Source organism: Castanea sativa, chromosome 3 (genome assembly GCF_040712315.1).
Source record: "Castanea sativa cultivar Marrone di Chiusa Pesio chromosome 3, ASM4071231v1".
NCBI classification, from domain to species: Eukaryota; Viridiplantae; Streptophyta; class Magnoliopsida; order Fagales; family Fagaceae; genus Castanea; species Castanea sativa.
This window is the reverse complement of record NC_134015.1, coordinates 11,462,124-11,575,085: the sequence shown is the minus strand read 5'-3', so window position 1 is coordinate 11,575,085 and position 112,962 is coordinate 11,462,124. Positions and strand designations below refer to the sequence as shown.

General features: G+C 37.3%; 5 protein-coding genes and 1 pseudogene across 5 annotated transcripts; 5 read left to right on the top strand and 1 right to left on the bottom strand.

Annotated features, from left to right (window-relative positions):
* Positions 1-2,232: 2,232 nt before the first annotated feature.
* LOC142627214 (sugar transporter ERD6-like 5) lies at positions 2,233-11,670 on the top strand (annotated as a pseudogene).
* Positions 11,671-16,238: 4,568 nt separating this feature from the next.
* LOC142628513 (sugar transporter ERD6-like) lies at positions 16,239-32,292 on the top strand. Its single transcript, XM_075802596.1, has 36 exons — positions 16,239-16,496; positions 17,549-17,611; positions 18,230-18,319; positions 18,422-18,481; positions 19,248-19,313; positions 19,394-19,459; positions 19,536-19,611; positions 19,694-19,758; positions 20,023-20,115; positions 20,256-20,336; positions 20,417-20,501; positions 20,593-20,636; positions 20,719-20,781; positions 20,861-20,920; positions 21,016-21,069; positions 21,664-21,723; positions 21,830-21,944; positions 22,116-22,234; positions 25,209-25,412; positions 27,482-27,565; positions 28,410-28,499; positions 28,598-28,657; positions 29,320-29,385; positions 29,462-29,527; positions 29,604-29,679; positions 29,769-29,833; positions 30,060-30,152; positions 30,294-30,374; positions 30,455-30,539; positions 30,633-30,676; positions 30,757-30,819; positions 30,904-30,963; positions 31,063-31,116; positions 31,606-31,665; positions 31,772-31,886; positions 32,026-32,292. The coding sequence occupies exons 1-36, from the start codon at positions 16,359-16,361 to the stop codon at positions 32,145-32,147; spliced, it is 2,886 nt and encodes a 961-aa protein (XP_075658711.1). The 5' UTR covers positions 16,239-16,358; the 3' UTR covers positions 32,148-32,292.
* Positions 32,293-54,295: 22,003 nt separating this feature from the next.
* Positions 54,296-56,625, top strand: LOC142628512 (serine/threonine-protein phosphatase 7 long form homolog). The gene is made up of 6 exons (XM_075802595.1): positions 54,296-54,408; positions 55,134-55,245; positions 55,365-55,459; positions 55,670-56,032; positions 56,224-56,314; positions 56,488-56,625. The coding sequence occupies exons 1-6, from the start codon at positions 54,296-54,298 to the stop codon at positions 56,623-56,625; spliced, it is 912 nt and encodes a 303-aa protein (XP_075658710.1).
* A 3,454-nt stretch (positions 56,626-60,079) lies between these two features.
* Positions 60,080-66,101, top strand: LOC142627211 (sugar transporter ERD6-like 5). The gene is made up of 18 exons (XM_075801029.1): positions 60,080-60,308; positions 61,405-61,467; positions 62,281-62,370; positions 62,474-62,533; positions 63,089-63,154; positions 63,230-63,295; positions 63,372-63,447; positions 63,530-63,594; positions 63,835-63,927; positions 64,065-64,145; positions 64,230-64,314; positions 64,408-64,451; positions 64,532-64,594; positions 64,679-64,738; positions 64,838-64,891; positions 65,448-65,507; positions 65,613-65,727; positions 65,858-66,101. Exons 1-18 carry the CDS (start codon positions 60,135-60,137, stop codon positions 65,977-65,979), a joined length of 1,437 nt encoding a protein of 478 aa, XP_075657144.1. The 5' UTR covers positions 60,080-60,134; the 3' UTR covers positions 65,980-66,101.
* A 2,401-nt stretch (positions 66,102-68,502) lies between these two features.
* LOC142627216 (sugar transporter ERD6-like 5) lies at positions 68,503-70,280 on the bottom strand. The gene is made up of 5 exons (XM_075801037.1): positions 70,015-70,280; positions 69,657-69,741; positions 69,521-69,564; positions 69,376-69,438; positions 68,503-69,296 (listed from the first exon to the last, which is right to left on the bottom strand). The coding sequence occupies exons 1-5, from the start codon at positions 70,126-70,128 to the stop codon at positions 69,180-69,182; spliced, it is 423 nt and encodes a 140-aa protein (XP_075657152.1). The 5' UTR covers positions 70,129-70,280; the 3' UTR covers positions 68,503-69,179.
* Positions 70,281-70,392: 112 nt separating this feature from the next.
* Positions 70,393-93,439, top strand: LOC142628511 (sugar transporter ERD6-like 5). The gene is made up of 8 exons (XM_075802593.1): positions 70,393-70,455; positions 71,547-71,627; positions 71,707-71,791; positions 71,877-71,920; positions 72,298-72,351; positions 82,596-82,655; positions 82,763-82,877; positions 93,309-93,439. The coding sequence occupies exons 1-8, from the start codon at positions 70,393-70,395 to the stop codon at positions 93,437-93,439; spliced, it is 633 nt and encodes a 210-aa protein (XP_075658708.1).
* The last annotated feature ends 19,523 nt before the right edge of the window (positions 93,440-112,962 follow it).

Genomic DNA, 112,962 nt, shown 5'->3' with positions numbered 1-112,962 from the left:
ATGATTTTTTTAGACCTACCTATGACGTTCATTCCATGAATTTTTGGTTTAGCGAAGGTTTGAACCTCAAATATCTTGTTTGATGGCAAAAAATTTTACTAGTTGAGCTAACTAAAACCCTTATCTTTTTATAAAACTTCTACCGATGTAGTGATTACATGGCATGAGGCAAGACAATAAAGAGTGTGTTCTGTTATGGAATGGACCTAACCACGTTGTCTCAGGAGCTACCACAGCCCTCTTGTTGTCTTACCAAATGAATAAATGAGATGTAACACCTTTTCCAACAATCTTATTCGCTGGTTGGCCACTTGGTCCAACCCCAACAGAAGGTCAACTCGACCGAAAAATCTTATGTTGTAGTGTGTTTGAAAATCACGTCAAAGATGAAAAATCTCTGTCACCCAATGATTTTGGATTATCATTATAAATTAAATTTCCTGATGATCAAGCGTGTGTTTAGATGAATTTAATTTCATTGATTTTTTAAATAAATATAATATAAAAGGCATAGGTATACTTGTTTTAATTTTTTTTAATTTTAGGCTCAATATTATAAGATGTACCTAAAAGAAGTATGGTTTTAAAATATAATAATACCTAAGCACATATTCTCAACTTCACTTTTCATCTAGGACTTCAATTCACATGTCTACACCCGACATAAACTTGCAAGTATATAGTACCAAATGAAATACAATTTTATCAGGGCAAAATGAGATCTAATTTTTGCTTTCAAAAAGACAAAAATAATTTCCCGATTAAGATGTAATTTCAACAAAATATAAAACTTTATACTGTGCTACATGATTTCAAATCCCAATATTCATTAAATAAAGAGTTATTATAATTATGATTATTGATTATAAATGTATCTGCATTACCATGGTCAATGACAATTTGTTACCTTGAAGAGTCTCCAAGTAATACTTTAATGAGAGGTGCTACGTCCACAACATTTTTACAACATTTTTACAACAAATTATAGGTGATTAGTTGTTATTGGTTCAAATTTGAACCTAACACTAAGATTACTTTTTTGCCCCAACAATAACAACCAATAGCATCCTGCCACTTAGGATTTGTTGTAAAAATATTGTGGACATATCATTTCTCTACTTTAATATAACAAAGAATACTACTTCACACAAAAACATAAATTTAAATAAGTTTTGGGCTTATTATGTTATATTTTTCTTTTTTTTTTTTTATAATGTGTGATGGGTATTAATTCGTCAAATTTCACTTGTCCACCCACAAAGGACCCTTCCACCTTACAAATGTCCAACCGTGTTTGTTCAACTGAGAAATGGTTGAAAGAATAAGGACGAGAACCTCTATATGGGACGGCGAGGTTTCTTGAGGTACGTAATTCTCGCTCCACCTACTCACAATCTCCAATCATGAACACAAACTTCGAAAGGATCATTACCCTGCATCAATTATGCCATGAATCTAGTAAATGGAGGAAAGGGAAGAAGTGGTAATTGGCGTAATGGGTGCAATGCCAATGGCATTGATGAAAGGTGAGAGATTGAAGATTTGTGCCCATGACTAAAGATTTTAGGTTAGTGGAGCGAGAATAAATGCAATTGCACCCATTAAACCAAACCACACCCACTCTGAGATATAGGAGAAAAATCCTAGAAAAATTATATTGTTTTTTCTACATTGGATTCCAATAAGTTTTGACTTAAATATCAGAAAAGTTTAGCCTAGCACCACATTGGTGCTCTATTCGTTTGGATGAATAGCATACTAAGGTGTTTTGCACATTCAATGCACTTCTATTTATATGCATGTGTGTTAAAATACTTAGTATTCTTAAAAGAAAAAACAGTGAGTTAATTATACATTAGAAAATGAGTGTGAGTTATAAAAGTTTAAAATCTGTGCTGTGTATCTAAGAGTTAAGCCTTTTTGGATATACATTACTATTAGTTTCTTTAAAACTTTCTCCCCTCTCTCTTTGTGTGTGTGTTAAAATACTTAGTATTCTAAAAAAAAAAATTTGTGAAAATTAACTTTTTCATAGTAAATTAATATCTGCCAATTTCACAAGTGAACTAAATAGAGTGGATTTTATGTGCATATCTAATAGTCTCACGCTGATCCCCATGTATGTTCACACTTTAAGCACGAGGCACCTACTTTTTCTTGCTATATATAAACAATCCTACTATCTATGTCAATCCTTCCACTCATTCTTAGCCACTTACTTCCAAAGATAATATGGAAACAGAAAGCCTGGAAGACGGACTTTTAGCAGCAAAGTCTAGTGTAAAACTGAGGGACATGACACCGAGTGATTCCAAAGCAACACCTACTGTTGTACTCAGCTCCATGGTCGCCTTATGTGCTTCACTTACAATGGGGTGTTCACTAATTTCCATGGCTTTACTATAAAAATCATTTAAATTTTATGTGCATAGCATTAGCGTATGACCATTTTCTGTCTGTTATAGTAAATGGAATTAAGATAGAGGGGTCAATTTGGACAATTCTTAAAACTCAATGGTTAGTAAGATAGAATGGAAGTACAAAAGGTTACTTTTCAATCGACCCAAACTCTAAGGGTCCTTTTTGCACATTATGGCCTTAATTAAGTGTGCCTCTTGTTCTGGTTCAATATTCGGTATATTATGATTTACTATTGTTTAACATGGATTCATTAATTTCACACTTCAAATTAAATATTATAAATAATAGTGTATCAATTGTCACTCCACCTCCCCCATTTCTCTTCCCGTCTTGACTTCTTTGAGTTTAAGATCGGTTCAATGCTACCTCTACTTGATTGGTCAATGACATTTGAAAGTTAGGTAATAGATAAAGTGGTTGAAGCTAGCTATAGCATTTGCACACTAATTTCAGTAATTTTCCTTGGGAAAAAATAATGCTTCATCTTTACTTGTGGGGTTTGATTGAGAAAACTCTTGCAATCCATGATAAGAGTTATATAGTAAATTGCTAATATAAGTTTTAGTAACCAAATAAAAAATTACTTTCACATCAATATCAATTTCAACCGTCTTCCATCAAAAAAAAAAAAAATATATATATATATATATATATATATCAATTTCAACCGTCAATAAATTGAAACTAATATCAATATATTACTAAAAGCCAAAGTATAGTGTTTAATGTTCCTGTGCTTACGTTGAGCCACATCAGCGTTCACGTCATTATCTTTTTTCTTTCCATTTTCTTATAATTATTTTTAATGTTTTTTTTTATTTCATATTTACACTTCTCCAACCTTTCTCTCTCCCTTACCTTTTCATCTCCCCATTACTTCTCCAACCTTTCTTCTTCCCTCACCTTCTCATCTCCCCACTATTCTCTACATTAATATCATTATTCATCTTTTCCTTCATCTTCCTCTATTTTTGTCTCTTTTTATTCACATCTTCTTACTATAAATTTGTCACTATCTCTTTCATTCTATGCATAGTTTTCCCTAACCAAAAAAAAAAAAAAGTACTCTCTCTCTCTCTCTCTCTCTCTCACACAATTTTTGGGTGGATTTTTATTTTTTATTTTTCTTGAATCTTCGCTTTAGGTTGATAATTTTTTATATTCTTTAATCTATTTTAGGTTAATGCGATTCAATTTTTTTTTTAATTGTTGTGTGTTTTTTTTTTGTCTTTGATTATTAAATGTTATCCTATTGCATTATAAATTATTAAATATGGCATATAAAATATAAAATTATTCTACTACATAGCATGATTTGGATAATTTAATTTGGTAGTTATTGTAATTTGATAGCATAATTTTTATAGTGCTCAATTTAGATGTTAAACTATGAGACTTTAATCATTTTTGTTTATTTTTTAATCATTTGTGGTGGACAAAGTACTCTTAATAATTGTATTAGAAGTACTCTATAATGCTATTTATTTAGAGAAAAACAAAGGTTGGCTAAACAAAAATTATTGGATGAGAAACAAATTTTATCTTTCACAATTTTACTTATTATTATTATTATTATAACAATGCATATATAGAAATTTAATTCTTAGATTTTACTCATAATTGTTTATTTGATAATCTGTTTTGGGTGGACGAAATTACAATTTCTGCAAAGAAAATAACCATAGTAGATTATAAACAACAAATTTTTTTCCTAATTGGTCCAAATAATCATAGTTAAGTTTTATTAATTTTTTTAGTTACTTTTTTCAGTGTTTTGGATTGTAGGCAGAAAAAAGAAGTTTGAGAAAGTTTATTTAAAACTAAAAGAATAATTTCCAAATTTTATATTCTTTTTAATGATTCACAAAATGTTATAAATAACTTTTGTTAAAAAATAAATATTTTTGTTAACTTGCCTTTTGAATTTCTAAGAAAAATAGTATTTATTTTCATTTTAGTACAACAATAATTATTAAATTTATGATTGTTCCTATATTACATTTATAATTATTCTTATCATAAAGAAAAATATAATTACAAAATACATTACTCTTTATTAAATTAGTTTAAATTGTATAAAAAAAAATTTTAATAAAACCACCATAAAAATAATTATCATGCGCAACGCCCAGGTTCGCGGCTAGTTCACGTTAATAAGCCATCCCTTAGAGCCCAAACCACTATATTGACACTAGAAGTTACCCCTATAAATCTAGTAAATTCCTTCATCCATAAGCCTCTGTGATCACAGATCACTCCTCCTCCTCTCACTAACTCAAGATTGCCCTAAGAGGAGCCATCCGTGCCAAATTTGTGCCAGCCTCCATTTGGTTTATTACATTTTACTCTAGATACATGCTTCCTCATGGTTTTCTTTTCTATTTCATTTGTTTGTTCTTTAATGCACTTACCACCAATTAACAATGTTAGAGGCTATAAATTCCTTTATAACAATATAAAGTGAAAGAGGAATAGGCCAAGCTTTGCCTAAACAAGTGTATTATAATTGCTTTGCAGTCAGGACTTTCATCCCCAGCTGAATCTGGAATTATGGAAGACTTGGGTCTCTCTGTTGCAGCTGTAAGTACCTAAAAGTTCTTTGTTAATAAATAAATGAGTACTAAAACTTGTTCATCCCTTTATCTCCTACGTCAAGGCCTAAGTGCTTTTTTAACAAAATGTATATCCAATTTTGAAAGCTCACTTAGTGCGTAAAATACTAGTGAATATTTAGACCCTCAATTTCAAAAATACCAACACAAGCTTATATTCAAACAATTGATGTGTTGAATGATAAATATAAGCAGTACCCAAATTGGCAAAACACTCTAAACCATAATAAATCACAAACACAACAACAATTAAAAGGAATAGAATAGGGATGAGAGAAGCAAACATAAAGATAACACCGAGATGTGTTATCGAAAAGAAAACCGAAAAACTTGACGAAAAATCTCTCCGCTGCCCTCCAAGTGATAAAGTGATCCACTAGAAAATTAATTGGGATACATGAATAGCAATAGACCCTTCAAGCTTAATCTACCTAATGCATCTAAGCCCTCTAAGCTTCTTACTTCAACAAGGTTACGCTGAACTATGTCTTCTCTAACTTTCCGGATCCCATAATAAGCTTCACATTGCATCCGTCATCCTTGGCATCTTCCAATGCTTCCCAAGTTCCAAAAATACTCTCAACACTTTGAATGGGTGTGAGTAGTGTTTGAGTACAAATCTCCTCTCAATGGGTATAACAATGGGAGATGGAAGGAGAAAAGATTACAAAAATTTCTCTCTAAGAATGAGTAGCTCTTTCTCTAATAAGGTGGGTGTATTGTAGAAACCTTTCTTAGGGTTTTCTCTTAATAGGCTCCTCACCATTTCTGTGGGTAATGAGAATATATATAGTACGAGTGATGGGAATGCAAAACAAGGGAATTTCGCAGGTGACTGGCGACTGGTGCAAGTCGCAAGTCATGAATCCAAGTCGCGAGTTACACTCTTGGACAGGCTATACTGAACTGGACACCTGGCCTGACTGTTCACCTTCCTGCATATGCTTCTCATGTGACCTTCGGCTGTCTTGATCAAATCTTCACCACTTAATACTAAATTCATTACAAATAAATCCCACAAAAATACAAGGAAATAAATTTATGTAATTACAACACTTTTTGTCATGGAATAAGCCAACACTAATGTTATGAGAAAAATCATAACTTAACAAATTTATCTATAATGGGTAATTGTCTCACATTATGTAAGAGAGTGTGTTATGTATAGTATAACTTATCCTACCCTTCCTTAAAAGTTACCATTACTTTTGAATAGAGTTGTAGTGTGTCTTTGTGTTTAAACCATTTTCTCTCTCCCTTATGTTTGTGTATATTTGTTTTTCAAAAAAATAAATCTATAACATACTAATATAATTACTTTAAGTTAGAGTCAAAAAGATATTTATGTGTAGGTACAGATATAATGTGAAGAGTCACTACAAAAAACGCGCTTTTAAGCCGCGTTTTTTAGCTGTGTTTTAAAAAAAACGTAGCTACAAGGTCAACTTTTTGAACCGCATTTGTGTAAAATGCAGCTCCACCCTAGATGTATAGCTGTGTTTTAAAAACACGGCTATAGACCTCCCCTGAAGCTGTGTTTTTAAATGTTGAAGTTGCGTTTAAGTGGGTAAGACTGAAGCCGCGTTTTTAAAAACGCGGCTCTCCACCCCATTTTTCCAGAATTTTTTTTTTATTCAATATCTTTGGAGCTGCATTTATCAAACACAGCTTAACAGATGCTTAGAGCTGCGTTTAATTAAACGCAGCTTAAATTTGTCTGGAGCTGCATTTAACAAACGTAGCTTCACAGATGCTTAGAGCTACGTTTAATTAAACGCAGCTTAAAAGTGTCTAGAGCTGCGTTTGATCAAAGTATTAATTGACTAATTAAATACTGGAGCCCAAAATAAAAACACAATTGATGGCCAAAAACAACTAACACTAAATTTCCAAGAATCTTATAGTTCAACCGGTACTCTTGGTGCCAACTATCAATGTATCGAGGGAAAAAAAAAAGTAACATTAAAACAAAATAAAATTATTATAATGTTCTCCTCATCTTGTCTCAATATGATGTTCTTCAAATTAATTGTTTATCAGTTCCTATTCCATATCCATCATGTTAAGACCCCCAATTGATCAGTTCTTCTCCCTAGTTGCCTAGGGAGAGTGCAAGCTCATAGAAACCGAGAGTACGGCAAAACTCCTACCAGAAAAGAGAAATTTCTAGCAATTTTATTATTACTGCCATGTACATGCATGTGTTCTTGAACTATTTGTGATAATGTTTATCAAATTTTACACGTTTGTTTAGTTGTACAGTTAATTTCAATATAGTAAAAAGTGGCATTTATATTTTTAATGTAGAACTTGTTATCTTGATTTTGCCATTAGAAGTATTCTTAAAAATATTTATAGCACTTCCATACATACATGCATGTGTAATTGAACTTAATTTTTGTATCATGTTTCTCAAGTTTTACATGCTTGGTTTATTGAACAATTAACTTCAATGTAGTGAAAAGTGGCATTTGTATTTTTAATTTAGAACTTTGTTATCTTGATTTTTCCAATCAGCTCTCCTATTTATTTAACATTTTTCAATGTTTTATTTATTTCCTTGCCTTTTTTACCAACCTCACTGTGCAGTATTCAGTTTTCGGTTCAATATTGACAGCAGGAGGAATAGTAGGTGCACTAGTTAATGGAAAATTAGCAGATATTATTGGTAGAAGAGGTGTAAGATTCTTTGGTCACCATTTTTAATATCTTTTATGCTATGTTTGGATGTTGGGAAAAGGAGGGAGAGTAAAATAGAGGAAGGGAGAGTAATTAAATTACCTTATTTGGATGTTTTTTAAGGAATGAGGGGGAGGGATTTCAAGGGGTTTGAACTACTTCTAACCCCTCTTTTTTAATTCTCCCAAATTGGAGAGATTTGGAAGGAGAGCGGAGCATAAAAATGTTTGACCAAATGAATTACCAAATGTGTCCTTACTATATTAATAAAATTACAGATGAAAAAATTAATTATTCTCTTCCCCTTACTTTTAATTTTAAAAACATCCAAAAAATGTGGAGGATAACCATTCCCCTCTACTCTCTTCTCCACTACTCTCCTTCCCTCTACTCTTCTCTCTCTCAAAACTTCCAAACATAGCATTAAGCAGGTATACTACTTTTCATAACCAAAAAGCTTTATCACTTCATCAAATACTCATGAATGTTCTCTTGATATTGTAATGCAGACATTGTGGTTCTCTGAGATATTTAGTACTGCAGGGTGGCTTGCTATAGCATTTGCAAAGGTTTACCTTCTCCTTCTTTCCTTCCCTTCAATATTGATGTATGTCTTCAATTTATGAAAACAACCTTACCTCTAATGTCTATTTGGTTGAGATATATGGCCATTGTCTAACTCGTACTCAATATGACTAAATATGAAATTGGAATCATTGTAGTAACAATAACATTGATAATAACCTTACATTGAAGTTTCTGCCAACATTTAAATCAAAATGGTTGTATACCTGGGATATTAACAAAGGGCCATATCATGGAAAATCTTTTAAAATCACTATGGAGCAAGTCAGTTGGATCTTTTCTTTTCACACCTCAATAGTAATATCCGCCTCCTAAAATAAAAATGAAAAAAAAAGGGGTTAAAGCTGTCTATATCAATCACCTCTCCTAGACTCCACAAAATTGGGAGCTTTGTGCGTTGAGTAAGATCTTTATAGTAAACCAGTTGAATGCTTCTTATAGAATGCTTGGTGACTAGACCTTGGAAGACTGTCACTGGGACTTGGCAATGGGCTTATTGGCTACGTGGTAATTGTTATAAGATCTTCCTTCACAACTAATTTAGCTATATGTGGAACCCATAATAGTGATAGTAACGTTACTCAGATTCTTGTTTCCAAGACAGGTTCCCATATACATTGCAGAAATAACCCCTAAGAACTGTCGAGGAGGATTTACGTCTGAAATCAGGTGGAGTAACTCTTATACTTATGGTGCTTGGATTGAAATATTGAATGGCTAACTCATTACTTATGGAGGTATATTTCATTACAGCTGATGATATGTTGCGGCACTTCGCTGATGTATTTCATTGGAAATGTCACTACTTGGCGCATTTTAGCCTTAATTGGTAACTTGTTTTAAGCTTTTTATTATCTTAGTTATTTATATAAATAAATTTTCTGTGTCAAATTTTTTTACCTGAAATTTCCAGGTGCCATTCCATGTGCACTCAAACTTCTTGGCTTATTCTTTATTCCAGAATCTCCTAGATGGCTGGTGAGTCCAATTTGAAGATTCTGTTTAAAATGTAATGTTTGTGATGCACCATTGTATAATAAGGGAAAGATTAATTGTTCTGTTTTTACATATGCGGCCTTTGAAATGGATGCTTCGAACAAGAACATCTTAAAACTTTCGTATCTTATTGTAAGTTAGTAACTCTTTTAGATAGTCTTAGCATACACAGTAAAGGAAAAGTGAGCATCTAATTGCCTGCAGGCTAAAATCGGTAAAGAGAAAGAGTTTGAAAGTTCCTTACAATGCCTTAGAGGCAGGAATGCTGATATATCTAAAGAAGCAGCTGACATCAGAGTAAATTCTAACTTCATATTCTTCAGAAAGAACAGTTATTTCACCTCAGCTAGAATATAAATCTTTAGATTCTTATGTTTTCTAATATTCTTAGGTACAAAATAAGATATGATTTATGATCCTTCCATTTTGCAGGATTATACAGAAGCCTTCAAACAACATTCAAATTCTAGATTTCTGGACTTGTTCCAGAGCAGATACGTTCATTCACTTATTGGGAGCCTAACCAGAAATGAAAAAAAAATAGCTTTTCTAGTTGTAGCACCTTTTCCTTTAAAAACTCGTTTAATCTCTATACTATACCAATCAAAATGGTTTAGGTTGGAGTTGGGCTGATGTTACTCGTACAGTTTGGAGGGAACAGTGCCATTACTGCTTATTCAAGTTCTATATTCAATGAAGCTGGTAATTAAATTGAGGGATTTCAGAATTACTTCCATAATTGATAATAACATAAAAAAACTGCAGAAAGGGTGATATGGATCACTGGCTTATGACAGGTTTTTCAGCTAGTATTGGGACTATATCAATGGCTATCATCCAGGTACTTGACACTTAATAACTGCAGAATGAATCAAGTCTCTTGGTTGACACATTTTTTAAGAAGTGTATATGTTTGTTTGTAGATCCCAGCTACTGTTGCAAGTGTACTCTTAACAGATAAATTAGGAAGACGACCACTTTTATTGGTAAGGATGGCAAAGGATATATTTTAAAGTAAAATTTACTTCATCAATTAATTGTAAATGAAGTCGCAATTTCTTGTAGATATCTGCTGCTGGAATGTGCTTGAGTTGCTTTCTTATAGGCTTCTCATTCTGGTTTCAGGTGTCTCCCAAATCCAATATTAGATATCCTCATTTTTCTTTTTTTGTTGTTAGTAAAAAGATCATCCTTCAAAATGGTAAGTTTGTTATGAGCAGGACCTCCACCAGTGGAAGGAGCTCACTCCCATTTTGGTTTATATTGGCATAATGGTAACACAATTTCTGTGTCTCAGCTTTTGTATATTTTCCTTATATGCTTAAAATGACATTTAAAATATGGCAATCTAAAGAGGTTTAAGTTACCTATGTTCTTATTTTCAACATTTATGGCCTAAAGATCTTACACCCTGCAGTCTTCTAAGACTCGAAGCCCTTTTATTGACTTTGCCTGTGACCAAAATCTCTGGCATAGTAAATATTCAATTTCTCATGCTTTTTGAATTTGTGTATAACTGTAATCATTGGCATGTCAAAGTATGCGATATCTTCTACTTTGTTTCAATGGTACCATAACTTGATTCTTGAAAGGAGAAAGGACCTTAACATCTGCTAATCATTAAATATTTACACTAATGTTGTGCCAAGATGTTTGGAATTAGTTGATCAAATTAAGTGACTAATATGTTTACTGCTTGATACCACACCACACTCAGGGATATTTTGTAGCTTACTCAATAGGCATGGCTGGAATACCATGGGTCATTGTCTCAGAGGTATGTAACTGTTCTGGTTAGTAACAACAAGACTCTTTTAATGAAAATTTTAAATCAGTTTGCATGACAAGAAGTTTACATTTTAACTTAGATTGAAGAATCACATTTGTGTTACAGGTATTTCCCATTCATGTTAAGGGTTCTGCTGGAAGCCTAGTGTCTTTAGTAAACTGGTCATGTTCTTGGATTATAACATACAGTTTCAATTTTATGATGGACTGGAGCTCAGCAGGTAACTTTCCCAGGCATTGTTTGCGCCCTGTTCTCTTCTTCTTGCTTATACTTAAAAGAATTTTTGGCCGATACAATTTCAGGAACATTTTTCATATACATGGGCATTTGCGGTTCAGCTGTTTTATTTGTTGCCAAGTTAGTACCAGAAACAACGGGGCAAGCGCTAGAAGAAATACAAGCATCAATTACCAATTCTCTCCAATAAGACGACTTTCCATTCTGTATATCAAGGAAACAAGTACATTTATCATAAAATGTTAGAAGGTGTCTCTGTATATGTACTTGGAATTGGAGGTGTGTTGAGCCTATATGGACTTTGTTATACTAGAGGTTTGGGGTCCAGGGTAATGTGGTACAATGAGATAGAATGCAATAGAAACAAAGAAACCAAGGGCCCCTAATGAGGAACAGAGTTCCCTTTTGGCATTTGTACAAATCAGGATCACCTGCTTTGATAGCATTATAATTATCAATTGTTGTAAAACTCTAAGTTATTAGAAAATGATAAATTTAATCTTTCAATTAATAATCGAGCAGTCATATTTCCGAACTATGTGATATTCTTCTGATCCTCTATGTGTGTGTTTGTTGTTTATTCATCAATAATATTTTGTTATTCCAATATGTGTTATTACAGTAACTAACTTAAACAAAAACAATCTTTGAGTAACATTTCTTGTTTCCTTTATACATGCAAGGATGCTATATATATATATATAAAGAAAGAGAGAATTACTGTTATCGTCAAGACTAGCCCCAGGTAGATCACCAAAATGTTGAATTTCTTGGTAATGGATCGCCCCTTGATGTGTGTGATCCAAAATGGACTGAATGGACTGAAGTGGATCAAAATAGACATAATGGACCAAACTAAACCTAATAGACCGAATTAGACCAAAGTTAACCAAATCTTGCTACATTTCAGCTTTGTATTAAAATGTTTCATTGATATAACTCAATAAGAGCATAGCAACAATAGATGTTATACTTTAACTTTTAGATATTGCAAAGTGTGTAATATTGCCTACTTAATTTACATCCTAATGATTCTGCCATGATAAGGTTTTGTGTGCAAAGAGAGGAAGAAGTGAACCAACTATCCATTTTACTAACTGAACTTCTCTCTCAATCTTGGAACTGTTGGACATGCTACTTCAAAGTTTGGGCTTCACAAAAAAAAATCCAGAGTCTCAAGTCAGATGGTCTGTGCTTAATACTTTTGTAGGAGCCTGCTTGGCGTTATAGAAGATTGCATAGACCTTTCAGAAATCTAATTGACTGGAGCCCCACTAACATCTAATTGCCGTAACAAAAAAACTTTAAACTGAATTTAAGAGAAATAACTTGAAAATTATGTATATATTTTTTTTTATTTACCCAAATCCATTCCCTAATTAACAACACTAACCAATTCCTGATGAATATTAATTTTCATTATTTTGTGGTATTAGTTCCTAAAGAAATTATACTAGATCACCAGTATCATCCCAATAAATACACTTGTTTAGTCTTCAAAAAAAAAAATTTAATCTTAAACCACCTTTTGTACATGAATTCGTATGAAATCTAGCCTAGGTGAATTAGAATTTTTTTTTTTTTTTGTTGTTGAGAAACTGGTGAATTAGAACTTAATTCAAATATGATCTACATAAACTCCATATTTGTATTTCTCGTTGCAACCCTTTAATGATGATGCAATTAAAATCATGAAGAATATATTCAATAAGAAATATAAACGAAACAAAACAAGAAACATGTTATAGACAAACCCTAATGGAGTAGACTAAACCCTTCTGTGACGCACCATCCGATCCATGTTATCGTCAGGCGTAGCCGTAAGAGGAGCACATCTTTTCATCCCAACCCGAACAACCTCCTTTGCCTTCTGATCATCACTTTGGGCAGTAGCAGTAGCAGCAGCAGCAGCAACAACAGAGGTCTCAGATGTCGTCTCTGGTTTTTCAATATTCTTTGGCTTTGGTTGACGTAGACCAACACAAACGTCATAGTCTTCTCTATGCTGCTCGTTACCCAGGACCGCCCACGCCTTGTCCATGAGTCTGAGAGCCTCATGCGCCATTGGAGAGGAAAACTTGCTGGGATGCACCCACTTCGCCAAATTACAATACCTTTGTCTGATGAAGCTGTGAGTGATTTTATGAGTGATTGATGGGTTATCACTGGCCGGGAAGCCCAGGAGTGCATAGAGGTCGGTGTAAACAAGCTTGTTCTTCTTGAACTTGCCGGCGTGAATGATAGACATAGCAATGTAGTAACGCTCCACTCCTTCAAAATACGGATCATATTGTTTCGCCATCTTTGCAAATTCGTATGCTTGCTCGTATTTCCCTTCCATCCATTCGCTTTCAACCCAACTTAGCAGACTGTCAGTCATGACTTCACAGAACCAGAGAGAGAAAACAGAGCGGAAACACAGAAACAGAGAGAGAAAGCAGAAGCAGTAGCAGTGAGAGCAGAACACTGGAATGTGAACTGAAAACAACGAGAGAAACAGAGATTGATTTATAGGAAGAGAATCCTACTCCTTATAGGAATAAGGAATCCTGCTCCATCAAGGAATAGAATTATAATACTATTCCTACTCGGAAAAGGAAAATAAATATTTTAATTGTCTAAGATAAGAAAAACATTTTGGGTTTTTTTTTTTTAATTACATGTACCTGAAGCAACTCGTCAATAATATATCTGATTTTTTTTTTTTTTTTTTTTTTGCGGGATTCTGGAGCTAAAAAATTGGACTAAAAATCACTAAATAGATATGAGAGATAGAGAGAGTGTGTGAGCCTAAACAAGACTATTTAAAAGAAGCTGAGATCTTTGCCGTCATCGTATATAATTATATTGTTGATGATATATTTATATTTATAATTATTTATTTTCTTAATTGATTTGTGTTTAATTTTGTAATTTTTTAAGTGGTTGTGGAGTACTCTATTTTTATTCATGTTTTAGTTTTTTATTTAGTGTATAACTTTGTGAATATTAATGCTATATACACAAATATTTTACAAATACTTTCACACTTCATGTCAGCTTTTAATTTTTAATTTATATTTAAAAATGCCAACTCAATATCTTATAAAATCCACATTAGAATATACAGTATATTTTATTACATAAATTTTTTTTAAAAAATATATTAATTCCTAATTTTATTGAAAATAATAATAAAAAAATCACAAACCTACCATTTTTATTTTCTTTCACTTTCTCAATTACCAAACACTTTTAAAATTACCGTGGCCTTCCCAAACTCGAAATCTAAGCACACCATCACCACCGATCTATCCTCTCTTTCCTTTTCTTTATCATCCCTCTCCTCTTTCCACTTTCTCAATCTTTCTCCACCAAACCCATTTTACAATTCCACACCCATTCCAACACAGTCCACCAAACACTCTCCTATTACTAAAACAACAAGAAAGGTACCCTCGATTAACTTTAACTCAACAAATGAAAACAAACCCATTATTAAAACCAGACCACACCAGGTTTCGGATTTTGTTAATTAAAACAATATATATGTGCACATTTAGTTTAAAAAAAAACTATATATATATGTGCATGTTTCTAATATGAGATTTAGGGGTAGCATTTTTTTTTAATTTGATTTGAGAATACTTGTTTGTTGCTAAATGGGTTCGGTGATTTTCTACCATTTAGATTCTTTCTATATTTTCATTTTTTTTTTTTATCTAGTGGAGAATCTTCCTAAAAAAATATCTCTAGCAAAACACAATTAGCCGAAGGGATAAAAGAGAAATAAGAGAAAGAAAAGGAAGTTTTTTTTTTTTTGGGTCTAACTCTCAATCCAAATATGAGTGTCCAACATATTTTAATTTAGGGTAAACTATATATTGATCCCTAATATCTAGGTTGAATGTCAATTTAGTCTTTAATCTTTTAGTATTATATTAAAATGGCTTGTATCATTAAGTGATTGATAGAAAATATTGATGTGACTAATAGTCAAAATAAAATATTGTTTTCAGACACACAAAATACCACTTAGACTACTATGTCAGCCTAAAATAAAAATTAAAATAAAAAAATAATACCCAAATTTGGTTATTTATTTATTTAGTCAATTTGATAAATTTGGTCCCTATATTTTATTAGCAATCGATTTGATTTATGTTATTTTCAAATTGCAGTCAATTTAGTTGTTATTATCTAGACCAAATTGACTAAATTAGCTACTGACCAAATTGACAATAACTCCAAAATGTAAAGATAAAAATAAATAAAAAAAAGATTGTGAAGGCAAAGAAGGATACAAATAATGGGCCGTTGCCCTCCAAAGTTCAAACCATACCTCTCCAAATTCCCTAATGGGCTTCCAATGTAATTTTGGGCCACATGAAGATTGAAGGTGGAGAAGATACAAATAATGGGCTTTTAGCTTGTGATATTAATGTGCCCTTCAATTTTCACTTGGGCCGCTTGGGTCAAGCTTGTCAAAAATATGGGCCCTTTGACAGCAAGTAACTTGTGTCTATACTTATGAGAGGATTCTCTTGTTTGAGGTTTTTTTTTTTTTTTTTTTTTTTCAAAAATGTCTTTACTTCTTATATTTAAGTAGAGACAAAATTAAAGGATAATTTGGTAAAAATATAATTTTATCTCCTACTAAAATATTGCCTAAAAAATAAGTTCATTCTCCTGTTGATTTTCAAATTGCTTTATCCAATTATAAATTATATTTTTAAAATAAAAATTATATATAAAAAATTAAAGATATAGGCTTTTTTTTTTTCTTTCTATAAAATAGACCACTCAACCAATGTGATATGGAAAGCGTGAGCATGTGATCATCATGGTCCATGACCTTAATTTAAAACTGCAAAATAACCGCCTATCTAATAGTCTCAACATTATTTCATTTGTTTGGTCTCACCAGACGTTCTCCAACACCTCTCTCTCTCTCTCTCTCTCTCTCTCTCTCATATACACACAGAAATGAATCCTAGACTGTCAGTCTTGGTATTCACATTTTCTCTTTCTTTCTTGCAAGAAAGCTTGGAAGAGAAAGCATGGAAGAAGACCTGTTGCCAAGGTCTACAATTAATGCAGAAGACATACCACCAAGCATTGCTGGTTCTTCAGCCACGCCTGTTCTTGTACTCAGCACCATAGTCGCCCTCTGCGGTTCTATGAGCACTGGCTGTGCTGTAAGTATTTCATTTTGTTTATAAACATTACCCTGTTGGGGACAAACTTTTTTCATCATCTTTTCACAATAGATTAAGGTTGTAAATTGTACTGGAACAACATTGTTCTTATATGAACATACCATTAACACCGCTTTTATTACGTAACAATCACAATTGTGAAAATAAATAAATATATATCCCTGTCAGTGGCGACTCCAGGAATTTTGTCCAGGGTATTCCTATTCCACTTTGAAAAAATTTTGGGTCATTTCGGTCTATTTCGGGTGTTTCGGGACATTTCGGTAAATACCGGCCGAAATTTAAAATTTGGCAAGCATGAAGTTTGTACTTAAAAAAAAAATTCTTAAAACCAAAACAAATTTGCATTTTGTACACCGAAAAACCTCAAAAGGAAAAAAATTAAAAAAAATAAAAGGAAAAGAAATTAATGAACAACGGTACCAGTATAATAAACTATAAGTTCATTTGAAATATTAATAAAATTATTAATTATTGTTGTTTAGTTGTTTCATCAATTTGTTTGTCTTTTATAAACTATAATTTATTGTATTGATGTTTCATTAATTATTAAATTATTAATTGTTGTTTAGCCTAACATAATTTAATTTGTTTGTCTTTTATAATGTATTAGTTAATTAAATTATTAATTATTGGTGTTTAGTTGCTTCATTCATTTTTTTAACTAACTATTAGGAGTCTAGCACGCACCCCACTGTGCGTTGGCACACACCTCATGTGTGCACACACTCCTGCCTCTGCATGCCTTTTAGTTCAAAATTTGTTTGGCATAAAATTTTTGAGAGTGTTCCTGATATTGCTTGAGGGTGTTCTTATTTTTTTTTAAGAGTAAACAAATAAAAAAAAATTAAGTTATTATATATTAAAAAAAAAAAAATTCAAGCCAGGGTGTTCCTAGGAACACCCTGGCTTCTGAGTGGCGTCGCCACTGATCCCTGTCAAAAAACTGTTTTAGGTATCTCATGAATTAATGGATGATCCATAGGACCAGCAAACTTGGTCTAACCAGTTAAATTATGATTGCTTTGTAGTCAGGATATTCATCACCAGCTGAATCAGGAATCATGGAAGATTTGGATCTCTCTACGGCCTCAGTAAGTACTAAATTATTTCTTTATTTCTTAATTTTTCAATTGTCTTTTATGTATAAATTTATTTTTATTGATAAGGTACAACTTTAAACATGTGACAGAGTCTGTGCAAGAGTAAATGCACATGTCCAATCGATAGATACATGAGCCAAACAATTAAAAAACATATATACAAATGATTATTGTGCCTATTAGGTTATTAGTGTTTCTAGACATACATGTGTATGTATGAATTTTACAAATTCACTTATCAATTCACACTGGCCAAAAAAGCATAATAATTTTACACTAATATGTATAGTTTTGCACATATGCAGACATGTAAATGTTCTTCATATATTTATATTGAATTTTCTTTTTTTAGCCTTTACTCCTCTGATGAATTATATTGTCAAGAGTTTTATAGTTAAATAATACATCTAGTTCTCCCAAAGGAGAAAACCTAAGTTGGAAGCCCCCCTCCCTTCCACCAAACTGTTGGAAGGAAAAAAGAAAATTGTACTTGTTACTGAACATTGGTAAAGTTCAGTAGAATGAAATGTTACATTTATCTGTTTGGGTAGAGATTTTTTCATTGCCAATCAATTCTTTATCTATTTAAATTGTTTCTGCCTTGTGCAGTATTCAGTTTTTGGTTCAATATTGACTATTGGAGGAGTAATAGGTGGATTAATAAGTGGAAAGATGGCCGACCTCATTGGTCGGAGAGGTGTAAGTTTCTTTTGTCACATTTATTAAAAATATGATTTTTTTTAATTTTTTATTATTATTATATTTTTAATTTCTATCATTTCTGTTGATATTTTAATGCAGGCAATGTGGTTCTCTGAATTATTCATCTTTGCTGGTTGGCTTGCCATTGCTTTTGCAAAGGTGTTTCTATTTCCATTCTTTCATTCCCCTAAACAATGCTACACTTGATGAAATATGTTCAATTAATGCTCCCAATTTATTTTTTCTTTGCATTTCCTCTTTTTGAAGCCAAATGGAGCATCCTATTGAAACCACTTCACATAGAATGAGTTCCAAATCTCAACAAAATTTTAGGAGGAATGTCGTCTTAGTTTAGTTAATAAATAATTTGTTAATTAATATCAAAGAGAAAGCATTGTAGAGAGATGAGGGTGGAAGCATTGCCAGAGAAAGAGAGAGAAGACACAAGGGTTATGTGATTCGGCATAACAACCTATGTCTACAGTGTAAAGTATTAGTCGGTTAAATTATTTATTTGTGATGTGGTGAATAATACAAAGAACCCTAATATGGTATATATAGAGACTAACACAACTAATGTTAGATGTAGATGGACTTTACATTAAGTCGGGCCTTGTGGGCCATATATAAAACATACCAATACATATTATCTTCAACAAATTCCAATTTTCTTCAGTTACATGTCAATTCCCTGTCAAATTTGAATAAAATGCCAAAAGTAGGGACATTGGAATCATTGTGGTAATATTTATGGTGATTATTCTATGAAGATGCTTACATTGGTTCTTTATTAAACATTGTTAAAGGATCAGATCAGTAAAAAAAAAATATTCAAAATTAGCATGAACCGACTGAAGGAAATCACTGCTTCTTCATTTTTCTCTACTAGGATTCAACTACTAATAGAGTTCTGTGCTTGGCATAGACTGCTTTTTGGCTGGATTTTGGAAGACTGTTGATTGGTTTTGGCATTGGAGTTATTTGCTACGTGGTAAGTTTTGTAAGTTTGACATTTTATAATTGATTTACCTATTTAAAAGACAAAAAATAGTGATTCTTATAACCAAACAGGTACCAGTATACATTGCAGAAATAACACCCAAGAATCTTAGGGGACAATTTACATCAGCTAATCAGGTTTATCTAAATTATTATGGCTTTAAAATGACATCCAATTCATTGTTCACTTACTTACCTTTTGTTACTTGCGCAGTTGATTTTATGTTCTGGGCTTTCACTAATGTATTTTATTGGAAATGCTGTTACGTGGCGCACCCTGGCTTTATTTGGTATTGATTTTTCTCTGCATAAATTTAATCAGAAATTAAATTCTAAAAAGATGAATTCTATTCAAATAGATTTTATTTTCAGGTGCCATTCCATCTCTAGTACAACTTGTGGGATTATTCTTTATTCCAGAGTCTCCCAGATGGTTGGTGAGAAATATTACTTGTATGATTTTTGGATTGTGTGATGAAATAGAATACAACACATACATGCTTTAATATGTTTTTAGTGGCTTGTTCAACTTGTTAAAAATAACATCAAGTCATTATGTTCACTCTTTTGTATCAGCTTAAGCTTTCAAATTGCTTCAAGAGAAACATCTAAACTTCTTTCTTTCTTTGGTTTATTTTGTAAAGAAAAAATGAGCAGCCATTAAAATGCAAAAAATGATAAAGAGTACAATTTCTCTGCAGGCAAAAATTGGTAAAGACAAAGAGCTTGAAACTGTTCTACAGCGTCTTAGAGGAAAGAATGTTGATATTTCTCAAGAAGCAGCATATATCAAAGTAATTTTCCAACTACATGATTTTATGACAGTGTATCAGTGTCATACCCTTAACTAGAGGATAGCATTTCTAATTTTTATGTTTTAAAAACTTCTTTGGCACAACCACAAAAAATGAGATTTGCTCCTGTCTTTTCATAGGATTATACAGAAACCTTTCAACAGCACTCGAAATCTAGAATTCTAGACTTGTTCCAGCAGAGATACGCCCATTCCTTAATCGTAAGCCTCACTCATTTGTGGCATTTTTACTCTTCCTAGTTTGTACAACCTTCTTACACGTTTTATTTAAATTCATTTAGATTGGACTTGGGTTGATGTTACTGCAACAGTTTGCTGGAGTCAATGCAGTTGCATTTTATGCTAGTTCTATATTTGAAGAAGCTGGTAAATTAGCAGCTTTAAAATTTGTTTCATATAACTAATGATAATATTAAGAAATGAAGGAATGATGATTATTACCTCTGGTTTATGGTAGGTTTTCCAAGCAGCATTGGGACTATCTCAATGGCAATTATCCAGGTACTTGGCTCGCCATAACTTTGATTGGATATAGGATTCTGCTTGATACATATAACAAACCACGTAAACAATCTTTTAACAGATTCCAGCTACAGCCTTAAGTGTATTCTTGACAGATAAATCAGGAAGACGGCCACTTCTTATGGTGAGGACATGACAAAATCAACTTTAAGCCTATGGTGTGTAGTTTAGTTGATTGCATTAAAGTCTGCTAACTCTTGCAGGTCTCTGCCGCTGGAATGTGCTTAAGTACCTTCCTTACAGGCTTGGCATTTGCCTTTCAGGTTTCTATTGAAAACAAATTCAAAGCTTCTCTGTCTGTTGTTCTGTTCTCCACATATATGAATGATCATTGTTTATACCTTTTTGTTCCAAGCAGGAGAACTCCCAGTTGAAGGAGCTCACTCCCATCTTGGTGCTCATTGGGATCCTGGTAATAAGGCATAACCTGAAAGATGACTTTTCAGTTATTCCCTTCTCCATAAAAAGCTAGAGATTTCTAAATATAATTTCTCACATTTTGTCTCATCTACACTTTAATGATCAATTAGAATGTTAGGGCTTGTTGAGTATTTGAAAAGCCTGTGGGAATGGAAAGTTCTGAGCTTATTTTGGAAGAAGCTCACTGCAATGTTACTGCTAATTGGCACAGTGATAATATAAACTACCAAAACCATGGTACCCTTTTGCAAGAAAAGAACTAAAAACATCTTAGTTAAATTTCCCAGAATTTATCTAATTCATGCTTCAACCACAAATTAGAATGTAGAAGATTTAAAGCAATTAAGGTATTTGAAGCTTACAAGGTTGCTCTACATTCTATAACCTTCCGGACTAAAAAAAGCCTTCTTATCAGCTATTGCTGCAATTACTGCAATGCTCATACTATGAGCTTTATTATGTCTGCGTTTCTTTTAAATCCTTAAAAATCAATAAAGGGGCGTTTATTATTCTATTTTACTTCACTTCTGGACTGAGGTTTTAGACATTGAGATGCTTGTGATTGACTGGCTAATAATCCATGCAGGGTTTTAGTGTGGCTTATTCATTAGGCATGGCAGGATTACCCTGGGTTATAATGTCAGAGGTATGTCGATAATTGAATTCCAAATTGATTTAAAAATTTGTTAACAGGAATTTTGCATAAACAAGCAGGTATATTGCTCTAATTCAAGGATGAATTTCTATTTCAGATATTCCCTATAAATGTCAAGGGTACTGGTGGAAGCCTTCTGACTTTAGTGAATTGGTCTTGTTCTTGGATTATTTCATACTCTTATAATTACATGACCGAATGGAGTGCTGCAGGTAATTGTTTCTACCCTATTAATTATGTTATGGAATGGATTAGTATTGAGTATTGACACTTTCACTTTCAACTTTTTTGTTTCCTGATTACAAACACTTTCATTTTTAGTATAAGTTTCTTTGCTCTCTCTTCCATAATCATACATGGATATTTTTGACATACTACATCAGGAACATTTTTCATCTACACTGGCATTTGTGGTTTGACTGTTCTATTCGTCACGAAAGTGGTACCAGAGACCAAGGGGCGAGCTCTAGAAGAATTACAAGCATCAATTAATCATTTTCTCTAAACAAACAAAGTCAAAGTAATAATAGTTAAAGTTCATGTCATTCGTAGTGTATTATAATTGGAGTAATGTTATTACAAAAATTTGGAAGAAATCAGTTAAAAATTTTAGTGTGAGCAATTATGTTTCCATCTTTTAGTATTTGTAAAATGTATAGAGATGACACTTTTTGTTGTTGCAACTATGAAATACTTTTACTCGGAGTACAAGTAAAACCAACTTAAGACTTAAAGGAGACATGATCCAAGAGACGAGCCATCAATATGTCCTACAATATAAAGGATATTGTGATGTTGATATTGAGAAACTAGTGGCCCACTTCAGTCTTCACTGCAGTTGCCGCGAAATGACTAGTAATAAAAGCTTACACTTATCTGTGGTTCTCTCATTCATAGGTGGGCTTAAAGCCTTAAACTGCTTATTTGCTCAAATTTGATTAAATAATGATTAGAACATTCACTAAACCTAGAACATTTTAATACTTTAATCATGTTTGAAAATTAATTGGTTGTTTTAAATAATTTTAGACACTCCATTGCTAAAAAAATTCATCACTGCTAAAAATAATCAGATGAAAATAACTAAATTTGGGCATAGACATGAGTTCGTTATAATAGTAGCTATAGTTGACTCCAAGTCAGCAGAGTTTTATTTTAATTATTATGGTGCATTTCATAACTCAAGTAGTAATAGTTACACACTGTGTATACAAGATACATAACTAAAATCGTGTTTTTAAAAATATAATTTTTGCTAAGTGTGCATGGCAGTATACAACTCAACCTGTGCAACAATAATTAGCGTTTTAGCTCCAAGCCAAAAGAGATGCGATTTTACTTTCTAGGTCCAAGCCTTCAAACGCTACAAGTTTCACAATGGGAAAAATCGGAAATATTTCATAGCCAACATGCTGGATGATATATGGTACGGAGCAGCCTCATGAATTGAGAGTAAATAGTTACAAGCCAGAGTTGAAGGTCAAAGTTGTAGTCTCTAGCTTCAGGCTTCTGATCCAACTTGAACATTGAGGGTCCCTTCAACTAAAATTGTCTAGAATATTGGTGATATTGAGAAAATATATGGGCTCCAAGCCCAAGCCCAAGCCTTTAGGCAAGATTGATACGGGCCATCAACTCGCCATATGATGTTGGCAATAATATGGGCCGTGAACCCAATTGCCAAGTACCAACATTTGGGCTTACAGTGAAGAGAAAAGAGAGATGGCCACGAGCCTCATTTATGATTTAGTGAAAATATAGGTCATAGGCCGATTCATGAAGTCTTATAAATACGGGCCATGAGCCCATTAGATGATATAGAAAAGATGTGAGCCAATGGGCCTATTCCTTGTGGGTCATGAGCCCAATTTGAAAAGGCATGAGAGTTAGAAATGAATTTGATCCTTTTTGGGTTAGAAAGGAATTTGGTCCAAGATCCATATTTTTCTTGTGTAAAATAATGCACACGTATCTTGGATTGCCCAAAAAAATTATACCGCTTGGTCTCAGCAAAAAGTGAACCTGAACAATATAATGAACTTTAATCATTGATCTAATTAACGACATAAGAGATCCTAAAAGCCACATAATTTGAATTATTTTTATTTATAATTGTTGCCCTAAGTCCTAACAATTATACTACTTATAATATTTTAATTATCTAGGTTGTAGACTTCTACAAATCAGAAATGATTTTTAGTTATAGACAAGACAAAGCTTTGCAAAAAAACTAATCAATAATCATTATTATTTAATAAACCAAGTGAATTATGGGCAATTAGCCAACCACATGGCTTCTCAATGATTTTTTATCTTTTGCTTAATAAAAAAGAAGGGAGTCTTCAGTGTGAGCTCATCAACCCTACGCCATGTGATGGTAATAAGTAATATTATGACAAAACAATAATACTAACAATAATACTACTTATAATATTTTATTATCTAGGTTGTAGACTTTTACAAATCAGAAATGATTTTTAGTTATAGACAAGACAAAACTTTGCAATAAACTAATTAATAATCATTACTATTTAATAAGCCAAGTGAATTATGGGCAATGAGCCAACCACATGGCTTCTCAATGATTTTTTATCTTTTGCTTAATAAAAAAAAAAAGGGAGTCTTCACTGTGAACTCATCGACTCTACGCCACGTGATAGTAATAAGTAATATTATGTGTACCACATGGGTCTTAGTGGAGCTATCGCTCAAACTGCTCTTCTTATGTACTGGAACAAAAAGTCCTACCATCAAGCTACACTCTCATGCGGTGCTTCTCCATGATTATTAGGCATGACCCAATTTCAATGATTATATAAACTGTGGGTCCTTCTTAGGCTTGAAATGAATTTGGTCCAAGAGTTTAATAAGTGACATAAGCAAAAGCTAATTAAACTAGTTTGAATTATTTGATAATAATTCTCGCCCCATGTCTTAACAATAGTACTAAATGATGTGCTTTAGTAAATGGAATTCTAAGGTACAAGGGAGAATATGACAGGCTTTCATTTTGCATGATTTTTATTCTATATGAAAGGAAAAGTATTGTGCCATATGAAGTGGCACAAAAAAAGCCACAACTCACCCATGTGGCGAGTTGTGGTTGGTAGAGGGATGGTCCCACCATCACCCCTCCATCAACCACAACTCGCCACATGGACAAGTTGTAGCTTTTTCTGTACCACTTTGTGTGGTCCTAGAAGAACTCCATATAAAAAGCATCATTGTCTATTCGTGGTGGGTCAATGGCATAAACTTCCTTTTCGAAAGAAACAGGTAATTGAAGAAGCCGAAGAAACCACACCCACAAGCATGGATATTACTTTGGTGGGCTCCATTACTTCTGTGAATTGAATACACATTATCGAAACTGTTCACATGTCCGCTCGGTCCAATAAGCATACGAAAGTGCACTGAATATACTTTTTCTGTCCTAATAATTCCTATGATCTATCTCAACTAACAATCTCTAACAGTACTCTCTCTCTCTCTCCGTTGTAAGAGAAATGGAGAGAGATGGCATGGAAGAAGGACTATTACAAAGTTCTACAAATTTTGAAGCCCAGCCCAATACAGATGGTGGAGATATAACACCAACTGGTGCCTCTGCCACTGCCACACCTGTTGTTGTACTCAGCACCCTGGTCGCACTTTGTGGCTCATTCTGTACTGGCTGTGCTGTAAGTACCATAGCATAAAATTATAGTATACATCATGTTGTTGAACAACCTTTCCGTTTTTCCTCATGTATAGTCCACTTTTTGCTCGTTTCTTAAGCATCTATTTTTCTGTGTTTTTTTTTTTTTTTTTGTGGGAGTCACCAACGTCCAGTACTAACTGTCAAAGTCACCAACGTCCAGTGCTAACTGCTAACTACTATGGTGGGTTTCAGCGTTGGTCTTAAATAAAGTTCAGTAATGGTCCCAAGCAGGGCTGGCCCTATGCCTAGGCCACCGCATAGGCCCTTATTAGAGGTAGCCCTAAATTTTAGGGTAAAGATTGATATATTTTTTTTAAAAAAAATTGAATATATAGGAAAAAAAATTAGTTTTATAATTTTCTTCTACTTTTAAAAAGTTTCAAGGTATTGAGTAATGTTAGAAATAATTCAATTTTAAATATATGAGTCTTACAAATAGAGTAATGCTATAATTTTACAAACTATTTTATAAGAGAAATGATATGTCCACAACATTTTCACAATATTTTTACAACAAATCCTTAGTGGCAGGTTGTTACTGGTTGTTATTGTTGGGGCAAAAAAGTAATCTTCGTGTTAGGTTCAAATTTAAACCAATAACAATTAACCACCTATGATTTGTTGTGAAAATGTTGTAAAAATGTTGTGGACATAGTATCTCTCATTTTATAATATTTTTACAAACTGTTATTGTGGCCAAATTCTTACTAGTTCTCATTTGGGCCTACCGATAACATCACTTTTTTATTTATATATAATCATTCACCACATCATCAGTTTACAAAAGTTTTTGTAAAAGAATTTGTATTTAGCATTTTCTCTTACAAATATATGTGTCACTAATTGCAAGAAATAATCTAGATAGGAAAATGCTAGATATATTATTAATTTTACGTGAAAATTTTACAAATTGATGTGACATTTAATATAATATGTGGACGTCAATAACATATTAAATGCATTTTTGAATTATTTTTTGTGATTAATGATACATTTTTGTAAGCCTCATATTGTAAAATTTATAATATCCCTAACATCATTAATTCAAATACTTGTTTATTATCTTCTTGAAGTGTCATTAATCACATTCATTTTTACATCATTTGAAAGTTTTTTTTAGTAAAATTTGTTATAGTTTTAGCATATTTCCACATAAAAAAAAAAAAAGATATTACAAAATAAAAGGAATAGATTTTTGTTATAAAAAAATTATGATATTAAATACTAGTTAAATATTATTTAAGTGATAACGAAAAGGCCCGATTTAAATACACCGCCTTAGGCCTCCAAATTTGTTGGGCCGCCCCTAGTCCCAAGTTCTGAGATCGTTGGTTTTGAGTTCAAACCTTTGAGTTCTTTTACAAATACTTCTTTTTTTTTAACAACACTCCAACCCTTACTACTTTTTACAATAATTGACAGTTCAAATTTTATTATTACACTACACAATTGACCTGCCCTTGTTTTTGTATCAATACCTCTAGGGACATTACCCTTTTCACAATTGTTGATATAACAAGTTGTGATAGGTGAATAATAAAGTAGTTTCAGCAAGACAAGGATGCTATTTCAATCACAACTCATGCCAAACGTTTTGAAAAATCGTAGTAAGTAAAGGTGGGATTGGGGGATGGGGGGTGGGGGTGAGTGGATTGTATTAACATGGGGCATGGAATTGTGAGGACCATCTTGCAAGACTTCTGTTTTTGAAGTAAAAGAGATTAACTCAGGGCAGGATTGGTAATGAGCAAAGGAACAATCTTGCTTCTTTGGGATGCACAGTGTCAATAGGTCTATAGGATGAGGTAGAATCTTGAGTAATAAATGTCTCACATATACATGGAATCTAATTATATGGGTTTTTGATAACCTAACTATATGGGTTTTAAATACATGTAACATGTGTATTAAGAGGAGTGTGATAAAAACTCGTTGCATAAGGTACTGTTTTGTGGTAATATAGGCCTACATGCCCCCACAAATAAACGATTTATATTCTCTGTTCCATGGGGCATTAGCCACAGGATTTGCTGATTTTGTCTGGACAAGTACTTGATTATTGACTTACAGATAGGATATTCATCACCTGCTGAATCTGAAATCCTAGAAGATTTGGACATATCTGTGGCAGCAGTAAGTACTAGTAATTTATTACCCTTCTTTTTTTCACCTATGGTTTATTTGTACATACATTTTCTTGGATATGTTGTTTACTTGTATACATATTTTTGTAGCTAAGGTAAAACTTAAACCTGTCATTTATTCTAATAATAGTACCACCCAAGCCAAAACAGAGGGGCATCATTCACTTCAACTTACTAAGTGCACCCTAATTTGTCAATATATTACAGGGAAAGTAAATATGTTGTATGAATATATACTTCAATGTATGTTATTTTTTTATTTATTAAAACCATAGCTTTTGTGCAAGTGTGAATATACATGCCAAAAATAAACAAATGTGCTGAACATTAAATTACTATACATACATACATACATATATATATATATATATATATATATATATATATTTTGTTTTGATAATTCGACAGTTAAGAAAAGAGAGATTTGAACCCTAAATGTCTTTGTCGGAAACATCGGAGGTGCTAATAGCATTACAATGCTCTTGGCATTACTATACGTATATATAAACATAATAATGAGAATATCAGTGTTTCTAAACATTCTTATGTGAATATTTATGTATTTTTCACAAATTTACACATATATGACCAATGAAAAACAAATTTAAATTGTTATGTATAGTGCTGCACAGATGCACGTGTATTTGTTCTTCACAGCTTCATATTGAATTTCCTTTAGATTTTACATCTTTGATGAATTGTATGTATGGCCAAACTTTTTCTTTGTGCTGAACTTTACTGTAATGAAATGATACATTTCTTTGTTTCAGTAGAATTCATTTTGTTGCCAATCAACTCTGTCATTTATCTTACATTTCTTCTGCCTTGTGCAGTATTCAGTTTTTGGTTCATCATTGACTATTGGAGGAGTGATTGGTGGATTAGTAAGTGGAAGGATTGCAGACCTTTTTGGTCGGAAAGGTGTAAGTTTCATTTGTCACCTTTTTGTATTTTAAGGCTCACTGTAAACTTGTAAAGCTATAAACTTTGTGTGTGTTTTCTTGTTACTATTGTAATGCAGGCAATGTGGTTCTCTGAAATCTTCAGCTTGGTAGGGTGGCTCGCCATTGCATTTGGAAAGGTGTTCTCTCTTGTCCTTCATTCCAGTTATGCTGCATTTGATTGTCCATATGTTCAAGTTATAAGGTAAAACGGAAGTGGTGAAAAGGGTTGTAAGTTCTAACCAACTTCTATAACTTGTAATAACCCTAGAATCTTTTAGGAGCCTCAGGATTTATAATAAAAAACCTTCAATCAACAAATTGAGAAAAAAATTAGGGAGTATTAAATAACTGAATATATTATTGATAGCTTTGCCTTGAAGGCTGGTAACTCCCTTTAGTTATGGTAACAATTCTACACTTAGTAAACACTGGACATATAGAAGATTAATTAAATAGATTTTCTATGATGATAGTTAAATATACTTGACTTTTAATCCCAATTCACCTTGTGTTGCATTTTCTCAATGAAGTCACACGAAGCATCAGGATGTTATGGAAGGAAATATTCTTAGAATGAGTTCCAACTCCCAACTAGTTTTGAAAAGAAAACCTTCTTATTATACCTAATATCTTACTTTTCTTTTTCTTTTTCAAGTTACTTCCATTTGTTATTTTCATAGAAGTTGTGGAAGGGCCAAGATTTTATTCAAAATTAACATGAATCAGATCAAAGGAATCACTCATTCTAAATTTTCTTTGCTGGGTTTCAATCACTAATGGAGTTCACTGTTTGATATAGAACGTTTGGTGGCTCGATCTTGGGAGACTTTCATTGGGAATTGGCATTGGAACTTTTTGCTATGTGGTAATTTATTTGTGTTAACATTTGATGTATCTATTTAAAAGACACAAAATAATGCTCAAGTTCTTATACCAAATAGGTACCTGTATACATTGCAGAAGTAACACCTAAAAATCTTAGGGGACCATTTGCATCAGCTAACGAGGTATAATGAAATCATTGTGGCTTTAAACCAATCTCCAACTCATTGTTAATATACCAATGCTTTGTCAACAGCGCAGTTGCTCCTAGCTTGTGGTGTTTCACTAATGTATTTCATCGGAAATATCATTACCTGGTGCACCTTGGCATTAATTGGTAACTTGTTTCTTGGTCCTTCACTAGTCACTACATTATTTGATCTGAAGGGAAATCTCTTAAAACAATAAAACTGGTTTTATTTTCAGGTACTACTCCATGTCTTGTACAACTAATGGGATTATTCTTCGTTCCAGAGTCTCCTAGATGGCTGGTGGGTCCAAATATCTTGATGGGAACGTAATTTATATTGTTATAATTTTGTGACTAAAAAGAAGATGATTTATGCTCTAAACATGTTCTGTGGGCTTTTCAAAGTATGCTTTCAAGAGAAAACATCAAAAGACTACTAATTTCTTTTTCTCTTTTGAGGTTTATTCTTTAAATTAAAGTGTGTGTTACATTAGAATGCAAAATGATGAGTAAGAGTTCTGCTGCAGGCAAAAATTGGCAAAGAAAGAGAGCTTCAAGCAGCTCTACAGTGTCTTAGGGGGAAGAACTCTGATATATCTCAAGAAGTGGCTGATATCAAAGTAACCTTTCAATTTTGTGCCTTTATGAAAGTGATTACATTATGTAACCTCCTCTTAAAGAAAAATTTTCTTATGTGCTATTGACCTTTAAGGCACAATGACAAGAAAAATTAAAAATTCACATGTGCTCCCTTTTCACAGCATTATACAGAAACCTTTGAACAACACTCAAAAACAAGAATTTTGGACTTATTCCAGCGCAGATATTCTCAGTCACTGATTGTAAGCCTCAATCATTGTCACTTCGCTTTCTGTGGCTTGTCCAATCGTTTAAGTAACATATTCATTTAAATTTATTTTAGGTTGGACTTGGGTTGATGTTACTGCAACAATTTGGAGGGCCCAATGCGCTTGGTTATTATGCAGGCTCTATATTTGTAGATGCTGGTAAACTTACTGCTTCAAGAACTGTTTCCTGTATGATAATATATATTTGACTCTGGGGGTGGGAGAAATATTCTGAAATCTGGTTTATTGTAGGTTTTTCAAAAAGTATTGGGACTACATTGCTGGCCCTTATGAAGGTACTTGGCTGATTATAATTGTGAGTAAATGCGGGATTCTTCTTGATACATTTCCCGAACATGCAACCATTCTTTTGCAGATTCCAGCAGGTATTGTGAGTGTAATCTTGACAGATAAATCAGGAAGACGACCACTTCTTATGGTGAGAATGACAAAGATTCAACTTTTAATTCTATTTAGTTGTCATTGATGAGTTGATAACAATGAAGAATACCAACTCTTGCAGGTCTCTGCTGGTGGAATGTTCTTGAGTCGCCTGCTTTTAGGCTTGGCATTCTGCTTTCAGGTTTCTAGCAACCATAAATAAATCTATAGCTTATCTATCCATGGTTCTGTTTTCAGCTTATATGAATGATCATTGTTTTGAAGCTTTTATTATGAGCAGGACCTCAATCAGTTGAAGGAGTTCACTCCCATTTTAGCACTAATTGGGATGCTGGTAATACAATTTAGCAAAATCTTGATTTTCCCCCTTCTTTTCAATGGAAAAAAAGAAAAAGAAAAAAGGTTTCTAAATTTAATTTCACACATTCCATCTCATTTCTGCTTCAATGATCAATTAGAATGTCAGAGTTTGTAGGTTGTTTGAAGGGTTATTGGTACTTGTAGTTCTGAGTTTAGTTTGGAAGGTGATCACTCCATTGTTTTATCCTTTTTATGATGAAACTAGAATTTAGAATGTGGGACAATTGAAGGTCGCACTTCATTCTGTAATATTTAGAACTCAAAGCCTTCTTATCACCAATTGCTCCAAAGATGTTATCACCGCAAACTTGGCATTGTTTATGCCTATTTTCCTTCCCAATCCTTTAAAGCAACAAAGGGGTGTAACTGTTCTTTCTTACTTAAATTCTGGACTGCAGTTTACCTACCGGTACATCAAATTGATATGCACGATTTTGACTGGTTAGGCTGATAATCCATGCAGGGGGAAAGTGTCTTTTTCACATTAGGCATGTCAGGATTACCATGGGTTATAATGGCAGAGGTGTGTAACTTATTGAACTCTTAATCCTAATGAAATTTTCTTGACAGGAATTTTGCATAAACAAGCTGCTTTATCGCTTTAATTCAAGCATGAATTTCCATTTCAGATATTCCCTATAAATGTCAAGGGTACAGCTGGAAGCCTTGTGACTGCTACGAAATGGGGCTCTTCTTGGATTGTTACATACACATTCAATTTTATGATGGAATGGAGTAAACCAGGTAACTATTTTTACACTTTCAATGTTGTGATGGTCCTGATGGAATGGGCTTTTTAAGACACTTTCTATTTTTACTTAACTATTTCCTGCTCTCTGTCTCTTGTAACTGTACGTGAATGTTTTGGCCATCTCTACATTAGGAACATTTTTCATATACGCGGTCATTTGCGGTTTGACTGTTTTGTTCATTGCAAAATTGGTACCAGAGACTAAGGGGAGAGCTCTGGAGGAAATACAAGCATCAATTACCCATTTGCAATAAGATAAGGTCCAAGTAATTGTAGTAAATGAGTCTTATATTAACACATTGTCACATAAAGTGTATTATAATTTGTATGTTCTTCCTAGCAGATGGGAGGAAAAAATAAATGTTTGAAATTTTTGGAAGATACCAGTTTAAAGTGTTGTTGTGAATGATCAATTCTCCCACCCCCCTTTCCCTTTTGGTATGTGTGAAGGGATACAAGGATTAAAATGCAAGCATAAAGAATACAGTGACATTGGCATAGGGGACAAAGTGCCATAAACTGAATGCAAGCATATAGTCATAGAATAGAAAGGTTGGAATTTAAAAATAATGATGCACTTGATTGAAGCAAGAAGTAATAGATTCTTTATGCCAAATTAATGACCCTAGGAGAAATTTCTTCGAATTGCATATAAAATATACGAGAGTTCTAACAGTAATGATGGAATCAAGAACTTTACTCAGCCACAGAGAGATGCGGATCATGAATCTACTGTGTGATGTTGACAATGACATGAGTCATGAACCCAATCTGCAAATTTGCAAGATTTGGGCCTTTCTGTGTAGTGAAGGTTAATAATATGCCATGAGCCCAATTTATATTGAAGAGAAAATATAGGTCATTGGTCCAATTTGTGAAGTCAAGGAGTAACAAGAAATTATGTGGTCCGTGGACCTGTTATGTGATATAGAGAAGATGTGGATCAATGGGCCCATTCCTTGAAGTGAAGAAGCTTTAGGGTCATGAACCCCACCTAAAAAGGTGTCAAATTTGAAATTATTGAGCAGAATGTCCAATCCTTGTGGTTGTATCACTGTGGGTCTCTTTTGGGCTTGATATGAATTTGATCCAAGACCCATTATTTTTGCTTATGTAAAACAATACTGATGTGGCATGGGGTTAACCTAATAAAATTGTGCCAGGTGACTTGAGCAAAAAGTGAGCCTGAACAATAATACTTGTTTGTTTACACCCCTAAACACACAAGTTGTTTAACCCAATTAATTAACCAAGTTGACACTTAAATTTATTATTAGGTTAAATAGCAAAATATTATATCATGCAGTGTGAAAAAAAAAAAAAAAAAGACAACAATATGATTACCAAGGAAAACCATGGGCAGCTCTAGGAATTTGAACCCCCCTGAGCTGGCCAAAAGAAAAATATATATATATATATATATATATATATAATTTTTTAATTTATTTTTTGACCCTCCTAAAATAAGATTTTGAACCCCCGAGACCTAAATTTTTTAAAGCCTAGTTGAAATGAACTTGATTATGATTATCTTGACAATATCTTGGTCTAAAAATTATAAATAAATAAAAAAACACTCAATATCATACCAATTTTACCTAAAATATGAGGGAATAGTAAGCCTAACAACAAAAGTATAAATTTATTTTCTTAAATTTAAAAAAAAATCATTTATATCTTAAAAAATTTGAAATAAACTAATACATAAAAGTTTATTGTACTTATATCTTGCTTGGAGTTTACTTAACAACAATAACTCACATGTTTATTGTATTTAAAAAAAAATAGATTATTTCCAAGATTTAATCTTAGCAATAATAATTAGTATCCTCATCATATTAATAAACTATTATAAAAAAATCGTATTAATAAACAATATGCATTAAACTTATAGTTTCTCTTATATGAGAAACGCTATAATAATAATACTTTCACAACAAATTTTAAGTAACAAATTGTTACTAGTTGTTATTGATGGAAAAAAAGTAGTTTCAGTAGTGAGTTTAAATTAGAATGTACTAATAACAACTTATCACCTAAAATTGTTAGAAAAGTGTTACGAAAATTTTGTAAATATAGCACTAAATCACGTAGACTTCAAGATTCATTTTTTTACCCAAAATGCATCTTCTTACTAACCCCCCTAAAAATATATCTTAGAGCCGCCACTAAGGAAAACCAATTAAATGAATCGTTTCAAGGTAAAAACCCGGGGAGGATATAACCTGAACTATCCTCAAGGCAAAAGATAGAATGAAAGTTTTTACAATATACTTAACCATAAATTTACTGCTACCTCTTGTAGTACTTATTCACACGACTATGTGCAATTCCGAATCCATAGACTCTTCTATTTTGAATCTATTGCACACAAACACCCACATTTATGACTTTGAGATCTCACTCAAAGGTTTCAGATTAACATCAGTAGTTGATCTTATATGCAACAACTTCTACAACACCAAATCTTGAGTTTCTTTAAAGAATATTGCCAGTAGAAAACTTTAGAGAGCTTTAAGTACAAAAACCTTAGATCTGCAATTGGAGGCACAAGATGCACTCTTTTCTCTCTCAAAACCACCTCTAACATTAGCTTATAATGCCATTTAAATACTGGAAAAAAACGGATTATGATTTGGGGGCTTGAAACAATCAAGTTATGGGCTTTTTACGTTTGCTAATATACAACTTTCAATCGATTGAGAGGAATCGAATAACAATCGAGAGCAATCAAACAGCAATCAAGAGAACCAGATTTCAACTCATTTTTTTCATCCTGAACTTGAGTCTTTTTATCTTGGACTCGAAAGTACACCATTCTAACTCAATAATACTTACATTTTGTCATGGTTTGCCAACTGTGGGGATAGAGGGCCCAAATAAGGGTAATGGGCCGTGGGCCTTACCCGAGGACGTCATAAGACTCGAGGATAAGCGTGTAGCAGGACAAGCAGGTAGGATACTAGACCGAGGAAGAAATCTAATCATAATGATCAGGTAACGTTGTCTTAGGAGCAATACTTCCTCGGCTAAGCAGAGCAGAGGCCTCAAGTCCAAACACTCATTAGACACCAGACAGGGGACAACCATGCTTGGAAGGACAAGCACCATAAAGGAATTAGACAAAAGAGAATTGAGAAATATCTGAGAAAAAAAGCTGCTACCACCGTATTGGATACTATGCATCTAACCTCTTGGCCGCATTAATGAGGAAGTGATACCTAAACAGTAACTTTCAGCCTTACAGCTACCCTTAAAAATTTCAAGAAGGTGTTGATGGGACAAGCATCAAGGAGACTAACAATCTGACCTACACATAGAGAGTTGAGATGAAAGAAAGAGAGGAAGCATATAAAGGATGAACTCCCTTACAAGAGGAATCATCAAAGAAACTAAGGAAAAACCACTGTAGACTCAAGAACTATAATTGTTGTATAAGTCTATGAGAAATATATAAGAGTAGAGCCTTCTCAGACTTAATTGAGAAGAATTTTTCTTATTCAAAACTGTTTGTTTTGTCCATTTTTACATTGGCTAGCCTACTGTGATTAACATAATTGACCTATTGTGATCCTTATCCATTTACTCATTGAATGTTCAATATCAAGCCCACTCTCTAACAAATTCATTGATTTGGGCTCTTTGGGCCATTGTCCATACCAATTGGGCTGTGGTGTGAAACGTGTCCTTACACCAACACTACAAAATCAAAACCTAACAAATAATGAAATTTAATCTTTAATGTAATTAATGACATAAGATGAGAGAGCTTTTTCTTTTTTTATTTTTTGAGGAAAATAAGATGAGAGAACCTAATTAGCCTACTTCGAATTATTTTATATAATTCTTGTTCTAAGTTTTTTTTTTAGAGATAGTTATAATATGCTGCTAACCCCGCAACTCAAGCCCTTTCTCCACTAGACCCTAAAGCACTTTGTGCATGGAGAGGTGTCAATTCAGCTATAAGGCCTTTGACAATTCTTGTCCTAAGTTCTAACAATAAAACTAGATATAATTCCTTCTATAATTCCTTATATGGACAAGACAAAGCTTATTTTGATTAAAGTATACAAGACAACAACTCACTCTTGATTAGCCTCTAGGCTTTCTACGTTCTCACGTTTTTTTTTCTTTATCTACTATTCATTACTTTGTATTGTTTTTTTTTTTCTTTACAATCTCTCTCTCTCTCTCTCTCTTGGCAACTATTGTTTTCCAAAATTTGATGATGATTTTATTGCATTAAATATGCTTTATTAGTTTCTTTATGTTATATTTGGTTTGATATTGTCATTAGTTTTTTTTTTTTAATTTAGTGTTTCTAAATTGGAATTTGTTTTGAGGACAATTTTATTTATTGAATTATGTAAAATATTATGTTTAATTTTTTAAAAAATAAAAAACTAAGAGAAAATATAAACAATTTAATGATATGAAGGATGTGTCTGAATTTAAATGTTGAATAAACTAAGATGAAAAGAAAAAAAAAATAACAATAAACACAAAATTATCCAAATCATACTATGTAATAGAATAATATAATATTCTTATATACTATATTTAATTATTTATAATGCAATAGGATAACATTTAATAATCAATGAGAACAAAAAAAAAAAAAAACTTAAAACACAAAACTAAATTACATCAACTCAAAGTAGAGTTATAAAACATACAAAAATTGATCAACCTATAGCAAAGATGAAAGAAAAAAAAATCCACCAAAAAAATTAAGAGAGAAATAACTTTTTTTGTGAGGGAAAATTATGCATAAAAATATAGAATTAAAAACCCAGCCCATATCACTAAATTAAAGTCACTTAATGATATTGAGTTAAAATAACGAATTGGTGACCTGAAAGCTGAATATTTTTATTTTTATTTTTTTGAGAATAAACTTGAAAGCTAAATACATGAATTGTCTTGTTTTTATTGCTTGTCATTTGAGTGAGATTGAAGCCTCACATAAATTAATGGTGCCTCGTTAGACCTATCAACCGTTACAACTCTAAAGAATACCAATAACAAAAAGTTAGCATAAATTAGCACTTACCCTTTGTAAGTCAAGATGCTACACATACAATCCAATGTACATCATTACCTAACAATGTTTCAACTCACCACACAGCAAAGTAATTAGGCAAATGAACTTTGAAATATCCATTTGGTGCTATGATTGATGGTATGTAGCTTTTAAGAGAAAAAATATGTACTAGTGATAAATTAAACAACAATACTATTCAACTACTTAGATTTATCACGATATGAGGAGAACATGAATACATTATGGACCCCTTTGTTCCTTATGTTACAAGTGATTTTTAATTCAAATGATTTAGATGACCTAATTAGTAGGTATATGCCCCCACAAACTTTCAAAATATTAGAAACATTAGTTACATATACAGACTAAATGCTTGGTGTTTTATGGTAAATTTCTTTTAGTTTCTTTCACACCACTTTTAAGGAACATTGTATAACTTAGAGGAATCGATCCCTATAAAGCAAATTATTGTTGAATTTATTTTACTTTGATTTTATTTTTCATATTACTTCTAGAAGACATAATGTTAGGACATATGTGTTTTACTTGTTTAGAACATATGTCATTCTTTTATGTAATTGGCTAATCCTTTGACAAAACGTACTTTACTTGTATTTGGGTAGATCTAGGATGTGTTTAATACTTCAAAGAATATGTTGTTCAAGTCTAGTATTAAAGCCATGAAGATTGGACCAAGAAACAAGTGAAGAAAAGGTGTTTACTAAAGCTGGACAGATAGTTGGACACCTGCGAACGGCTGCTCGACAGCTGCTCGACAGATAGCTAGCTATCGAGGTTTAATGAGGCTCGACACCTGCTATCTATCGAGGTAGGGGTGGCAATTCGTGTTCGCGTGTCGGGTTCGTGTCGTGTCAAGTCATGAGTATTCGACTACATAGGTCAACACTAACCCGACATGTTTATTAAACGGGTCAAGATTTCTCAACCCTAACACGACCCATTTATTAAACGGGTCAGTCGTATTGACCTGTTTATCAGATTTTATCAAAATGAAAAATAAAAATTAATGAAAAACAAACAAATAAATATTTTTAATATAAAATTTAGAACTAACGAGTAACTGCATCACAAATAATCATTCAAAATTAAAACATATTCCAATATCACAAATAATCAATCACAATATATCAAAGAAAATAAATCACAACAACTAATAAGTTTATATACCTAGAGTTTGAAGGGTATATTGGTAAAATATCATTTAATTAAACGGGTCAGACGGGTCAAACGGATTCTATGTGTTCAACACTAACCCAACCCATTTATTAAACGGGTTAGTCGTGTCGGCCCGAATATGACACGAACCCGTTAAGCCTCAACCCATAACCTGCTAATTTCGTGTCGTGTCGTGTCGAGTTCGCGGGTCGTGTCAAATTTTGCCACCCCTATATCGAGGTATCTATCGAGGTTACGGAAATCAGAATTTTCAGATCTGATTTTTGGGCCAAACTTTTGTATTTGTGTAGGGTTTCTTTTCTCACAACCCTAGGCATATATAAGGCTTATTTTAGAGACCGTCACATAAAAGAATACAAGGAGAACATATGAAAAAAGGTGACCGAAGCCTTGTTCTCTCTAAAAGAAGCTACTGCGTCCTTTGCGTCTTAGAGTTTTGTAACCAAGTGCTTCTTGATCTTCATTGTTGATGAAGTGAAGAACCTTGCAACCAACATCTTCTTCTCTAGTTGGTGATTGAAGTCGCGTACTGGGATCCGCGCAATTGATTAGTCACGTACTGAGATTCGTGCATCAAAGAGTGGCGTTCATATATTGAAGAGTTCAGAGGTTCTGAAACGGTAGAAGGTTTTTGCTGTGAGTTCATCTATGGGGATTATAGAGTCTAGGGACAAAGGTTTTGTACTAGATCTTAAACTTTTCTTTACTATAGTGAATTGCTTTTCGGGAAGGTTTCCCCCTAGTTTTTTTACTATGAAACTGGTTGGTTTCATTGGTTTTCTTGGGTCATCATATCTTGTTTTATTTATTTTTCCGCTGACTTAGTTTTGACATGATATTGATATTTGTTTGTTTTAACAAGTTTATTTATAATCAATCTAATTAACAACTTGGGTTTAAAACTTGTTAATTCTTTTAACCGGAGTCTAAATTTCCCAACACATAAAATGAGGCCAAGGAACCAAAACCCAAATGCATCCCATTAAACAAAAAGTGAAGTTTTCACTTACAACTTGCCCTATCTATCTTTTGGCATAGTTATAGTCACTAAATTTTTTGTGATACTTCGTTCCTTAAAGTTACAAATTTTTGCATCTGCATTGTTGGAGATTCTATCTATGAAGAAACCTGGCTATTTAGATTGAGGCAGAATTGCACACTCATTCACCAACATTGATATCACACATTATAGTTAGAAGTCAATCATTTATTGACTTCATATTTATCACAACATGAGGAGAGAAAAAAAATCAAATGAAAATATAACATATCAAGTCTAAAAGGAATTCCATAGAACAAATGCCATGTTGTACAAAAATAACATATATAGAACAATTGAATAGGTGAATTCAAAGTGATAGTGACGTTATCACAAGGTGACGATACATGAAGAAGGTGACGGAAGTTCACTTACATATTGAATGCACGTCAAGAAGCTGACGACAATACGCTGTCCGTCAACTACTGTCATTAACACCTCTTTAGCATTCATAGCCATGCCCCTTACGCAGCAACGTTAGGGTGACGGATCACGTGGACGAGTCAGGGGTGACGACCTTGACTGTAAGGTCTGGCTGATGTCCTTGGCTGACGGACCACGTTGACGTACGTAAGCTGACGACAGTATAGGAGTTACGCGTGGGCTGACGACCTTGGCAGGTGAAGGCTGAAGGAATAATCCAACTTTCATTTTTAGCCTATCTGGACCTCTGCTTATGTGAATATAAGGAAAGTCCTTGCGCTACGCGTTCGACTTAGTTAAGGAGATTCCTATAAGGAAATGGCTCAATACAATAGGCAAAGATCCGCGAATTACTCTTTTAAAAAGGAAAGTACATCATCACCTGGGCGCAAATTTCGGCCATACACCACTATATATACCCCAAGACCCTCATGACCCAAAGGTACGCACAATTACCTCAACTCTGGCACTCTAGGGTTGAATAAAAGATTCTAACTTGATCGTCGGAGGGTCTTTGGCCGGCACCACACCGGTGCTCTCTGTCGATCACCTACTTTTTTCCTTCGCAGGTGTTGCTTCAAATCGGGAGAGTACTATGCTTATCGTTGATCTTTTAGGCATCATCGCTGGCGCTTGGCCGTGGGAACCGACAAGCATTTAGCCTCGCTCTATTCCTGAGACAAAGAGTTGTATGGTACTCACTCGATCGATGGCAACAATCCAACAACCAAGGCGACGAACCGGCACCAGCGCGGCCAGAAAGGCAAGTTCAGTACGGGCTGCCGCCGTCGAGCGCCTTACTAAACAACCACGACTTAGAAGAGCAACTACGGATGACGGCGCACCAAAGTGCGCCGGGGAGGACCAGAAGTAGCGAGCCCGGAGGGAGGAATGCCGTCAGCCCGAAGGTAGTACCGCACCGACAAGGCCGGAGCGGCCGGAGACAAACCCGCCATCCGCCTCGGACTCTCGCCACCTCATATCACGCCCGAGATGCCTAGGAGATGAGGGAGCGCATGGATGCAATGATGAACGCCCTTAAGGGACGGGTATCCAGCAATCTGGACGACCTAGTCCATAGAACGGATTCACCATTCAGCCGTTGGTGAACTCATACCCCGTCCCTTCAAAGTTTAAAATGCCCCACGTGGAAAACTATGACGGATCCAAGGACCCGTTGGACCACCCGGAGTCTTTCAACACTAATGCATCTTCGTGGGTGTACCGGACGAAATCATGTGCAGTGGCTTTCCTCACCACCTTGAAAGGGCCTCGCGAGGGATTGGTACAAGAGAGTTGACGCCTAATTCCATCGGCACTTTTAAGGAATTAGGTGCACAGTTGTATCGCACTTCATTGGAAGTCACCGACGCAAGAGGTCTATCGCATGTATACTGGGAATTAAACAACGAGAAGGTGAGACATTAAGGTCTTATATAGCCCGCTTTAACAAGGAATCCCTCTCGATAGACGAGGCGTACGACAAGACACTTGTGGCGCCGTTCATGAACGGGTTACAAGAGGGTAAGTTCTTGTTCTCTCTATGCAAGAACGACCCAAAGACTATGTCCGACGTATACTACAGGCGACGAAGTATATGAACGCTGAGGATGCCTTGCTGGCCAGGGACGACTACAAACCCAAAAAGGGAGAGGCAAGAAGATACGAAACCCGATAATGGACAAAAGAGGGAGAACCAGAGAGGGACGAGATGATCGACGACCTAAGCCGCTCACAGGAAGGTACACGAACTTCACTCCCCTGAATACGCCCATCGACCAGGTATTGATGCAGATTAAAGACGAGGAAAACTTGGCCTTCCCTGGAAAACTGAAGGGAGATCCCAACAGGAGACCAAGGGATAAATACTGCCGATTTCATCAAGACCACGGCCATGACACCGCCGATTGCTACGACCTTGAAATGCACAGAATAGAAGCCCCCATTAGGCGAGGGAGGTTACAAAGGTTCGTCACCAAAGAGAGGGCGAACCCGCCACAAAATCAAGCCCCTCGGCAAGATAATGTTCGCCCGATGAAAACTATAAGTTACATAAGGATGTTTGTAGGAGGCATCGAGAGGGCAGGTTCTTCCAATATAGCCCGAAAGGCATACATCGAACGATCCGTAACGTCCAAGTTCTGGAAGTCCCCGCGCTTGGAAGGTCACGGATTGGAAATCCCCCATTGAATTCTCAAGTAGACGCCCAGCCGCCTTCACCATCCCCACGACGACGCTTTGGTCGTCACCATACGGGCGGAGACTACAACATACACCGAGTTCTCGTAGACAACGGTAGTTCGCCAGACATCCTTTACTATCCCGCTTTTCAACGTATGCGAATTGAAAGGGAGCGACTAATTCCGGTTAATGCCCCACTCATTGGCTTTGGAGGGGCGAAGAGTACATCCACTTGGCACCGTCACTTTAGCGGTAACCGTCCAGACTACCCACAAGCAGTCACCCGAACATAACATTCCCGGTAGTCGATCGCTCGTCGCCTACAATGCCATCATAGGACGTCCAACCCTTAACTCATGGAAAGCCGTAACCTCGACATACCATTTGATGATAAAATTCCCTACTGATCATGGAATTGGAGAATTGAGAGGAGATCAGGAATCCGCACGGGAATGTTACGTGGCCATGATGGAGATGGACAATCACATCCAAGCCATGAACATAGAAGAACGTCGGGTGGCGACAGAGCCCGTCGAGAGGCTCGAAGACGTACATCTCAACGAAGCCTACCCGGAGCGAACAACAAAGGTCGGAACCCTGGCCGACCCGGCGGTACGCCGAAGCTCGCAACTTTCTTGAAAGAAAACAAAGATGTGTTTGCATGGAGCCACGAAGACATGCTGGAATCGACCCGTCGGTCATGGTGCACAGGTTGAACGTATCGCCATCTTTTCCGCCCGTCCGACAGAAGAAAAGAACCTTTGCCCAAGAAAGAGACCAAGCAATAGCGGAAGAAGTCCGCAAACTGCAAGAAGCCGGATTTATCAGGGAAGTGTATTACCCCGATTGGTTGGCGAACATCGTAATGGTCAAAAAGAACAACGGGAAATGGAGGATGTGCGTTGACTTCACAGACTTGAACAAAGCATGCCCCAAAGATAGCTACCCCCTCCCGCGGGTCGACGTCCTGGTGGATTCTACGGCCAAGCATCAGTTGCTAAGCTTCATGGACGCGTTCTCCGGCATAACCGCATCCGAATGGACGAGGCTGATCAAGAGAAGACTTCGTTCGTAACAAGCCAAGGTCTTTTTTGCTACAAGGTCATGCCCTTCGGCCTGAAAAACGCTGGCGCTACCTATCAGAGGCTCATGAACAAGATGTTTGCGCGGCAGATTGGAAGGAACGTCCAGGTGTATGTCGACGACATGCTAGTCAAAAGCCAAGAAGAAGAAGCTCATCCTGGAGGATCTCAAGGAAACATTCGATACTCTTCGCTCCTACAACATGAAGCTCAACCCAAGCAAGTGTGCCTTTGGAGTGACGGAAAGTTCTTGGGATACATGGTATCCCAAAGAGGGATCGAGGCCAACCCGGACAAGATCTCAGGCCATAATGGGGATGGCCCCTCCTAAAAATATCAAGGAAGTACAAAGCCTCAATGGTAGGGTCGCCGCGCCGCAGGTTTGTGTCGAAGGAAGGCTTACAGTATGTCTACCCTTTTTCCGAACATTGAAAAAGTCCTTTGAATGGACTCGCCGAGTGTCAACAAGCATTCGAAGATTTAAAGGCCTACCTCTCTTCCCCACCATTGCTAAGCCCTCGCAACCAGGAGAAGACCGTTCCTCTATCCGGCCGTTTCCCCATGTCTTGCCAGCGGCGGCCCTAATTAGAGAAGACGATAAGGTCCAGGCGACCCGTGTACTATGCGAGCAAGGCATTGCACGGCGTAGAAGAGAGATATCCCCCCATGGAGAAACTTGCCTTCGCTTTGGTTACGCGTCCCGTAAGCTCAAGCCATATTTTCAAGCCCATACAATAGTCGTCCTAATCGACAAGCCTTTGCGGCGGGCAATGGGCAGCCCCGCGGCTGCTCTGGACGGATGGCGCCGTGGTCCGTAGAGCTAAGTGAATTTGATATACAATATCGCCCCCGCGTCGCCATCAAGGGACAAGCGGTGGCCGACTTCATTGCCGAGTTCACCAACGCGGAAGGCGAAGAGGAAAAGACTCCCCAATTGGGCATTTTCACCGACGGATCATCCAACAAGAAGGCTGCGGGTAGGGGTCGTGCTTAACTCTCCGAAGGCGACGAGCTAAAATGCATGATTCGCCTCGACTTTCCTACAACTAACAATGAAGCTGAGTATGAAGCCCGATAGGTGCTAGACCTTGCTCAAGTTGTAGGGGCCACGAATGTGGTTGTTCATTGCGACTCCCAAGTCGTCACAAGCCAGGTAAATGGCGAGTACGAGTGCAAGGGTGAAAGAATGAAGAGGGTACCCTGGAGCAAGCAAAAAAGAGGGTGGACGACTTGCAAGCCAAAATAGTCCAAATTCCAAGAGGAGAAAACGAACATGCCGACCGACTTTCCAAAGCCGCATCCGCGGAAACTATGACCCCCCATCGACAAGGTATTTTCTTTCACTCAGGCCCTCACCATTAATTGACGTTGTCCGCGTACAGGAAATTGGTTCCGAAAACAATTGGACCACGCCCTTGATCTCCTACCTAAAAGATGGCACGTTGCCTCGATGAAAAGGATGCCGCCAGAAGTTGAAGGTCCGGCGCACGGTTTGTCTTGATAAAGGACGTTCTCTACAAAAGGGGCTTTTCTCGACCATATCTAAGGTGCGTAGGCCCCGAAGAAGCAGACTATGTGATGAGAGAAGTACACGAGGGGATATGCGCAACCACTCCGGATCACGCCGTTGGTACAAAAGCCGATCCGGGCCGGTACTATTGGCCAACAATGCAAAATGACGCCTGTGTTTACGTGAGAGCTTGCGACAAGTGTCAAAGGTTCAGCAACATCATTCGGCAACCGGCCCGAAGAATTGACCCCCATAATCGCCCCATGGCCATTCGCCCAATGGGGGTTGGACATCATGGGACCATTCCCGATGGCAAGGAGGCAGCGAAGTTCCTCGTCGTCGGCACGATTACTTCACCAAATGGGTTCGAAGCTGAAGCCCTAGCCACAATTACCGAAAAGAACATAAGGGGTTTTGTATGGAGAAACATTGTTTGGAGTGATGGGATTCCAAGAGTCTTAATCTCTGTACAACGGTAAACAATTTGACAACGACTCCTTCCGAGCCTTCTCGTTCGCAGTTAGGAATCAAGAACCATTATTCCTCCCTGTACCCATCCTCAAGGCAAACGGACAAGTAGAAGTCACCAACCGATCCTTGCTTCGAATCATCAAGACTCGGCTCGAGGGCAAAGTGGCGTATGGCCTGAGATGCTACCCGCGTGTTATGGGCATACAGAACGACAAAGGCGAACCCCTACAGGAGAAACCCCTTTCCACTGACATACGGAAATGAAGCGAATCATTCCACGAGATAGGACTCACAAGTTATAGGGTGGCCAATCACGACGAGGGAAGAAATGATCAAGAGCTTCGTTTACAACCGGATCTAATTGACGAAGTAAGTGGCTGGGCCGAGCAGACTCGCACGATACCAGGACCTCGTAAGCAAGCACTACAACTCCCGAGTCAAGCACCGAGACTTCAAAGTCGGAGATCTTGTTTTAAGGAAAGTAATGGGCGCAGCCAGAGATCCCACACAAGGAAAGCTTGGCCCGAACTGGGAAGGACCCTACAAGATCGTATCATGGCGAAGAAAGGGCACCTATCACCTAGAGACTCTTGACGGGCAGAAACTGCGACACCCATGGAACGCCGAGCACCTCAGAAAGTACTACCAGTAGAAGATAGCAAGCAGAACGTTACTCCTCCTAACCAGTTTACGATCCTTAATTATTTGTCTTAGCTTATTCTTGTCTACAGTATATTTTAAGCCCAAAGGGCTGAAAACTTATCTTTCCCATTTTTGAACAAAATTTTACTTATGCATTCATCATAATAAGAGGAGGTTCATTCAGAAACGACTAGTGAATTTTTTTGTCTTGAAGAAAACAACAGGTCCTCTACATCTAAGTCCACAAAGTGGACGGCCTACATCTAAATCCACAAAGTGGACGACATGCTTATAAGTCCACAAAGTGGACGACCTACATCTAAGTCCACAAAGTGGACGGCCTACATCTAAGTCCACAAAGTGGACGACATGCTTATAAGTCCACAAAGTGGACGACCTACATCTAAGTCCACAAAGTGGACGGCCTACGTCTAAGTCCACAAAGTGGACGGCCTACATCTAAGTCCACAAAGTGGACGACATGCTTATAAGTCCACAAAGTGGACGACCTACATCTAAGTCCACAAAGTGGACGGCCTACGTCTAAGTCCACAAAGTGGACGGCCTACATCTAAGTCCACAAAGTGGACGACATACTTATAAGTCCACAAAGTGGACGACATGCTTATAAGTCCACAAAGTAGACGACCTACATCCAAGTCCACAAAGTGGACGACCTGCTTATAAGTCCACAAAGTGGACGGTCTGCCTCTAAGTCCACAAGGTGGACGATCTACATCTAAGTCCACAAAGTGGACGGCGTCATAAATAAGTCCACAAAGTAGACAATCTTACACCTAAAATCCACAAAGTGGACGATCCCAATCTAAAGACAACAAGGTGGACGACCTCATTGCTATAAGGCCTTACCACCAAGCGCATAAGATGTACAAGGGCAATAAAATGCTGATGTGTTCCCTCTTGGGCTCGTCACCTTGCCATGATGCAACAAGGTGACGGTATCATGTTCAAAATGACGGCGTTATGTTCAAAGTGACGGCGTTAAGTTCATAATAACGGTGTTATGTTCAAAGTTAGCTGACGCCGTTAGGAAACTCCCCATGTAAGTGACGGAATGATAAAAACGACCCTGTTTTTTATGAAAAAGAAGCTGACGCCGTCATCAATTCAAAAAATTGGATTGAAGAAAAATACCGTCACCCTTAAGCTGACGAGTTCATCACGGACAATTTTGACTTAATAAAAAAAACACACATGCTTGAAGCATAAAATGGCATTAAAATTAAAATAGGCAATGTCTTTACAAAAGCCCAGAAAAATGGGCGCCAAGTACTACAATTTCGTCTACAGTTCTTAAAAAAAAAAAAAAAAAAAAAAAAGCTTCTATCTCATGAGAGGGCGTCAGTGTTGTCCATCATCTTCAACATTGAAAGGTTGGGCACAAGAGAGAGAAGGGCTGACGGCATTTGGGTCGCCATTGTGAGGATTTGGAGTCAGGGTGACGGAGTGATCCGCGGCTGGCTGGGCAAGGACGACGCTGTTGTCTCTCTCATTATTGTCGTCAGCATCTTCATGGACGACGTCGCCTGCAGGGGTTGACGGGATGGACTCATCCATTGAAATCCTTGACAGATCCAAGTCCGGATAGACGGATTTTACTTGCTTCAAGCAGTCCTCGAACCCGTCACCGTAGTAGGCAGCGCAAGCGTCGATAAAGCCCGACGAATCTTTGAACTCCGTCCGCCGTCGTTCCTAGCCGTCTCCACCCGGACTAGGATGGATCTCAACTCCTTCTCCGCCGTCACCTTGGCCTCCGTTTCCATCTCCCGTCCCGCGGGTCTCCTCCGTCCTTTTCCTTATAGTCCCCGCCTCCGTGCCCAAGATTTTGTTCGCTTCCTTGAACCGCGCCCGACCGTCAGCTAGGTACTCGACGCGCTCGTTCTAGACGGTGATCACCCCTTCCTTGGCAGCACCCGATCTTGACAGCCTTCATGCGAACCATAGCCTCGAAAAAAAAAAAAAAGGGCAGGACAACGTCAGTGGCATAAAAAGTTGGACGGGCATCAAAATAGAAAGCGAGACTCACCCCGGTAAGGTCAAAAAGGCCTTACGCCTTTATCTCGTCAATGGTCTGCTCGCACAAAGGTCCATTTCCTCATCCTTCAAAATGGACTCCGTCACCTCTACGTAATCCTTTGTGGGTCGAAGGCGACGAGCGTACCCTCGGGAACAGGGCCTCGACGAGGTCATAGGCCCCTTACCTGCCCCATGAACGGCTGGGAGGCGACGCCTTCGTGAAGACTTGTCCCCGGGGTGGGCCGCAGCTTTCTTCCCCCGACGATCTCTCTACCGTCAGGGCTTCCTCTTGGCCGCGACCTTCCCGACGGGCCCGTGGGCCGACGGTGGGGTTGACTCGTCCCCAACCTTCTCCCCGCCGTCTCTTCTTGGCCGCAGCAGCAGCTCGAATCCGTTGTTTAGCTGACTCCATTTCTGCGAAGAATAAGGGTTAGAAAGAGACAACGTCAGGATAAAGGCAAGAAGGTAAAAGGCACTTACGACGACGTGAATAAGCGTTCAATTTGCAAGCTTCCTCCGTCGGTTCAGGACCTCCACAATACAAGTGAAGAGTATCTAACGTGATTAGATCCCGACACTTCCTCTCGTCCAATGGAATTGCCGTCACTCGACGAATGAAATCCTCCTGCTCCTCGGTAATACGTGGACGGTTATTAGCTGCAATGAAAAGTGACGGGTTAGGATAGCAAAAGAGTAGACGAGGCAAGAAGAGTCGACGGGATTAACTCGAATCTCTAACGTTAAGCCCATGTGTTATCAAAACCATTGGGCATTGATCCCCACTCCTCTTGACGACATACCCAATTTGTCCCTTCTACAAAGAAGTACCTGCCCTTCCACTTCCTATTGGAGTCGGGCATATCTGACACTAACTTCAACTCCTTATCCCTCACTGCAAAATGGTACACTCCTTTGGACGAGGAAATGTGCTGAGGACGATAACACCAAAAGAACTCGTCCAAGGTCAGCTGACGGTTCCCACCACTTAGACCGCCCCACAAGACCTCCAATGAAGGTTCGCCAAGCATCGGGGGCAACTGGCTGACAGAAATCCCTAGAAAGTTAGCCAGCTGACGGTGTAATGCCGTCAGCGGCAATCTCAGCCCTGCCGCGAACATGGCATCATACATGCCGACGTCCGCGGTTCGTCCTGAGTAGCACCTCTCACCCTCCTCAGGCAGACGGATGGGAATGTCGTCGGGTATTTGGTAACGGGACCGCAAAGTTTTGAAAACATTCTCCGACATCGTCGGGAGAAAATTGTTGACGGACCACTCGGAGGGTAAGATGAAGGGACGGTCATCACCAGAGGATCCCGAGGTGCTCACTGAGGCTTCCTCGTCACCGTCACTCTCACCCCCGCCACTGCAACTTTCCCTTCCACGAACCCCTTGGGCTTCGTCGGCTACCCCTTCTTCATCACCGTACACCTCACTTCCTCTAGAACTCTTCACTTCACCGTCGAGAAGGAGTTGACGAGTCTCTTTCGACGACAACAGGATAGGCCCTCCGCGGCTCACGACCTCGATGGAAAAACTTCGTCGTAACCCGCTCCGTCGCGGATTGACGATGGATCACTCGGCGTCTCCCTAGACATCCGACTACCTACAAATGACCTACAAATGACGGGTTTTTCTAAGATCCTGTGCGTAACGACTTCACTAAAGGGCGTCACTAGAAAAGGTAAAAAGGTAAAGTAAAGAAAACTTACGTGTAGGAGGACCTGCCTCAAGAAGGTGACGGTTGCACGCACGATCGACGGTATGGTAAACCTTGGCATGACGAATTTTTTCTCTCAAGATGAACAAGGCGAAAAAAGTGGAAAAAAGGTAAATAGTGAGATATATATAGGAGAGAGGAGGCGCGAAAGACGAAGCGACACACTCGTCCCGTACGCGGAGCCAATCCGCTTGTGACATGTGTCCCACCATTTAATGAACATGGCACAAACCACCATGCAAACACCATTTCCCCAAATGACACCAACTTTATGACCCGTCGCCCATGGCCGACGGATAATGGAGCGGGGGCAAGTTGACGTTATCACAAGGTGACGATACATGAAGAAGGTGACGGAAGTTCACTTACATATTGAATGCACGTCCAAGAAGCTCGACGACAATACGCCGTCCGTCAACTACCGCCATTAACACCTCTTTAGCATTCATAGCCATGCCCCTTACGCAAGAACGTTAGGGTGACGATCACGTGGACGAGTCGTGGGTGACGACCTCTGACCGTAAGGTCCGGCGATGTCCTTGGCCGACGGACCACGTTGACGTACGTAAGTCCGACGACAGATAGGAGTTACGCGCGGGCCGACGACCTTGGCAGTGAAGGCCGAAGGAATAATCCAACTTTCATTTTTAGCCTATCCGGACCTCTCGCTATGTGAATATAAGGAAAGTCCTTGCGCTACGCGTTCGACTTAGTTAAGGAGATTCCTATAAGGAAATGGCTCAATACAATAGGCAAAGATCCGCGAATTACTCTTTTAAAAAGGAAAGTACATCATCACCTGGGCGCAAATTTCGGCCATACACCACTATATATACCCCAAGACCCTCATGACCCAAAGGTACGCACAATTACCTCAACTCTGGCACTCTAGGGTTGAATAAAAGATTCTAACTTGATCGTCGGAGGGTCTTTGGCCGGCACCACACCGGTGCTCTCTGTCGATCACCTACTTTTTTCCTTCGCAGGTGTTGCTTCAAATCGGGAGAGTACTAGCAGCTTACTGTTGATCTTTTAGGCATCATCACAAAGCAACCCAAACTTAGAGTTCAAAGAAAAACACATGTAATAAATATAACAACTAAAGAGAGAAAAAAAAAAACTTAAAACACAAAACGAATTTGCATCAACTCAAAATAAAGTTCTAAAGAATACAAAAATTTATCAACCTAAAACATAGATGCAAGAAAAATTAAAAATCCATAAAAAATTTAAGAGAGAGAGAGAGAGAAACATTTTTTGTGAGAGAAAAGTATGTAAAGAATGGAAAAGAGAATGACAAATTTATAGTAAAAGGGTGTGAATAAGAATGGACAAAAAAAAAAGAAAAAAAGGAAGATGAAGGGGAGATGAAAAGTGATATTAAGGTAAAGAGTAGTGGGAAGATGAAAATGTAAGAGATTGAGAAATTTTGGAGAATGAGTAAATATTAAAAAAAAGAATTATAGGAAAATTAGAAAGAAAAAGGATAATAACGTGGACGCTGATGTGGCTCAACTCGAACGCAATAATAATAAATGTTACATTTCAACTTTTAAATATAATTTCAGTAAGAAGCTAATTAAATTGTTCTCAAATAATGGACACTTAGTTTATGATTAGGTGTATATATAAATATGTGCTCTTATTAGAGAATCCAACATGAAGTTGTAATGGGGATGAAGTGTCCTTTGAATTTGTGATTTCTTAATGAGAAAATATATGGGCTCCAAGCCCAAGCCGTTAGGCAAGGTTGATACGGGTCATCAACTCGCCTTGTGATGTTGACAATGATATGGGCCGTGAACCCAATTGCCAAGTACCAAAATTTGGGCTGACAGTGAAGTGAAAAAAGAGATGACCATGAGCTTCATTTATGATTTAGAGAAAATATAGGTCATAGGCCAATTCATGAAGTCAAAGAATATACGGGCCATGAGCTCGTTACATGATATAGAAAAGATGTGAGCTAATGGGCCTATTCCTTGAAGGGAAAAAACTTGTGGGTCATGAGCCCAATTTGAAAAAGCATGAGAATTAGTGGGCAAAAAAGGCCGTGGAATTGTGTAAAAAGTGGGTCCTTTTTGGGTTAGAAATGAATTTGATCCAAGATCCATATTTTTCTTGTGTAAAATAATGCTCAAGTATCTTGGATTGCTCATAAAAATTATACCACTTGGTCTGAGCAAAAAGTGAACCTGAACCATATAATGAACTTTAATCGTTGACCTAATCAACGACATAAGAGATCCTAAGCCACCTAATTTCAAATATTCTTATTTATAATTGTTGTCCTAACTCCTAAGTCCTAACAATAATACTGCATATAATGTTTTAATTATCTAGGTTATAGACTTCTACAAATCAGAAATGATTTTTAGTTATAGACAAGACAAAGCTTTGCTAAAAACTAATCAATAATCATTACAATTTAATAAGCCTAGTGAATTATGGGCAATGAGCCCACCACATGGATTCTCAACCAAAAAAAAAAAAACCCCACCTTGTTGGGAATGACATGGACTCTGAGCCCAATCATGAAGTAGCAAGATTCGGTCTTAAGCCCATTCCTTGAAATGAGGAAAAATAATATGCAATGAGCTCAATTCATGAAGTCGTGGAATAATGTGGCCATGAGCCCGATATGTGATATAGATAAGACATGGGCTATTAGGCCCGTTTTGTGAAGTGAAAAAGCTCAATGATTATATAAACAGTGGGTCCTTCTTAGGCTTGAAATGAATTTGGTCCGAGAGTTTAATCATAACGTAAGAGAACCTAATTAAACTAATTTGAATTATTTTATAATAATTCTTACCCAATTTTCTCACAAAAAAGCTGGAATTACACCAAAATCTATAACTTTATCATATTTTATTTACATGACAAGTTGCCAGGAGTGGAAGCATGAACCTAAACTCTTTTACTCTAATGTTCACAACTTATGACCTGAATCAATTGTGGTAAATAAATGTAAATTTTGACAATTTTGAAGTTTAGCCTAATACCAACCAAGCACAAAACATTATAAAATTTATCATCTCAGTCTTTAAGCTACTTGAAACACCGTTATTTATTTTTCTCTCTCAGTCCAACTACTCTCTCGTCTATCTTCTCTCTTACTCACTCGTCCCTCTCTCTTCTCTCTCATGTGGTCTTTGCGTCGGTGGTGATGGGTTTGTTGTGGGGGTGGTTGGTGATGGATGGTCACAAAGCCACATAGATCGGAGCACTTTTTTTTTTTTTTCCAGGACTGTGAATTTGGGGGTTTGGTTAAGTGGATGTTTTGATTGATTGGGTTTGGTTTTGGATTAGAATTTTGAATTGAAAGACTGATTTTTTTTTTTTTTTTGTCATAGTTATTGATTGCATGTTCTGTGATTTGGGTTTAAATCTTCAAATGAACTTTGATTTGTTGCATTTTCCTCTTCATTGAGTTTTGCATGTTGGTTCCATTCACTCTTTTTTTTTTTTTCTTCCTGTTTGTTTATTGAGAAAGTTCTTTGGGTTTTGTTGCAAGATTTTGGTTTTCTTTGCTATGGGTTTGGTTGAGTTTTGTTATGGGTTTTTGGATGTGGTGCATTTTTTGCGAGGTGGTTGTGGGTTCCGTTGTGGTGGTGGTGGTGGGTTTGCTGAATTTTTTTTTATTGGGGTTTTTTAATTTGGGTTTTGTTGGAGTATTTTGGTTTTATTGCTATGAGTTTGGCTGAGTTTTGGTATGGGTTTCTTTTGGGTTTTTAGTTGGCTGTGGTGGTGGGTTTGAGAGAGAGAGAGAGAGAGAGAGAGAGAGAGAGAGAGAGAGAGAGAGAGAGAGATAGCTTGTGAAGAGACAAGTTTGACTGTTTGAGAGAAGGAGAAAAATTGACTAGTGCAGTTAATGGTGCGTAGGGACTTAGCTGGGTTTAGGGACCAATTTAGTCAATTTTGAATTAGCTTAAATTTGATTGGTGTTGCCTCAAACCTTAAGTAGTTAGTGGACTTCATCTTCTTCTTCTTTTTATTTAATTTTTATTTTTTATATTTTTTAACAGTAGACAGGCTGTTATGTTCAAGACAAACTTTGACAAAGCTTTGTCCATACAATATTAAAAAACAAAAAGCCCTGGATTTGCTTTGTCCTACAAGCAACTTTACATGATTTTTATTCCATAAAAAGCTTGGTGGGTCTAATGGCATAAATTTCCTTTTCGAAAGAAACAGGTAAGTGAAGTAACTGAAGAAACCGCACCCACAAGCATGGATATCGGAACACCCTTTCCAAATAACGTTACTGTGCTAATGATTTCGTTAGTTGGCCGGTTTTGAGAGTATGTGGGAAACTAACATCTCGAGTTTTAGAAACTCGAAATTTAATTAAAACTCGAGCTTTTAAAACTCGAGTTGTGGTGTTTGTCACTTCCATTACGTGGACAAATTTTCCACCTGGAGGAATTTAGCCACGTAGAAATCGAGTTTATAAGACTCGAAATCTGCACATTATTCCCCCACTTTACCTTTCAAACGCCTAAGTCAAACACTCACACTCTCTCAAAAATCCTGAAACACTTTCTCAATCTCTCAACTCTCAATCTCTCAAACGCTCTCTCTCAATCTGTCAAACACTTTCTCAAAGTTGAAATACTCTCACTCAAACACCGAAACCAGTCACCCTCACCCTCTAACGCTCTCCTCTTTCAGAACCCTCTCTCTCTCGCTTCTCAGTTGTTGCTACACCGACTGCCGGTCCGCCGTAACACCGCCGGTAAGCCTCTCTCTCTTCTCTAATTCCACGGGTGCTTACACCTTTTGGTCCTGTTACTCTGTTTTGATTGTAAATAAGAGAGAGGAGGGCTATGAAGAGTTGGGTTTGTTGTTTATGATATAGCCTTTCACAAAAATGGGTTTGGTGTAATTTGTTTGAACATGGCTTTTTCTGAAATGGGTTCTTCTAGATTAATTCACAGAGGCATGAATTTAGGAATTTAATTTTGTTTTGTTTTGTTTATATGATGTTACTGATATAGCAAGACCATTTTTTTTTTTTGGTTTTAGAAATGGGTTCTTTTAGATTTCATTAATAGATGCGACAATTTCTAATTCTTCATGCCAATACATATGAGTTAGTTGTTAACAAAGTTGAGTTCTTAGGAAAATTTGTTGAATATGGTTGTGATCTTTTAAAGCAAATTGATTGGTGCATTAGCTCATTATAATCTAATTTGATAATATCTAGCTATGTTAGTGGTGGCACGATGAGGGCGATAGTTTTGGTCTATTTCTTGTTGTTATATAACTAGTATGAATGCTTTCGTTTTTGCATAATGGTTTTCTAATCGTTTGGGACCATTTGATGAATTTGTTTTAGCTTATAACTTGATGTCTCTCTGAATGCGTCTAATTTATTGTTTTGCTGAATTTTGATTCAGCTTGATATCAGCTCTTTTACTCTTAAATTATTAGAATGTCTTAACTCTTAGGCTTCTCTACTAGGGGATCTTTTTCTAAACTTCCAATTGAGTCTTTGTAATTAGTACTGTTTAGAGAGTCTTGGTAGTTTGCTGGATTTTTCATTCTTCTGATATGCTTCCATCTATTTAACTCAGCTGCACAACTTATTAATATTTTACCAAGCAGCTGAGTTATTTGGTATTGTTTTAATATAATTTTTTGGATTGGAAGTAGCTATTAAAGTCCTTGAGTCTGAGCGTGTAAATTCAGATATGTAGAGAGAGTTTAGGCAGGATGTCTTTTTAATGAGGTGTGTTGAACCGTGTTATTTTCCAAAATTTTGACTTGAGATATATGTTCTTCATATCTTGTTTGTTGAGGTTATGTAACTAGGCTTAATATAATTGTTTGTGGGCATTAGAGTTATTTATGAAGACTTAATTCTGTGGAATATTGTTACACTCTTTGCAGTATGGAGCCTGGGATCGATGAGGAGCCAGAGATTGTGCGCCCTGGTCCAGAAGATCCTTCATTGTTGACGCGACAACGAAATCATCAATCAGAGGACATTTGGAATGGCGAGGTGAAATATCTAGTTTTAACAACTGCTTTAATTTTTACGTTATCTTTGACTTTTAGCAAGTTCTTTGAAAGTTGTATATCTAATTCTAACGACCGCTATAATTTTTATCCATTTTATAGGACTCGGGCTCACTTACATGCCGTGGTTGCGCTAAGGAGATGGCAAAGATAACGATGCAAGATAATCGGGTGATTGATATTATCAAGTTGGTGGGGTTAGAAGGATTGTTTAGGGTCCCTTCCAGAGAGATAGATCATTGCCTAATATCGGCCCTAGTTGAGCGATGGCGGCCGAAGACTCATACGTTCCATCTTCCACATGGTGAGATGTCAATCACCCTAGAAGATGTGGAGGTCATTTTTGGACTTCCTATAGACGGTGAGGTCTTGGTTGGGCCGACTACTGTGGTGGATGGGAATTGGAGGCAACTGTGCGTGGAGTTGCTTGGTTTTGGCGTTCCGGAGAATGACAACAAAACTTTGGTAGGGCAAAGGATTCTCATTAGTCGCCTTGTTGAGCGCATTGCAGAGCCACTGCCTCATGATGCAACGGAGGAGCAAGTACATCAGTATGCCCGGTGCTATATTTTAGCTCTACTAGGGGATAAGATTTTCATGGATAAGTCGGGAGATAGGGTGCATCTGATGTTCTTGGAGTTCCTACGGAACCTTCATGATCCGCCAAAGTATAGTTGGGGTAGTGGTTGCCTGGCATGGTTGTATAGAGAGTTGTGCCGGGCAAGTGATAAAGAGGCATCGCAGATTGGTGGGGCGTTGCAATTGGTCCAGTATTGGGCATGGGCGAGGTTGCCATTCTTGTGCCCGAGGATAGAGCCTCCACCTGGATGCGATTATGGCCCATGGCCAAAAGCTCCACTTGCATTTAAGTAAGTATTTTCCTGATATTTAGTGTGTTATGCAATGTACTATTCTTAGTAACTAAGTGGTAATATCTTATGTTATTCGATCGTAGCTGTAGGTGGGTGCGGGTGCCAAGCCCGAAGAGTAGGCCATTCGGCATAGCGTTGATCCATTATCGTGAGCAATTAGTTAGAATGCAGCCGGACCAGGTAATAATATACAAAATTTCTGTGGAAGTTATGTTAATTTTTCTTAAGAATATGTTGAAATCATTGCTTTAACATATCTTCTATTTTAATTTTTGTTTTTCCCTTTATCTATGTATTCTCCTTTGTTTCACATTTTAAGATGTTATGATAATTGTTTTTTGTTTCTATTGTAGATTATATGGCAGCCATATGAGGCAGATTTCGGCCACCTTCCTAACTTCTGCGTTGTAGGGAGGGATACGTGGACGGCAAGGGTGCCACTTGTGTGTTTTTGCATAGTAGAGACACACCACCCAGATCGTGTCCTTTGACAGTTTGGGTTTGCGCAAGAGCGGCCCGACCATGTTGTGTACGATGATAGACTACATAGAATAGACTTGCGTGGGAAGGTGGAAAAGAATTGGAGGGAGGAGCATGGACCGTATATCCTTACATGGGATACGAGACAACAACGACTTTGCCATGCACCTTCTCAGAGTGGTGAGATGCCTCGCAATCATGATTATTACCGTTGGTACCGTCCGGTCACTCGAAAGTATGTCGACCGCAACAGCACTAAATTAGATATAATGGTAATGTGTTCTAATTAGATTTTATTGCCTACTTTGTTTTTTCTTCAGTACATGTAGGAACGTAGAATCAATTGATTTCTTTTTTTAGCAAATCTGGTTTGATCTGACTGACCTCCAATTAAAAAGACTTTCTATTACATATAGTATTCTAATAACACTTTTTGTTCTTAGTTGAGTATTTGAGTAGATCAAATCTGATTGTACTGGTTCTTTCTCCGTTTTAGATTGAAAGCCATTTAGCACTGTTGGAGATGCTTCCTGTAGGCAACCGAGCACACAACCATGTCCGACGTGTCCTAAATAATGTGGCTGCGCTTGGTGGTGGTCTTGCAGCAAATGGGCAGGCAAACAATGGGCATGAGACTGAATCAACAGCTACTGCAACCCTAAGCACAAACGCAGCACCCCGAAGTACATCGACCCATGGTCAAGGTGCTACTACAAGCCCAAGCACAAGTGCAGCTAAGGGCCGTGGTCGGCCTGCTACAGCAAGCCCAAGCACAAGTGCAACTAGGGGCAGTGGTCGGCGTGCAACAACCCCTTGGGTTGTAACTAGTCCCGAGGTACCTGCACCCATCCCACACGCATCTCCTCCACCTGAGGTTCCTCCACCCATCCCAGATGCATCTCCTCAGCCCGAGGTCCCTTCACCCACCCCACCTTTGCAGCCCAGTTTTGATCTTGGTTTTGATTCTCATATGACCCCTCCTACGCACCCTGAGACACCCTCATACCCACCCACCAGCTCCAATGCACCCACTTTGCCCATGACAATGATCCCCACTCCTAGATATACAAAGCATCATTACCCACCTACCTCATCCTCATCCGACCCTTTAGGACCTCCGGTTGGGATTGACACTGATGTACCGGACGAGCATCCCCCTTAGCAGCCCTCACCCCCACGAGGTAGACCACAACGTACTAGAAGAGCACCCACTTGTGGGACTGGTGGACATAAAATAGGACACAAAGGCAGCTCTATGGTATGATAACATTACCAACAATGTAATGATATGTCTTGTGGTTCACTTTATTCTTATCATTACACCGAATATTGATTGTATGCATATAATGTCTTTGCAGCATGATGATGATTGTGGTTGTTTGTTGGATATCCTCTTGCCATACTGCACGCGGGTCCAACTGTATGTACAACTCAATGTTACTTACTTCAGCTATACTCTCCAACTTGTCAAACATGATCTTTACATGTTTGTCTTTTTCTATCACCATATACTTGTAATTAATCCGGTGCTTCATGATTTCATTTGGCATACGATAAGTAATTTGCATGTTGTGCGCATCAGGATTCTTACACAACTCTTCCATGACAAACATCTTCAATTCGTCAACGGTCTTCAACCTACGATCAATTTGGGTATAATAGGTCTTCATACCCGGCCCCTCAAATGACAATCCCTTGTTCGCATTGGGATTCTTAAGCGGACCACCGTGGTATATGATTATAACAATATCGGGCATTGTGAACTTGTTCAAGTCAAGTACTATGTTAGTTAAATCACATAGTCGTAAAGTGGGGGGAAAAAGTAATGCAATCTTAAGGCTGAAAATATTCAAGCCCGATTACAGAGTGCCCCATTGCCCATTAATATCTAAAGGCCAAGACGTAAACCTTCTAATCCTTGTGGATGGAGAGACGAAATTATCTATTACTCCATTGTGTGGTGACCTATAATGCCTAAAAGGGTTCTGAAAGAACTAGGTGGGTAGAGGAGCATGATTACATACCCATTCATTCATTACCCATTTCATACCCAAACCAATGATAAATAAAGTCAAAAAAACTTGTAAGATCATGATAAAAATAAAAGCCTAAAAATGATGAATAAAATTTTGATAATTACATACCCATTCATTACATCCATTCATTACATTCATTCACTACCCATTTCATACCCAAACCAATGATAAATAAAGTCAAAAAAACTTGTAAGATCATGATAAAAATAAAAGCCTAGAAATGATGAATAAAATTTTGATAATTACATACTCATTCATTACATCCATTCATTACATTCATTCACTCCTTATTTCATACCCAAACCAATGATAGATAAAGTCAAAAAAACTTGTAAGATCATGATAAAAATAAAAGCCTAGAAATGATGAATAAAATTTTGATAATTATATACCCATTCATTACATTAATTCACTACCCATTTCATACCCAAACCAATGATAAATAAAGTCAAAAAAACTTGTAAGATCATGATAAAAATAAAAGCCTAGAAATGATGAATAAAATTTTGATAACAAAAACTACGCAAATAAATACTCAAAAAATTAACACTAACAAAACAAAATAAATTAACTATCTACAAAATAAATGGTAAAATTCTTTAACCCACACCCATAGACAACATACTCAACTACAATGACAATCAAATTATGCAAACCCTTACCTGAGATATGAATTTGCTGAGGGGGAAGAGCAGTGAAAGTGGACAATGTGGTTTTGTGAGAGTGAGAGGCAATGTGGTGTGAGAGAGTTAGTGAGGGTGAGTGAGAGTTAGTGAGGCTGAGAGGAGCTCTGTTTTTAGGTTTTCTCTGTGAGTGTTACTGTAAGAGAGTCTCTGTGAGTGTTAATGCCACGGGCTGTGTTTAAATATATTGTCCAGTGGAACTCGAGTCTATAAGACTCGAGATCTATTAATTTGTCCAGTGGAACTCAAGTCTTATAAACTCGAGTTCCATGCGTAGGATAAGATATTTAAAAAATAAGATATAGTGGAACTCGAGTTTTATAGACTCGATTTTCATGTCGCGTAAAACGAGTTTTTAAGACTCAAGATCCAAGTGGCATTTTGTCCAACTCAGTGACCTCAAAGCGAGCATAAAGCGAGTTTCTGAGACTCGAGTTTTTATGTATATCTCGAGTTTCAAAAACTCGAGTTGTTAGTTTTCTTTATACTTTCAAACAATGCCTAACTTACTATATTGATGCCATTCACACCGCTAATTTGCACATTCCCCCGATAGATATTGGTGGGGTTCGCTACTTCTGTGAAATGAATTTTCTACGTTATAAACAAATGTCCAAGTCTCCAATAAGCATACCAAAGCCTCGTACTGTTTCTCAAAAAAGAAAAAAAAAAGCGTCATACTGAATATAATCTGTCTGTCCTAATAATTCCTATGATCTATCACCTAAAAATCTCCAACAGTACTTCTCTCTCTCTCTTTCTATCTCTCTGTTGAAAATTGTTTATCATTCTCCAAGAGAAATGGAGAGAGATGGCATGGAAGAAGGACTATTACAAAGTTCTACAAATTTTGAAGCCCAGCCCAATATTGATGGCGGAGATATACCACCAAATGGTGCCTCTGCCACTGCCACACCTGTTGTTGTACTCAGCACCCTGGTCGCACTTTGTGGCTCATTCTGTACTGGCTGTGCTGTAAGTACCATAGCATAAAATTACACATCATGATGTTGAACAACCTTTTTGTTTTTCCTCAGGTATAGTCCACTTTTTACTCGTTTCTTAAACATCTACTTTTCTATGTTTTTTTTTTTTTTGGGAGTCACCAACGTCCAGTGCTAACTGCTAACTACTATGGTGGGTTTCAGTGTTGGTCTTAAATAAAGTTCAGTAATGGTCCCAAGTTCTGAGAACGGTGGCTTTGACTCCATCCTATGGGATAAAATCCTCATTTTCAGCATTCGAACCTTCTGAGTTCTTTTACACCTATCCTTTTTTATATTTCTGGCTTTTTTTTTTTTTTTTTTGCTAATGTTAAATAGGTGGACGGTGGGGTTGGATCCACAAACACAGGGTTCCGGAACCACTAGGAATCTTTACTACTTTCATAATTTACAGTTCAAGAAATTACCTTTACACCACCCAATAAACCATCCTCTTTTTTTTTTTTTCTAAATCAATACCTCTTGAGACACATTACCCTTTTCACAACTGTTAACATAACGGGTTGTGATAGATGCATAATAAAGTAGTGTCAGTAGGACAATGACGTTACTTCCATCACAACACTTATGTCAAACGTCTTGAAAAATCTTATATGGGTTTTTGATAATCTGGCTATATGAGTTTTAAATACGAGTCTGATTAATGCACGTCTTAGGCATATATTAATAAATCTTTCTTCGGAAAAATTTTATTGAGAATTGAAAAAATTGTTAAAACTTTTTCAATTTTCGATAAAACTTTTTCTAAAAATAGTATATCGGGAATTGAAAAAGTTGTCAAAACTTTTTTAATTTCTGATAAAACTTTTTCTAAAAATGATATACTATTGTGTACTCTTAGGGCACACATTAATCAAATTTTTTAAATAAATAAATAAATATATATATATTTATATATATGATGTGTATTTAAGGGGACTGATATAATTTGTTGCATAAGGTATTTTTTGTGATAATATAGGTCTACATGCTCCACAAAAAAAGGGATTTATATTCTCTGTTCCATGGAGCATTAGCCACAAGATTTTCCGTTTTGTCTAGACAAATACTTGATCATTGACTTACAGATAGGATATTCATCACCAGCTGAATCTGGAATCATGGAAGATTTGGACATATCTGTGGCAGCAGTAAGTACTAGTAATTTATTACCCTTTTTTTTTCACTTATGGTTTATTTGTACATGCATTTTCTTGGATATGTTGTTTAATTGTATATACATTTTTCTACCTAAGGTAAAACTTAAACCTGTCATTTATTCTAATAATAGTACCACCCAAGCCAAAACAGAGGGGCTTCATTCACTTCAACTTACTAAGTGCACCCTAAATTGTCAATAATAGGGAAAGTAGATATGTTATATGAACATATATCAATGTGTGTGTGTGTGTTTTTTTTTATTTTTTTTATATTATTAAAACCATAGCTTTTGCGCAAGTGTGAATATACATGCTAGAAATAAACAAATGTGCTGAACATTAAATTGCTATATATATATATTTTTTGATAATTCGATAGTTGAAAGAAGAGAGATTTGAACCCTAAATGTTTCTGTAGGAAACATCAAGAGGTGCTAATATCATTACAAGGCTCTTGGCATTCCTATACATATATATATAAACATAATTGTGAGAATATAAGTGTTTCTAACCATTCTTATGTGAATATTTATGTATATTTTTCACAAATTTACACATATATGACCAATGAAAACAAATTTAAAATGTTACGTATAGTGTTGCACAGATGCACACTTGTATTTGTTCTTCACAGCTTCTATTTTCTTTAGATTTTACGTCTTTGATGAATTGTATGTATGACCAAACTTTTTCTTTGTGCTGAACTTTACTATAATGAAATGTTACAGTTCTTTGTTTCAGTAGAATTCATTTTGTTGCCAATCAACTCTGTTATTTATCTTACATTTCTTCTGCCTTGTGCAGTATTCAGTTTTTGGTTCATCGTTGACTGTTGGAGGAGTGATTGGTGGATTAGTAAGTGGAAGGATTGCAGACCTTTTTGGTCGGAAAGGTGTAAGTTTCTTTTGTCACCTTTCTGAATCTTAAGGCTTACTGTAAAGCTGTAAAACTAAAAACTTTGTGTTTGTGTGTGTTTCTTGTTACTATTGTAATGCAGGCAATGCGGTTCTCTGAAATCTTCAGCTTGGTAGGGTGGCTCGCCATTGCGTTTGGAAAGGTGTTCTCCCTTGTCCTTCATTCCAATTATGCTGCATTTGATTGTCAATATGTTCAAATAATGATGCAGAATGGAAGGTGTGCAAAGGGTTGTAAGTTCTAACCAACTTCTATAACTTGTAATAACCCCAGAATCTATTAGGAGCCTCAGGATTAAAAAAAAAAAAAAAAAAAAAAGCACCCTAAATCAACAAATTGAGAAAAGATTAATTAGTATTGAATAACTGAATATGTTATTGATAGCTTTGCCTTGAGGGCTAGTAACTCCCTAACTCCCTTAAGTTATGGTAACAATTCTACACTTCGTAAACACTAGATATAAAGAAGATTAATTAAATTGATTTTCTAAGTTGATAGTTAAACATTCTTGACTTTTGCTCCCAATTCACCTTGTCTTGCAATTTCTCAATGAAGCCACACAAAGCATCATGATGTTATTGAAGATCTATTCTTAGAATGAGCTCCAACTCCCAACTAGTTTTGAAAAGAAAACCTTCTGATTATACCTTATGTCTGCTGGGTTTCAATCACTAATGGAGTTCACTGTTTGATATAGAACATTTGGTGGCTCGATCTTGGGAGACTTTCATTGGGAATTGGCATTGGAAATTTTTGCTTTGTGGTAATTTTATTTGTGTTAAAATTTGATGTATCAATTTAAAAGACAAAATAATGATCGAGTTCTTATACCAATCAGGTACCTGTATACATTGCAGAAGTAACACCTAAAAATCTAAGGGGACCATTTGCATCAGCTAACGAGGTATAATGAAATCATTGTGGCTTTAAACCAATCTCAAACTCATTGTTAACACACCAATGCTTTGTCAAGTGCACAGTTGCTTGTAGCTTCTGGTGTTTCACTAATGTATTTCATCGGAAATATCATTACCTGGCGCACCTTGGCATTAATTGGTAACTTGTTTCTTGGTCCTTCACTACATTATTTGATTTGAAGAAAAATCTCTTATAACAATAAAGTTGGTTTTATTTTCAGTTACTGCTCCATGTCTTGTACAACTAATGGGATTATTCTTTGTTCCAGAGTCTCCAAGATGGTTGGTAGGTCCAAAAATCTTGATCGAAATGTAATTTATATGTTGTTTTAATTTTGAGACTAAAATGAACTTTTCTTTAAACGTGTTTTGTGGACTTTTCAAAGTCAAGAGAAACATCAAAAGACTACTCATTTCTTCTTCTTTTTTTTTTTTTTTTTTTCCCCCTCTTTTTCTCTTTTGGGGTTTATTCACTAAATAAAAAGTGTATTAGAATGCAAAATGATGAGTATGAGTTCTGCTGCAGGCAAAAATTGGTAAAGAAATAGAGCTTCAAGCAGCTCTACAACATCTTAGGGGGAAGAATTCTGATATATCTCAAGAAGTGGCTGATATCAAAGTAGCCTTTTAATTTTGTGCTTTTATGGCAGTAATTCTATTAGATAACCTCATCTAAAAGAAAAATTTTCTTATGTGTTATTGACCTTTAAGGCACAATGACAAGAAAAATTCATATGTGCTCCCTTTTTTTCACAGCATTATACAGAAACCTTTGAACGACACTCAAAACCAAGAATTTTGGACTTATTCCAGCGCAGATATTCTCAGTCACTGATCGTGAGCCTCAATCATTGTCACACCTTCACTTTCTGTAGCTTGTCCAATCGTTTAAGTGACATATTTTATTTAAATCTAGTTTAGGTTGGACTTGGGTTGATGTTACTGCAACAATTTGGAGGGCCCAGTGCACTTAGTTATTATGCAGGTTCTATATTTGTAGATGCTGGTAAGCTTACTGCTTGAAAGACTGTTTCCTGTATGATAATATATATTTGAATCTGGGGGTGGGAGAAGGATTCTGTAATCTGGTTTATTGTAGGTTTTTCAAAAAGTATTGGGACTAAATCGCTGGCTCTTGTGAAGGTACTTGGCTGATCATAATTGTGAGTAAATGTGGGATTCTTCTTGATACATTTCCTAAATATGCAACCATTCTTTTGCAGATTCCAGCAGGTATTGTGAGTGTAATCTTGACAGATAAATCAGGAAGACGACCACTTCTTATGGTGAGCGTGACAAAGATTCAGCTTTAAATTCTATTTAGTTGTCATTGATGAGTTGATAACAATGAAGAATACCAATTCTTGCAGGTCTCTGCTGGTGGAATGTTCTTGAGTCGCTTGCTTTTAGGCTTGGCATTCTGCTTTCAGGTTTCTAGCAAAAATAAATAAATTTAGAGCTTATCTATCCACGGTTCTGTTTTCATCTTATATGAATGATCATTGTTTTGAAGCTTTTATTATGAGCAGGACCTCAATCAGTTGAAGGAACTCACTTCCATTTTGGCACTAATTGGGATGCTGGTAATTCAATACCAAAATCTTGATTTTTCCCCTCCTTTTCAATGAAAAAAGAAAAAGAAAAAAGGTTTCTAAATTTAATTTCGCACATTCCATCTCATTTATGCTTCAGCTTCAATGATCAATTAGAATGTCAGAATTTGTAGGTTGTTTGAAGGGTTATTGGTACTTGTAGTTCTGAGTTTAGTTTGGAAGGGAGATCACTCCATTGTTTGTTGGTGCTAATTGGCACAGTCCATAAACAAACTACAAATGAGATTGTTTCCTTTCTCACATTTTTTCTTTTTTATGATGAAACTAGAATTTAGAATGTTGGACATTTAAAGGTCGCACTACATTCTGTAATCTTTAGAACTCAAAGCCATCTTATCACCTATTGCTCCAAATATGTTATCACCACAAACTTGGCAATGTTTATGTCTCTTTTCCTTCCTAATGCTTAAAAGCAACAAAGGGGTGTAACTGTTCTTTTTTACTTAAATTCTGGACTGCAGTTTACATACCTGTACATCAAATTGATATGCACTATTTTGACTGGTTAGGCTAATAATCCATGCAGGGGGAAAGTGTCTTTTTCACATTAGGCATGTCAGGACTACCATGGGTTATAATGGCAGAGGTGTGTAACTTATTGAACTCTGAATCCTATTGGAATTTCTTGACAGGAATTTTGCATAAACAAGCTGCTTTATCGCTTTAATTCAAGGATGAATTTCCATTTCAGATATTCCCCATAAATGTCAAGGGTACAGCTGGAAGCCTTGTGACTACTACGAAATGGGGCTCTTCTTGGATTGTTACATACACATTCAATTTTATGATGGAATGGAGTAAACCAGGTAACTATTTTTACACTTTCAATTTTGTGATAGAATGGATTATTTTAAGACACTTTCAAGTTTACTTAACAGTTTCCTGCTCTCTGTCTCTTGTAACTATACGTGAATGTTTTGGTCATCCCTACATTAGGAACATTTTTCATATACGCGGTCATTTGCGGTTTGACTGTTTTGTTCGTTGCAAAACTGGTACCAGAGACTAAGGGGAGAGGTCTGGAGGAAATACAAGCATCAATTACCCATTTGCAATAAGATAAGGTCCAAGTAATACTAGCAAATGAGTCTTATATTAACTCATTTTCAGTCAAAAGTGTATTATAACTTACATATTCTTCCTAGCAGGTGGGAGGAAAAAATAAATGTTTGAAATATTTGGAAGATACCAGCTTATAGTTTTGGTGTGAATGATCAATTTTTCCCCCATTTGGTTTGTGTGAAAGAATACAATGATTAAAATGAAAGCATAAATAATACAGTGACATTGGCCTAGGGGACTAAGTGCCATAAACTGAATGCAAGCATATAGTCATAGAATACAAAGATTGGAATTTAAAAATAATGATGCACTTGAGTGAAGCAAGAAGTAACAGATTCTTTTTGCCAATTTATAGACCCTAGGAGAAATTCCTTCGAATTGCATCTAAAATATATGAGAGCTCAACAGTAACGAAGGAGTCAAGAACTTTACTTAGCCACAGAGAGATGCGGATCATAAATCTACTGTGTGATGTTGACAATGACATGAGTCATGAACCCAATTTGCAAATAGCAAGATTTGGGCCTTACGTCCATTTTGTGTAGTGAAGATTAATAATATGCCATGAGCCCAATTTATATTGAAGAGAAAATATAGGTCATTGGTCCAATCTGTGAAGTCCAGGAGTAACAAGAAATTTTGTGGTCCATAGATCTGTTATGCGATGTAGAGAAGATGTGGATCTATGGGCCCATTCTGTGTGGTTGTATAAACTGTGTGTCTCTTTTGGGCTTGATATGAATTTGATCCAAGACCCATTATTTTTGCTTATGAAAAACAATACTGATGTGGCATGGGTTAACCGTTAACCCAATAAAATTGTGCAATGTGACTTGAGCAAAAAGTGAGCCTAAACAATAATGAAATTTAATCAATGACATAAAGTGGGAGGGCCTTTTTTCTTTTTTGAGGAAAATAAGATGAGAGAATCTAATTAGCCTACTTCGAATTATTTTATATAATTCTTGTCCGAAGTCCTAACAATAAAACTAGATTTAATTCCTTGTATAACTTTTTCTAAATAAAAAGAAAAAATAGACAAGACAAAACAGAAATGCTTTTAGTTAAGACAAAGCTTCTTTTGAGTAAAGTTGTCGCAGACAAGTTATACAAGGCAGCAACTCACCCTTGATTAGCCTTTAGGCTTTTCATGGGATGCAAATCAACATCCTCTGAATTTAATTATTGGGTCTGATGGCATTGTTTTCCTTTTGAAAGAGAACCCTAACCTGTTAACCACTTCCACAAGTACTTGTACAAGAGAAGCCACAACCACAACCACAAGCATAGCATATTAGAATATGAATATGATATGAAAGTCTAAATGCCATCTGTTTCAGCTGTCATTCTCCAACCAGGCCTTTCTCTTTCACTAAAAAAAAGAAAAAAAGAAAAAAAAAAGCAAACAAATAAACCCCAAACCAGGCTTTATCTCTCTTTCTTGACACATTGAAAATAGTTTTATCATCTTCCAGGAGAAATGGAGAGAGATGGTATGGAAGAAGGACTATTACAAAGTTGTACAAATATCCACAAAGTTGTACAAATTCTTTATCGTACTTTTTCACATCTACTATTTCACACACATATCTACAATTGATGCAGGAATGTCTACATTTTTTAACACGTGAAAAAAGAGATGAGAATTAGTTGATGTGTGAGAATCAAAACCCATAAAAATGTGACAACGAGTTGGGCGAGGATTGTACTATTGTCAGCAATGGCATTTGTTATGATGGTTATAAAGTTGCAACAACAAAAATTGTCCTCTCTATAAATTTCACAAATGCCAAATGATGGAAATATAATTGCTTAAACTAGAATTTTAAACTGATTTCTTCCAAATATTTATAATAAGCTTAGTTTTTCCTCCCATCTGTTAGGAAGAAATTCTCCAATTTTGATACACTTTAAACCACATTTACTTCACTATTATTATCCCAACTTTGTTTAATTAGAGAAAATGGTTCGTTGATGCTTGTATTTCTTCCAGAGTTTGCCCCTTTGTCTCTGGTACCAATTTCATGACGAATAGAACAGTCAAACCACAAATGGCGGAGTAGAAGAAAAATGTTCCTGGTGTAGCGTGGCAAAAATATGTACGTATGATTAGAGAAGAGAGAGGAAGAAACTTGTACTAAAATTGGAAGTGATGGTCACAAAAAATTTAAAAAATTGAAGTGTAAAAATAATTTCCATAACAAAGTAAAAGTGTATAAACAATTACTTGCTGTACTCCATTCCAACATAAAATTAAAAGAATATGAAACAATCCAAGCAGAGAAGCAATTGACTAAAGTCACAAGGCTTCCACCTGTACCCTTGACATTTATGGGGAATATCTGAAATGGAAATTCATCCTTGAATTAGAGTTATATACATGCCAGACCCTGCCTGTTTATGCAAAATTCCTATTAATAAATCAAATTATAATCCAATAAATGACATACCTCTGACATTATATCAAATTGTAATCCTCCCATGCCTCATGAGTAAGTCACACAATTAGCCTGCATGGATCATTAGCCAGTCAATCACAGGCATCTAAATTTGATATGCAAAACCTCAGCCCAGCATTGAAGCGAAAAAGAACACTAAACACCCCTTTGTTGCTTTTAAAGGATTTGATAGGATAAGAAACATAAGAAAGTGCATAGTTTGAGCATATTATAAATTGCAGCAATAGCTGATAAAAAGGCCTTTTGAGTCCTGAAGATTAGAGCAATTTTTAAGCTTAGAATACCATAAGCCCCTTAAATCTTTCAAATTCTAATCTGTAGTTGAAGCATTGATTGAATTGAATCTGAGATATTCAACTAAGAAATTTTTAGTTCTTTTTATTGAGAAGGGGAACCGCGTCTTTTGGTAGTTTGTAATTGCCAATGAACCAATTAGCATTACCAATATAAAAATTAGCAGTAATATTGTTGTGAGCTTCTTGAAAACTAAGCCATGAATTTCCAATTACTACAGGCCCTTCAAACATCCAACCACCACCAACATTCTATTTGATCATTGAAGTGTAATATGATAAATTAGATTTAGAAATGTCTAGTTTTCTCTGGAGAAGGCAAAATTCATATTTCAGGTTATATTTTATTACCAGGATCCCAATCAGCACCAAGATGGGAGTGAGCTCCTTCAACCAATGGAGGTCCTGCTCATGACAGAAGTTTTTAAGACAATGATCCTTCATTTAGGTGGAAATCAGAACCACAGACAGAGAAGCTTTGAATTTTTTTTCGAAAGAAACCTGAAAGAAGAATGCCAAGCCTTCAAGGAAGCTACTTGAGCACATTCCAGCAGCAGAGACCTGCAAGAGTTAGCAGACTTTCTTGCAATCGACTTAACTATACACCATAGACTTAAAGTTGATTTTGTGATGTCCTCACCATAAGAAGTGGCCGTCTTCCTGATTTATCTGTCAAGATTACACTTAAGGCAGTAGCCGGAATCTGTAAAAAGATTGTTTACATGGTTTGTTATATGTATCAAGCAGAATCCTATATCCACTCAAACTTAAGGTTAGCCAAGTACCTGGATAATTGCCATTGATATAGTCCCAATGCTGCTTGAAAAACCTACCATAAACCAGAGGTAATAGTCATGATTTATTCATTTGTTAATATTAGCATTTTTTTACATGAAACAATTCTTAATACTATTAATTTACCAGCATCTACAAATATAGATCTTGCATAATATGCAATTGCGGTGGCCCCTCCAAATTGTTGCAATGCCATCAACCCAAGTCCAACCTAAACGAATTTAAATAAAACTTATAAAAAGATTGGACAAGCTATGAAACATAAAGGTTCCACATTGAGTGAGGCTACAATGAGGGAATGAACATATCTCTTCTGGAATAAGTCTAGAATGCTAGATTTTGAGTGCTGTTGAAGTTGAAAGTTTTCTGTATAATCCTATGGGAAGGCAAGAAGTTGATAAACATTACAAATAAGAAATGTTTTCCCCTAGTTAAGGTTATAACATAGGTACACATTCATAAAATCATGTAGTTGGAAGGTTACCATGATCTCTGCTGCTTCTTGGGAAATATCCACATTCTTTCCCCTAAGAAGCTGTAAAGAAGCTTGAAGCTCTTTTTCTTTACCAAGTTTTGCCTGCAGAGAAGTTGTACTCATCACTTCAGCACTCTAATGGCTGGTCACTTTTTCTTTACAGAAAAAAACTAAATAAAAGTTTTGATGTGCTTTGTCCTGAAAGCATCCCAAAAGCTGAAACTGATAGGAAAGAGTAAATTTAGTCACTTAACGTTGTTCTAACAAGTTGAAGAAGCCATTTTAAAAGCAAGCATTCTATTCTATATCATCAAAGAAGCATAATGTTTCTCACCAGCCATCTAGGAGACTCTGGAACAAAGAATAATCCCACAAGTGGTAACAGAGATGGAGTGGCACCTGACAATAACAAATTCCATTAGAATAGAACTAATCTTTTACGAAGTTATTGTATGGTAAATTTATGCCGAGAAAGATTAATACCAATTAAAGCCAAAGTGCGCCAGTTTACAGCATTTCCAATGAAAAACATTAGTGAAAGGCTGGAACATAAAATCAACTGCACACATAACAAAAGATAAGGATATGACAATGAATTGGCCATTCAATTTAAAGGCATAATGATCTGACTATACCTGAGTAGCTGATGTAAATTGTCCCCTAAGATTCTTAGGTGTTATTTTTGCAATGTATACTGGTACCTGTTTCGTTATAAGAATTAATCATTACTTTTTGTCTTTTAAATAAGTAAATCAATCACAAAATGCCAAACTTTCAAAACTTACCACATAGGAAAGAATCCCAATGCTAAAACCTAATGAAAGTCTTCCAAGATCCAGCCACCAAGCATTCTGTGTCAAATACTGAACTTTATTAGTTGTTGACAACCAGTAGAGAAAAATGTAGGAATAATTGTCTCACTGATATGGTCCTTGATCTACATTTGACAATAACAAATGAATGCAACTTCAAAAAATAATCACCCTAAAATCTTACAACAATGATTTCCAATGTCCTACTTTTTGCATCTTTTCAAATTTATCTGGGATTGGCCATATAACTTTATGAAAATTTAATATTAATTAAACATTCTGTCAAATATTTTGTTGGGAGTTGGAACTCTTTTAATGTAAATTGGTTTCAATAGGACCCTGATATGCTCCATTTGGCTTCAAAGAATAAAAGTGAAGACAAGTGTTGTGGTTTAAAAAAAAAAAATTTATTTTTAACCACTTTTGGCTTGGCAAATTCCCATATATATACATATATATATATATATACACACACATACATACAGTACAGTTGACCTATGAGGCCCTTGATTAGGCTTGAATCAAGGATAATTGATAGGCCTTGATTCAAGACACAATCAAGGGTGATGCAAAAAACATGAAAATTTGCAAAATATGTTATAAGCTAAAACTTTGAAAAGGCACAGTCATATATATATATATATATACACTGTACAGAGATTTTTGTGTTGAGAAATTTTCATTCAGAACATTTTTCTTTCTCTATTCCTTTTGTTATTTTACTTACAGGATTATACAGAATCCTTTCAAAAGAACGCAGAAACTAGAATTCTGGACTTGTTCCAGAGGAGATATGTTCGTTCACTCATTGTAAGTCTCTCTTGATGTGGCACCTTTACTTTTCTCAGCTTGTCCAATCTTTTTATTTTTTCTAATCATATTGTCTTAGGTTGGAGTTGGGTTATTACTACTTCAACAATTTGGAGGGTGTAACGCAATTGGTTATTATTCAAGCTCAATATTCTTAGAAGCTGGTAAGTTAATGGCTGTAGAGACTGATTTGTGTACTGCTGATAATACAAAGAAGAAATGATGATTATGAACTCTTGTTTGCTGAAGGTTTTTCAAGTAGAATTGGGACTATTTCGATGGCTATTATCCAGGTACTTCTCTCACTACAACTGTGAGGAACTGCAGAATTCTACTAAATACATATCCCAAACATGTAAAAATGCTTTTGCAGATTCCAGCTTCTGCTATCAGTGTACTCGACAGATAGATTAGGAAGACGACCACTTCTTATGGTGAGGATGAAAAAGATTCAGCTTTAAGTCTATCAATTAGTTCAACACCTCCAAGGAAGTAAATTTTACCAATCCTTGCAGGTCTCTGTTGTTAGAATGTGCTTTAGTTGCTTGCTAATAGGAGTGACATTCTGCTTTCAGGTTTCAATCAAAACCAAATTCATAGCTTCTTTGTTGGTGGTTCTGTTTTCCACATATATGAATGATTATTGTTTTAACTCTTTTGTGATGAGAAGGACCTCTATCTGTTGAAGGAACTCACTCCCATTTTGGTGCTAATCGGAATCCTAGTAAACAATATATATCCAAAAAAAAAAAAAGTTTTTCTCCTACTTCTCCAGTAATGGGAGTAGAGATTTCTAAATTTAATTTCTCACATTCTCTCATTCATGCTTCAATAACCAATTAGACTGTCCGGATATGTGGGGAGTCGAAGGGTTTTTAACACCTGAAGTTCTGAGGTTAGCTTGGAGGGAGCTCACTACAATGTTGGTTATAATAGGCACTTGGTAGTACAAAAAACCAATAGATGTTCCTCCTCTCAAGAAAAGAACTAAATATTTCTATGTTGATGTCAAAAATTGTCTCAAATTTCTATTTGGATTTGGTTTTGTTACTAGGCTTCCCTCGTGTTGAAGGAAAGGTTTTTCCATGGTGTGGAATTTTCTCTTTTGCTATGGAAGGGAAGTTCCTTATTGAAGAAGTGGGACATTTTAAGAGCTTATGGTATTCTAGGTTCTGAGCTTATTTTGGATGGAATTGGCTTACAGGTTGCTTGCTCTACATTAATCTTTAGTACACCTATTGCTGCAAATACTAACATAGCAAGTGATGAAGCACAAGTTCGTCAGTTGTAGTGAATTTGTCCAGATGGAGCCGGATGTTCGTTTGCGTCGTAGTGGAAGTAACAATTCCCTAAAATGGTCACCGGTGTGGTGCCTGCCACAACGCCTCCGATGCCAAAGTCAGTACAAGGGAGTTTATAATAATAGAACGTAAGAATGATTAGGTATATCTCGTAATTGTGTCCGTACCTTGTGTTGGCAATGTGAGGGCTTTATATATGTTGCTCTGGATTCTAGCCGTTGTGATTGATATTGTGATGTTAATGCTTTTCTTGGTAACGCTTCCTGCTAAGTAATGGGGCTTTAATATGCCCTTAACGGTCTGTGCAGCTAGTTTTGTAACTGACCGAAGCATTACGCAGCATTGAATGATCCTGATGCCCTCGTCGGTGACGTGAACACTTGCTTAGACTTGTCTCAGAGAACAGTCTCGTTTGTCGTATTGAACTCGTTTGTAGTTGATTTCGTCAGTCCCATCAGCTGCCCTCAGATTTTGTGGTTGTCTGACATGTCATGACGACCATAGAAAATGAAAGGTTTTTTGGACTGCAGGCGACTCTTGGGATTTCGTGCCGTATTAAATGCGTAGTGGCGGCGCCATACTGGTCATGGCCACATGGCACGTTCTGGTTGGTGGGGTTAATGTTCCCCTTGTATGACTCTTGGGTTTCCCGCTGATTTTTAGTTTTTTGCCTTGATTTTTAAACTTCTCCTCTTCTTACTTTACTTTTCGTTTTCCCCAAACTTTCAATCATTTCTCTGAGTGTTTTCTTCTTCAACTTTTCTCTGCAACTCCTTTCCGAGCCGGTGTGTGTTGGTGTTGGGCTTCTTATCTTCTTCTTTTTGAGGTATGTTTTTCTCCCCTTTTCTCGTTTTCTTTCTTTGGTGGTAGTAAACATCTGATTTTTTTTTTTTTTTTTTTTTGCTTTTGTTTTCTGGTTTTTGGGATTTTAGCATTTACCTCTTTCTTCTGTGTTTTTTCTGGGTGTCCATGATTAGTAACTTTGAGGTTAGGATAGCTTGCCCCTCAGTTTCCTTCCTTTTCGCACGCTTAGGGGGGTCTTTAGGCGTTTTCCCAAACCTTGAGAATTTTGTTTTTGAGGGTAACAGTGTGGGTGTTGCCTTGGCTGAGTTGTTACCTTTGCTTCGTCAATCAATTGATTGGTTTGAGGGTTTGGTGAGAGAGCAGGGAACGATGTCTGAGGTTAGGTCCAGTGAACTCGAGACTGGGTTATCATTTAGTGGTGACCCGGTGGAGGGAGATACTGCCGTTTCGACCCTTCGAGAGGTTAAGGCTTTTCCCGCCCTCATGGAGGTGTGTGGGCTGGATGCTGACACCATGGGTAGGTTCAAAGATAGGTTTCAATTTCCGGAGTGGGTTTGTGTTCGTCGGCCCAATGACGAGGATAGGGCTTGCCACTTTTTCCCTGATGAGATGTGCTTCTATGAGGCCGCTTTCACTTGTTGACTTAGGCTTCCCGTCCATCCGTTCATGATGGAGCTTTTAGATTACTTTGGTATTGCTCCCGGGCAACTTATGCCCAATTCATGGAGGATAGTGGTCAATTGTATGGAAATATGGTTGGCCGCTAACGGGGACATGATTAAGGTAGGCGAACTCATCTATCTATATCGTTTGAAAGAGTCTAGAGAGTACAGATATTATGAGTTAGTACCCTGGGAGAGGAGAACAAGGATTGTTAGGGGTTTACCTTCATCCTTCATGTATTGGAAATCAAGATTTTTCTCTGTGTCTAGGGATGATTTTGAGACTCCCTCCAGCGCGGATTGGGGTGATATCCCGAGGTTGCTCCGTCGATGGGGGACCCTGACTTTAGGTGCGTTAGTATTTCTTCCCGACGTTTTTAATTTTGTTGTATCTGCTGTTATCGTCACCAACTTCTTTGTTTCTTGTTTTGCGCAGTTAAGAGACGGCTTAAGCTCAAGAGCAGGCATAAGAATCGTGTTAAGAAAGCGATTGAGTACGCCTAGACGGTCGAAAGATGGGACGATCTGGTAGATCCGTGGACCCTTGCCTTCTATAACCTTGGTCCTAACTCGTCCCCCTACGTCCTACGCAGCATCGACATTGAAGGAAAAAAGAGTAAGTATTGAGCTCGTCAATATTGACCCCCCTTATATATACTTGGATTTTTTTTTATCAAGTGTTTTCTTTTTACAGAAATGATGACCAAGCTCAACACAGATATGTATGAGAAGATGAGGTCCAAGAAGGACGAGCCGTTTTCCAACATCGGGAAGAAGGCGATACACATCACAGGGAAGGGTTCCTCCGTCACTCCAACTGCTTCCGTCACTCCCATTGTTTCTGGTATCGAGACGATGAGGATGGCCTCTCCTACCACCTTGATTGAAGAGATCCCTACCCCCGCTTCTAAAAGGCCGCACATATTTGACAGGGAGAAGGAGAAGGTTGATTCTCGCTCGTCTACTATTTGGGACAATGAGAGACTGGCGGTGAACCGGGCTTATGGGGTCGTGACTGCAAAAGATTTGAAGGCATTCTCGGGTTTGTCCCCAAATGAGCTGGTGGGTCGTCACCTCCACAAGCTTGTCCAGGTAACGCGCTTGTGCAAGTTTATCCCTTCTATGTTCTTTTATTTATTTATTATTATTATTATTTTTTTTTACGTTGTTCTGAGGTTCGATTCCCTTGTGTGTTTTTTAGGTGTTGGGGGAGAGCATTCATCTTTCCTCGAAGTATCTTGCTTAGGAGGCTAAGGTCGAGTCTGCGTTGTCATGGGTAAAGGCCTTAGAGGCAAAGAACTTGGAGTTGAAGAAAGATTTGATAGCTTCTATGGGAGAAGTTAACCTTGCCAAGGAAAAGGCCAAGAAACTAAGTGACGACCTCAAGGCTGAACGACAATTGGTCTTGGAGAAGGATGAGCAACTTGTGGTTACCAGGGAGAAGATCAAAGTCATTGCTGCTAAGGCCATCGAAGGCTTCCAGCAAGCTAAGGAGTACAACACTGTGCTCTTCAGTTGGTACTTCAAGGGGTTTGAACTTTTGAGAAGATACTTCATCAAGCACCCCTCTGGAGTAGACTTGAAAAAACTGGACTTGGAAGAGGTAGATAGGGAGATGGCTGCTGACGAGGCTGCCCAGTCTTTGACCACCGAGACTGATGCCCCTGTGAATGCCCCTGCCAGTGACGCCCCTACCGGTGACGATGTTGCTACTAACGCCTGAACCTAATACTATGAAAATTTTCTTCTCCCCCTTTTTTTTTTAACTGGGTGCCCGTTATGTTTTGGGCTCAAATTTCAGAACAGGTTTCTTTTAATCTGTCTCGAGAACAATATTTTTAGCCTAGTGTTTATGGGCCTTTAGATGTAAAAATAATGGTAATTGCCCGTTGTTTTTGGGCTTTTATAGCTGCGTACTTACTTGCATTTGTGATTGCACACTTATGTTATGCTTGTGGTATTTTACATCCGTCGGTGCTTTAGTGAAATTTTTAGCTGTGACTTTTCCTTTTCCTCGCGATTAACTTGCTCTCGAGGGTTTTTCTCCTCACGCTTGTTGTCTTTCTATTGTGACTTACACTTTTTCAAGGATCTTGTCAATCTCTTTGCTTTGTCAGTAATTTACATCCGTTTAGGCGGAATCTTATTACTCAGCCATTTTTGAGATTGTCTTTTGGTTTCGTCAGTATTTTACATCCGTCTAGGCGGAATCTTATTACTTAGCCATCTTTGGTTTTTGTGACTTACAGCTGACCACACCTGTTTACACGAAGACATTAGTTGAATGATTCTTTTATTAATTTCAGGAATGAATGCATTTATTTGTTACATCTGTTGGTGGTACTTCTTCAAGTGCTCAATGTTCCATGGTCGTGGGAGCCTCTGTCCGTCTAGGGTTTCCAGGTGATAACTGCCTTGCCTGGAGTAGTGGACGACTCGATAGGGTCCTTCCCATGTGGGGCTGAGCTTTCCTTGGGCAGAGTCTCTAGTCGCCGTAGTGACCTTGCGCAGGACGAGGTCGCCTATATCAAGTCGTCTGAGTTGTACCCTTTTGTTGAAGTATTCGGCCATCTTCTGATGGTACTTCGTCATCCTGTTGGAAGCTTTGTCTCTTACTTCGTCCAGGTAATCTAGGTTGATTCGTAGCTGGTCATCGTTGTTTTCTTCGTGGAATACCTCTCGCCTGATGCTGGCCACTCCTACCTCGACCGAGATTACTGCTTCAGTGCCATAAGTAAGCCTAAAAGGGGTTTTTCCTATTGGGGTTCTTGCCGTGGTTCTGTAGGCCCACAAGACATTGGGCAATTCTTCTGGCCAGGCACCCTTCGCGTCGTCCAGCTTGGCTTTAATAATCTTGAGTAGTGTTCGATTCGTCACCTCCATCTGTCCATTTGCCTGTGGATGCCCTGGAGATGAGAACTGGTTCTTGATGCCTAGACCCGAGCAGAAATCCCTGAAGCCTTGGCTGTTGAACTGCCGCCCATTATCTGATATGATCGTCCTTGGAATCCCGAACCTGCAAATTATATTCTTCCACACGAAGCTCCGGATTCGTGCTTCAGTGATGGTTGCTATCGCCTCTGCTTTGACCCACTTCGTGAAATAATCAATAGCAACTAGTAGGAATCTTACCTAACCTTTACCTAAGGGCAGTGGGCCGACGATGTCGACTCCCCATTGTGCGAATGGCCACAGGGATGATATCGTCATCAGTCTCTCTGCTGGAAGTCGCTGGACATTCCCGAACCTCTAACACTTGTCACATTTCTTGACGAGTTCTACTGCTTCCACCTGCATAGTTCGCCAGAAATAACCTGTTTGAATGACCTTGCTTACCAGGGATCTAGGGCTAGCATGGTCCCCACAAACTCCTTCGTGGATTTCTTCCAAGATGTATTTGGCTTCTTCTTCGTTGACACACTTCTAGTAAGGCATGGAGAAACCTCTCTTGTATAAGGTGTCATTTAGGATCGTAAATCTGACTGCTCTCTTCTTGATCTTCTTGGCCTCCTTGGCATCCTAAGGGAGGTGCCTGTCTTGGAGAAAAGACACGATCGCTGTCATCCAGCTGTTTATGTTAAGGATTGCAAATGTTGGGACTTCTTCGATGCTGGAGCGTTTTTGAATGTCCATGTCTACCTCCACGCTCGTTGACCTTTTCTCTGACGAGGCCATTTTTGTGATCTTGTTTGCTGCCATGTTCTAGCCTCTTGGGATCTGTACGAATTCCAACTTATCAAACTCCCGGGCTAGATGTTTCGTCAGCTTGAGATATTTCTGCATTCTTTCCTCCTTCGCTTCATACTCTTCTTTGATTTTCCCTATTACTAATTTCGAATCGCTCTGGATAAGCAAGTTTTTAGCTCCGAGTGCCTTCCCGAGTCTCAGCCCCGTTAGTATTTCTTCGTACTCTACCTCATTATTGGTGGCTGGAAACTTCAGTTGAACTCCGTTCCTGAGCTTTTCTCCGCCAAGGGTGACTATGATGACCCCTACTCCCCCCTTCTTCTGAGCTGATGAACCATCGGTCTGGATCGTCCATTGTCCTGTCTCGTCGTTAGGGTTGTCATCTTCTGGAAAGGTGAACTCAGCAATGAAGTCTGCCAGAGCTTATGCCTTGATGGCTGTTCTGGGGTGATACTCGATGTCGAATTGGCTGAGTTCAATTGCCCACTAGACCATTCTCCCTGCTGCCTCAAGCTTGTTCATGGATTTCTTGATGGGTTGGTTCGTCATCACCAGGATGGGGTTTGCTTCAAAGTACGGTCGTAGCTTGCGCGAAGCTATTATTAATGCAAATGCAATCTTTTCAATCTTGGGATATCTGGCTTCTGCTCCTTGGAAAGCTTGATTGACGTAGTAAACTGGGAGTTGTTTCTTGTCCTCTTCTCGAATCAGGGTTGTGCTCACGGCCGTGGCTGATGCTACCAGGTATAAATATAGATTTTCTCCCTCCTTAGATGGACTCAAGAGGGGTGGATTGCTCAGGTAACGTTTGAATTCCTGAAATGCTGCCTCGCATTCGTCAGTCCAGATGAAAGCTTGCTTCAATGTCTTGAAGAAGGGTAAGCATTTATTCGTTGCTTTAGAGATGAATCTATTGAGTGCCGCAATCCTCCCTGTGAGTTTTTGGACTTCTTTGTCGGTCTTCGGTGATGTCATGTTGAGTATTGCTTGCACTTTCTCCGGGTTTGCTTCTATCCCCCTTTGGAACACCATGAGTCCCAAGAACTTTCCCAAAGCCACCCCAAAAACACATTTACTAGGATTCAACTTCATCTGATATTCTCCGAGGGTGGCAAATGTCTCTTTCAAGTCGTCCAGATGGGCAAGCTCTTCTCTACTCTTAATGAGCATATCATCCACATTTACTTCCATATTCCTGCCAATCTGTTCTTTAAACATCTTATTCACTAACCTCTGGTAGGTTGCTCTTGCATTCTTCAGCCCGAAAGGCATCACCTTATAGCAATAGAATCCTTGGCTCGTGATGAAAGCAGTTTTTTCTTGATCTTCCTTAGCCATTTTTATCTGGTTGTATCCTGAAAAAGCACCCATGAACGTCAGTAATTTATGTCCGGCCGTAGAGTCCACCAACTGTGGGAAACTGTCATTTGGGCAAGCTTTGTTTAGGTCCGTGAAATCCACACACATTTTTTATTTCCCATTTGCTTTCTTCACCAGTACGACGTTGGCCAGCCATTTAGGATAGTAAACCTCCCAAATAAAGCCTACTAACAATAGCTTGTTAACCTCGTCAGTGATCGCTTGGTTTCGTTCAGGGGCGAAAACTCGTCGTCTTTGTTGGACGGGCTTTTTCTCAGAATCCACATTCAGTTTATGCTGGACGACTTTAGAGGAAATACCGAGCATGTCCTCGTGACTCCACGCGAAGACGTCTGCGTTTTCCCTAAGGAATTGAATGAGTTTTGTCCTTATTTCAGGGCTTAAGGTCGTTCATATCTTTGTCGTCTTAGCCACTTCTCCTTCAACCAGTTCTACTGTTTCCAAGGCTTCCATTTTATCTTCTTCTTTCTCCTCGATCGTCCATGTATGGTTCTCCTTTGCAGCCAGCATGGCCTGTTAGCATTCCCTAGCTAAGACCTAATCTCCTTTCACCTCACCAACACCGTCCTCAGTTGGGAATTTCACTTTTAGGCAATAGGTGGACGTAGCTGCCTTCCACCGGTTAAGCGTAGGCCTTCCAATGATCACATTGTAAGAGGAGGGGCAGTCAAACCACCAAAAGTCCAATTGACGAGTCAACTGCCTCGGGTAGGTCCCTACTGTGACTATCAATCTCACTATGCCCTTAGGGTATACCCTGTCCCCATTGAAGCTAATGAAGGAGGAGTCAAATGGGCGCAATCTTCCAGGATTTAGCTTCAGCTGTTGGAAGGTTGGTAAGTAGATGATGCCTGCGGAGCTACTATTGTCTATGAGGACCCTTTTGGTATTGAACCCTTCAATTGTGAGCATTATGACCAATGGGTCATTGTGAGGCTGCTTCACTCCCCTAGCATCCTCCTTGTTGAAAGACATGTCTTGGTTCGTCTGTCTCTGCTTGAACGGGGGTATCATGTGGACGCTATTTACCTGCCTCTAACATGCTTTCTTAAGGGATTTGAATGATCCTCCCGCGAATGTCCCCCCTGCGATCGTCTTTATCTCCCTAATCACATCCTGTGGTGGCTGGAACGGACGATCCTCATTCTTGGACGAGGATTCGTGCTGGCTCTTATTGCCGTCTTTAAACCTGCTGGGCTCTCCCTTCTTCACATACTTCTGCAATTTTCCTTTTTGTATCAACTCTTCTATTTGCTCTTTTAGGTCCCGGCAATCCTCTGTGTAGTGGCCATGATCCTTGTGGAACCGGCAGTATTTGTTCTTGTCACGCACGTTGGGGGATGAATGTAATGGCCTTGGCCACTTAAGGTGGTGCTCATCCTTTATCTGCGTTAAAATCTTATCAACAGGCATTACTAAAGGAGTAAATTTTACCGTTCGTGAGTTCTTTCGTCTTTCCTTTTGTTCCCGTTAGTAGGCCGACGATTTGGATGCTCCCTTTTTCTTCCTTTACGGTCGTCCTCCCTCTTTCCCTTCTCTTTTGTTTTCTCCACATCTTTAATGGCGGCTAGCGCGTCCTCAGCATTCATGTACTTCTACGCTTTAAGGAGCATCTCCGCCATCGTCTTGGGAGGATTCTTCGCGAGTGAGACCACGAACTCTTTGGATTTTAACCCAGCATTAAAGGTTGTCAGCTTTAAAGGTCGTTAGCTTTGTCCACCTCCAGTGTTTCCCGGGTGAAGCGTTTCACGTACGACCTCAAGGTCTCTTTTTTCCCTTGCTTGATTGTGAGCAAGTGGTCTACTAGTCTCTTCGGGCGTTGTCCGCCGACAAAGTGGCGCAAAAAGGTGCTGCCCAACTGTTCGAAACTATCAATAGACGACGTTGGCAGTTTTGTGAACCACTCCCTTGCGGCTCCTTTGAGAGTGGTGGGGAAGGATCGGCACAGGATCTCGTCGGGGGGCTGTTGGAGGCCCAGAGTCGTCGTGAAGGTGTTGAGGTGATCCAGAGGATCTTTCAAACCATCAAACGGTTCAATCTGAGGTAATCTGAACTTTGATGGTACGGGGCACTCCAAGACTGCCGAAGTGAAGGGCAAATCTGTCGTCCTGACCATTCTGTCCAAACTTTGGTCCGTTTTCCCTCTGATGGCATTTCTCAACTCGTCCATCTCCTTCCTCATTTCTTGGAGGGGATCCGAGTTTGATTCATTCGAAGTCGTGGGCCCTCAGCGGTCGCTCCTTCTGTGGCTATCTCCCACATCCTCGAGATTGGTCCTGGACCGATCCTCCTCCTATTGAAGTTTTGGCCTTATTTCCTGATTCTGTCTGGTGAGCTCCTCGACGGTAGCAGCAAGAGCCTGGATTTGCATAGCTAAGGCTGCAGAATCTTTGTTGGACTCCATCTGAATATAACAGTTGATTGGAAACTACGTACTCGAATCTGGATACGAGAATGTCGTTCCCCACAGACGGCGCCAAACTAATGAAGCACAAGTTCATAAGTTGTAGTGAATTTGTCCAGATGGAGCCAGATGTTCGCTTGCGTCATAGTGGAAGTAACAATTCCCTAAAATGGTCACCGGTGTGATGCCTGCCACAACGCCTCCGATGCCAAAGTCAGTACAAGGGAGTTTATAATAATAGAGCGTAAGAATGATTAGGTATATCTCATAATTGTGTCCGTACCTTGTGTTGGCAATGTGAGGACTTTATCTATGTTGCTCTGGATTCTAGCCGTTGTGATTGATATTGTGATGTTAATGCTTTTCTTGGTAACGCTTCTTGCTAAGTAATGGGGCTTTAATATGCCCTCAACGGTCTATGCAGCTGATTTTGTAACTGTCCGGGGCATTACTGGAGGCATTGAATGATCCTGATACCCTCGTCGGTGACGTGGGCACTTGCTTAGGCTCGTCTCAGAGAACCGTCTCGTCTGTCGTATTGAACTCGTCTGTAGTTGATTTCGTCAGTCCCATCAGCTAGCTAAGCACTTTCTTATGTTTCTTTTCCTTTCAAATCCTTAAAAGAAACCAAGGGGTGGTTACTGTTCTTTTTCTTGAATTCTTGACTGAGTTTTATATAGTTTTAGATAAATTTGAAAAGCATGTCATTGACTGGCTAATATCCTTGCAGGTTTATACTGTGGCTTACTCAATAGGCATGGCTGGATTACCATGGGTTATAATGTCAGAGGTATATTACTTATTGAGCTCTAAAGCCTTTTGCAAATTTATTGAGGAGAATTTCGCTCAAACAAGCAGCTTTTTTAGCTTCCATTCGAGGATTACTTTCCATTTCAGATATTCCCTGTAAATATCAAGGGTACGGCTGGAAGCCTTGTGACCACAATGAAATGGTCCTCTTCTTGGATTGTTACATTCACTTTCAATTTTATGATGGAATGGAGTACAGCAGGTAACTGTTTCTACACTATCAAGGTTGTAATGGAATGATTATTATACACTTTCAATTTTAAACCTTTTCCTTCTCTATTTTTAATTACACATGAATGTTTTGGCCATGATGCATCAGGGACATTTTTTATATTCTCTAGCATTTGTGGTTTGACTGTTCTATTCATCGCAAAGCTGGTACCAGAGACCAAGGGGCGAGCTCTAAAAGAAATTCAGGCATCAATTACCCAATTTTCTGCTTGAGGTGCAAGTAATACAAGTAAATGAGTCTAATAACTACGCATTTCACCTAAGTGTAAAAAAAATTGTGGTTAGAAACATTTGGATGATATCATATCAGTTTAAAATTTTGATGTGAGCGATCATATATCCATCATTCAGTATTTAGAAATTTATGTACAATTTGTTTTTTTGTGCTTGATTCAAGATATCATCTTCTCTAACTTGAGGTCTTTATTGATTTTTACGGGAACCAAACAGTGAGCAAAAGACTACTGTTGTCCTGTCACTGTCAGCATATCAAATTCCACAGTACAATGATAGCGTGACGACTTTGAGGCAAAACAGAGTCCCCATTTAGACTAAGGTATCCTAGATATACTCAAGCATATGATGACATTTATTATTGAATCAATTTTTGAGGCATTCTCAATATTGCTCAACCAATTTGTGCTTAAGCATCTCTCAAAAAAAAAAGAAATTGTGCTTAAGCTGTCATCATTACTCTTAAAATATAACATCTAAAACCACCTAAAGAATATCAAAGGACAATGTTTAGCATATCACTAACCTGAAAAAATAATGTGGGTTCTTGGAGTCACACCGCAGCATAACACTCTTAAAATCTATTTACGTAATTTCATAAACATTCAAACTGAAATTGGAAGCAAAAAGAGGGTTTTTTTTCCCCTCTCTCTCTCAATTAAAAAAAAAAAATAGACATGAATAAACTAATTTCAAGTTCAAAAATCAATGATCAAACATGATTTACAAATATTGGTTTATACCAACAAATGAATGAATACACTCTCTATGTTAGTAAGTACGATAACAACTAGTCACTTAAAGTTTTTGGGAAAATTATACGTTACTACTTATTATCCTAAACTATACCTCCATCTACATTTACCACCTTGAACTTTTAGAATAAACGATTGTCATTCTTAACTTGGATGGAAAAACATGTCATGTGTGACTCACATGACCTCTGCATACATGGCACCACATGAAAAGACCGAATTGCTTCTCTTCAATCCCTTAAAACAAGATCGTTTAACAAATTTAACTCTTGTTATACAATGTAACCTTTGTTATATCACTGACATAATGGAGATTACTTAAGAACCATTATTAGTAGGATGGAGGATGGCTGAAAGTAAGAAAATGCCCCATAACACATACCAAGAATAGATGATAAGTGATGAAAGGAAGAACAAACGACCCAATGCCGGAGCTCAGTAGAACAACCTCTAAATAGGAATGTATGGTTCTCTGAGCACATGACCTATAAATTAGGATCCAAGTCTTCTAGATTTCTTAGGATACTTTACCGAGTAGATTTCTTTAAATCCTCACCTTTTATTTAAAATTAATGATTTAAGATACTGCCACCTCATCAATCCACTAACTTACTCTTTTAAAACCACAGAAAACGTAAATTAAGCCTCTAAGCATTAACATTAGAGAACAATCGCCATTCAAATCCTGAAAATTCATCAACACGAATCACTCCTACACTAAAACATCTTAATCCAAAAAAAAAACTCCCAGGCAAAATCATTCAAGAAGAAAACCCTTGTGTTTCTTTTACAACTCTCTTGCATCCTTAAAACTTTCATTATTTTCAACCACAAATGATGGATTTATTTAGCTTAATCCCTTCCGATCGTCCATGGATGACCATTGATAGCCCAATGGAAGCCGGGTATATCAGCCATCCTACTCTCTATAGTTTTATAAATCCTGATAATCTCTACAAGCACAAGCTACAAAAACCTTCCAATACCAGCTATTCTTCTCTCTAAAAGGAGACATGAACTTAGGCATTAAAGTGCTTAGGCTGGTGCCACACTAACATCACCCTAGCCTTCTTACTTGTTGAAGTTATATTCGGAGAGTTGCTCTTGTTCTTCATCACTAGGTCTTTTGTGCAACCATTAATACACTAGCTATCAAGCTCTATACAAGGAAGGACACCCATAAGAGACATGAGTGAGAGAATACCCATAATCAACAATAAATAATTCCCTTGTTCTGACTTAAGCATCAGAGCTATTTAGGTCAACGTCACACTGACTATCGAAATTACAGTTTGGATCCCAAGCAATGATTACATGGTACAATTATTGTGAGTGTGTGAGATGAAAGGTTAGAAAAATTTTAAATTTTTCTAATTTTTTTTTCTAATCCTATGGTTAAGATTAAAAGTGAACTTTTAACTTTTAATATCATCCACTGATTCACTATTATATTTATATGGTGCAATCAAATTTTGATCTCAAAGTTATAATTTGATAATAACTCATAATTGCTGGTCACTAAGTGAAGTTTTAAACTTGAGCATATTATAAGCATTTGCACCCAAATATATATATATATATATATATATATATATATATATATATATATATATATATATATATTAAAATGATGATATTTTCTCTATTGACTAAAGTTATAAGAACATTGGTAGCAGATTAATTAAAATAGGATAAGGAGTGAATATGAGTAACTAAATCCAAAAAAATCCAAAAATCTACGTTCATTTTCTTACCAAAAATGATAATATTTACTATTAATTTCGTAAATATTTGTTTATTATTTTTCTACCTTAGTAAAAAAAAAAATTTATTGAGTTAATTACAATATGCTGCTAACTCTAACTCTGCAGCTCAAATTCTTCTCCCTTAGATCTTCAAACACTTTATACATGTAACCAATTCAGTTATAAGATCCTTGACTTAGTAAAGTAATTGTGATAAAGTATGGTGGGTACTGTCGAAAGTGAGAGGAATAAAAAAAATAATAATAAAGAAACAATGTTTAAATAAAATCAGATTTAGAATCCAAACCAATTTATTTATTCCAAAACTTGCTTAGTTTTGGCGTTTTTAGAAAAATCCGAATTTAGTAAGGTTGAAGGATAAAACTCATGTTTTACACTTTCTAGTAAGAGTTGCCAAATTAGTATTTTACTTAAAATTCAATACATCTTATCACACCTAATAACATCTCAATAAACTCCTAATTTGGTTGAATTTATATATATGTAATTAGGTATTATATTTAATTAGGTGTGGTTGTGCTTATTTCTAAACATGTAATAAGATGATGTGGCATATTAAGATTAGAGAGGTAAAATATGGGTTTTACACCACACTTTTACAGAATTTAATTTCTTTTCATAATGCTCCAAATTGTATTATTGGATTCGACAATGTCACTTTTCTATTTTTAGTTGGGAATAATTTTGAAAGAGAAAACAATAGCATATAAATTAATGATTGCCATGGCCCTATTTTATTTGGCAAATAATGACATATCTTAAACAAAAGTCTACCATTAGTTCATCAACTTGGTCTCACCAAACATAACCATCTCTCTCAATAAAAACTTGGTTCTCATCTTGTTATTCATATCCTGCAGTCTTTCCATACAAAATGGAGAGAGAAGGCATGGAGGAAGGACTATTACCATGGTCAACAAGTTCAGAAGCCAAGCTCAATGGAGATACAACACCAAGTGATGCGTCAGCCACACCTGTTCTCAATAAAAATTTTACAGAATTTTGCCACTTAATTGAATTTATTCTCTTTTCTTTTTCTCCTTTACCTCTCTTTTTTTTTTGTTTTGGAAAAGCTCTCCATTACGTATTTTATTTTATTATTACTTTGTGGACATGGGCCGCATGACTTCTCTTTGGGTGGGTATTTTTCCAGATAATAGGCCCGTAGGACAGGCCCACACACATAAATTATTATTATTATTATAGACATGCTTTTACAAAATTTAACTATAAAATTATAAATTGATTAATATTAAATTCAATTTCTGGGAAACTATCTTTACCTGTCAAGGAAAGATTATCAACATTGACATAGATAATTCTGGTTAGTACTTTATCTCTTGCAAAGTATGTCGTAAAAAGGTAAAGTCAAGAGGTAAATTTTTCTGGTGCGACAATTGTAACAAAAAGGCATGCTTCCCAATCCCAAGGTACACAAAATGAAAATGTTTACTTTTTATATTAAAATACAACAACTACTATGATATTAACAATATATATGTCATTTCTTTTATTAGGTATAGAATTCAATTAAAGGTTAAAGATAGCGCAGGAATGGCCACAATCATTTTATTTGATTCAGAAGCAGAAAAATTACTCAACCTATCAGCCAAAGACCTTTTGAACAAATCTTTAGAGGTGAGAATATATAATATAAAATTAGTATTTAATATTTACTAAAATTTACTTGAGTTTCCAATTTTAAAAATGTTACTTTTGTTAGGAGCCTGATGAAGTCATCCTTCTTGTGCAAATAGAGAATCTGAAAGGAAAAAAATTTGTTTTCCAAATACAACTAAATGACTATAATCTCAAGTATGGATACGAATTTTACACCGTCAAGAAACTTTTTGACTCTTTTGAAGAAGTTGACAAAGCAATTCAACTTGATAAAATGACAGAAGTAAGTATTCTTTAATTTAGCAAAATTACAAATATGATATTTAAGATGTATATGTTGTAATACATTCCTCAACCTGTTCTATTGCCAGACTTACATCAATGATACTTCAAATGAATGTAGCAACAACTTATCAACTGAAGAAGATGGTGATTGTACAAAATTTCAAAAACTTGATGTTCAAAGCAATGTGCAACTCACACCAACATCTGTACTCAAGGAAAACAAAAGGGCATATTCAGGGACTACTACAAAGCAACAAAGGAAGAAGATACAAAAAACACTTTAAAGTTGCCTTTCAATCTCTAAGATTTTCTATGCACAATTTGGTTTTAATGGATTTGTGATTTTGGTACTAAAGACGTACTGGAACAAAGGAAATTTTTTGGCTTTTATGCACAATTTGGTTTTAAATTGAAATAGAGGAATTAAACTCTTATATTTAGTTATTTGAGAATACAACTTTACTTCAACGTTTTTTAAATATACTGAATACCAATATTTAGTGGAAGACATTAAATAAATGAAATTGAAAAATAAAAAAAGCCATAGCAAAAAGACATGGTATTGGGACATTTTCCTAATATGTGCAAATAAAAAACTGTTGGGAGGAGATTCAACCTAAAACAGTTGCAGCTTTGAGAGATGATAAACTATTTGGTTATGTATTAAAAAGACCAGTGTACCCAGTTGGTCCAATAGTAACACAATCAGGTAACTCGTCCAAGAATGCCTTGCTATTTGATTGGCTAAACAAGCAACCAAATGATTTTGTGGTGTATGTGTCATTTGGGAGTGGTGCAACACTGTCACACGAGCAAATGACTGAGCTATTTGTGTCATTTTTTTAATCTAGAAAAATGTATATTTTGTTTTTATTTGATGGCTATTACAATTCTAATGTCACATCATTTGGAGGTTCATCTTAATTTTTATTTATTTTAAATTACAAAAATTGGTAGCTTTCCCGTGCAAAGCGACTAGTTATTATTATTATTATTTATACAGAGATAAAATTTCTACTTTAGCTTAATTTAAGTGTATATGTGTGTGAAACTTCTTCCTAAAAACTTGAACCTCGGCCTTTGCCCTTCCACCCCCCACAAGCATTTTTTATTATTATTATTATTATTATTATTATTATTATTATTATTATTATTATTATTATTATTTAAGAGGTTTTTTCTGTTTGGGATCCTTTTTTTTTTGTTCAAAAATGCCCTTACACCATTATGTTTAAATAGAGACAAAACTAAAGGACAATCCGGTAAAAATACAACTTTAACTTTTACTAAAACATTGCCTACAAAATAGGGCTACTCTTCTGTTAATTTTCAAATTGTTTTATCCACTTATAAATTCTAAATGTGTAATATTAATGAGAAAACATGTAAATCTTAAATTGAAATGAATGAAAAATTATGATATTAAAAAAAAAATCTCATTACACGTGCGAAGCGCGTGTTACGAGGCCTAGTTATTACAATATTAATATCTTTATATTCACTGCACATACCAAATGATTAATGCACTAGTAACAATTTGCCTTTGCCTTTGTTCGGAGGGGGGGGGGGGGGTGGAGGTTTAGGATGGGCTCGGATTAGGTTTAAAGTAGAATTCTATTTCATATAAAATTAAAATTAAAAAAAAGTTTTCTCTTTTCAACTACCTTGTATTTTACCTAATTTATTTTTTAAGAAAAATAAATCTATAAAATAGATTTTGCCAAACACGCATGTCACATTTTATTATAAAATATTAGACAACTAGTACAGATTCCAAAAGAAAATTTTTTAAAAACAAATACCTAACACACGTCACATTGTATGATAATATATTTGACAACTATTACAGATTCCTAATATAAATACCAAGCACACATGTCACATTTTATGATAGTATATTTGACAACTAGTACAGGTTCCCGAAGAAAATTTTAAAAAATAAGTAACATTTTTTTTTTTTCATAGAAAAAAGTTTATGTTCTATGAAGCATTAGCAGTTTATCATGGTATTGGCTGATTTTCTTTGAACAAATGCATTGTGATTGGCTTTATAGACAGGATATTCTCATATTCACGCCTGTTGAATCCGGAATCATTGCAGATTTGGGCATTTCTGTGGCAGTAGTAAGTATTATTAATTCTGTCCTTTTTTTAGTTAATAATAAATAAAAATTCACTTTTGTTGTCATTTTTTTAGTTAATACTGTAATAAATAAAAAATCACTTTTGTTTTCCTTGTACATGTACTTTTAGAATAATTCTAGGACCATAACAATTACCACAAATTTTTCCATAACTATTTTATATGGCAAATTATGATTGGCTTTCTATCACTTTCATACGGCCTCATTATTTTTTTCTCTACCACTCACAATTTACCACATTAGAGTTGTGGCAAAACATAAGGTTCTTATACCAGATATTTATGGTATTTTTATTGATAAGGTAAAACTTAAACGTGTGACTTGTCCTATTAGTACCACCTCACATTGTACCATCTTAGCCAAAACAGAGGGCTTCGTTCCCTTCCACTTACTATAATGCATCTACATTGTCTACACATATGTTTCAATGGAAGTTATATTATACTAAGGGAAATGTTAATGAATATCTTTAGAGCATTGGTTAATAATCCATTTAAAGAAAGTTTTTATAGGAAAAGAAAATAAAACAATTAATGTTTTGACAGTTTTTTTCATTTTCCATAAAAATTGTGTCAAAACTTTCCTAAATTGGATTGTTAACCAATGCCTTAAGGGCATTTGTTAGCATGACCCTTATACTAAAACCATAGAGTTTGGGGGGTTGTAAATATATATGTCAAACACGTACATATGTGCCAAATATAAAATTAGTATACATGTAGCTTCAGGAAAAATTTATATATGTATACACACACATCATTATGTGCTTATCAATGTTTCTAAACATAAACATTGTAGATATTTATGTATAGTTTTCACATAATCACACATTATATGACCAATACAAAATAATTTTACACCAACATGCATAGTGTTGCCACAAGGATTTGTTCTTCACCCAGATTCATATTGTATTTTGTTTAGATTTAATAGGTTTGATAAATTGTATACAATGAGTAATAGAAACAAAATTAATAGAACTCACTTTGTTGCCGAAGCTTTTCTTTTTGTTGAAGTTCAGCAGAATGAAATGTTAAATTTATTTGCTTGAATAGAACTCACTTTGTTGCATTTCAACCCTGTTAATTTTTCTTTCTTTTTATGCATTTTGCAGTATTCAGTTTTCGGGTCAATAATGACAATTGGAGGAGCGATAGGTGGATTAGTAAGTGGAAGTATAGCAGACCTTATTGGTCGGAGAGGTGTATGTTTCTTTTGTCACCTTTCAATTTGTTGATATTTTTGAAACTACAAAACTATCTCTCTCTCTCTCTTTTTTCTTTTTTTTTTTGGGTATTCCTTCCAGTTTCTTGTTGAAATTGTAATGCAGGCAATGTGGTTCTCATATTTATTCAGCTTTGCAGGTTGGCTTGCCATAGTATTTGGAAAGGTTTTCTCTCTTCCTACTTTCCCTCTATAATCAGTGACTACTCTAGAAGCCTAGTACCTTGAATAACTGAATATTTTACTGATAGTATTGATTTGAAGGCTGGTACATTTCTTAATACCCTTTCCTATTAGTAAGTAGCAATCCTAGATTTAGTCAACATAGGAAATATAAGCAAATTAATTAAATTCATTTTCTAAATTGACGGTAAAACATTCTTCAGCTTTCTTGATATCAAGTTGTCCAGTTAGCAGTTCCATCTGTCCTACATCAATTACTTAATTTACATTTTCTTTGGGGGGTTTCAATTGTTAGAATAACTAGTCGCTAGCCTATGCTATGCACGGAAACCTACATATTTGTAAGATAGACTAAAATAATTTTATAAAATCTTAAATTGATTAAGAAACTACACCATTGCATGATTTGCTCTTGTATGACTTCAGTTTGTGTTACAATTTGATGAAGAAGTCATTGCTTGAACGTGCAATGGCTTACAAAAAATTTGTCAGAAATTTTCAAATATTAAAACTTCTAAAAAACCAAAAAATATTAAAGAATCAAATGATTCACTGCTTAGAAATTGTTGAAACAAAACAAAATATATATGACTAAACAATAGAGAAATATGAAAGAAAGATGGGTTATATTTAAAAGAATAATTTTAATCATTGCAAACTTTTTCATCTTGTAAAAAATGGCTAAAAAAAGTTTGGTGATTTATGTATGAAAATTACTTTTTAAAGAAGTTGCAGTAGAATTGTTTTATTTAAGTTTGGACTAAACAAAAATAATTTTATTTAAAAAATGATGAGTTTGAGTTTAAGTTGGACTTGTTAGAGAGATAGAGTTTCACTTCTTATTAAGTTTGGACTAAATAAAAATAATTTTATTTAAATAATATGCTGATGTGAAAAATTATGGGAGTTTAAATAATATATAGATTGTATTTCATTTAGTAGCGTGTAAAAGGGAAGCTCTATTTATAGGAACACATTATGAATGCAATACATGACATTAGTACTGTACAAGTAATGGGTCTGGACCTATATATATATATATATATATATGGGCCTAATGGTTTCTCTTATTTATATTTGTATATTTCAAAAAATTAAAGCGTAATATTTATTGTTGTTATACTTTAATAAGAAATGGGCTATATTAGCGGCCACGTTATCATCTTTTTTTATTATTATTATTTTTCCAATTTTTCTATAATTTTTTTAATATTTATTTATTTTTAATATTTACATTTCTCCCACCTTTATATGTATTTTGAGTCTTAAGTTTTTAGTGTCCAAAGTATGTTGAAGGTCCATGTTGAAGACAAAAGAAAACCGCTCAAGAAACTGCTGAAATACGTCCCTAAATACCTCTTGATACTTGTCAACTAATCAAGACTTAATGAAGCTCTATACCTAGCTATACACCCCTCGCCCGATCAAGGCAGGATCACAGGTCATTATTTTGAAGTTGTGCTAAGAAAGTTGATAAATCATAAAATAAAATAAAAAATCCTCTTGTTAAGATTATGAAAGAAACACATTGTGAACTAGAGAAAAAAAATAATGACCTGTGATCCTGCCTTTTCAGACTCAAAAGCCTTCTTATCAACTATTGCCGCAATTATTGACATGGCAAACTACGCACTTTTTATGATTTTTTCCGTTCTGATCCTTAAAAGCAACAAACTGATGTTTATTGTTCTTTTTTATTTTTTATTTATTTTTTTATTTATATCTGGACTTACGTTTACGAAGTGGTAGATCAAGTTGCAATATATGAAATTGACTGGCTAACAATCCACGCAGGGAAATACTGTGGCTTCATCAATTGGCATGGCAGGATTACCATGGGTTATAATGGCAGAGGTATGAAACTTATTGAACTTTGAATCCATTTACAAATATCTAACAGGAGTTTTGCACTAACAAGGAGCTTTATTAGCTTTAATTCAACGATGAATTATCGATTTCAGCTATTCCCTATAAACATCAAGGGTGCGGGTGGAAGTCTGGTGACTTCAGTGAAATGGTCCTGTACTTGGATTATTACCGTACACTTTAAATTATATGATGGAATTGAGTGAAGCAGGTAATTACACTTTTGATGGAATGGATAACTACAGCCACTATCAATTTTGATAATCTGTTACCTGCTCTCTCTTTTGTAATTATTCATGATTAATTTGGCCATGCTACACATCAGGAACATTTTTCTTATACTCGAGCATTTGTGGTTTGATTGTTCTATTCGTCGCAAAATTGGTGCCAGAGACGAAGGGGCGAGCTCTGGAAGATATACAAGCATCAATTACCCATTCTTCTGCAATAAGATAAGGTCCAAGTAATGCTAGTAAATGATTCTTATAATAAGTAGTAAACAAGTCAGTTGAAGTGTATCATAATTGGAGTATTTCTTCCTAACGTAAGTGAGAAAAAAAAAATTGTTTTGAAAGATTTGGGAAGATATTAGTTCATTTCCTATCATTTAATATTTATGAAATTTATTTGCAAGCTTTTTTTTTGAGAATCCTTAATAAAGGTTCTTGTAACTTTCTATTTATGATAAACAAGTTGTGTTGATATATTCCAATGACGTCTTTTTTTAAGTGGACCAAAATATACCGAATTGGACCAAAATATACCGAATTGGACCGAATGAATCGAATAGACAGAAGTGGATCACAATAGACTAAATGGTATGAAATGGACCAAACGGACCAAATTGGATAAAATAGACCTAATAAACGGAAGTAGACCAAAATAGTCTAAATGGAAAAAAATGGACGAAATTGAACTGAACAGACCAAATTAGACAGAAGTGAATCAAAATGAACGGAAATGGACCAAAATAGACCGAATTAGAAATAATGGAGCTAAATGGACCAAGTGGACCGAATGTACCAAAGTGGATCAAATAGACCGAATGGACCGAAGTGGACCAATATAGACTAAATAAACCAAAGTGGACTAAATGGATCAAAGTGGACTCAATGAGCCTAAATGGACTGAATAGGCCAAGGTTGACCAAAATGAACTGAAATGTCATTCTAATGTGGTTCAATAAGAACGTAGTAATAATAAATATTACGTTTAAGCTTTTAAATATTATATAGATGGTCTATTCACCTAATTTTTTCTCTTCTATTTGTAACTATCATCTTCAATTTTCCTACTTATAAATCCCAAAGAAGGTACGTAAAGAAACTAAATCATAGATAATCGAATGCAAAACTATAAAAATTATGACCTTCTAAATTGAAATGAGAGTTACAGAGGCAGAACTTTCCATCACTAGAACTTCGTAATCCGTAGCTATTGATAACATTATTGCAGATTCATCACATAACATTTTGATTAAGGAGACAGTGTCTGATTTAACAATCTACAGTTCAACTTTATTGTTCTTTTTGTATTAAAATCAAACTTACCCTTTATTCTTTTAATTTGAAATTGAAAGTTTCTAGCGTTACGTAAATAGAAAAAATTGTTCATTTTATTTAGAAATGTAAGTGAACCAAGTTGTTCATAAACAGTTTAGTTTCAGCTCGATTGAGAACAAGCTTATTTATATTTATTTATTTGGCAAACAAGTCAAGTTCAAGCCCAAGTTTAAACTCAAACTATTAAACAAGTTGGGTTCAAATATAATAATGTATTCATAAACAAGTTTATAAATATGAAGCTCAATTAAAATGTACATATAAAATTATATGTTTTTAGATATATATATATATATATATATATATATATATATATTGTTGGGGGCGAAAAAGTTTCATTTCCGACAAATAAGATTTATATTGGGTCGGGGCCCTAAACCAAAACTCGACGATGGGCTCGATGCACGGCCCAAAGGCTATTGGCGAAGATCCAAACAATTCGCCGTGTTTTCATGCCTTAGGCCTAGATTGAGACTTGCAGGAACGGCCTTTAAACAATCCCTACAGCGAACACGTCAGCGGGGTTAAAAAGTCTACTGTAAGAAATAGTCCAGCGGTAGAGTGTTTCTGCAAAAAATAACCCAATGGTAAAGTGTATCTGCAGAAAATAACCCAGCTGTAAAGTACTTATGCAGAAAAGAGTGACCCAGCCGTAAAGTGCTTCTGCAGAAAAAAGTGACCTAGCCGTAAAAATATTTCTGCAGCAAAAACAACTCAGCAGTACTGTAAAGTAAACTTTGAGTATTTCACAAGTTAAGAGGAAACATCAGAGTCATCATCCAGTAGCTCTAGGAAAGAGTCTTCTAATACAATAATATGAGGGAAAAATTCTATGGTAACAGTTACATCATAACCATGAATAGTAAATGAATAGCTAAACATTATGGGTTCCATGATAGCAAATAATGAGGAAAACTTAGTGTGAGATGAAGGGAGAGAGGGAGATCCCAGCTAGTGCAGCAAGGTCATTATGGTGCCAAAGCATGCTCTTGAGTGTAGTACATATAATGGGTAGAGAGAGACATGTGTGGGCAGTGGGCAAAAGTCTATAGTGGGCTGCTGAAACTCATTGCTGGGGAGGAGCTGAATGGTTTAAACTTGAGGTATGAGAGGTGTTTTTAAGCTAGGAGTGGGGGAATTCCTTTTCCATGCTTAAGAATGAGAGTTTTATGACTTAGAATTTTGTTGGGATTTTGAGAAGCTGATATGGAAAAGTTTTTGTGAGAGTTTTTCTCTATGAGTGTGTTTCTTGGTATGTTCCTTCTTCCCCCCCTTGAGGCATTAACAAAGGGTTCTATTTATAGTTGAGATTTAGGAGGCAATTGGTAAATAACTTTTGCTAAATCTCCCCCAATCTTCAGAAAATCCTTAGGGATTCGTTTCTTAGAATGTTAGCTTAGAATGGTAAGCTTGATATTTGAAGACTCTTGCTGTTTTTGATGCAATATCAGCTGGGATTCTGACCTAGCATCAATGTTGATTGGTCTTGGTTGTTGGGTTTAGAGCATGCATTAAGCTAATGACCTTGGTTGTGCTGCTTACTAGATTCAGAGCTCCCAAAGGCAAGTTAATTCACCCCAAGGCAGGTGTCAACCTTGGAGCCTTTGCTGGGAACTCTGCTGGGCTTTCCTTGGTCCCCTCCAAGCCACATTTCCCTAAGCTTCCCCATGAGAGGTTCATGTGCTTGGTCCATGAACTGAAAAATACATATTTTTAGCATGAAAAATGAGTTGATTTCAGCTTGCTTCAGGAGGTTTAATGGCCTTGTCATGGCTGCCTTTGATGCTTGACCGAATGAGTTGGAGAAGAAAGAGGATATGGCTGGCTGAAGTGTTTCGGTTCACTGTTCAGTCTTTTCAGCCTTATGTCTAGTCTGTTTCAGCTTTATGTCACACAATAAATGATGATATTTCAGCTTTTGGAGGAAAGGTTTGACCCCTGATGGACACATGTGCTGTGCTGACTTGATTGGACAGGTTGGAACTTGATGGGAGTGGTCCTCAGCTGTTGAATTTGTGCTGAGTGTTGGCTAGTTAGCTCACGTGAGCTCTAGCTGCTGGGGCTTGAGTGTGGCCTTGGCTGGCCACAGCTGGGCTTTATATTTGGGCTTGATTATCCCTACAAAATGAAGAGTTTTACCATGGGTGATATACATGGGCTTTTATAAACTTTGCAAGAAAAGTATTTCTTAAAGGATGAATATTAATATTCCCCATGAGTAAGGGATTTGGTATATGTGAATTAATTGATAAGATAACATTTAGGCTTTATGAGGGCGTTTGGATCCGCGTTTGTGTGTCCACGTCCGCGTTTTTGCTTTTTTTTTTTTTTTTTTTCGCATGTATTGACTTTTCAACAATAAACAGTGCACAAATGCACTGTTTACGGGTCTTACAAATTTCAATTTTCAGCAACTTTTTCATTAAAAATGGGTCCTACAGCACTATTCACACATTTAAAAATTATTTTGCTACAGTGTTTTCAGTTTTCAGTTTTCAGTTTCAGCAAAATAAGTTCTATCCAAACGGACCCTATAAGTATGTGCCAAAGATAGTATTTGGGCTCTTAGAAATAGTTGCCAAAATAATATTGGGGTTTATAAAAATAGTGCCAAAATATTATTGGACTTTATGAAATAGTTGCCAAAATATTGTTGGGCTTTATGAAATGGTTACCAAAATAATATTTGGGCTTTGGAAATAGTTTGCCAAATTAGTATTTGGGCTTTGGAAAATAGTTGCCGAATTGGTATTTGGGCTTTGGAAATAGTTTGCCAAATTAATATTTGGGCTTTGGAAATAGTTTGCCAAATTAGTATTTGGGTTTTGGAAAATAGTTGCCGAATTGGTATTTGGGCTTTGGAAATAGTTTGTCAAATTACTATTTGGGCTTTGGAAAATAGTTTGCCAAATTAATATTTGGGCTTTGGAAAATAGTTTGGTAAATAGTTTGCTAAATTAGTATTTGGGCTTAGTAAATAGTTTGCCAAATTAGTATTTGGGCTTTGGAAATAGTTGCCAAATTAGTATTTGGACTTTGGAAATAGTTTGCCAAATTAATATTTGGGCTTTGGAAAATAGTTTGCCAAATTAGTATTTGGACTTTGGAAATAGTTTGCCAAATTAGTATTTGGGCTTTGCAAAATAGTTTGCCAAATTAATATTTGGGCTTCGTAAAATAGTTTGCCAAATTAATATTTGGGCTTTGGAAAATAGTTTAATAAATAGTTTGCCAAATTAGTATTTGGGCTTTGGAAATAGTTGCCAAATTAGTATTTGAGTTTTGTAAAATAGTTTGAGATTTTGCAAAGATATTGTCGTGTAGCAACGGACTTAGAGATGCTGTGTAGCAACGGACTTAGTAAGGTGCCGTGTAGCAACTAGCTTTAAGGTGCCGTGTAGCAACGAGCTTAGAGGTGCCGTGTAGCAACGAACTTTGTAAGATGCCGTGTAGCAACGGGCTTTAAGGTGCCATGTAGCAACGGGTTTTAAGGTGCCGTGTAGCAACGGGCTTAGTAAGGTGCCGTGTAGTAATGGGCTTTGTAAGGTGCTGTGTAGCAACAGGCTTTAAGGTGCCGTATAGCAACGAGCTTAGTAAGGTGCCGTGTAGCAACGGGCTTAGATGTGCCGTGTAGCAACAAGCTTAGATGTGCCGTGTAGCAACGGGCTTAGTAAAGGGTTTTGTTGGGTTTTTTTGGGTCTTGCCCACAAGTTAAACAATTTTGGGCTTTTTGTGGAGGAAGTATAATTTCGTGGCCCAATGTTGGTAGCAATGTGATGGGAAATTTTGTGAAAACCCTAAGTTGGGTAATATGTGGAATATAATGGGTAATTTTGTGAGAGGGCTCAAAGTAATTTGTGGGGCTTATATATGTAGAAAATATTTGTGGGAGCCCAATAACATGAAGAATATTTAAGTAATATGTGGGAGATATTTATGTGGGCTTTAAAATAACTCTTGGGCTTGTGTGGGTGTTTTTGTGAGTGGGCTAAAGAAATTAGGGCCCAAAAATTTGTACCTCAACATATATTATACTTAATATTAGATTATGTGAGTTTGTAAATAAGTTCTTAATAAATTATAAATCTAATCAAAATAAAAACCATTTATTTTTTCCTTTATCCTCGGGCGGCATGGTGGGTTTAGTTTACCCACGCGTATAACATCAAGAAGCCCATCCAACCACCATTCACTCGGATTATTACAAATCACAGCCAGTAAACCTTGTGGGCCCAAAACAGCACTGAAAGTGCTATTCAAGATCAGTGGTCATGCGGCTAGTGAAGACAATGTTGATCTCCAGCACTTAAGCCTTAAGGGAAGGAGGATTTAGCTTAGAGAAAGAAGAAATGTGAAGGATGGGATAAAATTAAGTGAATTTTAATATTAAAAAAAAAATCATTTATCTTATAATTTAGAGAAATAGACAGAAATAATAAATTGGATCAAATTTAGTTATGAAATTGGTTGTAATCTTAAGCTACAACTTTACTTAATATTTTTTTATTGGAGGTGAATTTTGACAAATCTACCCTTGGATTATATCTTCTTCTTATATCCTCCATGCTTGAAAATTTTTTAGAAAATTAAAGATCAATAGTTATATCATCAATTAATTATTTAAATTGTAAGTTTTTATAGTTTAAAATTATGCATAAAATATAAACTTATAGATTATATAGTAAATAATATCCGATTGACATGAAATTTGACATGTGTATTAAGAGCGTAAATAACATGCAATTCAATGGTTAAATTTTCAAAATATGTAGTCATTTTTATTTTATTGAATAAGATTGTAGCTTTAAATTACAACCAATTTTGGAGCTAAACTTTGTTCTAATAAATTTGCATAAGAGGAAGTGAAGATCAACTGGCACATCAAACAAAAGAGCAAATAAACTACATGCCATGTCAATGAACACAAAACCCTGAGCATGCATGGCATTCTCACACACAAATGATGCATGACTTAAATGTCATGGATTATGGAATGACATGAACACCCCCTTAAATTCTATGAGAAATTAGACCAATTTTGAATTTTATTCTAGAGTCTACTATAAGTGCACAATTGCGCCTGGACCCAAAAACACACGTGGGCTCAGGCCCAATGAGCCTTAAACAATGAAATTTGTAGAGTGTGGGCTCATAATCTAGTTTAGTGGTGTTCGAAGCTTGATGAACAGGCTAGAATGTTATAGTATTTGCAAACAATGGACGAATAAGGCAAATGAACCTCCTCGGACGTAAGCCGAGGACAATTTATGTACTATTTCTCTTTTTCTTTCAAAGATTATAGTTCTTTGTCTTTGTATAGCTACCTCCCCCTCTTATTTACTCTCTTCCCTCCTTAAATACTTCTTCTTCTTCCCTCTTTATCCACGTGTAACGCAAATTACCCTATTAGCCACATGTCCCATCCACCACCCTCTAAAAGTCTTCCAATGATAGCAAGAAGGATGACTTCTACTATTCAGGGGTCATTTCTCCATTAATGCGGCCAGGGAGGTAGATGCAGAGTCTTTAATGCGGAGGTAGCAGCCTTTTTCCCCAGATATTTCTGTTACACCTTTGCATCTAGAGGGTGTTTAGATCACCCTCTTACCCTTTGGTTTTCCTAGAGTTCTGCCTTTAATCTTCTTAGCTAGTCCCAGGGTCATTGCTGGGCTTGTCCGAGAAGACAGTACTCCTCGGACATATCCTTGGACCATTACAACGTAGACTAACTTGTGGGCCTGGAGGCCTTAATCAAAAAACAAACTGGTATCCATCAAAAAAGCCCCGAGCCCAGATGTTTATTCGAGAACTTCTACCTCCCACAATAGCCCCTCAAAACTTTATTTTTCCCGTCCATCCGAGGAGAGAAATAGAGTTTAGATCCGACCAGAATACCTCTTGCACATTTGTACATTGCCACGCGTGTGGGGGTATTTCCGTTTCCCATAAAACGTCGCCTGGCGCTTCGAATCCCGGAATGCGCGCATTTATGACCGCAAGTTACACCCTGTTCCCACGTTCAACGGTGAGATGAACATCTAACGGTGCAGGTCACCCCCCGAAAATTTGAGCGGGACAAATCCAATTTCGAGGCCGCCTCTCGCACGTCAAAACGCTTGGAAATCTGCGCCTTCATTCATTTCTCCAGAATTCAATCACATCAAAACATCAGTCATCATCTTTTCTCTCCAGAAACTCGTGAAGACTTGCATAACCAAACCCCGTAAGTTTTTGCTTTCTTTGCTCCTCCCTTCTCGGATTCCGTCCTCGGCTCCTTTCTTAACTGCTTTCCCTCTCAAAACTTGCTTTTTCTTTCCTCCTAAATGGGTAGATTTAAATGCTTGGTAGACACCGCCGCTGGGATGGAAGGTTTTAGGACCAAATACCAGATTCCTAGTGACGTAGGCTTAAAATACTGTCCGGCGGAAGCCGTAGGTGGTTCTAGGAAGACGGGAGAGGTTATTATCCCTATGATTGCCTTCATAGAAGGTGGGATGACCCTCCCTATGAGGAGTGTAACTAGGGAATACCTTCGCAGCCATAGATTATGCCCAGACCAATGCGCACCCAATGTATTTAGAGTCTTAGGAAGTGTCGACGCTCTAAATGAGCAGATGGGCTTGAACCTCACATGACACAATGTTGCTTTTATGTACGAATGCCACAAACTTACAAAAGTAGGTTATTACATTAAATCTCGGTCCAGTGTAGTTAGGTTAATTTCTTGTCTGCCCAAGTCTAATAAAGGCATGAAGGACGACTACCTCATCGCCTCAGGCAATTGGCACGACGGCCCTCACTGCCCAGTCGTATGGGGAGATCCAGGTGTGACTCCTCAGGAGTTAATTTCCCTTCCTCATGACTCAATCTCAACCCCTTCAAATATTTTATCCCTTTTTGCACGCTGTTATTTATGATTTTTGGCGCTTATCACAAGTCTAACCATATTTGTCTCCTCGGGTGTTGCTTTTCGCAGATAAACAGCTCGTACGCCCACGCTTGAGCCACTATAACGTCGCCGACTTAAACCGCGTCCTTCGTTCAAAAGTCTTCGTGAGCGAAGACTTGCAAGTAAGAGCGGCTCACTTAATACTAGGATACGACCCCATATCCTCGGATTTCCAAGAGATAGAGAACGCGATTATTGCAGGGGACAGGCGACGCCGGAGAATAAATGTAGCTAGGCCGCACTTTCTCGCCGACCACGACATTCCTGACGAGCCCGACACCATCCTATACACGCGACCCATTGCGGCGATACCTCTCTCAGCGCACTCTCGGACAACCCTCCCCCCGGAGGAGCAAGTATCCTCGTCGAACTCGTTGGACGAGGAGATAGACCAATTTCAGCTCGAGGACGTCGAAAGACCCCGAGGAAACCAGTTTGTCGTACTCACTGACGAGGAAGACGAGCCCACCGAGGCCTCCGAAATTGCAGGTTTAATAGTTGCACGTCCTGACGACAATTCCGAAGAGGAAGAAATGGACGTTCTCAAAGGCCTTCTGACCAAGAGAGGCGAGAGAGTCGCCAACAAAGGAGCGAGAGGGTCTCAAGTTCCTCCGTCCTTGCCACCACCCCCTCCTCCAGCCGATCCTAAGCCTCCGGTTGAGGAGCCCAAGAAGAAAAGAAAGGGGGAGGCGGAGGAGGCTGGTGGCGAAAAACAGAAGAAACTAAAACAACAGCCACAGCAAGTTTAGCAGCAGAAACTAGACAAAGGCAAGGGATGTGCTTGTTCAGTTGAAAGCGGGGAGATTAGGGACTTGGCCGAAGTGCGCCGAGCACCGGATACCTGGTCTCCCGAGTTAAGACTGGACGGAGCATCAATCTCTTGCCAGTCCAGCATTAGGGCACTCAAACAAGGCCACGCCCACCACCTGGCCGATGTGTTGGAACGTCCCTTTCTACTGCCCAAGGATATGGAAGCCTTGGAAAAAATGAGCCAGCCCCAGCTATTCCTTTCTTTGAAATGGGAATTAGCCCTGGTAAGTTTCACTCCTTATGTACATTTTATTTTTCTTGATATCTGACTATTAGTGAATGTCTTCCTATGTCTAACACTCTGATACTTTGTCACAGGCCGTTCAAGGGGTCTTTGCTGCCGAGAAGTTCGTGGAGGATTCTCGGAAGAAGGCTAGAATGGAGCAGGAGATCCGAATGGAGACTGAGAAGTCCCTAGGCCAGGCCCTCGCAGAAAACGAGAAACTCTCCTCTCAGATGGCCAATCTAAAAAGAGAAAGAGACGGTGCCGAGCCCAGCCTGAGAACCATGAGAACTCAAGTAGAGGGGCAGCGCAAGCTTCTTCATCAAAAGGATGAAAAGCTCTCCAAAACTCAGAAAGCACGCTCTAACTTGGCGAAGGAGCTTGCGAAGATGAAGGAGGAAGCTCGCCCCTTCAAGGATTCGCTGGAGGACGTGAAGAAGGCTGGATATAAGGAAGGGGTGACGGCGACAGAAGACCAGCTGACAGAGGCATTTGTAGCCTTGTGCCGAGAATACTGTCAGCAGGTTTGGGGCGAAGCCCTAAACGTAGCAGGGGTTCCTTCGGCTTCCGAGCTGAGGAAGCCCGAGAACGTTTGGCTTCCCCTTGACATACAGGAGATAGAAGAGGCTCCTATTGTCGTACCTGCCCTTGAGACAGCCCTTTCTGCTCTCCCTCCTACGATCCCAGAGCCCATTCCGGATCCTACAGAACCTATAGGTTCCCATAAAGAGAAGGAAGTGGATGGAGGCACTGAGAAGGACCTAAGCCGAAGTGCCGAGCCCATAGTTCCTCCGTCAACTACTGCAGACAAAGGGAAACAAGTCCTGTCTTCCTTTGAGTTGGAGTTAAAAAATACTGAGGATACCAGCACTTCACAACTAAATCCCCCTCCAAAAGCTTAGGGCCGAACCTAGGGCTTCTTTTTTTCTTTGTAATTGAGATTTTCCATGTAATGTATATCAAAACAATTAATGAAAGTCAGTTTGGTTTGATCTTCATCTGTCTTCTATTTATTTTATCTTTGTGTTTACCCTTAGAGTTCTCCTTAGCACACAGCAAAAGAATGAATGGAACAACTAACTCCACTTTCAATGGCTGATCAATTACAACTTTAAACAGCAGTACACATACTTGCCTTGTACCTCGCAATTTACATCTTAGGAGTGTAGCTAGCATAACACAATAACGAACGCCTAACAAGCTAACTTCACTTTTTGATAACATCTGTGAAATAAAGTGTTCGAGAACCTGACCAAAACAAACTGGGTTTAGATGATAAGTATTGCCTCACCTTGCAAAACAGTGTGATACTTAGAATTTGTAACCTGAAACATTAATTTTAGTAAAGTGTGGGGTCTAAGGACCCTGCATTCCCAGCTCTCTTTTTGATACTTAAAAATGTATAACTTAAAATTCTATTTAACCATGATTTCGTTTCCGAGGACCAGACATAACCAAGTTTTTGTATGACACTTAGGAACATATCAATTTCCACAAGGTATGTGGTCCGAAGACCATCCATTACCAAGTTTCTGTTTGATATTTAGGAATATATCAATTTCCACAAGGTAAGTGGTCCGAGGACCATCCATTACCAAGTTTCTGTTTGATATTTTAGAACATATCAATTTCCACAAGGTATGCGGTCCGAGGACCATGCATTACCAAGTTTCTGTTTGATATTTTAGAATATATCAATTTCCACAAGGTATGTGGTCCGAGGACCATACATTACCAAGTTTCTGTTTGATATTTTAGAACATATCAATTTCCACAAGGTATGTGGTCCGAGGACCATGCATTACCAAGTTTCTGTTTGATATTTTAGAACATATCAATTTCCACAAGGTATGTGGTCCGAGGACCATGCATTACCAAGTTTCTGTTTGATATTTTAGAACATATCAATTTCCACAAGGTATGTGGTCCGAGGACCATGCATTATCAAGTTTCTGTTTGATATTTTAGAACATATCAATTTCCACAAGGTATGTGGTCCGAGGACCATGCATTACCAAGTTTCTGTTTGATATTTTGAGAGTTGTAATTTATAAGCCCGTAAACATTCATAATTTAGACCACGAATGACAAAAGTACCTTACATTAATAATAATACCTTTGTAGGTTGTTTACATTCCACGGGCGTTGTACAACTTTTTCATCTAGATCGGCTAGCCGATATGACCCTATGCCTGCTACAGAAATAATCCGATATGGTCCTTCCTAGTTCGGTCCTAGTTTACCCCAAGCTGGGTTTCTAGTAGTACCCACAACTTTTCTCAGCACCAGATCCCCAAGCGCAAGTGACTTTAGCTTCACATGGGCATCATACCCTCATTTAAGCTTCTGCTGATAATAAGCCATTTGGACCATAGCTGTCTCTCGCCGTTCCTCAACTAAATCCAGGCCTTTCTCTAGGAGGCCATTGTTGTTTTCTGGACTAAATGAACTTGTCCTTAGTGTGGGGAAACCAGATTCTAAAGGTATCACTGCCTCGGCCCCATAAGTCATAAAGAATGGCATTTCTCCTGTGGATCTACGCGGCGTAGTTCGATACGTCCATAGAACATGTGGTAGTTCTTCTACCCATCTGCCCTTCGCATCATCCAGCCTTTTCTTGAGTCCGCTAACTATGACTTTGTTAACGGCCTCGGCTTGCCCATTTCCCTGAGGATAAGCTGAAGTGGAGTATCTATTTATGATGCCCATGTCACCACAATATTTCCTAAAAGCTCTACTATTAAATTGAACGCCATTGTCTGAAATGAGTGTGTGTGGTACCCCAAATCTAGTGATGATGTTCTTCTAGATAAACTTCTTGGAATCGACATCCCTAATATTTGCTAAGGGCTCAGCCTCTACCCATTTAGTGAAGTAGTCGGTCCCCACAAGTAGCCACCTTTTGTTTCCTATAGCCTTCGGAAATGGCCCTACTATTTCCAATCCCCATTGAGCGAAATGCCAAGGACTGGAGAGAGGATTAAGGACTCCTCCAGGCTGATGAATGTTAGGAGCGAACCTCTGGCATTGGTCACACTTTCTTGCATAGTCCTGGGCTTCCCTCTGCATATTGGGCTACCAATATCCTTGAGTCAGGGCCCTATGAGCTAGGGACCTTCCCCCAGTATGGCTCCCACAAATTCCCTCATGCAGTTCTTCCAAAAGCGCCTCCGTTGACTTGGGGTGCACGCATAACAAATATGGTCCGGAGAAGGATCGCTTGTACAATTTCTGATCCTCGGACAACCAGAAACGCGGTGCCTTTCGACGGATCTTGTCTGCTTCAGACTTGTCCTCGGAAAGAATGTCGTTTTTCAGAAAAGATATCATAGGATTGATCCAACTAGGTCCAGGCCTTATTAAGTGTATCCGGGCTGCACTAATAGTGGTAAGAGCTGGCTCTAGCAAATCTTCGACAAGGATAATCCTAGGTAAACTCTGAGCCGAGGATGTCGCTAAGGTAGCCAAAGAGTCTGCATGTGTATTTCCACTTCTAGAAATGTGAGACAGGGTAAAGGAATCGAATTTAGATTGTAAATGTTTGACCTGGGTCAGGTATTCTTGCATTCTTGGGTCCCTAGCCTCCATGGTCCCCGTCACCTGGCCGACCACTAACTGAGAATCCGAGAGTATGTGAACTCCCTTTCCGCCCATCCTATGCACCATATTCATACCGACCAAGACTGCTTCGTACTCGGCCTCATTATTAGTAGTCGAGAACGCCAACCTCAGAGATTTTTCAAAGACAATTCCCTCGGGGGATACCTGGACGAGTCCGATGCCAGATCCTCTCTAGTTAACTGCCCCATCAACGGACACTTGCCAAGTGGGAGGTCCTATGCCTGTGATCACGCCAACTAATTTTCCATCCATGTGTGATTCCTTCACGGTTTCCTCCAACAATGGTTCTGCGAACTCCGCCATCAAATCTGCAATAACCTGGCCCTTTATCGAGGTGCGCGGCATGTATTTGATATCAAAAGTGCCTAAAATAGTTCCCCATTTAGCCACCCTTCCCGAGTAGTCAGCGCTGCGCAACACTGACTTGAGAGGCAATTGGGTCAAAACTACAACAGTGTGGGACTGGAAATAATGAGGAAGCCTCTGCGCGGCATGAACTACGGCTAAAAGTGCTTTCTCCAAAAGTAGGTAACGCACCTCGGCGTCATTCAGAGTTTTACTGACGTAGTAGACCGGTCTTTACACTCCACCGTCGTCCCTTATGAGGACCAGGCTGACCGCATGGACGGCCACTGCCAGATACACAAACAGGACCTCATCTACCTCAGGCCGAGACATAATGGGTGGTCGGGAAAGATATTCCTTAAGTTGTTGGAAGGCTACAACGCACTCCTCGAACCATTGGAACCCCTTCCACTTATTCAATAGTTGGAAGAAAGGCCTGCATCGGTCAGTTGACCGAGAGATGAACCTGCTGAGAGCAGCGATCATTCCGGTCAAATTCTGAACTTCCTTTGGATTCCGAGGTGGCTGTAAGGTTTGAATAGCTCTGACTTATGCCGGATTCACCTCTATCCCTCTATGAGTAACCATATAACCCAAGAACTTCCCAGAACCCACACCAAAAGAACACTTCGAGGCATTAAGACGCAACTTGTACTTTCTAAGTACCTGAAAAGTGTCGCCCAAATCTTTCACATGTGCAAATATCGCCTTACTCTTCACTACCATGTCATCCACGTATATCTCAATGGTCTTTCCAAGCTGCAATTCGAACATTCTGGTCATCATCTTTTGGTAAGTAGCCCCAGCATTCTTCAATCCGAACGGCATCACTTTATAGTGATAATTCCCTGTTGGAGTAATAAAGGCAGTTTTCTCCTGATCTTCTGCCGCCAGTGGAATTTGGTGATAACCTTGGAAGGCATCCAAAAAACTCATCTGAGGATGTCCGACGGTGGCGTCCACTAGCTGGTCAATGCACAGCATCGGGAACGAGTCCTTTGGGTAGGCTTTGTTTAAGTCTGTGAAGTCCACACATACCCGCCATTTTCCATTTTTCTTTGTGACTACAACCGTGTGTGCCAACCACTCCAGATAGAAAACTTCCTTAATAGCCCCAGCCCTTTTGAGCTTGAGCACCTCTTTTTTGACGGCTTTGGAGTGCTCCTTGGAGGAACGCCGAGGGGGCTGCCTTCTAGGAGGAATAGCAGGATTGACGTTCAAATGATGACAAATGAAACTTGGGTCAACCCCCGGAGCCTCGTAGGGGTCCCAGGCAAAAACATCGATGTTGTTCTTTAGAAACTCCACCAATTCCACCTTCTTTTGGTGTGGTAAACGTATCCCAACCTAGAAGAACCTTTCAGGGTCATCCGATATCAGGAACTTCTCCAGGTCTTCGCATATGGCCTCCTCTGCTGTCACCACTTCGGGTGCATCCAGAGTAGTTAATTGCTATAAGTCTTTCACAGCCGAGGTCGAGGACTGTGCTTCGGTCTGATGCAGCACTGCGGCCAATATGCATTGTCTGGCCACCAATTGGCTGCCGAGAATCTCTTCAATGCACTCCCCCGAAGGGAACTTAACCTTAACATGCAAGGTTGAGGAGACAGCCCCCAGAGCGTGCAGCCAGGGCCAGGAAAGGATAGCTGTGTATGGGAAATATGCATCGACCACAATAAAATCCACCTCAACTGTCTCCGAGCCAGATTGCACGGGCAACCAAAGCTGTCTCTTTGGTATAACGGTCTTCCCTTCAAAACTTATTAACGGCGAGTCGTAAGGGGTGAGGTCCTCCAATTTCAACTTCAGCCCCTTAAATAAGTCAAGATACATGATATCCGCGCCGCTGCCTTGATCAATCATTACCATTTTCACATCATAATTCCCTATCCTCAGAGTGACCACCAGGGCATCGTCATGGGGTTGGATGGTCCCAACCTTATCTTCCTCTGAAAATCCCAAAACGGGCACATTCAGCTTCAATCTCTTCGGCTTGGAGCCCCCCTCTTCGGCTTGAGAGTGCGAAACTGCCATCACCCTGGTGGGACATGAGCCAGTCCTGCCAGGCGCAGCGAAGATAACGTTATTCGTTCCCAAGGGAGGCCGAGATGAATTATTCCTCTGATTATTCGAGCCAGACTGACTACCCTGTCCGCTAGGTTGGTACAGGTGCTGTTTTAATTTTCCTTCGCTGACAAGCTGCTCTAAATGGTTCCAGAGGGTCTGACAGTTCTCGGTAGTATGACCCACGTCTTGATGGTATTGACAAAAGAGATTCTGATTCCTCCTGGCAAGATCTCCCCCATCTTACTGGGCCATCTGAAATAGGGTTCCTTACGGACCTTCTCGAGTAGCTGGTGCACCGGTTCTCGGAATACAGTATTAACAGTTTGAGGTGCTACCGAGCCAGACTGCCCGGAGTAATCTCTTCTTGGTTTGTTGTTGTGATATCTGTCTGACCTGAAATCCCTTCTCTCCTGCGGGATAACCTTCGCCTTACCCTTCCTCTGCTGTTGGTCTTCCTTGGCCCTTTTGTATTCGTCAATACGGTCCATGAGGCGACGTACACTCCGTACGGGTTTTTTGGTCAAGGACTTCCTTAAGTCATGATCAGTTGGAAGGCTTACTTTAAAGGTATTGATCGCCACCTCATCAAAATCACCATCTATCTCGTTAAACATCTCCCAATACCTGTCGGAGTATGCTTTCAACGTCTCGCCCTCCTTCATAGCCATAGACAACAGTGAGTCCAACAATCAAGGAACTTTGCTACATGTAATAAACCGTGACGCGAATGCTCTGGTCAGTTCCCCGAACGAACCTACAAACCCGGATTTAAGACCGTTGAACCACCTCATAGCAACAGGTCCTAAGCTAGAAGGGAAGACTTTGCACATCAGGGTGTCATTATGAGAATGCACTGCCATTCTCTAGTTAAAGTGGCTCACATGTTCCACCGGGTCAGTCCAGCCGTTATAACTGGTGAAGGTGGGCTGGGTGAACCTCCTGGGGAGCTTCCCATTCTCAATCCTGCGTGAGAATGGCAATTTGGAGAGTTAGTGCAACGCCCGGCTCATGGCATTATTCCCTAAGCCCCTGGAGTGGAGCTTCCTGTTCCTATGACCTGGTGGGTCATCCTCTTCGTAAGAGGATGTTCTACTGGGGGCGACCATGACCTCGAACTGTAACTACTTCCCCGGGCTTCCCCCGGAGAGGTATTAGATGAGGGTGAAGCACGCCTCCGCCTGACGCAACACTGCCTCTTCTTAAGGTGATCAATCACCTTCTACATGGCCTTAGCATCATCTTCGTGGGTGGCCCTGCCTCCACTGTGAGTATAACTTGCTCTAGGATATTCAGTGTGAACGCTACCCTCTCGATCCTCCCGGCGTTCAAGACGTTCGAAAGGATCCTTAGGTTGCGATCCCTGAGATTCTGCATGGTACGAGCCTAAGCTTGCCATGGTGTTCGAGTTCTTTTCACACTAGATTTTTCACAGACGGTGCCAATTGGAAGTGCACAATTGCGCCTAGACCCAAAAACACACGTGGGCTCAGGCCCAATGAGCCTTAAATAATGAAATTTGTAGAGTGTGGGCTCACAATCTAGTTTAGTTGTGTTCGAAGCTTGATGAACAGGCTAGAATGTTACAATATTTGCAAACAATGGACGAATAAGGCAAATGAACCTCCTCGGACGTAAGCCGAGGACGATTTATGTATTATTTCTCTTTTTCTTTCAAAGATTACAGTTCTTTGTCTTTGTACAGCTACCTCCCCCCTCTTCTTTACTCTCTTCCCTCCTTAAATACTTCTTCTTCTTCTCTCTTTATCCACGTGTAACGCAAATTACCCTATTAGCCACCTGTCCCATCCACCACCCTCTGGAAGTCTTCCAATGATAGCAAGAAGGCTGACTTCTACTATTCAGGGGTCATTTCCCCATTAATGCGACCAGGGACGTAGATGCAGGGTCTTTAATGCGAAGGTAGTAGCCTTTTTCCCCAGATATTTCTGTTACACCTTTGCATCTAGAGGGTGTTTAGATCACCCTCTTACCCTTCGGTTTTCCCAGAGTTCTGTCTTTAATCTTCTTAGCCATTCCCAGGGTCATTGTTGGGCTTGTCCGAGAAGACAGTACTCCTCGGACATATCCTCGGACCATTACAACGTAGACTAACTTGTGGGCCTGGAGGCCTTAATCAAAAAACAAACTGGTATCCATCAAAAAAGCCCCGAGCCCAGATGTTTATTCGAGAACTTCTACCTCCCACATCTACTACATTAAGTTCAAGTTTACTAATTTTTCAAAACTATCCCAATTTCACCGTTCTCATGTAAATACGGAGTGATTATTCAAACTAAGCATGGAAGCAGCAAGTTAAGGCCACTAGCAAAAACAGTGATTGGATTTGGGAAGCTAAATGAAGACCATACATGAAAGTGGCTCTGATACTATGTTGAAATTAAGGAGAAAAGTATTGTAAAGAAAGTGGAAGCAGAGGAGAAAGAGAGGGAATATGGAGAATTATGTGATTCAGCTTAATAATCTATGATTCTACGTCCATAGGATCTAGCAGGTACATCTTTACCATATGCCATATTGTCTTACAATGAAAACCCTAAATAATGTGTGTGTGTGTGTGTGTGTGTATATATATATATAGAGAGAGAGAGAGAGAGAGAGAGAGAGAGAGAGAGAGAGACTATGAGCTATATGGTTATTTGTACGTATATGAATTTTCCAATACAATTGGATCTATTAATTTGGTCATTATATAATACTTACAAACTCAATATTACTTCCAATTATATAATCCGGCAATAACATAAGTGCATCAATTTTTATTTTTTATTTTTTGCTGAATTTACAAGTGCATCATTTTATTGGATCACAATCAGTAACCCTTGGATGTTTCTGATCTAGTTATTTTATTGCTAAAGTCGAAACAAACGATTAAGACAAACATAAACTCAACCAATATATACTCTTTGTCATCATATCTTACTAACTTTATTTTTTACAATATTTATTGTTCTATTTCTTTAACTTATTACATTATCTTATGATTGAAAGAAATATGAATAACTTGTCGGAGTAAAAAATTTGAGTTAAGGGGGCGATTTTACTGTTGGTTGTGTGTGTGGCAGTTTCAACCTTTGATTCTACTACTATTTAACCATTGAGTTATTATTATTATTATTATTTTTGTGGGTAAGAACAAAATTATTTTTGTTTAGAATTTTTTAAATGGTATGGTTGTTTATTTTTGATAAATTTGGTTGATTGTGCTTAATTTTTTTTTTTTTTAGTTTTATTATTGGTAATTTTTGTTGTTGAGCTTTTTTTTTTTAGCTTGTATATTTTGTTTTAGATTTTAGATCTATAATTTTTTTTATGATTACTAAAATGAAGAAAATGCTAGAATTACAAACTTTTTTATAAATCGCTGAAGTAATAACTGATTATTAGTAGGTAAAAAAATGATGTAAGTGGTAGGTCTATTGTGAACCAATAAAAATTTGCTACCAAAACAGTTTGTTAAAAAAAAATTTGTGAGTATAACATTACTCTTAAAAGCGTCAATTTTATTGGTTTCAAAAAAAAAAAAATAAAAGAATCAATTTTCTTGTTTGAGGAGTGTAAAATGTAATAAAATTACTAAAATTAGTATATACATAAAATAATATTAAAACAAATAGGGGTTGCCCCTAGACCAATAGTGGCTCCGTACGTCCCTGCTTTCAAGGAATAACCCAAATCTAACCATAGGCATTTTAACGTGTAGACTATTCCAACTCATTAATTTCATGAAGTCGTTTTCAAGATCCGGATGATATTATTTTATCGACATTTTATCATGTATATTAACTCGTGTAGAATTGTCATATTAATTAATAGAAATCTCAACAAGGGTTTTGATGATAATTGAGTCTTCTTCGATTTTTTATCCGCGCGCCCATTCTTATTCTAAACTTCTACTTCAATAACATATTTATATCTATGAATAGTAATCAAATTATTCAATTACTTTACTTTTATTGAGAGCATTATTCTAGGTATGCTTATAATTTTATTTAGTGGAATGGTTGGTTTAGTTGGAGGGGTGAAAAAGTAAGAGAACAGAAAATGGTTAAAAGGATAAAAAAGTGAGAGAATAGAAAATATTTAATTTTGTGTCATATGTATTAGTTGGATACTTTACTTTTATTGAGAGCGTTATTCTAGGTATGCTTATAATTTTATTTAGTGGAATGGTTGGTTTAGTTGGAGAGGTGAAAAAGTAGGAAGATAGAAAATTGTTAGAATGATGAAAAAGTAAGAGGATAGAAAAGATTTAATTTTCTCTCCTGTGTATTAGTTGGAAGGGTGGAAAATGAGAGTGATGAAAAATTCTTTTGTTTGGTTAAGAAGAAAATTGAGGGTATAAAAATGTAGTTTATTTAAAATGTACTTATTAAATAATATA

Excerpts from the sequence above, each read along its gene's own strand:
- LOC142628513 (XM_075802596.1), top strand. The coding sequence starts at position 16,359 with ATGGAAGAAGACCTGTTGCCAAGGTCTACAATTAATGCAGAAGACATA. Across the intron at positions 20,782-20,860 it reads GAAGACGGCCACTTCTTATG|GTCTCTGCCGCTGGAATGTG; the intron begins GTGAGGACATGA and ends TAACTCTTGCAG. Across the intron at positions 21,945-22,115 it reads GACCGAATGGAGTGCTGCAG|GAACATTTTTCATCTACACT; the intron begins GTAATTGTTTCT and ends ATACTACATCAG.
- LOC142628512 (XM_075802595.1), top strand. The coding sequence starts at position 54,296 with ATGCGACAATTTCTAATTCTTCATGCCAATACATATGAGTTAGTTGTT. Across the intron at positions 55,246-55,364 it reads AGGACATTTGGAATGGCGAG|GACTCGGGCTCACTTACATG; the intron begins GTGAAATATCTA and ends TCCATTTTATAG. Across the intron at positions 56,033-56,223 it reads GGGGCGTTGCAATTGGTCCA|GTGGGTGCGGGTGCCAAGCC; the intron begins GTATTGGGCATG and ends TCGTAGCTGTAG.
- LOC142627211 (XM_075801029.1), top strand. The coding sequence starts at position 60,135 with ATGGAGAGAGATGGCATGGAAGAAGGACTATTACAAAGTTCTACAAAT. Across the intron at positions 63,448-63,529 it reads GCGCACCTTGGCATTAATTG|TTACTGCTCCATGTCTTGTA; the intron begins GTAACTTGTTTC and ends TTTTATTTTCAG. Across the intron at positions 65,508-65,612 it reads CATGGGTTATAATGGCAGAG|ATATTCCCCATAAATGTCAA; the intron begins GTGTGTAACTTA and ends TTTCCATTTCAG.
- LOC142627216 (XM_075801037.1), bottom strand. The coding sequence starts at position 70,128 with ATGAGTACAACTTCTCTGCAGGCAAAACTTGGTAAAGAAAAAGAGCTT. Across the intron at positions 69,742-70,014 it reads AAGAAGCAGCAGAGATCATG|GTTGGACTTGGGTTGATGGC; the intron begins GTAACCTTCCAA and ends AAATTCGTTTAG. Across the intron at positions 69,565-69,656 it reads ATCTATATTTGTAGATGCTG|GTTTTTCAAGCAGCATTGGG; the intron begins GTAAATTAATAG and ends GGTTTATGGTAG.
- LOC142628511 (XM_075802593.1), top strand. The coding sequence starts at position 70,393 with ATGGAGTGGCACCTGACAATAACAAATTCCATTAGAATAGAACTAATC. Across the intron at positions 71,792-71,876 it reads CTCAATATTCTTAGAAGCTG|GTTTTTCAAGTAGAATTGGG; the intron begins GTAAGTTAATGG and ends TGTTTGCTGAAG. Across the intron at positions 82,656-82,762 it reads CATGGGTTATAATGTCAGAG|ATATTCCCTGTAAATATCAA; the intron begins GTATATTACTTA and ends TTTCCATTTCAG.